The sequence below is a fragment of the Capra hircus genome, chromosome 1 (assembly GCF_001704415.2).
Source record: "Capra hircus breed San Clemente chromosome 1, ASM170441v1, whole genome shotgun sequence".
NCBI classification, from domain to species: Eukaryota; Metazoa; Chordata; class Mammalia; order Artiodactyla; family Bovidae; genus Capra; species Capra hircus.
The window spans coordinates 130,549,337-130,690,511 of NC_030808.1; the positions used below are offsets into that span (position 1 = coordinate 130,549,337).

Sequence of the window (141,175 nt, forward strand, 5' to 3'; positions counted from 1 at the left end):
TTGGTTATGTTTACTGATCTTGGAGAAGTGGTTTTATGTAGGAGACTTCCTAGGGGATCCAGCAGCACACTCCACTATATGCCCTAGGAGTGCCAGCTCTTGGGCTGAGTGAGCCCTTCTGCTGTGATTAGGCTGACTAATGTGGGTGCACTGGTAGGTGGGGCTGGGTCCTGTTATGTCTGATTGTGTGGCCCAAGATATCCCAGGCTGGTCCTGGCCTTCTACGGGGTAGGCTGGGTCCTACATAATCTGGGGGGTGGGGTAGTACCAGGGCTGGCCCACTGGTGCGCAGGGTTGGGCCCTTCTGCTGTGATTGGGCTGACTAATGTGGGTACACTGGTAGGTGGGGCTGAGTCCTGTTATATCTGATTGTGTGGCCCAAGATATCCCAGGCTGGTACTGGCCTTCTATGGGGTAGGCTGGGTCCTACATAATCTGGGGGTGGGGTAGTACCAGGGCTGGCCCACTGGTGTGCAGGGTTGGGCCCTGTGTGGCTGGCCACAGAGCCTGGGGTTCTGGGATTGGAGCTTACCTGCTGGAAGATGGGCCAGAACCTGGGGCATCTGGCTGGGGGCCTGAGTGGACTGGCACTGATGCTGGCCCACTGATCAGAAGGGCTTGGTCTTGGATGGCTGGGGAGGTCCAGGACTGCTTCTGGGCTGCTGGTGAACAGGTAGGCCCCCAGCACTCACAGGCTAGAGGGAGGACTCCAGTATGGAACTTGCTAGAACCTGTGTTCTAGCTGTGTCCCACCAGCATCTATGTCCCCAAGGGGAGTCCTGGTTGCCTCCTGTCTCTCCAGGAGGGTATCCAAGAACAGCAAGTCAGTCTGGCTGAGTGCTGTTTCAAGCTACTGCCTCTGTGCTGATTCTTAGAGTGTGAGATCTGTGTGCAGTTTAAGAATGGAGTCTCTGTTTCCCACAGACCTCTGGCTCTCCCAAACAGAAGTCCCCCTGGCCTTCCAAGCTAGATGTTCTGGGAATCATCTTCCTGGTGCAGGACCTCCTAGCCAGGAAGCCTGATTGAGGCTTGGACCCCTCCCTCGGGAAGAACCCTTCATATTTTGGTTATCCTCTTGTGGATTGCCTTCCCAGGGGCGTGGGTCTTGACTATACTCCATTTCATCTCTGTTACCTGACTCACTGTGTTTCTTCTTTATATCTTTAGTTGTGGAAATTTTCTTAAAAATAGATTTCTAAAATAATTTTTTCAAAGATTTACTTATTTATTTTTTGGCTGTGATGAGTCTTCCTTGCTGCATGCAAGCTTTTTCTAGTTGCGGGGGATGGGGTTTACTCACTAGTTGCAGTGCATGGGGGCTTCTCATTACAGCGGTTTCTCTTCTAGCAGAGCACAGGCTCTAGGGTATGCAGGTGCGTAGTTGCAGCGCATAGTCTCAGTAGTTGCAACTTGTGGGGCTCTAGAGCGCAGGCTCGGTAATTCTGGTGCCGCGGTATGTGGGATCTTCCAAGACCCAAGGATTGAACAGGGTGTCCCTTCCATTGCAAGGCGGATTCTTATCCACTGGACCACCAGGGAAGCCCCGACCATCTCTTCTGTTAGTTTCCATGTCATTCTCAACGATAGTTCCTCTGTACATAGTTGCGATGTTTGCGTGCCTGCGGGTTGAGCTCAGGGTCCTCTCTCTGCCATCTTGGCCATCTCCTCTGCTCCATCCTCTCAGGTCTTGCCTTTAGAATTTGTTAGGCAGAAAAAAAATCTGTTTGGCAACATCAGAGCTGTGTTTAGTGTAAGGCTAATTTTTTCCTCCAGTACTGAGACAAGAGCATTCTGAGTTTTCTACCCCATACTCTATGAATTATCAGGTTTCTCAGCCTGACTGGTGGGCCTGGGTGCTATTTCTGGCCCTGTGTGATTGCCACGTACTCTTCTTCTGATCCCTTTTGGCGGTTCTTTCCTCAGCCTCAGATGGTTATCTCACACACCTGCTCTGATTATTGCTTTGCTGAATTCTCAAGCATAACCCTGTCTGTAGGTCTCTGGAATTTTTGCTCTGTGACTCTCTCGTCTCTAGTACTCTGCTTACCTCAGGCTTTTGGACTCTCAGCTCTCTTTTTTTCTCCCGAGTACAAAATGTGGGTTCTACCTGGGCTCCCACTCTCTGCGCTGAGGCTAGAAATTCTCAGGAAGCTGGGTTAACCAGAAGGCTTACGTTGTTTGTTTCCCATCAATCAGGGATTATTGTCCTTTATTGCCTGATGCTCAGCGTCTTGAAAATCCCTGTTTCATATGTTCTACATTTTGTTTCAGGTGGGAGGATACCTGGTTCCTTTATTTTGCCTCTGGAAGTGGAATTCCTTATCCTGTATGTGTTCGATTGTTCCATTCATATCAGTATCTCCTCTGTGTGAGGCTCTATGTTGAAGAGAAAGCTCACAGAGCTATGTCACCCACTTCAGATCTTACTGGAAGCCCTCATCCTTGCCCTCATCCACTGTTTTTATTTATTTATTTGGCTGTGGCAGGTCTTAGCTGAGGCATGTGGGGTCTAGTTCCCTGAGTAGGGATTGAAACTGGGCCCCGTATATCAGGAATGTGAAGTCTTAGCCACTGGACCACCAGGGAAGTCCCGCCTCACCTACTATTGTACTGGATAAAACACCTCCCTGTTTCAGTGTGGCCACACTTTCCAGTAAATATCAATTGGATACTTTGATTTTCCCCTCCTCTCAGGTTTGGCTGCTTCTCTCTGCTTCCTCTAGTACAGAAGCTGAAACCATGGAGCTCTTCGGGCTATTGGTGATTTGTCACCATCCACTTGTATTTTGGGATTTAAGGAGATACCTCGTCACCTAGTTTTGCTGTAAATGTTGTCTGTGGGATTTTTGACTTTATAATTTCGTTGTTCTGCCTGTTTTTACATAGAGATTTGGATTTAGATTTTATACTGCTGCTATTATCATTTTCCCAGAACCCTGCCGAAATCCCTCAAGAGAAATTTATGTTTTTATCATGTCATGTACTTCTTTGAGACCACTGTTTTTCACTAATAGTTCACCAATGTTTTCTTCTCCTACATAATTTAAATTCTTCTGCAAATTCTACCCCCGCCCCAAGAAGGTATGGTTGCCTGCTCTTTTTTCTCCTTTTCTGCCCCCTCCTCTTTTCTGTTTCATTTCCTCCAAGAATATGTCCCATCCAGTCACAACTTTTTTGCCTGTTTCTTAACTTTTCATTTCCATCAATTTATTCTACGGACAAGTTTCACCATCATTCTTCCAGCTATTTTGTGCTGCCAGTGCAGCTTTTCCAAAGGCTTGTGGGGAAATCAGAAAAGGGAGTACTTCTTCAATGCCTACCACAGATTAAAAAAAAAAAAGCCAATAGAATTTAACAAGTACAGTTATAGGAACAGAAGAATCAAACCAGTGGAACAAAAGGGAAAACTCAGACAGGTGTGCATATATGTATATGGGGACATAATATGGTGACTTGCTACATGACAGCGCTGATATAACCACCCAATAGAGAAAGCACATCTCTACTGCAGATGATGTTGGAGAAACTAGTTCACTACATGGAGAAAAAAGAACAATCAACCTTTACATGCTACCACATACAAATGTATGTTCCAGGTGGATGAATAAACTTAATGTGAACTATGACATAATGAAAACATTTTTAAATGTGGGAAAATATCTTTGTCACTTAGGAGTGTGGAAGGTTTTCTTTAATAGGATTCCCCAAAAGCAAATCATTCAACAAAATATAACTGCTGTATTTATTGCATCAAGATGAGAATATCTGTTAAATAGAGGACATCAAAGACAAATTAATCCAGATGACATTTTGGGAAAAGAGAATTACAGTGTTTAACACAACACAAAACTAATATCTAGATTCTACAAGGGATTTGTAGATTTATAAGAAGAAGGCAGAGTGAAAACAAATGACAGAAAAACCAGCAAAGCATATGGAAAAGCAATTTATAGAAGAGGAAAACAAATATGTGTGGAGGTACTCAAATTCATTAGTTATCAGAGAAGTGCAATTTACAGCAATGGTGAGGTACCTCATAGAATGCTGGTATACTGATGACAATCTAATGATTGGTTACCAGCCTAGAACTGGCATGATGGGCACATGAAAGGGCACACTAATAGAATGGATATGGTAGCAAAGATAGAGACCATATATTGTCCAATAATATAGACTCCCACTTCCCAAGATTAATCCAACTTGTCAGCAACAGAGATCACCACCGAGTCCTTGGTTTGGCATTATTTGTTGAGACCAGCTGGCTACTTGGTGCCCAGTTGGTTGACAACATCAGGCCCTTTCCATTGGAAACGCTAATGCTTCATTGTCATAGGAATGAATAGTCCAGGTATGAGTTTGCCTTTCCTGTCTGTCGGCTTCAGCTACAACATTTGGGGTTATGTACTGCGTGTTCCACAGGCATGGGATCTCATATAGCATAGCATTTGAAAAAGGGACTCACTCTGCAGTTATGGAGGTGCAGGAGTGGCTCCAGTATAATGGAATCTACTGGTTGTATAATATTTTGCACCATCCAGGGATGGTTTTCTGAAAAGACATTCTTAAAGGTGCAGTTGAAGTGCTGGCTTGGAGAAAACACTCTGAGAGAATTGAATATTACCCTTCAGTACACAGCATATTCATGTCAATTCAGAGACTTGTGTATGATGCTCTGTTCCTAATAGAAAGAGTAGATGGATCTGGGAATCAAGGGCTGTAAATAGGAGTGGCCCCACTGACCACCACTCTGAATGGCCTCATTAGAGGATTTTGTGCTTCTGGCCCTGTAAATCTGGACTCTTCAGTGTTATAGGTTCTGGTCCCCAATAAAGCAGATTCTTGCCCGGTGATACAGCAAGTGTCTCATTGAATTACAAACTGCTGCAAGGGCACGTTGGACTTCTCATGTCCAGGGGCCAGCAAGTAAAGGGAGCAGTTACCCTGGTGAAGGTAATTGACTAATCAGAAGGAGGAGGTCAGGCTACTTTTACATAATGGTACCAGGGAAGAATATGTACTGAACTCGCTAGATTCAGTTTGGGGCTTCCGGGTATTCCCTGACCCCACGATAAATTAACAGGCATGTGCAGCATCCCTGACCTGAGGAAGAGTATGACTATGAAAGGCTCAGGCACTTCAGGGAAGTAAGTTCCACAACCAGCTAAATTATGAAGAAGTGATCTCTGAGGGTGAAGCAATGGACATTAGAAGAGGGAGAGGATGAGTCGCAGCCCTGAGATCAACTTCAGCTACAGTGACAGGGCCTGTAGGGCACTCCTCTAACCTGCTGCTTGTTAGTTCCCCTCAGTAAGAGAGGTCCATGGGAACCATGGAAACACTGCTCCCCAAAACTATCTAGAAAAGTAAATGCGTGCATCTCAAGGGCTGTACTGCGGCAGTCGTGAGACTGTGCCTCATGGCTCTCCAACTGGAAGGGGCATAAGTGACCAACAGCCCCAGCTACTGCACTATGAAATATATCACTGAGTTGTGCTGAGGCCACTCTTTCCACAGGCTTTTCCCAGAAGTCACTGCGTGTGGCAAGAATACTGAGGTAGATTCATTCCTGGGAGACACAAGACTCCTCTAGTGGCTGACTTTGGTTTGAGGACTCTAATTACTTTGCTGAGCTTTCCTTAAACAAGGACAGCCTTGGGCACGGCAACCTAGGACAATTCCACTCCAGCTTCTCTCAGACTTGCCCTGTGATTTGACAGCTCTCCCAGCTGTACACATTTCCTTTCCTATTCTCATGCTGGCATTTCTCCTAATGCAGTCTTTGCACAGTTAACCTCATCTCATCTCAGTCTCATCTCCTCTTGTGGTCTGCTTCTGAATCAACTTGGGATTTGCCCCTGCTCCCAATAGGATGGTGATGGCCCCTGAGCAGAGGGGAAGCACTGCCTCACACCTGGTTCTGGCCCTACTCCCTCCATCTCCTGCCCTACCTCCTACCAAGGTGATAGCTGGCAGCACACCCTGAGGAGAGATGTGACTCCTGCTCACATCAAATCTAGCTGATGTGACTCTTGTTCACATCAAATCTCCTGTTCACATCAAGGACAGGGAAGCCTCGTGTGCATGGGGTCACAAAGAGTTGGGCACAACATAGCGACTGAACAACACCACACAGATTGCATAGGAATGCCCCCAAAGAATACCCCTTCAAGGATACCCCTGCAATTGGCGACTGTTTCACCTAAATTCATAGAGACAGAAAAAGTTAAGCAAAATGAAAAGACAGGGGAACTGATCTCAATTGAATGAGCAAGAGAAACCGCTGAAAAAATAATGAAACGGAAATAAACAATTTATAAGATAAAGAAATCAAAGCACTAGTAATAAGAAAGCTAACTGAATTATGGCAAAGAACAGATGGAAACAGTGAGAATTTTAATAAGGAACTAGAAAATATAAAAAGGAATGAATTAGGACTGAAGAATACAATAGCTGAAGTGAAAAGCACACTAGAAAGAAGGAATAGCTGACTACGTGATAGCGAAGAACACACAAGTGATTTGGAAATCTTCCAAACCTGGTTGGAAATCATCCAACCAGAATAGCAAACAACAACAACAACAAACAAACAAATAAAAATAGCTATTTTAGAGGTCTCTAGGATAACATCACGTATACCAACACTTGCATTGTAGAGGTCCTAGAAGGAAAAGAGAGAGAAGGGGGTCAAAAATGTGTTGGAGGAAATTATCGCTGTAAACTTCTCCAATTCAAAGAAGGAAACAGCTATCCAGGTATCATAGGAAGCACAGAGGGTCCCAAACAAGATGAATCCAAACAGAACCATACCAATAAAGTCATAATTAGAAGGGCAAAAGTTGGAGAGAAATCTAAAGGCAGCAAGAGAAAAACAGAGTCATGTAAGAGGGAATCCCCAGAAGGCTATCACAGCTGATTTCTATGCAGAAACTTCACAAGTAGAAGGAAGTGGCATGATATAGTCAAAGTGCTGAAAGGGAAAAATCTGCAACCTAGGATACCCTACCCAGGAAGATTATCATGAGAATGGAAGGAGAGACAATTTCTCAGACAAGCCCAAAGGAAAACAGTTCATCAGTCTTAAATCTACCCTAAAATAAATGTTAAAGAGTCTTCACTAAGTGGAAAAGAAGTAAGAAGTAGTAGGAAAGGGGAAAATCTCAGTAGAAAAGGGTAATACTTAGTTAGGGTTGAGGCTCAACCACTTAAAAGAGCCAGTGTGAAAATCAAAAGACAAAAAATTGTTAAGGTAACTATAACTACAATAAGCAGTTAAGGGATAAACACAAAGATGTAAAATATGACATCAAAAACACAAAATGGGGAGGGGAGTAAAAAGGTAGAGCCTACAGAATGTGTTTGAACTTAATAACTATAGTTAAAGCAAACAGATATAGGCCAGCATATATGAACCCTATGGTAATTACAAATTAAAAATGTGTAATAGACACAGAGAAACTTAAAGGAGAGAAACACAAGTATACTACTAAAGAAAATCATCAAGCCACAAGGGAAGAAACAAACAAATGAAAAAGACATAAAGCATAGAACTACAAAAACAATCAGAAACTGCTGAGGTCCTTTAATGGACCAGAACCTGGTGGTCCGAAGTCGACGATAAGAAAGTAGAGGAGAGAGAAAGAGGCTGATATTCCTTGGTTTACGCAGAAAACCAATAGAGTCCTGACACGGGGCTTGCTCTGTTCACGAAGGCCTCAGGCACCCTCTCGATGGGGTGAAGGTGCTGAGCACCTTCTCGAGAGGGTCTTAGAAGCCTGGGCAGGAAAGTGAACCCAGAGGGCCTCTGCGCTCCAAAGAAATAGCCTGAGAGAGAGAGAAAGAGAAAGCAAGACACGGGGACCAAAGCTCTGATGGAGCAAAGGTATTTTAATCAACATGGTGTGGGCATATATACTGTCTTACAAGGTAGTTATTCTTCAGCTAAGATAAAGATTAAAATTCCAGACTTACAAAACATAGGTGATCCATATCAAAGAGAGAATTGTAAAGAATCATTTTTACCGTATGGCTCATAAGAAGGAAGAGGGTACTTATCACCATATTGAAAAACTAACGAAGGAAATGCCTGGATTCCTCAGCCCCGGGAGAGGCTTGCCTCTCCTCTTAATTCCTGAATGTTCAGGAATTAATAAGGAACAGAGGATTCCTGACAGATCCAAAACAGCACACAGGAAGCCTCCTGTTAAATGCTTCCTGACAATTCCCCCTATTTTATTATATTTGTAAAATGAAATTTGATTTGTTTCCAGTTGTAGGCACTATGATTAAATGAATCAAGAGTAACACAAAATTGAAGTAATCTGGGAGCAAGTCCAGCCATGGGACCTTCTTCCCAGGGTCATTGGAGATTTACTGGTAACCACAAAGGTTTTGACTGTGTTGATCACAATAAGCTGTGGAAAATTCTAAAAGAGATGGGAATACCAGATCACCTAACCTGCCTCTTGAGAAATCTGTATGCAGGCCAGGAAGCAACAGTTAGAACTGGACATGGAACAACAGATTGGTTCCAAATAGGAAAAGGAGTACGTCAAGGCTGTATATTGTCACCCTGCTTAACTTCTATGCAGAGTACATCATGAGAAACGCTGGACTGGAAGAGACACAAGCTGAAATCAAGATTGCCGGGAGAAATATCAATAACCTCAGATATGCAGATGACACCACGCTTATGGCAGAAAGTGAAGAAGAACTAAAAAGCCTCTTGATGAAAGTAAAAGAGGAGAGTGAAAAAGTTAGCTTAAAGCTCAACATTCAGAAAACGAAGATCATGGCATCCAGTCCCATCACTTCATGGGAAATAGATGGGGAAACAGGGGAAACAGTGTCAGACTTTATTTTTTGGGGCTGCAAAATCACTGCAGATGGTGATTGCCACCATGAAATTAAAAGACGCTTACTCCTTGGAAGAAAAGTTATGACCAACCTAGATAGCATATTCAAAAGCAGAGACATTACTTTGCCGAATAAGGTCCGTCTAGTCAAGGCTATGGTTTTTCCAGTGGTCATGTATGGATGTGAGAATTGGACTGTGAAGAAGGCTGAGCACCGAAGAATTGATGCTTTTGAACTGTGGTATTGGAGAAGATTCTTGAGAGTCCCTTGGACTGCAAGAAAATCCAACCAGTCCATTCTGAAGGAGATCAGCCCTGGGATTTCTTTGGAAGGAATGATGCTCAAGCTGAAGCTCCAGTACTTTGGCCACCTCATGCGAAGAGTTGACTCATTGGAGAAGACTCTGATGCTGGGAGGGATTGGGGGCAGGAGGAGAAGGGGACGACTGAGGATGATATGGCTGGATGGCATCACTGACTCGATGGATGCAACTCTGAGTGAACTCCGGGAGCTGGTGATGGACAGAGAGGCATGGCATGCTGCGATTCATGGGGTCGCAAAGAGTCGGACACAACTGACTGACTGAACAGAACTGAACTGAACTGAACTGAACAAATTACATCAAGATCGAAGAATCAAAAGGGAATCGTTTCTTAAAGAGAGAGAGGAATTAAGACATGTATATAGTTTACAATTAATACAAGTTACAGAACGTAAAGTCTTATTAAATGGTAAATTTCCTATGGCTATAACAAAAGGAAGTGGGACATAGGCCTGTATAAAATATGACTGATTGTAGAAATAGTTACTATGACCATGACTGGTCCCTGTAAAATGTCCGGTCCAAGTTCCAAGTTTTTCGGTGCTCACAGCAAGTTTCCAAATGTCCCATTGTTCAGGCCCACTCTGTTTATTGAGGATGCTCCTAGGATGAGGTGGGGCTAATACACCGTCAAGCCACCCAAGAAGTCCTTTGTCGTAGTAATGTTCCATCATAGTGTCAGTGACTTTCCATATCACACACAATGTTGTTAATATCATCTGAGCAGTCAGATAACCACATACCATGGGGTCCCCAATCAACAATTGTATGATTAGCCACAAACATTAATTTTCTTGATTTGGTTTGACATTTGTCCCAATGAACAGGAGTATATGTAAAGTTTTTATAAGTAAACCTTTTGCATAATGTTCTTTGTTCTTTCCCTAACTCTTTCCCTAAAGTCTCAGTAGTATAAACATGGTTCACAGACAAAGAAAGGGCAGTAAATGGTCTAAGCAACGTCCGAAAGTCCTTTTTGGGAGGCAGGGTGAAAGCCCAAGTTTGTCGGCTGACATTTATGCTCAATTCTGCTGGCCCATGCACAAGGGAAGGACTTCATAGCCTAAAGAAATGTTAGTTTTCCGTGGAGTCATTGGTTGATAAGATCAGTCTTTTCTTTGTCCATTCTATGACCTACAATAGAGGGGGTTGGGTATTAGTCAGAGCTCGAGCGGGGTGCGAGGGTGGGTACAGGTCAAAAGACTGAGCATTGCCAGGAGAATGTATTCGGGACTCTGAGGAATTCCTTGTTGAGAGGCCAAATTTTCAGCTCGATTAGTGAGGGTTTTTATTTGCCCCCAAGTGGGGAGATCATAGGGGTGATGCTGCCGAGGGCGGTGCTTCCTGGAGATCTTTAGAGCTGCCATGGCCCATATTGAAATTTCTTCCTCCTGGGGTCCTTGTTGTTCCATCTGCATTTTGAAGGCCGGGGGCCCCCTTGGGTCGAATCTTCCGAAGAGGAAGCCATGTGAGTTTGTTGGATCCATCTGGGGAAATACAAGCATACTCCCTTCCCTGTAAGATTAGTTTCCCAGATTTCCATTGTTTCGTTAACCTGTCTTGGTACCAAATGGGCAGAGGAAGAGAAGTGTCCTTCAGTTCCTTGAAATGCCTTTCTGCTCTCGGTAAGATATCTCCCTGTGGTAAATTCAAAAAATTTAAAACAAATAAAGCTATATTAACAATAGTTATAGGTTTAGAAAATATCTTATGTTGGAATCTAGTAGAGTCTGCTTTAGATAAGGGAGATAGTAGTGTTCCTGTGTATTCCCCCTTTTAAAATTTTTTTATTTGCAACTTTAGTGTGTGATGTGCTCGTTCGACTAAGCCTTGTGCCTGTGGATTATAAGGAATACCTGTAATATGTTTAATAGAAAAAGATTGTAAAAATTGCTTAAAGTGTCTAGAAATATAGGCAGGGCCATTGTCTGTTTTTATAGAACTAGGAGTTCCCATTACAGCAAAACAAGCTAATAAGTGAGTTATAACATATTGTGTAGCCTCACCATGAAGAGGTGTGGCCCAAATAAAAGAATTAGTGTCAATACAGACATGCAAGAAAGAAGATGGAGAGGGTTCAGGGCAATGAGTTACATCCATTTGCCATAGTTCATTAGGTTGCAAACCACGAGGATTAATACCTTGTGCGATGGGTCGAAGATGTAGGGATCTACAAGTAGAGCAATTACTAATAATTTCTTTAGCCTGGCAGTATGGGATTTTCCATAGCTGGTGTAGGGAGCCAGCATTGTTATGGAACAGAGCATGCTGTTCCTCTGGAGTAGCAAAGGAAATCAGTTTATCAGCTTGCTCATTACCATAAGTCATTGGGCCAGGAAGACAAGAATGTGCTGGAATATATGTAACATAAAAGGGAGAATTGTGGTTTCTAACAACAGATTGTAGTTCTGAAAAGAGTTGTTGAATAATAGGTTGATTGGAGTTTATGGTGGAGGTTTCTATATTTTTTAATACAAAAACAGAATATATAGAGTCAGAGACTCTATTAATGGGGTGAAAGTGAAAGTGAAGTCGCTCAGTCGTGTCCGACTCTTTGTGACCCCACGGACTGTAGCCTGTCAGGCTCCTCCGTCCATGGGATTTTCCAGGCAAGAGTGCTGGAGTGGATTGCCATTTCCTTCTCCAGGGGACCTTCCCGACCCAGGAATCGAACCCGAGTCTCCCGCATTGCAGGCGGACGCTTTACCATGGGAGCCATTAATGGGGTGAGGATGTAGGCAAATAACTTGAATAAGAGCGTATAATTCATTTTGTTGAGCAGAATGAAATTTAGTATAAAAGACTTTATATTCCTTAAGAGACCAGAATGAAGCTATGGTGTTTTTAGTCCCATCTATATAAAAAACCTCAGCCTGTGGTATAGGCTGTGAGCTGATAATTCGAGAAATAATAAATTCAGTATTTTTGAAGAAATTCCACAGCTTACCAGAGGATAATGAAATGAAATTTCTCCAAAATATTCCAGAAAAGCTATTTGGAAATCGGTAGAAGTTTGTAAAGCATTCTCAAATTGAGATTTATTGATAAGTATTACAATTTTATGAGGATATGAGCCAATTAGAGTTTTAGTCCTATTTCTTCCATTGATAATGATTAGAGCAATTAAATCAAGGTAGGTGTAAGTGACTTTATTCCCCTAAAATGGGTATAGATCCATTCTTTTGGGTGTTCTTACTGGGCAATAAGTCCTGTGGGAGAATGAGGAGAGGGGAGTATAAACAATTCCAGAGGTAAATCTAGTTTGATGCAGGTAAGAAATTGTTTTTGTAATTTATTTTGCACCAAATAGAGTTCCTCTTATGTCTCTTGAGAAAGTGAACAAGGGCTATTTAAATCAAGACCTCCTTTTAAAGTATTAAATAAGTTATTCAGTTGATAATTAGCAATGCCTAAAGAAGGGCTTCCCTCCTGGCTCAGAGGTTAAATCGTCTGCCTCCAATGCAGGAGATAGATCCCTGGGTTGGGAAGATCCCCTGGAAAAGGAAATGGTAACCCACTCCAGTATTCTTGCCTGGAGAATCCCATGGATGGAGAAGCCTGGTAGGCTACAGTCCATGGGGTCGCAAAGAGTCAGATATGACTGAGCGACTTCACTTTCAAAGAAGGTCTAATCCAGTTAATATCACCTAAGAGCTTTGAAAATCATTTAAGGTTGATAATTTATCAGTACGGATCTGAGTGAGTTGGGGAGTAATACATTGTCTGTTAACAACAAACCCCAAGTAATGGTAAGGTGTAGAGGCTTGAATTTTTTCAGGGGCAATGATTAATCCAGAGTTTTTTAAGCATAGTTGAGCTATATCAAACATGTGTTGAGTTTCTAAGATAGATGGAGCCGAAAACAATGTATCAACCATATAGTGAATAACAAGAAAGTTAAGAAATTGCTTTCTCACAGGCTCAAGGGCTTTGGCTACATGATACTGACACACGGTGGGAGAATTCATCATCCCTTGTGGCAGTACAGTACATTGGTACTGTTTATGAGGTCCAATATGATTAGGATAAAGGAGAGAGAAAGTGAATCTCTTGGTTAAAGGGTGTAAAGGTATATCAAAAAAGCAATCTTGTAAATCAATAATAATAATAATAATATGCCAATTTTGAGGAATAGTGGTAGGCGATGGGATTCCTGGTTGTAATGTACCCATAGGTTTCATAGATGCATTAACTTTTCTAAGGTCTGTTCAGTTCAGTTCAGTTGCTCAGTCGTGTCTGACTCTTTGCAACCCCAGGGACTGCAGCCTGCCAGGCCTCCCTGTCCATCACCAGCTCCTGGAGTTCACTCAAACTCATGTCCATTGAGTCAGTGATACCATCCAACCATCTTATCCTCTGTCATCCCCTTCTCCTCCAGCCCTCAATCTTTCCCAGCATCAGGGTCTTTTCAAATGAGTCAGCTCTGCGTACCAGGTGTCCAATGTATTGGAGTTTCAGCTTCAGCATCAGTCCTTCTAATGAATATTCAGGACTGATTTCCTTTAGGATGGACTGGTTGGATCTCCTTGCAGTCCAAGGGACTCTCAAGAGTCTTCTCCAACACCACACTTCAAAAGCATCAATTCACTGGCACTCAGCTTTCTTTATAGTCCAGCTCTCACATCCATACGTGACTACTGGAAAAACCATAGCTTTGACTAGACGGACCTTTGTAGGCAAAGTAATGTCTCTGCTTTTTAAGATGCTGTCTAGGTTGGTGATAGCTTTTCTTCCAAGGAGCAAACTTCTTTTAATTTCATGGCTGCTGTCACCATCTGCAGTGATTTTGGAGCCCCCCAAAATAAAGTCTGCCCCTGTTTCCACTGTTCCTCCATCTATTTGCCATGAATTGATGGGACCAGATGCCATGATCTTTAATAAAATATCTAGGAATAAACTTAACCAAGGAGGTGAAAGATCTATACTCTGAAAACTATAAAACACTGAAGAAGGAAATCAAAGATAATAAGAAGAAATAGAAAGGTATCCTGTGCTCCTGGAATGGAAGAATTAATATTGTGAAAATGTCCATACTACACAAAACAATCTACAGATTTAATATGATCTCTATCAAAAGAAGAAAGTTTTCATAGAACTAGAACAAATAATCCTAAAATTTATATGAAACCACAAAAAACCCTGAATTGTCAAAGCAATTTTGAGAAAAAAGGACAAAGCTGGTGGTATCATACTACCTTATTTCAGACTATACTACGAAGCTACATTAATCAAAACAGCATGGTACTGGCACAAAAACAGATTAAATGGAATAGAATAGAGAGCTCAGAAATCAGCCTACACATCCATGCTCAATTGATCTACAATAACAGAGGCAAGAATATAAGAAGGAGAAAAGATAGTCTCCTCAATAAGTCATGCTTGGAAAACTGGACAGCTACACATGAAAGAATGTAATTAGAACATTTCTTCACACTACATACAAAAATAAACTCAAAGTGCATTAAAAATCCAAATGTAAAACCTGAAACCACAAAACTCCTGGAAGAAAACATAGGCAGAATGCTCTTTGACATAAATTGTAGCAATATTATTCTGGATCTGTCTCCTAAGGTAAAAGAAATAAAAGCAAAAATAAATAAATGGGACCAATCAGACTCAAAAGCTTTTGCATAGCAAAGGAAACTACCAAGAAAAAAAAAAGACAACATACTAAACGGGGGGAAATATTTGCAAATATTATGATCTATAAGGGGTTAATATCCAAAATATATGAACAGTTTCTACAACTCAATACCAAAAACCAAATACCATATAAATGGTGTTTATAAAATGGCCAGAATACCTGAATAGGCAGTTTTCCGAAGAGGATATACAGATTTTTAACAGGCAAAGATGCTAAATATCATTAATTATTAAGGCAATGCATATCAAAACCACATCTATCACTTCATGCCCATCAGAATGGCTAACATCGGAAAGTCTACAAATAACAAATGTTGGCAAGGATGTGGGAAAAAAGGGAATCCAAGCAAACTGCTAGTGGGAATAAGAATTGGTACAGCCATTGTGGAAAATAGTATGGCAGTTCCTCATAAATACAAATAGAACTATCATACAATCCAGCAAGTTCACTCCTGGGTATATATATCTAAAAAACCCTAAAACACTAACTCAAAGAGATACATGCATCTCGATACTCATAGCAGCATTATTTACAATAGCTAAGATATAGAAGTAACACATATCCATCAATAGAAGAATTGATAAAGAAGATGTGATGTATCTATATGTGCGTATATATATTATATATGATGTATAATATATATAGTATTATTGCATTGTGTACATATACATATACACAATGTAATATTACTCATCTATTAAAAAGAAGGAAATTCTGCCACATTTGCAGTAATGTGAATGGGACCATCAGGGGCGGCAGCAGAGAGGAGCAACCCCCCATCCAAGGAACGGCGGGTGCATGGCGCAGGAGGGCCGAGAGGAGCTACTCCACGTTCAAGGTCAGTAGGGGTGACTAGTCCAAGGTAAGGAGCAGCGGCTACACTTTACTGGAGCAGCCATGAAGAGATACCTCACATCCAAGGTAAGAGAAACTCAAGATGGTAGCTGTTGCAAGAGGGCATCAGATGGCAGACACACTGAAACCATAATCACAGAAAACTAGCCAATCTGATCATATGGACCACAGCCTTGTTTAACTCAATGAAACTAAGCCATGCTGTGTGGGGAGACCCAAGAGGGATGGGTCATGGTGGAGAGGTCTGACAGAATGTGATCCACTGGAGAAAGGAATGGCAAACCACTTCAGTATTCTTGCCTTGAGAACCCCGTGAACAGTATGAAAAGGCAAAATGATAGGATACTGAAAGGATACTCCCCAGGTCAGTAGGTGCCCAATATGCTACTGAAGATCAGCTCCAGAAAGAATGAAGGGGTGGAGCCAAAGCAAAAACAATACCCAGTTGTGGATGTGACTGGTGATAGAAGCAAGATCCGATGCTGTAAAGAGCAATATTGCATAGGAACCTGGAATGTCATGTTCATGAATCAAGGCAAATGGGAAGTGGTCAAACAAGAGATGGCAAGAGTGAACGTCAACATTCTAGGAATCAGTGAACTAAAATGGACTGGAATGGGTGAATTTAACTCGGATGACCATTATATCTACTACTGTGGGCAGGAATCCCTCAGAAGAAATGGAGTAGCCATCATGGTCAACAAAAGAGTCCGAAATGCAGTACTTAGATGCAGTCTCAAAATCAACAGAATGGTCTCTGTTTGTTTCCAAGGGAAACCATTCAATATCACAGTAATCTAAGTCTATGCCCCAACCAGTAATGCTGAAGAAGCTGAAGTTGAATGGTTCTATGAAGACCTACAAGACCTTTTAGAACTAACACCCAAAAAAGATGTCCTTTTCATTATAGGGGACTGGAATGCAAAAGTAGGAAGTCAAGAAACACCTGGAGTAACAGGTAAATTTGGCCTTGGAATGCGGAATGAAGCAGGGCAAAGACTAATAGAGTTTTGCCAAGAAAATGCACTGGTCATAGCAAACACCCTCTTCCAACAACACAAAAGAAGACTCTACGCATGGACATCACCAGATGGTCAACACCGAAATCAGATTGATTATATTCTTTGCAGCCAAAGATGGAGAAGCTCTATACAGTCAGCAAAAACAAGACCGGGAGCTGACTATGGCTCAGATCATGAACTCCTTATTGCCAAATTCAGACTCAAATTGAAGAAAGTAGGGAAAACCACTAGACCATTCAGGTATGACCTAAATCAAATCCCTTATGATTATACAGTGGAAGTGAGAAATAGATTTAAGGGTCTAGATCTGATAGATAGAGTGCCTGATGAACTATGGAATGAGGTTCTTGACATTGTACAGGAGACTGGGATCAAGACCATCCCCATGGAAAAGAAATGCAAAAAGGGAAAATGGCTGTCTGAGGAGGCCTTACAAATAGCTGTGAAAAGAAGAGAAGTGAAAAGCAAATGAGAAAAGGAAATACATAAGCATCTAAATGCAGAGTTCCAAAGAATAGCAAGGAGAGATAAGAAAGCCTTCCTCAGCGATCAATGCAAAGAAATAGAGGAAAAGAACAGAATGGGAAAGACTAGAGATCCCTTCAAGAAAATTAGAGATACCAAGGGAACATTTCATGCAAAGATGGGCTCAATAAAGGACAAAAATGGTATAGACTTAACAGAAGCAGAAGATATTAAGAAGAGGTGGCAAGAATACACAGAAGAACTGTACAAAAAAGATCTTCATGACCCAGATAATCACGATGGTGTAATCACTCATCTAGAGCCAGACATCCTGGAATGTGAAGTCAAGTGGGCCTTAGAAAGCATCACTATGAACAAAGCTAGTGGAGGTGATGGAATTCCAGTTGAGCTATTTCAAATCCTGAAAGATGATGCTGTGAAAGTGCTGCACTCAATATGCCAGCACATTTGGAAAACTCAGCAGTGGCCACAGGACTGGAAAAGGTCAGTTTTCATTCCAATCCCAAAGAAAGGCAATGCCAAAGAATGCTCAAACTACTGCACACTTGCACTCATCTCACATGCTAGTAAAGTAATGCTCAAAATTCTCCAAGCCAGGCTTCAGCAATATGTGAACCGTGAATTTCCAGATGTTCAAGCTGGTTTTAGAAAAGGCAGAGGAACCAGAGATCAAACTGCCAACAACCGCTGGATCATCAAAAAAGCAAGAGAGTTCCAAAAAAAAAACACATCTATTTCTGCTTTGTTGACTATGCCAAAGCCTTTGACTGTGTGGTTCACAATAAACTCTGGAAAATTCTGAAAGGGATGGGAATATCAGCCCACCTGACCTGCCTCTTGAGAAACCTGTATGCAAGTCAGGAAGCAACAGTTAGAACTGGACATGGAACAACAGACTGGTTCCAAATAGAGAAAGGAGTACGTCAAGGCTGTATACTGTCACCCTGTTTATTTAACTTCTATGCAGAGTACATCATGAGAAAAGCTGGACTGGAAGAAACACAAGCTGAAATCAAGATTGCCGGGAGAAATATCAATAACCTCAGATAAGCAGATGACACCACCCTTATGGCAGAAAGTGAAGAGGAACTAAAGAGCCTCTTGATGAAAGTGAAAGAGGAGAGTGAAAAAGTTGGCTTAAAGCTCAACATTCAGAAAACTAAGATCATGGCATCTGGTCCCATCACTTCATGGCAAATAGATGGGGAAACAATGGAAACAGTGTCAGACTTTATTTCTGGGGGCTGCAAAATCACTGCAGATGGTGACTACAGCCATGAAATTAAAAGACACTTACTCCTTGGAAGGAAAGTTATGACCATCTTAGACAGCATATTCAAAAGCAGAGACATTACTTTGCCAACAAAGGTCTGTCTAGTCAAGGCTATGGTTTTTCCAGTGGTCATGTATGGATGTGAGAATTAGACTACAAAGAAAGCTGAGTGCTGAAGAATTGATGCTTTTGAACTGTGGTGTTGGAGAAGACTCTTGTGAGTCTCTTGGACTTCAAGGAGATCCAACCAGTCCATCCTAAAGCAAATCAGTGCTTTGTGTTCATTGGAAGGAATGGTGCTGAGGCTGAAACTCCAACACTTTGGGCCACCTCATGCGAAGAGTTGACTCATTTGAAAAGACCCTGATGCTGGGAGGGATTGAGGGCAGGATGAGAAGGGGATGGCAGAGGATGAGATGGCTGGATGGCATCAGGACTCGATGGACATGAGTTTGGATCAACTCTGGGAGTTGGTGATGGACAGGGAGGCCTGGCATGCTGCAATTCATGGGGTCGCAAAGAGTCAGACACGACTGAGTGACTGAACTGAATGGACCTAGAGAATCTTATGCTTAGTGTAATGTCAGAGAAAGACAAATACTGTATGATATTGTTTATATGTGGAATCTGAAAAAATAAAACAAATGAATGTATATAACAAAACAGACTCACAGATATAGAGAACAAAGTAGTGGTTACCAGCGAGGTGGTGGAAGGGAGGAGGGGCAAGATAGGGGTAGGGTACTAAGAGGTACAGGATTTTCAGGTGGCGCTAGTGATAAAGAATCTGCCTGCTAAGGCAGGAGACATGTGGTTCAATCTTTGAGTTAGGAAGATTCCCTGGAGGAGGGGACGGCAGCCCACTCCAGTATTCTTATCTGGAGAAGACCATGGAATAGGGTCACAAAGAGTTGGACATGACTGAAGCAATTTAGCATGCATGTACATTAAAAGGTAGAAATTACTATGTATAAAATTGATAAGCAACAAGGATATATTGTACCACAGAGGGAAATATATCTATTATTTGTAATAACTTTAAATGGAGTATAATCTATATAAATGTTGTACACCTGAAACTAAAGTAATATTGTAAATCAATTATACTTCACTTTAAAAAAGAATATTAAAAAAAATAGAATGAGTCCCTGATTTCTGACTTGGATGGTGGGTGCCTGGTGACTGTCAGGCACGAGATGAGGGAGACCAGGGATTTCCATTTAAAAAGAGAAGTTGTAAAAAGGGCAGATTGTGGGGTGTGTGGAAAGACAAAAGGAAGGGAAGGCCGAGAAAGAGAAGTCGTAAAAAGAGGGCAGATTATGGGGTATGTGGAAGGACAAAAGGAACGGAAGGCAGAGAAGTCTCAGGTAAGGAGGATACTTCCACCTGGTACAGGTTTCTGTTGCAGATGAATTTGCCCTTCCACACTGGAGGCTTAGTGTTGGTTCTCCAAACCTTAAGAGTAGCTCCAACTGCAAAAACATATTCTCAGGAAAACATATGGATGGAGATCAGAGAGCAGCAGCTTACTGCGAGGTTTCCATCTTAGTCAGCTTGGGCTGCTACACGAAATACTGCCCACTGGTGGTTTCTTCAACAGAAACTTGCTGCTCACAGTTCTGGAGGCTGGGAAGCCCAAGATCAAGGTACAGACTGGATTCCTGGCGAGGCCCCTCGTGGAGGTTTCTAAACTGCTGCCTTCTTGCTGCGTCCTCACATGGCCTTTCCTTGTGTGTGCTTGTGGAGACAGGGAACTCTCTGTCTTCCTCTCCTTATAAGGATCCCATCCTCGTGATCTTATCTAAAGCTGATGACTTCTGAAAGGTCCTGCCTCCAAATACCATCACATTGGGCTTAGGGCTTCAACAGATGAGTTTTGGTGATGGGGGAGTTTGTGGCACAGATATCCAGTCCATAGCAGTTTCTTTCAGTCAGAATGGGAAGTGTTCACTCTCAAGGCCACAGTCTTTATAAAGGTCCTGTGTCACATGGACTCTTGGCATGCATGGCTCCAAGATGTCCCCAATTCCTTACAGGAAGAAGAAATTAAGCATTGACTTACAGAGCTTAATGGGGTTTCCCTGGTGGGTCAGTGATAATGAATCCGCCTGTCAATGCAGGAGACACAGTTTCAATCCTTGGGTGGGGAAGATGCCCTGGAGAAGGAAATGGCAACCCTTTCCAGTATTCTGGAAATCCCGTGGACAGAGGAGCCTAGTGGGCTACAGTCCAAGGGGTTGCAAAAGAATCAGACACAACTTAGGGACTAAATAACAACAAATAGAACTTAACAGCAAAGCCCCTTTGAGCAACCTGCCAGGATCAGGCTGGTTCCACTGACTTTTGTGGGCTTATTGCAGATCCTGTTCTCTAGCCTGGAAGAGTGGCGTCTGTGGCACAGCTGATTTATGGAGAACGATTATTTCCCCTTGTATCCCTGCCCTTATTCCCCACCCCTTCTTTTATCTGCAAGTAAATTTAAAAAGGGGGGAAATTACATGTGTGAATAGAGTAATTTCCAGAATAAACCCAGGAGCACATTCTTGGTAGCTATATAAGGTTTTGTCAACAGGAGCATGTTTGACTAGTATGGCTGTGTGGAGAACAAAAACCATTATCTCCAGAAACACGAGGCTAGAAGCAATTTTCTTGGAAATGCAGAATAGTTTAAATTATTGCCATGGGAAACAGAGATTTTACTCTGGCATGAACTCACTGATTTTTAGTAACAAAAATGTTTTTCAAGATTTGATGTTGACAATGTCACTCCTCAGTGTGTGCCAAGGGTTAGGCTGTGGATTCTTTCTCAGTCTGCAGCAGTGAACTGCCTCTGTCCAGCGATCTGCTCTCCAGTCATGGAAAACCAACACACCAGCCTGTTTCAGCTTCAGAAAAGTGGTGAAAGGAATTGTCAAGGTTGATAAGCTATCACTCTGTGTATTGGTTTTGCCCTGCTAATAGCTAAATGCTTTAACAAGTTTATCAGTCCCACTGGTCTGACACATATGTTAAAAACAGGAACTGGGGTTCCAACGGCTCCAAAGAAAACAGGACACGTATTGTTGGCTTGAATATTTCCTTCTTGCAGTAAATCGGAGTTCAAAGAAACTACAGAATTAAGAGGTAGGCTTTTCATGTGTAATTACACTCAACAAACATTTATTGTTTAAAAATTCCTTTAATGTTTCCTTCTTGACACAGTGAATCTTTTACAACAGAGGTAGCTCAGATCCAAACACCAAACTATTTCCAATTGAGGTTATCAGAGGTTATCTGTAGGGCCAACAAGTGGGGGAAAACTAGGCTCTTCTTTGATTTTCTTCCCTTTACTCCCTTTTCTTTGCACTAGCTTCAAGCATCCAAAGAACAGCCTTGTAAAATAAAAAGAACATGGATTCAGAGTTTCTACCCATCCTGTTAGCTTATTGCAGGCAGATTCTTTACCGTCTGAGCTATCTTGGAAACTCCAAGAATACTGGAGTGGGTAGCCATTCCCTTCTCCAGGGTGTCCTCCCAACCCAGGGTTTGAACCCAGGTTTCCTGCATCATTGGCAGATTCTGTACCATCTGAGCCACGAGGGAAGCCCCATTTGAGGCTACACCAATCCACATTTCCTAAGGTCTCATCACTGAGCAACAATTACCCAGGCTTCATAATCCACTGGATTGACCAAGTCTGGCTTACATTATAGTGTAGGAAGTAAGAACTCTCTTACAGGAGGCCAAAACTCCTCGAAAGGAGACAAAATAGACCTGGATGCATATGTGACTGTCATTCAGTCATTCAGTGCATTCAGACCCAACCACTGCATAAGGATAAAGAACTCTGGGACCATCTCTACTCAGATATCTGTATTGAGGTTCTCAAGGATTGTTTGGCTGGTTGGAGAAGACCTGAGATTGGATGGTGAAGACATCTTCAGGAATTTTAAACAGAATTAATGTCAGAGAGGGTCAAAGAGTAGGGACGTTCCTTAGGTGATAGGTAGGAGAAGCTGTGGATAAGTGGCATCCAGGGAAAAGGTACTGATGGAAGCTGTGGCTTCAGCATCTAGGGTCTCCTGAAGCCCATCCTTGAGCCCCTAAGGGTCTGTGGCGTTCAGGATAGGAGCTGTCGCTGTGGCAGCTACCTGCACAGACAGAAAGTTAGTGTGGTACAGGCCAGAGAAGGCAGACATGGGAGCAGACAGAAGGGAAGGCAGTCCTGCTCTGAACATGAGAGGGAAGGCTGGAAGAATCTGGGGATGTTCCTGGTAGAGCAGCTCAGATGACAGGAGGCCTCCTTGGAAAGACTCTACAAGGACATCAGGCTGTGATCCTAAAAAGACCCCAGGTACCAGAGGCTGACTGCTGGCCTCTGCACCCATTTCAACAATTCTCACACAGGGCTGAGAATTTCCTTCTTAACTGTTCACTGGCAAGTATGAAGATTTCATTCATCTGAAAACAGTAACGACTTAACGTTTATCATCAGGGAATCCATGCCATCTACAGTACAAGTGTTCTATTGTTCTCTTCTTAGCCTTGGTGGAAAGAGGGAATCACTTCTTTGGCTTTCAGAGACTTCTGTCTTCACAATGGGCCTGAGATCAGCACTGCAGAGAGGAGCAGAGGCTCTGGGCAGCCTGGGGACTTGCCCTGTCCCCCTCAACCTATAGTGGGTAGAGGCATGATTCCAAGCTCAGTGCTTTTTCTGTTATACCCTCTACTTGGTCCCTGGTCAGACAGGCCCTATGTTTTGTGCTGAAGGTTTCCTTGCATCAGGGCAGGAATACAGATGCAGATGTAGAGAATGGAGTTGTGGATACAGGCTGGAGAAGGAGAGGGTGGGATGACTTGAGAGAGCAGCATTGGCATATATACATGACCATGAGTAAAACAGATAGCTAGTGGGATGCTGTCATACAGCACAAGGGAGCTCAGCTCAGTGCTCTGTGATGACCTAGAGGGGAGGAAGGGAGGCTCAAGAGGAAGGGGATATTGCTGTACATGAGAAACCAACACAACATTGGAAAACTATTATCCTCCAATTAAAAATTTAAAAAATATATCAAATGTGAGCCTAATAGATGGGTTTACTGCAAGGAGATCCAACCAGTCCATTCTGAAGGAGATTAGTCCTGGGTGTTCTTTGGAAGGAATGATGCTAAAGCTGAAACTCCAGTACTTTGGTCACCTCATGTGAAGAGTTGACTCATTGGAAAAGACGCTGATGCTGGGAGGGATTGGGGGCAGGAGGAGAAGGGGACGACAGAGGATGAGATGGCTGAATGGCATCACCGACTCGATGGACATGAGTCTGAGTGAACTCCGGGAGTTGGTGATGGACAGGGAGGCCTGGCGTGCTGCAATTCATGGGGTCGCAAAAAGTCGGACACGACTGAGCAGTTGAACTGAACTAAACTGAATAGATGGGTAGAATACTAGACTTGTAAAGGTGTAATGAATTGATGTTTACACTTTTACAATATTAAATAAAATTCCTTAAGTGAGAAAAAAAAAAAAGATTTAACTGCATCACTCATGCTCACCTTCATCCCTGTGACTGTGACAAAGATCACCAACTACTTCCCTGATCTCTACCTCGACCACTTGTGTGATGGTGTTGGCTATCTTGCAAACAGCTAGAAGGCACCAGGATCCATGATCCTCCCGAAATGTGGGCACTAGGAACGCATCACTCCCACCAATGGAGGCCTTTCTTTACCCCAGAGTGAGGACCAGGAGCTCTGCTTCCTCCACCCCTCCATGAGGAAGGAACAACCCAACTATCCAGGTCTAGGGAACTTTGGAAAGATTCCAAGGACCCTGACCCTGGACCTGACAAGGTCCAAAGAAGAAATTCAGTTCCAAAAGGAAGAGGTGTGTGTAGAGACCCAAGAAAAGCTCCTGGGGAGACTCGGGCACATAGTGGGTTGAATAAAAGTTCATTCAGGTTTTTCTGTACGATATTATGGAAAAACCCAAATGAACTCTTTGGCCAACCAAACAGAAAACAAGAAGCCATCGACGAGTGGGACAGCTTTACTTCCTTTGAGCTGCTGTATCAGGATCCAAAGTCTGCTCAGGAGACAGCCTCTCCATCCATACCAGAGCATCCAGTGGATACCTATTCATGGCTGAGAGAAGGTTCTGGATGAACTCAGAGCAAAAGATAGCTCAAAAGAGGATTACTACACATGCCTGTTTGGCTTCCCAGGTGGTGCTAGTGGTAAAGAACCCACCTCCCAGTGTAGGTAGACATAAGAGATCTGGGTTCAATCCTTGGGTTGGGAAGATCCCCTGGAGGAGGGCATTGCAACCCACTCCAGAATTCTTACCTGGAGAATCCCCATGGACAGAGGAGCCTGGGGGGCTACAGTCCACAGGGTCACAAAGAGTCGGACGTGACTGAAACAACTTAGCATGCATAAAATTACACCTGTCAGGGATGATGGGGAGCAGACCACAGGAGAGTCACACTGTCTGGGGAAATGTGGGGATTACCACATCAGTGGAGCGTGGTGACACTGACCTCATGAGACTGAGAGGAAGCCCAGGCAAAGGCACCCTTCTCTTTGTAACCCCATGGGCTGCAGCCTGCCAGGCTCCTCTGTCCATGGGAATTCTCCAAGCAAGAATACTGGAGTGGGTTGCCATGCCCTACTCCAGGGATTCTTCCCAACCCAGGGATCAAACCCATGTCTCCTGCATTGCGGGCAGATTCTTTACCATCTGAGCTACCAGAGAAGCCCTTCCTGAAGCCACCATAACTGAAACCAGGGAATCAATCCTAGTTCCAGATCACCAGGCCTTGGACTACTGGGGTTTGCATGTGTGAGCTCAGTTGCTCAGTCATGACTCTTGCAACCCCATGGACTGTAGCCCACCAGGGTCCTCTGTCCTTGGGATTCTTCAGGCAAGAATACTGGAGTGGGCTGTCATACCCTCCTTTAAGGGATCTTCCTGACTCAGGGATCACACACTCATTTCTTGCATCTCCTGCATTGGCAGGCAGATTCTTAACCACTGAGCCACGTGGGGAGCCCTTGGGGTTTGCACACTACTTACCTATTTGTGGAGGTGGATTTTCTTTTCCCTCAACAAAACCTTTTGTTTGCAGAGCTTGGACAAACAGGGTTGTGTACTGAAGAAATTTCCCAAGTCTCTGCCCATGATTTTGACTGAGGCCAAACTACTTGGGTGCACACTTTGTTGGCTCCAAGATTATACTATGGATTCAGTTTTCCCCAGGTGAAATTATTGCCTTATAGCAGGCCCACCAAAAGGTAGGATTAGTGTGTGGGTCACCTGAAAAATCATGTGAACCCCTTGATCTGCAAGTCTCTGTGTTTGGGGCAACTTAGTAAATAAAGGGTGGAGCTTCCTGGGAATTCTGGTGTTTAGCATTGATCTTCTGCCAATGATTTACTTCCCTTGGCACTGTTGAATTGAAGATTAGGTGGTCACTTATCAGAAAGTGCAGTAGGAAAAAACTTGTCATTGCTGCTAAGACCACAGGTATTGGCCAACTACAAGTTTCTGGCTAGAAGGTAAGCTCTGATTTATTGGATTTGTATTTTCTGAAAGAGTAAAGCAAAAAAACTAACCACTAATGAATGAGATGTTTGCTCTCCTGGTGTTGGCTGGAGTTAGAGCTTATGTTGAAGGAGGGGGAGGTGCTGCAGGTATCTGCTCAGAGCCTAGGTTTTGGGGACAGGTAGACTCAAGTTAAAGTCATGGCTCTGCTAACTGTGTAATCTTGGCAAGTGATTTAACCTTCAGTTTGCTTCTTCTTAATTCCATTAGTTTTTCGGTAAGTTGTCTTGGATTTTCTCTGTAGGCAATCATATTTTCTACAACTAGTGATATTTTTGTCTCTTCCTTTCTAATATTCATAGTAGAAATTCTTTTCTCTTGTTTCATTGCATTGGTTAGACTTAGCAGAATGATGGGGAAAGTAACATTGATAATGGACATCCATACTATATTCCTGGTCTTAATGGGGAGGTTTCAAATGCTTCGTATTAAGCATGATAATTGCTATATGTTCTGGTAGACATTGTCAGTTTAAGAAAGTTTCCTTGTGCTTTTAAAAAATCATGAATGGATATCAAATTTTATCTTGTTGTCAGCATCTATTGAGCTAAAATGATCATACAGTTTTTCTTTTTTAATCTGTTAAAATAATGCATTTCATTAATAGTTTTCCTACTAATTAATTATTTTCCTATTGCAAATCATCCTTAAATTCCTCAGGTAAAACCTAATCAATGTACCTTTCTTTTGAACATTGTTGGATTTGATTGGATCACATTTTATTTAGAATTTTAAAAATCAAAGCATATAATTATTAAAGAAATGCGGATAAAAACCACAAAGACATAATACCTCACACCTGTCAGAATGGCTAGCATCAAAAAGTCTATAAATAACACATGTTGGTGAGGATGTACAGAATAGAGAACTCTCATACAGGGTCCGTTGAAATGTAAATTGGTACAGCCTCTATGGAAAACAGTATGCAGATTCCTCAAAACACTAAAAATAGAATTACCATATGATCTAGCAATTCCATTCCTTGGTATATATCCAAAGAAAACAAAACCATGAATTTGAAAAGACACATGTACCCCAATGTACACAGCAGTACTATTTACAACAGGCAAGATATGGAAGAAACCCAAGTGTCTATCAATAAATGAATGGATAAAGATATTATATATATATATACACACAATGGAATTATTACTCAGCCATAAAAATAATGAAATTCTGCCATTTGCAGCAATGTCAAGGGACCTAGAGAATATTATGCTTAGTGAAACAAATCAGACAAGGACAAATACTGTATGATATCACTATCATGGGGAATGTAAAAAGTAATATAAATGAATGCACACGCAACACTAAACCAGACCCAGAGAGAGAGAAAGCAAACTAGTGGTGACCAAAGATTAGAGGGAAGGGGTCGGGGGCAAACAGGGGGAGGGAATTAACAAATATGAACTACACTGGATACAGAATTGATAAGCAACAAGGATATATTGTCTCACAAGGGAATTATAGTCATTACTTTGTAATAACTTTTATTGGCATATAATCTATAAAAATACTGAATCACTATGCTGTATACCTGAAAGTAATCTGATATTATAAATCAACTATACTTCAATTAAAAAACTAAGCTTGAAAGTGATATTCATATATTATCTTCATGTGTACTATATCTTATCAAGTTTTATGAATATAATTTTTAATGAATACTGTTGATTTTAGGGAGCAGGCCAGGAGAGAGGGGTGGACATGCTGACGAAGCTCCAGTTCTCCCTGTCGGTCACCCTGCTGTTTGCCTGTGGCTTCCTCTACCAGTTCACCCTGAAACCCAGCTGCCTCATCTGCTACCTACCTTCCTACAAGTCCCAGCAGGGGCTGGAAGCCCTCCTGGGCCGTGGGCGCAGCATCGTGTTCCTAGAGACCTCGGAGAGAATGGAGCCTACCCCGCTGGTCTGCTGTGCTGTGGAGTCAGCTGCAAAGGTTTACCCTGAGCAGCCTGTGCTGTTACTTATGAAAGGGCTCAATAATTCCATGCAGCTGCCCCCAAACTCCACTTCCCCAGCCCTTTCCCTCCTCTCAGCAATTGACAATGTTTTCCTCTTCCCTTTGGATATGAAAAGCCTGTTTGAAGACACACCGTTGTTTTCGTGGTACACTCGAGTAAGTGTTTAGAGAACCTCAGAATCCCAGTGTTGGGAGAGACCATAGAAACTGGATCCAACCTACTCACTTTATAGATGGGTACACTGAGGATAGATGGGTGGGGAAGATCCCCTGGAGAAGGGAATGACAACCCACTCCAGTACTCTTGCTTTGAAAATTCCATGGATGGAGGAGACTCATAGGCTACAGTCCATGGGGTTGCAAAGACTGAGCGACTTCACGTTCGCTTTTCACTTTCACACTGAGGATAAGGGCTCAGAGATAGGCTGAGACGGGGTATCAAAGATAGGCAAGAACCCAGATCTTTTGACTCTTGCCTGGTCTTCTTTCTACGGTGTTGTGTCCCAATTTAAGGAAACAGGAGAGTCCTGATTTAAGCTTATCTCTACCCTGCTGCCTTTTGCTTCCATTTTATTTCTTAGGATGTCTTGAAACTACTCTTAATTGAATGAGTTTCTGTATCTTTTCTAGGTATATAGACCATTCTTTTTTCACTGACAGTTTTAAACCCATCTATGCTAAACTTTTTTTGCACCTGAGGAGGGGAAGTTAGGCAATATTGAACTTGAAAATGATTTAAATAGATAATTCATGAAAGATCAGGTGGGTGCAGCTATATAGGATTGTGTAATATTGAGAGGTGATCAAGAAACTCCTGGGGCTCTTAGGAATTTTGTAATTTTGTGCGAAATCTCCCTTTCCCTTTCCCTTTAAAGGTCACTTGTGGTGGCATTTAGGGCCCATGATGATCCAGGCTAATCTCCTCGGATCAAGGTCCTTAAGTTAATCACATCACCAAAGACCCTTTTTCTAAAGGAGGTAATTGTAGGTTTCAGGAATTAGGACCACTGAGTGGCTGTTATCCAATCTACTACAGTATTTGTATTAAAAAAAGAGAGAAAACTTCTGTCCCACACCCTCTCTCAGTCACTTAGGGACTGGGTAGGGTGTCCTGGATGGGGGACATGCTTGCACCTTGGGGGAGCTGGGTGGTGGCATTTTCTGCCCCAGTTAGCCACCATAGGATAGCTGGAGGCCAGCTGTGAGGATGACTGAGTGTGCCATCACCTGCTGATGATCACTGGATTCACTGCACTAATTTGAGCAACTGTAGCCCTTGAAGAGGAGAAGGCAATGGCACCCCACTCCAGTACTCTTGCCTAGAAAATCCCACGGACAGTGGAGCCTGGTAGGCTGCAGTTCATGGAGTCGCTAAGAGTCGGACATGACTGAGGATTTCACTTTCATTTTTCACTTTCATGCACTGGAGAAGGAAATGGCAACCCACTCCAGTGTTCTTGCCTGGAGAATCTCAAGCTCGGCGGAGCCTGGTGGGCTGCTGTCTATGGGGTCTCACAGAGTCAGACATGACTGAAGCGACTTAGCAGCAGCAGCAGCAGCCCTTGAAGATGCCCAGGGATGAGTGCTGTGAACTTGGGGTGGGAATGAGCAACCAGAATCCGATTCCCCTTTCTGGTGCTCACCTCTAGGGAAGGTTTTATTTTACCTTGATGTCAGTCCAATGTCCACATCAAGGCAGGCTTCCTCCTCCTGGTTCTGTGTGGCTTCTGATATCTGGGTCTGTTCATTAATAATCACCAATTTACTAACAATCAACTTCAGTTATTTTTACTGGAAATAAGTGGGCCTCCAGAGTTAGACTGCCTGGGTTAAAATCCAACCTCTGCCTCTCTTACCTTGGACAAAGGATTGAACTTCTTTTTCCTTCCTTTTAATTTTTCACTTGAAAACAGGAATAATCATAGTATATATACACTATAAGATTTATTATTATTTTTTTATATTTGCTGAGATGGGTCTTGGTTGCTGTGCTTGGGCTTTCTCTAGTTGCAGCAAGCAGGGGGCAACTCTCTAGTTGTGGTGTGCCAGCTTATCATGGCAGTGGCTTCTCTTGCTGTAGAGCACGGGCTCCAGGGTGCGTGGGCTCAGTAGTTGCAGTGCCTGGGCACAGGCTTAGTCGCCCCTCAACATGTGGGATCTTCCCAGACCAGGGATCAAACCCATGTCCCCTGCATTGGCAGGCAGATTCCTAACCACTGGACCACCAGGGAAGCCAGGTACTATGATTTTTGAGGATTTGTATAGATTAGAAATTATAGCAGTTATTGATAAATTTTAGCTATTATTATTCATGAGGTTTTTGGTAATTGTATACAATATAATGCTATTAATAGTTCAGGTGAGGATTTCGGCAGTCTTAGCTGACTTTCTTTTGTTTGGTGTTAGAGCAGAATAAAAAAAAAAAATGTTTATTTTGTCAAAAGCCAAGGGTCACGGTTTAATCTTTTAATCAACATGTTTAAATTCAGAAAAATCTATTTTGTTTTTTGTATTCAAAATCTTAGCATTCTACTTGGGAACATGGATATTTAATTTATAATGGTTTATTTTTATTCATTTCAAAGTCATTTTCTGTACTGCTCACATTTTAGCATTTTTCAGTTGTCCTTGACTCCTCGGTCTCCAGCTCCATATGCAATCCATCAGCAAATCCTGACCAGCTTTATCTTTCCCATGTGCTCAGAATCTGACTACTTCTGCCATCTCCTTTCTTGTCACCCTGGTCTAAACCATCATCATCTCCTGCCTGGATTATTTCAACAGCTTCCAAATTTGCCTCTTTGCACCTGCCCTCATCTATTTTCCATACCATAGCCAGGGTGACCCTTTTTAGACTAATTCAGATCATATCTCCTTTCTTCCAAACCTTCCAAATCATTTTGGTCTCTACCCCAGCATGGCATCTGCCCTCACTCTTGCCCTGCCTCTTCTCTGATCTTGTTTCCTATCCCTCTCCCTTCACTACTCTGCAGTGTGGTTTTCCTGATCCTATACACCATGAGTGTGTTCCTGCCCCAGGGCCCTTGCACTTGCTGTTTCCTCTACCTAGAACCCTCCTCTCAGAGATACCAACATAGTTCATCCATCTGCTTTATCCAAGGTTCTGTCTGAACTCAAGATAGTGCTCCATCCTGTCCCCTTCATAATCCCCTTGTCTGACATTTTCTTTCTGAGGCCTTATGAAAACCCAACATATGATATATTTATTTGTTTATTGTCTATCTTCTGCCAGTAAATATTTTTGTCTGTTTGTTCACTTTTGTATCCTTAGCAGCTTAGAGCTGTGTGAGTGGTAAGTAGGACTTCAATGAATGTTATTAAATGAATTAATCAGTGGATGAAGGCATGGATGCATTTTAAGATTCTTTTTTTTTTTTAAAGATTCTTTTACCAACTTTTGAAAGAACATAGATATTAATATATCCTATGGTTTCAGAGTTCATTTTTTCCTTTATCAGTTCTCAGCATTTTTAGGTTGTACAAAAAATTCTTTCTTCACAGTTTCATAGTTGTGGTTAATTTCTATTCTGCTGAAAGTGACTCATGAAATCCCTTCTGGGTTTCATCTTTCTACTGCTTTTATAAAAAAACCATTTCATGAAATCTTTAGAAGCTGCTAAAAATCTTCCTATTGATACTACTGCTGTAAACTTTTCACTTATAGGCAACTTTTTTGGGTTGGAGGTAATTTTGATAATTTGCAACATTGGGCTTTTGGCAAATAGATTTTTGGGAGGTCTACTTGCTTCCTCCTTAGCTACCTGTGCCGGGCCTCCCCTTTCCCTTTTCTGGGGGCTGATTTGTACCTGCTCCTGCAGATCAACAGCAGTACCGAGAGATTCTGGCTCCATATCAGCTCAGATGCATCCCGCTTGGCCTTCATCTGGAAGTACGGCGGTGTCTACATGGACACAGATGTCATCTCCATCAGACCCATCCCTGAGGACAACTTTCTGGCTGCACAGAAATCTCAGTTCTCAAGTAATGGGGTGTTTGGATTCCTCCCTCACCACCCTTTCCTGTGGGAGTGCATGGAAAACTTTGTGGAAAATTACAATCCACATATTTGGGGCCACCAGGGTCCCGAATTGATGACGAGGCTTTTGAGAGTATGGTGCAAACTCAGAGACTTCCAGGAGGTGAGTGACCTCAAGTGTTTAAACTTCTCCTTCCTACACCCTCAAAGATTTTACCCTATCTCTTTTCGAGCCTGGCGACGCTACTATGAAGTCTGGGATACAGAACCGAGCTTCAATGATTCCTATGCCCTGCATCTGTGGAACCACATGAACCAGGAAGGGAAGGCTGTGGTCAGAGGAAGCAATACACTGGTGGAAAATCTCTACCGTAAGCACTGTCCCAAGACTTATAAGGACCTGCTTCAAGGTCCAGAGGGGTCAGTGACTAGGGAGCAGAGTCCAGGTAACAAATAAGCCAATGCTGGGTTGTTGGTGCAACACTGTGGATTTAGCCACTTCCTGGAGTGCCAGGCTTTCACCTGATCTCAACTTCCCTGGAGTGCAGAGGCTCACCCACATATCACTTACAGTCACAATTTTCCATGTTGTTTCACCAAAAAACCATCAAAACTAAAAAATGAGTTCAATAAGGTGACAAAATCAATACACAAAAATCAGCTACATTTCTAACCACTAATAACAAACCATCAGAAAGAAAAAGAAAACAATTCTATTTACATTTGCATCAAAAAGAACAAAATACCTAGGAATAAATTTAACCAAGGATGTGAAAGGCCTGCACATTGAAAACTTTAGGACACTGATGAAGAAACTGAAGAAGATATAATGAAACAGAAAGATATCATATGCTCATGAAGGATGAATATTGTTAAAATGTCCATTCTACCCAAAGCAATGTGCACACTGAAAGCAATTTATACCAAAATTCCAATGGCATTTTTTTTTCAGAAATAGAGCAAAGAATCCTGATATTTATGTGGAACAACAAAGGACCAGGAATAGCCAAAGCAATCCTCAAAAAGGAGAAGAGGTTGGAGGTATCTTGCTCCCTGACTTCAAAAGTATTTTGAAGCGGCGGTAACCAGAACGATTGTGAGGTCAAAGACAGACCCACAGGCCAGAGGACCGGAAGAGAGAGCCCAGAAATAACCCTACATGGATGTGGTCAGCTTATTTATAGCCAAAGGGTCAAGAACATACAGCCGGGCAAGTGCAATCCCCTCAGTAAACAATGCAAGGAAAACTGGACTCCACACTAAAGAATGACACTGGACACAGTATACATTGCACATACCACGGGCTAGAAACCTACACTTTTCCATATCAAGGCCTTCCTTTCCTGGGTCCTCTGAAGACGGACTCCCCCCAACCGCCACCAACCCTCAACTCCCGGCAATCATTTGCACACAAGAAGTTTCTCCCCGCCTTTCCTCACTTCCCTTTTCCCTCACCGTTTTCTCTCCATGGGACCTCCCGGGGCGTGTCCTGAGAAATCTGTTCCCATCTGCATGGACACAGTGTCATGCTGTCCTCAAGCTGAAACCTCAGCAGGTCCTCAGAAGACGGAGCACTGACAGCGCTGACCTGCGGCGTGAGGAAGCGGAACCCGCACGGGTGCTGAAGGAGGCTGAGCTCCTGCCGCAGAACGAGAGGAAACCTCTCACACGCTCCCTGCAGGCGGTGGCGGAACCGCAGGCCCCACTTGTCAGCTGGGATGGGTGGACTGTATCTACAATAGAAATCCCAAAGACCATTGGTATATAAAATATAGAAGTTTCTCTCTCATGTAAAAGTAGTCTGAAGGTAGGCAGATCAGGGTGGGTATGATCACTGCAGTCATCAGGGACCCTGGCTTCTTGCATCTTTCTGCTTACTGTCTCTAGCGTCCACAGCCCATGGTTCATACTACAGCTTGGTCTCCAGCCCATTTCTGCATGTCAGGCACCAGGATGAAGGAAAGAGGAAAGGTGCACTTACCTTACTTTATAAACTCTTCCTGCAACTTACCATATAACATTTAACTTTACATCTCAGTGACCAGTATGTAGCTGCAAGAGAGGCTGGGACATTTAAGGAGGAAGGAAAGATGGGTGTTATGATAGGCGGCTGACAGTTTTACTACATGTTAAATTTACTTCTGTAAGGTTAATTACAGAGTCTGATAGAGCATTAAATTTACTTCTGTAAAATTAATTACAGAATCTGACAGAGCAGGGGTCCCCCGCCTCTGGGCTGTGGATGGTTATCTCCTGTCAAATCATTGGTGGAATTAGATTGAAGTACACTTGAATCTTCTGAAACCATCCCCCTCCCCCCAGCCCCTGGTTTGTGGAAGAATTGTCTTCCATGAAATCTGTCCCTGGTGACATATAGGTTGAGGACAGCTGTGTTAGAGAATTGGCTGGGGGAAAAAAAATCTTGATTTCTACCCTTTAATTTGATACTCATTAAAGCATTCAGTCAGTAATATTAATTCTGTCTCTCTGTGTGCCGAGCACTGATTTAGATGCTGAAGATTCAGCTGGATCAAGCAGACAAGGTCCTAAGTCAGCTTGGACTGCAATAACAAAGTGCTATAGACTGAGTGGTTAAACAACAAAAATGTATTTGTCACAGTTCTGGAGGCTGGGAAGCCCAAGATCAGGGTGCCAGCATGGCTGAGCTCTAGTGAAGATCCTCTTCCAAGTGGCAGATAGCACATTTCTAGTTGAATCCTCACATGGTGGAAAGAGGCAAGAGAGATCTCTGGGGTCCCTTTTATAAGGGAACTAATCCCATCCATGAGTGTCCTGCCCTCATGACCCAATTACCTCCCAAAGGTCCCACTTCCTAATATGATCACTTTGAGGTAGTATGATTTCAACATATGAATTTTGGGGGGATCAACATTTAGTCCATTGGAGGTCCCCAGTACTTATCTAATGACTGGCCATATCCCCCCTGGGATAGTCTCCTCTGCTCCTTAGGGTGCCTGCTATTCCCTTTTCTACCCTAATTGTCTTAAAAAAGCAAATTACTCACTCAAATTTTAAGAACAGCTGCCCCTTCTACAGTCACATAAAAATTTACTTCCTCTTCCTAGGAGGTATGAGAATTAATATTTCTTCCACAAATACTCATCAATCAAGGTTTTCTAGAAAATTTTTTTGATAGTTTGTTTTAAAGGAAAGCATAAATTTATGTTTTTCTCCAGATATAAAGTAATAATGCTTTTCAAACTACATCCACCCATCCCCTTTCATTCTGATATTTCCTGCTTTGAGAATCACTGCTCTGACTGTCTTACTAAAAAATAATCGCAAGTCATGTCTCCTGCCCTAGCTTTGTTTATTCCCAGCTAATTGCTCCGGATTCTTAGGTCTAGTCTGACGCTAGAGTGAGATTTTGAGACCTGCTGCTACTCACTCTGGTGGCCCTCTGATCAGTGTCCCCAGAGTCCCTGCTGGGTTTCAGCTCATCTGCCTGTCTCCACAGGCATGTCTTCTAGCACTAGCTCTTTGAGGGTGGAGCAAGGTCACACACTGGGCCTAATTTCCACATCTGGAGAATGCATGGCAAATGTATGACTAACGTTCCCAATCACTAGGGTTTTGAAAAGTTTGATTAGAAATGTTTTCAATATTTCAAAAATATATGAACTGTTTTATATGATGGGATCAAATAGGTCAAGCTGAATGTCACATTTCTCTATGCTGGGCTGTGATGGTATGTATGAATTCACTGTAGCAATATTGATAATTTGACGGTTATAGAGAGTTTTACCTGGCAGCAAGATGTTTTTGATTGACAAGACGTCAGGCAGAAATTAATAATGTATTACTTAATAAATGCAGTTTGTTTAGTAGAAAAGAATATTTCAAAACTTGGTGGTGATGGGAAAAATGCATAGACTAAAAGGTATGTGATTAAAAAATGAGTACTAGAGATGTAACGTACAACATGATGATTACAGCTGACACTGCTGTGTGAAACACAGGAAAGTTGTTAAGAGAGTAAATACTGGAGTTTGCATCACAAGGAGAAATATTGTTTCCTTTTTTCTTTTTATTGTATCTATATGAGAAGACGGATGTTAGTTGAAACCATTGTGGTTGTCATTTCACAATATATGTAAATCATGCTCTATGCCTGAAACTTATAGAGTGATAAATTACAATTATTTCTCAATAAAGCTGGAAAGAAAACATGGTGGTGAGGAGGCTACTGGGCAAAATAAAAAGAGTAATGAGCATCAGAAATGTGGATTCCAGATGACCCTGGATTCCTTCTGGCCTTTGGTGAATATATGCCACACGTTTACATCATGATACATTTTGAAATTAGGTCATGCTAGTGTTTCCCCCATTTTAATTTTTCTATTTTCAAATCTGACACTCATTCTTAGAATTTCAAATGATAAGATTGAATGGAGTAAAAGATGAAAGTCCGTCTTGTACCACTGTCAAGTTTGGTATGTCTCTCACTTTTCTCTGAATATATGTCTGTGCTATTTGGAAATAGTTTTGGCCATAGTCTTCCAAGTATCCCCCACTATCAGCTTATCTGCCCTAACTCTTCTCTCCAGGACTTCCATGATGCAGCAGCTAATGTGTGAAGACTTGCCCCAGAGGGCTAATGACTGTGTGAGCATAATGGTTAAATATTTTGAATAGCACCCCTGAGTTCTTATATGTATAATTAAAAAACATAAATGGATTCACATAATACATAGTATTATGTTAGTTGTTTTTTAATATAACAATGCATATGTCTTGGACACCTTTTTTCATTAACAAAATATATTCTTCATAAGGGCTGCAGAGCGTTTTATTGTAGGATATATCATAACCTATTTACTTAAAACCCAATTGGTGGACATTTAAGGTGATTCTAATTTTAATCATACAAGTGGTACTGTAGTTCTGATTACCACATTTTGAAGACTTTAAAATTTGATATGTGCTGTCAAATTGTTTTCAAAAAGGCTGTTTGAAATTTCTCATTTTCCAATCCTTCACCAGTGCCAACATTCTACTTAATTTTAGCCAATATGATTGTTTAAAAATATATCTAGTTATTTTACTTTCGGTGAAGTTGAGTGTTTCATATGTTTAACTGGTACGTTTCCTTATTCTATGACTTGCCTAATCTTTTGTTCACTTTTCTATGGGATTGCTTTTCTATTTCTATCTGATCTTTAACTGGTCTTTGTATATCATGGACACAAACATTTTATTACTTTGTTGCATTTTTTTTTCAATCTGTCTCAGCCTGCCCCACCTAGTGTTTGTTTCTAGACTTAGAGAGTGGGTCCTGGTTAAACTAATCCTGCATCTCATTCTGCAATAGAGGAGAGAGCTTTCCTGAGAAAAGAGGTCTTTCTCTAAGCACACAGACTTCCTCAAAGTGAACTTTTTCAGGGAATGGGTTAGAGAGTAGGTAAGAGGTTCCCCCAGTTCTTGGTATGTGAGTGCAGAGCAGGCTTTTTGATGCCAGATCCTCAGATTTTTCAAGAAGAAACTAGCAAACCAGGTTTTTATGTAAAATGTCCTTCTAACTATATGCCTGTCTATATATATTAATATGGTGAGAACCCAACAGTACACCTTTGACCTCAAATCACCTCTGGGACCATCAGTGGTCAGCAGCCCAGCCCTGGGAGACCTGTCCCCCACACACTAGAAGCCCTTTGAAAAACTGGGGTCTGGAACCTGGCTGGCTTCCAAAGTGTGATGCCAGCAGTTGACAGTAGAGGGCACTCCAACTGTGGACTCCTTAGAGTCTAAAGTGGGCTTCCCTGGTGATCCCTGGGTGGGGAAGATCCCCTGGAGAAGGAAATGGCAACCTACTCCAGTATTCTTGCCTGGGAAATCCCATGGACGGAGGAGCCTGGTGGGTTACAGTCCCTGGGGTTGCAAAAGGGTCAGACACAACAACTAAACAATAACAACAGAGTCTAACGTAGACCCTCAATCAGCAGACATGTCCCACTGGCACATCCCCAAGTGCAGGACGGAGACCAGTTGTGGCAGTGTCTATGCCTCTCAGACAGCGGGTATCTGGCACTGGCCTGAGGAAGTGGTGAGGGACTACAGGGCAAAATGGAAACCACGGATATTGAGAACCCACCTTCTGTCCTCCCATTCTATGGTTATGGCCTCACCACTCAGGGTGACAGGATGTCCCCTGGATTAGGCGTCCAGGGCAGTCTCCTCTGGCCTGTTCCTGTGTTTTGCATTGCATACCTGCTGTCACTCGTGCCACCATGTCTTGTGTGTGCTGTGGCACAGGGGACACAGCAGAGGTGACGGCTTCCTAGCGCTACATGATCTAGTGGGTCTTAGAACACAGCCTGCCTCCTAGCAGGCACTTGGAAACTCTTGGCGCTATTGAATGTCAAACTGTGGCCCAGTAAAGGCAGAGTGTGTGGGTTCCATGCATGGAAGGTCTTGGTCAGCTGGAGTCTTTAGCTTTTGGCATCACTGAGAAGGTGGATCTGGGTGCATGTCAAGTTCATTTTCCCACAACAGCCCTGCAACAGATAGCACCCATTTCTACAGGGGGAATTGAGGTTGGTGCAAATCACACATGTGCACATACACACACACACGTCCGCATGCACAGAGCTACTTTTCGTATACTTCAGGGAATTAAGTTGAGAAGCCTCCCAGCCCTCACATTTGACGGAGCTTCTGAAGACATGCTAGCGACTGCTAGGCCCTTGGCTGAGACGTTTTAACTAAGTTGGTTCTCATAATGACCTGCTAGGTAAAGTTTGGGCTTCCTAGGTGGTGCTAACAGTAAAGAACAGCCTGCCAATTCAGGAGACATAAGAGATGCAAGTTTGATCCCTAGGTGGGAAAGATTCTCTGGAGGAGGAAATGGCTACCCACTCCAGCATTCTTGCCTGGAGAATCCCAAGGACAGAAGAACCTGGCGGGCTACAGTCCATAGGATAGGAAAGAGCTGGACATGACTGAAGCAACTTAGCAAGTAGGTAGAGTTTATTTTCCCCACTTCACAGAGAGGGTAAGTGACTTCCTAGGGTTACACAGCCTGGGAAGGTGGAATGTAAATGCGTCTTTGACTCCACAGTCTGGATTATTCTCTGCCTTCCTGCAGGAAGTCCTGGAGGGAAAAGGGTGCCCTGGCCAGGAAAACATGGGAACAAGGCTTCCCATGAGAGCTGGTGGCTCACAGATACTCCTATTTGGGCCTGGTCCCTGCCCACCAGTTTTTTTTTTTTTTCTTTTTTAACATTTAAAAAATTGTGGTAAAATGCACATACCCTAAATGTGCATTTACAATTTTAGCCATTTTCATGTATACTATTCAGTGGCATTAAATACATTCATGCTGTTGTGCAACCAGCTCCACCATCCACCTCTCTAATTTTTCCAACATCCCAGACTGAAACTCTGTACCCATTAGACAATAATTTCCATTCTCTCCTTCCCCTAGCCCTGGCAATCACCATACTACTTTCTGTTTCTATGAATTTGACTATTCTAGGCACATTATATAAATGGAATCATATCATCTATGTCCTTTTGTGCCTGACATTTCACTTAGCATGTTTTCATGATTCAGTCATGTGGAGGTATGTATCAGGATTTCATTCCTTTTTAAGGACTTAGATATATATATGTGTGTGTGCATATATGTATGTATATATAACATTTTATTTTCCATTCGTTAATGGACACTCCGGTTATTTCCATCTTTTGGCTATTGTGACTAATGTTTTTATGAACATGGGTATACAGACATCTTTTTGAGTTTCTGCTTTTAATTCTTTAGCGTATATACACAGAAGTAGAATCGCTGAATCATATGGTAATTCCGTGTTTAATTTTTTGAGAAGTCACCATTTTCTTTTCCACAATGGCTATGCCATTTTACACTTTTACAGCAGTGTACAGGGGTTCCAATTTCTCCACGTTATTGCCAACACTTTTCCCCATGCAGTTTTGTTTTGAATATCCCCTCACACAGCTTGGTAGCTGGGGTGGTAAGAAGGCTTAAAGGGGGTGAAAAAAAACAAAACAAAAAAACAACTCACAGAAATCCGAGTCTCAGTAAAACAACAAATGGCTATAGGAAGGGGTCAAAGACTGTTACCCAAAAAGAGCTTTTTATGGTCCTGCATTTCCCAACTGCATCCCCGGGGCTGACCAGATGGTTGGGGGTTGGGGGGAAAGTCGTGGCCATCTGAACAGACCTGGGGTTTACTCAAAGGGCTAGCATGGGTTCGGATCAGAAACCAAGTGCATGCGTGCGTGCTAAGTCGCTTCAGCCGTGTCCGACTCTTCGCGACCCCATGGACTGCAGCCCCCTTCCCGGGCTCCTCTGTCCATGGGCTTCTCCAGGCAAGAATACTGGAGTGGGTTGCCATTTCCTTCTCCATCAGAAAACAAGAAGGTCCCTTTAGTTTGGTACTGGTAGACCCAGCATTCAGCAGGTCAGGCGACTGTACCGGGTGGGGTGTAGGGGGCTGTGCGTGTGTGTGTGTAGACGGGAGGGCGCCCTGCTTCTCAGCAAGGCCTGGGAGCCACTCACTAGGATCCTGGATTTTCCTGAAGGATTAAACGTGGCATTCCCTCCTTCCCGCTTCCGCAACGGACCTAAAAATAGCTTGTCCCGGAGGGACTGGGGAGAGGCTCCGCCCCTCCTTGGGGTCGGGTGGGGTGGCTCTCGCGGGAGCAGGAGGCAGCGGAGACCCCAGCCTCCAGCTGCGTGCGCCGGGAGGTTTTCTGTGCCCCCGGTCCCGCAGGTTGGCAGCAGGTGGCCGCTCTGCCCGGCGCCGTCCAGAGCCTGAACTGCCGCGCGGGGTGGGGGGCCGAAAGCGGAGGAAGCATCCTAGGCCGGCGCGGCGGCGAGGATTCCGGGAACAGCCTCGGTCCGGGGCGGTGGAGCGAGTCGGGAGGCGGGGCCGGGGCGGAGGGGCGGAGCCGCTCTCTCGCGACCTCTGCCCACTGCCTGGGTTCCGGGGACCCCCAGGTGAGCCGGGCCACGTGGGAAAACTATGCCAGGAATTTGGCCCGAGCGGGAGCGGCGTGCAGTCCAAGCGACGCGAGCCTTGGTCGCAGTAGGCTCAACAGCAGCGCCTCCGACGCCCAGCGGGGTCCGGCGGGGAGCTCCGCCTCGGGACGCGCCGCCCCTTGCGCCCGGCGGCTTCCCCATCCCCGGTGCCTGGCCCACTCCGGACCGAGGTACTCGGGGGCGGGGGAGAAGGAATGACTGAACCGGCAGGATTGGGCTTCCCTGGGAGGACGGCCTCGGATTTTCACTTTTTGGAAAAAGTAAAATGATTGGGGGTGGGGGTGGAGTTGCTGCTTTGCATTCTGTGGGTAAAGGGGGATCTTCTAGTAATGAGGTGATGTAAAAACAAACGGATTAAGCATCTCTGGTTCCTCCGCCTTGCTTCCCGAGGCTGGAGTGTAGGAGGAGTGTAGGAGGAGGCAGCAATCATGTTTTTCTTTGGGGTGGCTGCAGATAAAAAAGCCCAGGGGAACTTGCTTAGTACCGGACAAGTGTCCAGGAGGCCCGTCAGAGGAGAGGTTCGGGACCTGGGAAGGGGTTATCCAGGCCTGTTCCTTAAAGCCCTGCCCCTGCAGGTCTCTCAGAACGTTTCTAACCAGACTTTGAAGAGAGGCTGGATGAGTGGGAGGTGCTCTGACCGGCCTCCCACAGAGGCAGACTGGGTGGGTGGTCTTTTTCTCAGTTTCTCACACCTCCTCCTGGAGCTGAGGACTGGCCAGTGAGGACAACCCCACCTAGAGAAGGCCGGTTCTGCAGTCAAGTGGCTGATAAGATGTATTCCGTCGTCTCCGTCAGCACCAATGCTCTGGAGACGTTTCCGTCACGTGGAAATCTTTTTGGATACCATCCAACTTAATAAGATGGTCACATGAAGCTATATGCTTTAGGTGGAAACAGAAACCCGGATTCACTTGTGCAGCATAACTAGGTTCTGCCAGGGAACTGAAGTTTGGGCCAACTTCTTGGACCAAACTTTCAGTTGGCTCAACTGAAACTGACAGAAAGAGGGAAGGAAATAACTTGATGGGCCCTCCTTGTGGGTCCCTTGCAGGGAGAGCCAGTCCTGATCAGCAGGCTAACCACTTGCAATGCCATCTGTCACTGGACCTCCTACCACTAGGGAGGATTTGAAGGGGGTCTGGTGTCCCAGGATCTGAAGTTGGAAAAACTCTACTGAGAAGCAATGGCTTCTCCATGGAGAAGAAAAACACCAGTATGTCCTAAGAAAGAAGAAAAAAGTTGATCAGTCGTGTCCGACTGTTTTCGACTGCATGGACTGTAGCCCACCAGGCTCCTCTGTTCATGGAATTCTCCAGGCCAGAATACTGGAGTGGGTTGCCATGCTCTTCTCTAGGGGATCTTCCTGACTGAGGGAACGAACCTGGGTCTCCTGCATTGCAGGCAGATTCTTTACCAACTGAGCTATCAGGGAAGCCCAGTATGTTCTAAACTGCTGTTCTTTTAGATGTGAAAAGTTGTGTCGGTTTTTGACAGTTTTGCACCTGGGAAGATAAATCTTATCAGTATGTAGTCATGTCTAAAATACTTTGAAGAGATGTCAATCAAATCCTTATCTCCCATTTTTATTTTATATTCTACTTTATTTATTTATTTCCATGTTTTGACCGAGCTGCGCAGCATGCGGGATCTTAGTTCCCTGACGAGGGATCGAACACATGCTTACTGCAGTGAAGTGGTGTGTCTTAACCACTGGATCTCCGTGGAAGTCACATCCCATTTTTATTTTAAAGAAGATTCTTTTGTGGCAAACTTAAAATAGGCTTTAACCAAAACAAGGAATCGTCTCTTAAAAATTGGAGACGTTCTATGAAGGGAGAGCTATGTGCCTGGTGGAGTGGATCTCTTTCTTGCTACATAATGGGCAAGAAAGAGTGAAAAGGGGAGGGAAGTCTCCTTTTTTAGAAAAGAAGCAGAAACAGAGAGCAAGGCAGAGCAAGGTCTGTAATGGTAGTGCTGCAAAAGTGCTCCTGGGTCACTCTTGTCTCCATTGGGGTCTCTAGTGCTCCCTTGCCTACCGTGTGTACACAGCCTGTTTGCAAACTCTGCCAGGGTTTCCTTGGCAGCCAGAACAATTAGTGCTAATGACACACCTGAGTTCCCCCGGGGCCTGCACTGCCAAGTTAGCTGGTAGTCAGGGCAGGCTTGTAAATGATTGCCTGGCAGTTGCCTTGGAAGCTTGGCTCCTCCAAATGCTCCTCTTGGCTTGACAGCATTCTTTAAAAAAAAAAAAAGTGTTGAGAGGTCGTTTCTTATTTATTTTTATTTTTGTCTGTACTGGATCCTCATTGCTGCTCGTGGCCTTTTTCTAGTTGCAGAGCCCCAGCTCTAGGGCACATTGCAGTGTGTGGGCTTAGTTGCCGTGAGGCAACTAAGTTGCTGGTCCAGGGATCAAACCCGTCTTCTGCATTGGCAGGCAGATTCTTAATCACTGGACTTCCCTGGTAGCTCAGCTGGTAAAGAATCTGTCGGCAATGCAGGAGACCCTAGTTTGATCCCTGGGTTGGGAAGATGCCCTGGAGAAGGAATAGGCTACCCACTCCAGTTTTCTTGGGCTTCCCCGGGGGCTCAGACAGTAAAGAATCCACCTGAAATGCCGGAGATCTGGGTTAGATCCCTACCCACTCCAGTATTCCTGCTTGGAGAATTTCATGGACAGAGGAGACTGGAGGGCCACAGTCCATGGGGTCACAGAGTTGGACGTGACTGAGTGACTTTCACTTTCGCCTCTTAATCAGTGGACCACCAGGGAAGTGCTGGCAGCATCCCTGAAGAAGCAGAACAGACAGCAAAGTGCCAGTGGCAGTGGTGTACACTAGTTGTTAATTTGTGTTAAAAAAAATCAGAATTTTATTTTGAAAAAATCAACTGGTCGTTTTTGTGGAAACCATCTTTGACAGTTGATAGGTGGCAGGTTTCAGAAGAATTTTAAAGTTTCCAGGAGCTGTTTCACTGAGAGGTGGCTCCCTTGTGAGGTAGTGAGCATCCCATCATTGGGAGTGTGCAAAGCTAGGTGGTAGATGGGCTTGCCATCTCAGCTGTGAGGTTACTCTAGGTAGAAACTGTCTCTTCAGTAATGAATGATTTGGAATGCTAGCATAAATATTGTTCTTTTGGATCCCACTAGTTCATGACAGTGGTCTAGTATTGGGAAGTTCCTGGGACCCCATTGAAACATCTAGAGATGGTTAATAGTTCCTGATTTTCTAATGATGGGGAGTCATTTTTGCTTTGCATTTCTGTTCCCAGGTGTGGGAAAGCAGTCTGCTGATAATTCAGTTTGAAGAAAACACGGCGTTCCTGCCTCTGGGGTGTGTGGTCTCCAGGTAACCAGAAGCACTCTCATTTGGCTTTGCCTTCCACCCATCTGCACCAAGATGCAAGCTGAGGAGCTGAGTTGTGTTTGGCTAAATTCTACCAGGAGACAGGGAAACGTTAGGGTCTCCAGCACTGATCTGTTATGATGTGCTTTAAACTCTTTCAGTCCTTGCAGTTTGATCAAAAAATCTCAGGTATTATAATTTACAAAATGGGAAAGAATATTTTGTATTATCATCATCACCATTGGGAGATAGTTTGGCAAAATTCAGAAGCTTTGGACTCAGAACTTGATTTTGATCTTGGCTTCCTAACTTCGTAATTGAAGGACTGGCGGCAGGTCCCTTAGCCTCTCTGAGCCTCAGTTTCTACATCTATCAGATGAGGCAAATCATAGCCACATACAAGGCTGTATGATGGTTAGAAATAGAACTATAAAATGCTGGCACAGTGCCTGGCACATGGATAGTTAATAAGTGATAGCTGCTGTCATCTTAACTTCAGATTTCCACAGTTCTGCTCACCTTTTAAAATATATACATAAATTTTGGCTGTGCTGGGTCTTCATTGCTGTGCGTGGGCCCTCTCTAATTGCAGCAAGCAGGGGGTCTTTAGTGCGGCACTCGGGCTTCTCACTGCAGTGGCTTCTCTTGTTGCGGAGAGTACACGGGCTTTAGTAGTTGCGCCTCTTGAGGTCCAGAGCTCGGGCTCAGTAGATGTGGCGCATGGGCTTATTTGCCCTGCGGCATGTAGAATCTTCCTGGACCAGGCATCGAACCCGTGTCCCCTGCATTGGCAGGCAGATTCTTAACCACTTGACCACCAGGGAATTCTGCTCATCTTTTTATGTCAGAGCCCTGGGACTTCTGAAAACTGGACTCTTAGGATTTCAGGGATGATACTTTTGTGGTTCAGTAAAAACTCACGAGGGCTTCCTAGGTGGTGCAGTGGTAACGAATCCGCCTGCCAATGCAGAATAGGTGGGTTCAATCCCTGGGTTGGGAAGATCCCTTGGAGTAAGAAGTGGCAACCCATTCCAGTGTTCTTGCCTGGAAAATTCCATGGACAGAGGAGCCTGCTGGTCCATGTGGTTGCAAAGAGTCAGATATGACTGAGCATGCCACACAACACAAAAACTCATGAACACAGACCCCCTAATTCAGTATTTTCTATAACTGGGATTGGGGCTGCCACCTTGGGTATTTACAGAGTGTGCTCAGAGTGTAAACATGAGGGTTTAAGGGCTGCTTAGGAGGCCAACTAGAACACAGCTGTTACCACTTGTCAGTCAATGTGCACCCTGGGACGTCTCCCTGATGAGCTTGCGCCCACCCATAAGGGTTCCTGCACGCTAAGCTTTCATTAGCAGCCTGGGGGATTAAGCTGAGGACACAGATGGTCAGCAAATCGAGCATTTTACTGTCCGAATGGCATTTCTCTCCAAGGAGTCCAAATTAACTTACCCTAACTCAATTCTCGGGCTTCCCTGGTGGCTCAGTCAGTAAAGATTCCGTTTGCAATGCTGGAGGCCGGGGTTCAATCCCTGGGTTGGGAAGATCCCCTGGAGGAGGGCATGGCAGTCCACTCCAGTATTCTTGCCTGGAGAAAACCCATGGACAGAGGAGCTTGGTGGGCTACAGTCCATGTGGTTGCAAAGTACAATTCCATTCTTACTCTTTGTCCTGATTCTTTTTTTCCTTTTTTGACAGGAAACTAGGATTTATTGGTGGGCGTGAGTAAGGAGGGGACAGGGCCAAGGCTCTCATGAGAGTGGGCTCTGCTGTTTGTCCAGAGGCTATGATTAGGAATATAGTTGACCTCTGGGATGAGCCAGGTTTTCATATTCATCTGCATTAAACTTGAACCTAGCCTTGCAGAGGGCCTCAATCACGTGCTCCTTGTTCAATCACATATTTATAATATATATATGTGTACAAAAGTTTTTTGCTACACTTGATGAAGGCTTGAGAAAGAACATCAGAAAAAAAAAGAAGAGATGGAGAAATTGGAGAGCATAAACTTAATGATACGGGAGCACTGAATATGAATAGAAAAAAGTGAAATAAACTAGATAAAAGTAAAAGATCATCATATAGTGCAGTTGTTTTTAAACATGACTGCTCATTAGACACATATCTGGAGCTCTGCAGAAAATAAGCAATACCTGAGCATTCAGTTCAGTTCAGTTCAGTCGCTCAGTTGCGTCCGACTCTTTGCGACCCCATGAATCACAGCACGCCAGGCCTCCCTGTCCATTACCAGCTCCTGGAGTTCACTCAGACTCATGTCCATCGAGTCAATGATGCCATCCAGCCATCTCATCCTCGGTCGTCCCCTTCTCCTGCCTCCAATCCCTCCCAGCATCAGAGTCTTGTCCAATGAGTCAGCTGTTCGCATGAGGTGGCCAAAGTACTGGAGTTTCAGCTTTAGCATCATTCCTTCCAAAGAAATCCCAGGGTTGATTTCCTTCAGAATGGACTGGTTGGATCTCCGTGCAGTCCAAGGGACTCTCAAGAGTCTTCTCCAACACCACAGTGCAAAAGCATCAATTCTTTGGTGCTCAGCCTTCTTCACAGTCCAACTCTTACATCCATACAGGACTACTGAGCATTAGCATTTAAAAAAATTTTTTTAAGATAATTCTGATATGCATCTGGATTTTAATAAATGATTACAGGCTTTTCTATTAGATCCTAGTTTTGGTGATATAGAGTTCTATAATTTTTCTGTTGATCAATAATGATATAATGGTATTAAGTGAGTAATAATTACATAATCACAAGAATAAGAAATGTTTGTCAGTTTTCACTATCAATAGCCAGACAAAAAAGACAATTACAATTACAAGCCATAATGGGAACATGATTAACTTAACAATATAAAATAATTACATACAATTATTTGGGGGTCAAGCAGAGTGATGTGGTAATTGGAAGTGCATACTTGCGCATGTTTTTATCTACCCAGTAATTCTGTGTCTTTTGGCTGGTGCATTTAATCCATTTATATTGTGTGTGTGTGTGTGTGTGTGTGTGTATGTGTATGTGTGTGTGTGTAGCAGAGTTTTATTAAAGTAAGAAAAGGGACAGAGAAAGTTTCTGACATAGACATTAGAAAGGGATCGGAGAATGCCCCCCTCACTAGTGTTATCAAGGGAGTTATATACTTTGTAATTAATTATTACAGTAAATCAAAAGAATGTCTCAAAGTTGTAAAGATCTTACTAGATCCACTCCCATAATTTACATTTTAAGATAACAAGATTAGCCAGAAGGGTTTCAGGAAGGAGAAACTGTCCTCAAGCAGGATATTGTTGTTATATAATCCTTAGTATGGAGTTTCTTATCTCTTCTTGCTATTCTCTGGAACTCTGCATTCAGATGCTTATATCTTTCCTTTTCTCCTTTGCTTTTCGCCTCTCTTCTTTTCACAGCTATTTGTAAGGCCTCCCCAGACAGCCATTTGGCTTTTTTGCATTTCTTTTCCATGGTGATGGTCTTGATCCCTGTCTCCTATACAATGTCACGAACCTCATTCCATAGTTCATCAGGCACTCTATCTATCAGATCTAGACCCTTAAATCTATTTCTCACTTCCACTATATAATCATAAGGGATTTGATTTAGGTCATACCTGAATGGTCTAGTGGTTTTCTCTACTTTCTTCAATTTAAGTCTGAATTTGGCAATAAGGAGTTCATGATCTGAGCCACAGTCAGCTCTCGGTCTTGTTTTTGTTGACTGTATAGAGTTTCTCCATCTTTGGCTGCAAAGAATATAATCAATCTGATTTCGGTGTTGACCATCTGGTGATGTCCATGTGTAGTCTTCTCTTATGTTGTTGGAAGAGGGTGTTTGCTATGACCAGTGCATTTTCTTGGCAAAACTCTATTAGTCTTTGCCCTGCTTCATTCCGCATTCCAAGGCCAAATTTACCTGTTACTCCAGGAGTTTCTTGACTTCCTACTTTTGCATTCCAGTCCCCTGTAATGAAAAGGACATCTTTTTTGGGTGTTAGTTCTAAAAGATCTTGTAGGTCTTCATAAAACCTTTCAACTTCAGCTTCTTCAGCGTTACTGGTTGGGGCATAGACTTGGATAACTGTGATATTGAATGGTTTGCCTTGGAGATGAACAGAGATCATTCTGTCGATTTTGAGACTGCATCCAAGTACTGCATTTTGGACTCTCTTGTTGACCATGATGGCTACTCCATTTCTTCTGAGAGATTCCTGCCTGCAGTAGTAGATGTAATGGTCATCTGAGTTAAATTCATCCATTCCAGTCCATTTTAGTTTGTTGATTCCTAGAATGTCAACATTCACCCTTGCCATCTCTTGTTTGACCACTTCCAGTTTGCCTTGATTCATGGACCTGACATTCCAGGTTCCTATGCAATATTGCTCTTTACAGCATCGGATCTTGCTTCTGTCACCAGTCACATCCACAACTGGGTATTGTTTTTGCTTTGGCTCCATCCCTGCATTCTTTCTGGAGTTATTTCTCCATTGATCTCCAGTAGCATATTGGGCACCTAATGACCTGGAGAGTTCCTCTTTAGGTATCCTATCATTTTACCTTTTTCTACTGTTCATGGGGTTCTCAAGGCAAGAATACTGAAGTGGTTTGCCATTCTCTTCTCCAGTGGACCACATTCTGTCAGGCCTCTCCACCATGACCCGCCCGTCTTCGGTTGCCCTGCAGGCATGGCTTGGTTTCATTGAGTTAGACAAGGCTGTGGTCCTAGTGTGATTAGATTGACTAGTTTTCTGTGAGTATGGTTTCAGTGTGTCTGTCCTCTGATGCCCTCTTGTAACACTTACCATCTTACTTGGGTTTCTCTTACCTTGGGGTGGGTATCTCTGCACGGCTGCTCCAGCAAAGCACAGCCGCTGTTCCTTACTTTGGATGAAGGGTATCTCCTTACCGCCACCGTTCCTGACCATCAATGTGGGACAGCTCTTCTAGGCCCTCCTGTGTCTGCGCAGCCGCCGCTCCTCTGCTTGCTCGTCCAGGCCACCGGCCCTGGCCTTGGGCGTGGTTGGCTCCTCCCAGCTGCCGCCCCTGGCCTCGGAGGCGGGGTAGCTCCTCCCGGCCGCTGCCCCTGACCTCGGACACGGGGTGTCTCCTCCTGGCCACCGCCCCTGACCTCGGACGCGGGGTAGCTCCTCCCGGCCGCTGCCCCTGACCTCGGACGCGGTGTGTCTCCTCCTGGCCGCAACTGACCTTGGACGCTGGGTAGCTCCTCTCGGCTGTTCCTGTGCCGTCACAGCCTGGCACTCTAGGCCACTGCCCTTGACCTCGGACTTGGGGTAGCTCCTCTCGGCCGTGCTTAGTGCGCCGGCTCGCAGCCACCTGCGCTATATCTTCACTATCATTATTTTTTTTTTCTGGAAGGTTGCCTGTCTCCACTTCTTTAATTGTTTTTCTGGGATTTTTTCTTATCCCTTCCTCTGAGACATAACCTTCTGCTTTTTCATCATGATTAACTTTCTGTAACTTGGTTTTTGTTTTAGCTGCTTCTTCTTGCTGCTTCTGTCTGCCCTCTGATGGATGAGGCTAAAGAGGCTTGTGTAAGATTCTTGATGGGAGGGACTCATGGTGGGAAAAACTGGGTCTTGCTCTGATAGGCAGGGCCTTGCTCAGTAAAGCTTTAATCTAATTATCTGCTGATGGGTGGGATTGTTTCCCTTCCTGGTAGTTGTTTGGCCTGAGATGACTCAGCCCTAGGGTCTAAGGGCTCTATGGTAAGGTTAATGGTGACCTCCAAGAGGATTTTAGGGAAAACCACTAGACCATTCAAGTATGATCTAAATTGAATCCCTTATGATTATACAGTAGAAGTGGCAAATGGATTTAAGGGATTAGATCTGATAGAGTGTGTGAAGAACTAAGGACAGAGGTTTGTGACATTTTACAGGAGGCAGCGATCAAGGCCATCCCCAAGAAAAAGAAATGCACAAAGGCAAAATGGTTGTCTGAGGAGGCCTCACAAATAGCTGAGAAAGAGAAGCGAAAGGTAAAGGAGAAAAGGAAAGATATACCCATTTGAATGCAGAGTTCCAAAGAATAGCAAGGAGAGATAAGAAAGCCTTCCTCAGTGATCAGTGCAAAGAAATAGAGGAAAACAATAGAATGGGAAAGATTAGAGATCTCGTCAAGAAATTTAGAGATACCAAGGGAATATTTCATGCAAAGATGGGCACAATAAAGGACAGAAATGGTATGGACCTAATAGAAACAGAAGATATTAAGAAGAGGTGGCAAGAATACACTGTGGCAAGAAGAACTATACAAAAAAGGTCTTCATGACTCAGATAACCACAATGGTGTGATCACTCACCTTGAGCCAAGCATCCTGGAATGCAAAGTCAAGTGGGCCTTAGGAGGCATCACTAGTGGAAGTGATGGAATTCCACTTGAGCTATTTCAAATCCTAAAAGATGGTGCTGTGAAAGTGCTCCACTCAATATGCCAGAAAATTTGGAAAACTCAGCAGTGGCCACAGGACTGGAAAAGGTCAATTTTCATTCCAATCCCAAAGAAAGGCAATGCCAAAGAATGTTCAGACTACTGCATAATTGCACTCATCTCACAAGATAGGAAAGTAATGCTCAGAATTCTTCAACAATATGTGAACTGTGAACTTCCAGAAGTTCAAGCTGGATTTAGAAAAGCCAGAGGAACCAGAAATCAAATTGCCAACATCTGTTGGATCATCGAAAAAGCAAGAGAGTTCTGGAAAAACATAAACTTCTTTATTGACTATGCCAAAGCCTTTGACTGTGTGGATAACAACAAACTGTGGAAAATTCTTAGAGAGATGGGAATACCAGACCACCTGACCTGCCTCCTGAGAAATCTGTATTCAGGTTAAGAAGCAGCAGTTAGAACTGGACATGGAACACTGGTTCCAAATAGGGAAAGGAATACATCAAGGCTGTACACTGTCACCCTGCTTATTTAACTTATATGCAGAGTACATCATGTGAAATGGTGGGCTGGGTGTAGCACAGACTGGAATCTAGAATGCTGGGAGAAATATCAATAACCTCAGATATGCAGATGACACCACTCTTGTGGCACAAAGCGAAGAAGAGTCTCTTGATGAAAGTGAAAGAGGAGGGTGAAAAAGCTGGCTCAAAACTCAACATTCAGAAAACTAAGATCATGGCATCCGGTCCCATCACTTCATGGCAAATAGATAGGGAAACAATGGAAACAGTTTGAGAGACTTTATTTTTGGGGCTCCAAAATCACTGCAGATGGTCACTGCAGCCATGAAATTAAAAGACGCTTGCTCCTTGAAAGAAAAGCTATGACCAACCTAGACAGCATATTAAAAAACAGAGACATTACTTTGCCAACAAAGGTCCGTCTAGTCAAAGCTATGGTTTTTCCAGTAGTCATATATGGATGTGAGTGTTGGACTATGTAGAAAGCTGAGTGCTGAAGAATTGATGCTTTTCAACTGTGGTGTTGGAGAAGACTCTTGAGAGTCCCATGGACTCCAAGGAGATCCAACCAGTCAATCGTAAAGGAAATGAGTCCTGAATATTCATTGGAAGGACTGATGTTGAAGCTGAAACTCCAATACTTCGGCCACCTGATGCAAAGAACTGACTCATTTGAAAAGACCCTGATGGTGGGAAAGATTGAAGGTGGGAGGAGAAGGGGACGTCAGAGGATGAGATGGTTGGATGGCATCACCAACTTTATGGACATGAGTTTGAGTAAGCTCCTGGAGCTGGTGATGGACAGGGAAGCCTGGTGAGGTCACAGAGGCAGACATGACTGAGTGACTGACCAAGAGGACTTAGGCCAAGGGGGACCTTCCAGTGCCCCATCCTTGTGGTGAGCCCCTGCCGACCCATGCCTCTGCAGCAGGTAGTTTTGGTTCCATCTCCTGTGGGATCACTGCTCCTCTCCTCTGGGTTTTGGTGCATGCAAAATTTTGTTTATGCCTTCCAAGACTAGAATCTGTTTCCCTCAGTCCTCTGGAAGGTCTACAATCAAATCTCTCTGGCCCTCAAGGCCAGATTCCCTGGGGATTCCCAGTCCTTTGTCAGATCCCCAGGCTGGGAAACCTGATGTGGGGTTCAGAACCTTCATAATAGTGTGAGAACTTCTTTGGTATTACTGTTGTCTAGGCTAGGTCACCTATCCAGCAGGTGTGAGAGTTGATGTTATCGTGATTTTGCCCCTCCTACCATCTCGCTGAAATGGGAATCCGAGCTCTTGTTTGTGGAGCATGAACTTCACAAACATGCAAACACAGTAGCAAGTGAATAGGATTTATTAAAGAGAAGCAAAGTACAAAGCTCTCAGCAAAGGCACTGAGCAGGGGTAATGAGTCTCCCAAAGGGTGGGTATTACAGCAGTTTTGTATCCTTACCAGTATTAATTTGTACACTTTTTGTTGGCTCCTGTCCTTAAAATACATCATTTTTAACCAATTGGTTTAAAGGTCACAATGTTTAATTTAACATTTTTATGACTCTTGTTGATCCTTGGATTAAAGTACCACCCTTTTTCATGCCCCCTGGACATTTGAAAATAGACTAGATGTATTGCCAACATCATCAAAAAGGCAAGAGAGTTCCAGAAAAACATCTATTTCTGCTTTATTGCCTTTGACTGTGTGGATCACAACAAACTGTGGAAAATTCTTAAAGAGATGGGAATACCAGACTCCCTGACCTGCCTCTTGAGAAATCTGTATGCAGATCAGGAAGCAACAGTTAGAATGGGACATGGAACAACAGACTGGTTCCAAATAGAGAAAGAAGTACGTCAAGGCTGTATATTGTCACCCTGCTTATTTAACTTATATGCAGAGTACATCATGAGAAATGGTGGGCTGGGTGAAGCACAAGCTGGAATCAAGATTGCTGGGAGAAATATCAAGAACCTCAGATATGCAGATAACACCACCCTTACGGCAGAAAGTGAAGAACTAAAGAGCTTCTTGAAAGTGAAAGAGGAGAGTGAAAAAGTTGGCTTAAAACTCAACATTCAAAACATGAAGACAATGGTATCCGGTCCCATGACTTCATGGCAAATAGATGGGGAAACAATGGAAACAACGACAATGGAAACAACGACAGACTTTGTTTTCGTGGGCTCCAGAATCACTGCAGATGGTGACTGCAGCCATGAAATTAAAAGACTCTTGCTCCTTGGAAGAAAAGTTATCACCAACCTAGACAGCACATTAAAAAGCAGAGACATTACTTTGCCAGCAAAGGTCCGTCTAGACAAGGCTATGGGTTTTCCAGTAATCTTGTAAGGATGTGAGAGATGGACTGTGAAGAAGGCTGAGCGCCGAAGAATTGATGCTTTTGAACTGTGGTGTTGGAGAAGACTCTTGAGAGTCCCTTGGATTCCAAGGAGATCCAACCAGTCAATTGTAAAGGAAATGAGTCTTGAATATTCATTGGAAGGACTGATGCTGAAGCTGAAACTCCGATACTCTGGCCACCTGATGCAAAGAACTGACTCATTTGAAAAGACCCTGATGGTGGGAAGGATTGAAGGTGGGAGGAGAAAGGGATGACAGAGGATGAAATGGTTGGATGGCATCACCGACTCAAAGGACGTGAGTTTGAGTAAACTCCGGGAGCTGATGATGGACAGGGAGGCCTGTCATGCTGCAGTTCATAGGGTCACAGAGTTGGAAACGACTGAGAGAGTGAACTGAACTGAATGGCCTCAAGATTAATGGTTGTTTTTTCCTCAGGCAAATGGGTTGGAAGTTAATTACTGCCCTTCCCTGGATCCCACTGCTGATAATTTATCAGACCAAGGACACATTCCAGGAATTTGTGACAACAGGTATAGCTTCAGGCTAATGGAGTGAGATGTTTATTGAAAACAAAACTGAGGTCTCAGAGTCCTTCACTGACTGCCTAGCAATTTCTGTCTCACTCCCGTGGCTTCTTCTTTGCCTTTGAATGTGGAGTATCTTTTTTTGGTGGGTTCCAGTGTCCTCCTGTTACTGAAGGGTATGCGTTGGGGACCTGGCTGCTTGCCATTCAAAAGTCAGTAAATAGGCCAGGTTGGTGGAAAGGAAAGTTTGGTTTATTTCAGATGCTGGCAAGTAAGGTGGGTGGCCCCCTCCTCCAAGCAGAGGGTGAGAGCTTTTATGGACAAAGTGTGTGTCTGGGAAACATGCAGAACCAGTACAGTCATTTCTAACAGTCATCTTCCAAATGGTCATCAGTTGTCTGACTAGCATCATCTTGATTGTTTTAGGTATAGTTAATCTTCAGTTCCTGGGTTCACTTGTTCCCATTTCTTTGCATCAGTTCCCTAAATTGTGGCAGCTCATGTCCTGGGTAGTCTGGTCATCATGTAGTTAACTTCTGCACCTGGTGTTTTGGTATATCTATAAGACAGCTCACAGGATATGGCTCAGAATATTACCTTTAGCCCTTGAGAAAGAACTAAAGGTCCTTGACTCTGCTTAATGACTACCTTATTATTACTTAGTTTCCTTAGACTGTTTTCCTTTGTTTCTCACTCCTCTGATTAAACTTATTTTTTGACTAAAGTTTTCCGTAGGCAAAAGACAGGCAGAAGAGATGGTGCAGGGTGGGGAAGGACCATATGGTCTTGCTCTGCTCCACTTCTGTCGATAATTGTTCAACAACTAGTTGCAATTTGGGTGCTCTTGGAGGAGGAGATGAGCGCACGTCCTTCTGCTCCACCATCTTGAACTGGAAGTCTCGAGTTATTCTTTATAAAGCGCTTAAAAACCGTGCCTTTGGGTAAATAACCCAGAGATATGAAAGTTTGGACAGCAAGTAGATGGTAGGTGGGAAATGCAGTTAGAAGGGTAGTTGGGAAACAGTTTGTAGAAGTGTTTGAATATCTTAATTTTTATTGACGTATATTTGACTTACAGTATTATATTGGTTTTAGGGATACAACATAGTGATTCAATATTTTTGCACTTTACAGAATGATTACCACTATAAGTCTAGTTACCATCTGTCACCATACAAAGTTATTATAATTTTATTGACTGTGTTCTCAGTGCTCTGCATGACATCTTAGTGCTTATTTATTTTGTAACTGAAAGTTTGTACCTCTTAATCTCCCTCACCTGTTGTACTCATTCCTCCACCCTACTCCCCTCCGGCAATCACCAGTTTTTCCTCTGTATCTATAAGTCTGTTTCTATTTTGTTATGTTTGTTCACTTGTTTTGTTTTTTAGATTCCATACTAAGTGAGATCATATGGTATTTGTCTTTCTGTGTCTGACTTATTTCACTTAGCATAATACCCTCTATGCCCATCAATATTGTTGTAAATGGCAAGATTTCATTCTTTTTTAAGGCTGAGTAATACATACATACATATATATATACACACACACGTAGAATATATATATTTATCTCCTTTATCCATTCATCTGTTGATGGACACTTAAGTGGCTTCCATATCTTGACTGTTGTAAATAATGCTCTAGTGAACACAGGAGTGCAGGTATCTTTTTGAATTAGTGCTTTTGTTTTCCTTAGAAAAATACTCAGAAATGGAATTTTGGGATTGTATGGAATCAAGATTTCTGGGAGAAATATCAATAACCTCAGATATGCAGATGACACCACCCTTATGGCAGAAAGTGAAGAGGAACTAAAAAGCTTTTCACTTTCTTGATGAAAGTGAAAGTGGAGAGTGAAAACATTGGCTTAAAGCTCAACATTCAGAAAACGAAGATCATAGCATCTGGTCCCATCACTTCATGGGAAATAGATGGAGAAACAGTGGAAACAGTGTCAGACTTTATTTTTTGGGGCTCCAAAATCACGGCAGATGGTGACTGCAGCCATGAAATTGAAAGACGCTTACTCCTTGGAAGGAAAGTTATGACCAACCTAGACAGCATATTGAAAAGCAGAGACATTACTTTGCCAACAAAGGTCCGTCTAGTCAAAGCTATGGTTTTTCCAGTGGTCATGCTTGGATGTGAGAGTTGGACTGTGAAGAAAGCTGAGCACCAAAGAATTGATGCTTTTGAACTGTGGTGTTGGAGAAGACTCTTGAGAGTCCCTTGGACTGCAAGGAGATCCAACCAGTCCATTCTGAAGGAGATCAGCCCTGGGATTTCTTTGGAGGGACTGATGCTAAAGCTGAAACTCCAGAACTTTGGCCACCTCATGCAAAGAGTTGACTCATTGGAAAAGACTCTGATGCTGGGAGGGATTAGGGGCAGGAGGAGAAGGGGACGACAGAGGATGAGATGGCTGGATGGCATCATGGACTCGATGGACGTGAGTCTGAGTGCACTCCGGGAGTTGGTGATGGACAGGGAGGTCTGGTGTGCTGCCATTCATGGGGTCACAAAGAGTCGGACATGATTGAGCGACTGAATTGAACTGAACTGAATGGTAGTTCTATTTTTAATTTTTTGAGGACCCTCCTCCATACTGTTTTCCATGGGGTTGTACTAGTTTACAATCCCAGCACTTGTTATTTCTTGTCTTTTTGATGATAGTGATTCTCACAGGTGTGAGGTCATATCTCACCGTAGTTTTAGTTTGCATTTCCCTGATGATGAGTGATTCTGAGCATCTTTTCATGTCATGCCACTCCCTTCTGGCCTGAAAAATTTTACTGAAAAGTCAGCTTATAGTTTTATGTGAGTTCCCTGTACCTAACTAGTGCTCTTGCCACTTTCAAGATTCTCTTGTTATCTTAAACATTTTTCATTTTTAAGTTTAATGTGTCTTGGTATGGAACTCTTTGGATTCATCTTGTTTAGGACTCTCTGTGCTTCCAGGACTTGGATGTCTGCTTTCTTTCCCAGGCTAGGGAAGTTTTCAACTTTTATTTCTTCAAATAAATTCTCCTCCCTTTTCTCTCTCTTCTTCTAGGATCTTTATAATGTGAATGTTAGTATATTTGATTTTGTCCCAGAGATCTCTTAAACTTCCCTCACTTAAAAATTTAAAAAAAATTTATTATTTTGGGGCTGTGCTGGGTCTTTGTTGCTGCACGGCCTTTTCTCTCATTTCGGTGAGAAGGCACTGCTCTCTAGTTGTGTTGTACGGACTTCTCATTGCAGTGGCTTCACTTGTGGCTGAGCGCTGGCTCTTAGGGTGGGCAGACCTCAGTAGCTGTGTTTCCTGGTCTCTAGAGCACAGGCTTGATACTTGTGGCACACGGGCTTAGTTGTTCCTTGGCATGTGGGATCTTCTCGGACCAGGGATTGAACCTACATCTCTTGTATTGGCAGGCAGATTCTTTACCACTGAGCCACCAGGGAAGCCCTGCACTCACTGTTAGAAATTCATTCTTCTTTTCACCTTGGGTGATTTCCACTATTCTGTCTTCCAGTTCACTAATCCATTCATCTGTATTATCTAACCTACTGTTGATTCCTTCTAGTGTAGCAGTCCCCACCCTTTACAGCACCAGGAACTGGTTTCATGGAAGACAGTTTTCCATTGTCTGGGTCAGGGGAATGGTTCAGGCAGTAATGTGAGTGATGGGGAACAGTGGATGAAGTTTCGTTAGATCGCCTGCCGCTCGCCTGCCATGCAGTCTGGTTCCTAATGCACTGTGAATCAGTAGTGGTCCACAATCTGGGGAGTTGGGGACCCCTGTTCTAGTATACATTTTATTTCAGTTGTATTCTTCAGATCTGTTTGGTTCTCCTTTATATTTTATAACTCTTTGTTAAACTTCTCAATGTGTTCATGCATTCTTTCCCTGAGTTTGTGGAGCATCCTTATGATCATGACCTTGAATTCTTCATTGGGTAGATTGAATATCTCCACTTGATTCTTTTGGGGATCTAGTTCCTTCATTTAAAACTCATTTCAAATGAGTTTTTAAATGAGTCTTCCTCATTTTGTCTAACTCTCTGTTTATTTCTTGTATTAGGTAGGTCAGGTTTTGTTTCCAGATCTTGGAGAAGTGGCATTACGTAGGACACATCCATGGAGCCTAGCACCAAACTCCCCCCTGGTCACCAGAGCTATATATGCTCTAGGGGTGCCAGCTATGTGGGCTGAGTGGGTCTTTCTGTGTGGCTGGGCTAGCTGCTGTGAGTGTGCTGGTAGGCATGGGTGGCCCTGCCTCACATGGTGGCTGCCAGCCCTCTGGTGATCAGGGCTGAGTCCTGGAACAGCTGGCTGTGGGGCTCAGGGCTAGTGGCAGCTCTCCCATATGCAAGTATGCAAGCCCCGCTGGCCTTCAGAGTCAGATGTTCTGGGAACTCATCTTCATGGCGCATGACCCCTGGGCTGGGAGCCATGAGGTGGGGCTCAGACCCCTTCTTCCTTGGGGAGAACCTCTGCAATTGTCATTATCCTCTTGTTTGTGGTTCACTAACCCAGTGCCCCCAGTCCCTTTACCTGGCTTATGGTTTCTTCTTTATATCTTTAGTTGTGGAAAATCTTTTCTGCTAGGGTTCAGGTCATTCCTGTAGATAGTTATTCCTGTAAATAGTTGTAATTTTGGTGTGTCTGTGGGAGGAGGTGAGCCGGGGTCTTCCTACTTCCCCATAGTGCCCATACCTACTTGAATATCTTCTTAATCAATTTGGAATTAGCCCACAAGGAACACAGAACATCCCTTCCCGTATGGCTGAAGCTCAGTGGTGGCTGCCCCTTGTAAACAGGTCGTGCACTCCCCATTTTGCCAGGCCCTAACGCTCCCTATGCCAACACTGCCTGCAGTGGTTCTCAGTCAGTTAGTCTGAAGATCTGCATTTCTAATGAGTTTCCGGTTGATGCTGATGCTGCCAGCCAGCAACTACACTTGAGAACCACAGCCCAGTTGTATCTTTTAAAATATATATTTGGCCACACTGAATTTTAGTGGTAGCACATAGGATCTTCAGTCTTTGTTGCGGCATGCGGAATCTACTTCCCTGGCCAGGGTTCGAACCTGGGCCTCCTGCATTGGGAGCATGGAGTCTTAGCCCCTGGACTACCAGGGAAGTCCCTGCCCAGTTACATCTTGGACACTAAGTTAGGGAATTAGTTGCCACTTATCATCAAACTTATGGTTTTTCTTATGCCTGGCATGTTTCCTACGTTTAACATTACCTTCCTGGTCCTGATGGAATTTAGATTTGCTATTTCTGCTGCTGCTACTGCTGCTGCTAAGTCACTTCAGTCGTGTCCAACTCTGTGCGACCCCATAGATGGCAGCCCTCCAGGCTCTGCCATCCCTGGGATTCTCCAGGCAAGAACACTGGAGTGGGTTGCCATTTCCTTCTCCAATGCATGAAAGTGAAAAGTGAAAGTGAAGACACTCTGTTGTGTCCGACACCTAGCAACCCGATGGACTGCAGCCTATCAGGCTCCTCCATCCATGGCATTTTCCAGGCAAGGGTACTGAAGTGGGTTGCCATTGCCTTCTCTGTTTCTATTTCTAGTATAATCAATTTTTTAAAAAGTCACTCAGTTGTGTCTGACTCTGCAATCCCATGGACTTTAAAGTCCATGGAATTCTCCAGGCCAGAATACTGGAGTGGGTAGCCTTTCCCTTCTCCAGGGATCTTCCCAACCCAGGGATTGAACCCAGGTCTCCTGCATTGCAGGCGGATTCTTTACCAGTTGAGCCACAAGGGAAGCCCAAGAATACTAGAGTGGGTAGCCTATCCCTTTTCCAGTGGATCTTCCCAACCCAGAAATCGAACCGGGGTCTCCTGCATTGCAGGCGGATTCTTTACCAACAGAGCTATTAGGGAAGCCAGAATAATCAATATTGGAAGGTCAATCTAAAGATATCAAGAGACAGGCCTGTGAAAAAACAGATTTGGGAGTGGCTGAGGCTTATGGTAGCTGAAGCTCAGGGTATGTGTGAACTCATCCCCAGGGAGCATGTGCCCGGAGTGACAGGTGGAGGGTGAACAGCAGACTGTCACAGGGGGACTGCATACCCTGCCTTAAAGGAAGGGCAAAAAGATAGTAACTGTTAAAGGGAGAGGCATTCAAAGAGGTTGGAGGCAAGCTGAGAAAGTGGCTGACGGAACATTCTTGGCCTTATTATTAGAGAGGGGCTGTGGGCAGACATCTGAGGCCAAAGTTTAAATAGTTAAACAGCAAGTTCTCAAGTGAGCTTGTGGTCTGTGGGAGGACAGGAAGCAGGAGTCCTGTTACCCTTGCCCATAGCACGCCTGGTAACCTGCTGTTGCTCCAAGGTACAGCTTGTTGTGGCAATTGTCTCTGAGGCTCTGGTGACAAGGTTGCAGCCAGCAGCTGAGCATGGTGAGTGTCATGTCACCTGCCTTCTTTTTTTAAAAAAATACTGTGCCTTATTAAGAGAAATGTGCTAGTCTCCTCATGCCATGGTTGGTATGCTTGTGGCTGGATGTTTTTTTTTTTTCCCCTGGAGTTTGTGTTGAGGAGGAGTGTGAGAAAGGGAAGCATGGGAGCTGAAATGGAAAAGGTGGGTCAGTGGCATGCAGTGGCAGCTTCAAGACCAGGCTAAGGGTTTGCACTGGGTACTGTGGCAGCAAGGAGCTGTGCTAAGCTGCTGGGGTGGGGAATGGGGGGGAGCTGTGTGGTTAATGCATCTCCGTGGCCCCAGTGCCTGGCACCAGGCCTGGCCAAGGTAGGCATGCTCTAAACGGGGGATGAATGAGTGGATGAATTTGATGGATAAGCAGTGATGATCTGATCAAAGCAAAACTGTAGGACAGATAGCCTCAAGAATTGATGTAGGGCAGTTCAAAGTCCACAAGCTTTGGAGCCTGTGTGTATGTGTGTGTATGTGTGTGTGTGTTCAGTTGTGTCTGACTCTTTGCAACTGCATGAACTGTAGCCCACCAAGCTCCTCTGTCCATGGAATTTTCCAGGCAAGAGTACTGGGGGGGGGTTGCCATTCTTTCTCCAGTAGATCCTCTTTACCCAGGGATCGAACCCATGTCTCCTGCACTGCAGGTGGATTCTTTACCACTAAACTATCTGAAAAAAAAAAAAAAAAAACTATCTGGAAAGCTCCAATATATGTATATATGTGTGTGTGTGTGTCCCCATACATATGTGAGATATACAGATCTCCTTTATTTTTACAAATTATTATTAAATGTCATGTTACTATATTATTTAAACAGAAATACATATATAGTGTGTATATATAGTCATTATCAGTACATAAAAAGCTGCCTTCTTATCAATAGCTGCATAATATTTCATTGTATAGAGATACCTTACTTTGTACTTTCTTGTAATTTTCTTATACTTTACTATTACAAATAATACTACAGTGACAATTTTTGCACAAGCACCTTTGCACAAATTCCAGTTGCTATTATAAAGTTACAAAGAGAACAATTTCTTTGTCTAACAAGAGAGTGGCAAGTAGAATCTGAGTCTTTTAACAACAAACTGGAGCTGTTTTCTAAACTATAAGGATTGGAAAAGAGACCATCGTGGACTGAACAAGATCTCTGTGCAGAGGCCCAGCTGCTGTCTTGAGCGCCACCCCGTGGCAGAGCTGGACATCATTTCACTCACATCCCACTAAAGAAAACATGGGGTCCACCTTACAGCTGGGGAAACTGGAAACTGTAGCCCATCCTGTCCATTAAATTTTGCAGTTACCGAAGGAGAACCATTTAATGTCTACTGTTAAGTGGCTCTGCCTCCCAAGGCAAAGTTACTGGACTTTATCCTGAGATCAGTATAGGGTTGCAGAAAGACTTCCATATACATTTGACAGCTCCTTCCTGACCCAGCCCTCTGGCAGGCTCTCTTGCAGTGCACTTGGGCATGGTGGGGGGGTGCGTGGGTGGGTGGTACACTGGGGACCTGCTATGTGTCAGGCACTGGGCTGGGTGTTTTTCCTGCCTCATTCCTAACCACAGGCCTGCAGAGGAGGCACCATGATTCCCAATACACATGGAGGCTTAATAATACAAAGGATCTTGCTCAAGGCTGAGGATCTGAACCCACATTTGTATGTTATAAAGCCCACACCCTTGCTTTGGCCATGTCAGCGCACACTGCACACTAAGGCTCCTGCTGTCCAGTATGGTACATGCAGCCACGTGCAGCAGGCCTAACTTCAATTCTCTTCTCATTTTCTAGGCCCTCTCTCAGCTCCTGTGCCTGTGGCCGTGGCCTTGGTGGCACCCTTCCCCGGTGGCCAGCCCAGGGCTTCCCCCACCCATGCAGTCTCCTACCCCCACTGTCCAGGGCCTCAGTAGCCCCCTCTTTGGGGCCTACACTCTCCCCACCTTCAAGTTCCAGCCTCGCCGTGAGAGTGTGGACTGGAGGCGCATCAGTGCCCTGGATGTGGACCGCGTGGCACGGGAGCTGGATGTGGCGACCCTGCAGGAGAACATCGCTGGTGTCACTTTCTGCAACCTGGACCGGGAGGTGTGCGGCCGCTGCGGGCAGCCCGTGGACCCAGTGCTGCTCAAGGTGCTGCGGCTGGCGCAGCTCAGCATCGAGTACCTGCTGCACTGCCAGGACTGCCTGAGCACCAGCGTGGCCCAGCTGGAGGCGCGGCTGCAGGCCAGCCTGGGCCAGCAGGAGCGTGGCCAGCAGGAGCTGGGCCGCCAGGCCGACGAGCTCAAGGGCGTGCGGGAGGAGAGCCGGCGGCGGCGCAAGATGATCAGTGCCCTGCAGCAGCTGCTCCTGCAGACGGGCGCCCACAGCTACCACACCGTGAGCACTGCTGCGGGGCGGGGACCCTGGGAGGGCTGTGCGCCCAGCCAGTGGCCACCTCTGTGGCACTGCCGCCTGGGCCCTGAGGCAGCTGTGGCCATTGTCACTGGGGCTGGGACCAGGTTTTAGAGATGCTGTTCGTCACCAGAGAGCCCTCTGCAGTCTGGTTAGGTCTACAATGCGTGTGGAGTTGTGTGGCAGGTGTGTATGAGTTCAGAGTATAGATGTCTTGTGCGTTATGTCTCATTGTGCATGTGTGAACACATGCAGGGTGTGTGTGAGTTAACAGATGGCGGGTAAACATGCCTAAGGTGTGTGTATGATTGCTTGGAGGGTTATGTCTGTGAATGGTGTGTGCATGTGTGTGTGTAGAGTGTGTGGCATATAACACGCTTGTGTAAAATGCGCATGTAAAGACATACTTTTGTTGCATGTGTGGATGTATGAAGGGTGTGTGTGTGTGTAGAGCCTAAGTGTGTATGTGTGAAGGCTTTGTGTGTGTGTAGAGGTGTGATGTGATAAACATGTATAAGAGATGTGTGAGGGTATGTGTAAAATCAGTGTGCGACAAGGAGCTGGTGAAGACAAGCCCGTTCTGGAAAAGTGACTCCATTAAGTGACAGCTCATCACCCAAAGTAGCATTTGAGCATTTGCGTCTCTTCCCATGAAAAGTGTAGATTGGGATCGGTTGCCCTTTAATGAACTGTTGGTGGCTAGATCCTCTGGCAGGCTCTGAGGATGAAGGTACCAATCATGCTGGTTCAGATTTCTCAGAAATTCACAGTGTAAGGGCGACTGGACAGAAGGAATCACTAAGATATGATGTTAGAAATGGATGCAATTAATGCAATGTTAATTATGATAAAAGGGTCAGACCTTTTCCAGTAGTAAATTACAAAACAGCAGTTTAACCTGGCTTAGGCCAATAAGGAATTTATTGGTTAATTGAACTGAAAAATCCAGGATTATGGTGGACTCAGATAATGGCACCAGAATCTAGTTTCTCTCTCTGCAGCTTTTGGCAATTCTTTGTCAGTGTGGATTCCATTCTTAGAAAGAGTCTGTCTGTGTGGTAGCAAGTTGGGCCACTGCAATGCCAGTATTTCGTTTTCCCAGATTCAGAGCTGGCATGGCAGAGGGCCGTGTTTGGTGCCTGGTTTGTGAATGTGCTGCTTGGGGTGGGAAAGGGGAAGCAGGGAAGCGGGGGAGGAGGGGAAAATTATGGAAAATATCAAATGTATACAAAAGTAGAGAGAATAATATAACGAACCTTCATTTGCATGCTACCTAGCCCAATAGTTTTCAACTCATGGCCAATGTTGTTGTTCCCATACACACTTCCCCCCTACCCCTGGATTATTTTGAAGTGTATCAGTCATATGACTTTATCTGTAAATATTTCACTTTGTATCGCTGAAAAGCAAGGACTCCTACTTTTAAACATAAGCATAATACCATCATCATGCCCTGAAAAACCCACAAAAATTCCTTAGTATCATCAAATGCCTAGTTTTTGTTCATAGCTCCCTACAGCTGGTAGTGTTTTAAAGCCCAGAAAATAAATATTTTGAAGGGGCTGTATAAAAAATATATATGTGTATATAATGGCTCAATGGTAAAGTATCCGCCAGCAATGCAGGAGATGCAGGTTCGACCCCTGGGTTGGGAAGATTCCCTGGAGAAGGAAGTGGAAGCCCACTACTATACTTTGGTCTGGAAAATCCCATGGACAGAGGAACCTGGGGGGCAACAGCTCATAGGGTTGCAAAAGAGTTGGGCATGAGTTAGCAACTAAACAACAGCAACATATATATGTATGTTTTATATATGTGTGTATATGTGATTCACATCGCTTCCTTACTTTGTAAATCAAGCTCTTCATTTGTGAAGCAGCCCAGGGTTCCCAAGGAATGGGAATGCTGATGGAGGGAGAATCATCCCAGGATGACTCAGGTGAGCTGATCCTGCACTCCCCACGGCTCTCTTCTGTGTAGTGCCACCTGTGTGACAAGACCTTCATGAACGCCACCTTTCTCCGGGGCCACATCCAGCGCAGGCACGCAGGCGTGGTGGAAGGCGGTGAGTGGAAGGGCCTGGGCGTCTCTAGAAGGCTGGGAGGTAAGGGCCCTTCAGAGTCACTCAGTCTGTCCCACGCACAGTCAAGAACACTGAGACTCAGAGAGGAAACACTGACCGTGGTCACATGATATAAGGGACAGAAAAAGACTGGACGCTGCCTGTCTGACTCCCAGCCAGCTCAGCAGGTGGAGGACGTGTACAAAGCTCAGAACCTCATCATCCAGTCGAGGAGCCAGTGATCCCACCATCCACGTGGAGGGATCCCACAGGTGCTTAGGAACACTTCTGACCCCATGTTTAGAGGAAAAGGGCTGGGAGTCAGACAGGTAGGTTCCAGTCGTCACTTCGTCCCCTTCTGTTATGTGACCGTGGTTACGGTGGTTTCCCTCTGAGTCTCAGTGTCCTTGACTGTGAATGCGGCAGTTAGACACAGTGACTTGGACGGGCCCTTACCGCCCAGCCTTCTGTGAATCTGGTGCTGACTATGAATAAGCCTAACTGGGCCCAAGGAGCAGTCAGACCCGTTCTTTGACTTTTTAATGCACATTAATTCATTATGATTTAATCACTGTAATTTTACTGTTTCAAGTTCTAAAACAAGTAGCAAGGCTATATGTTTTCCCCTTTAAGAGATTTTTTTGAGGTTCAATAAGAAATAGCTGTTAATGCAAATATATCATGATAAAATGTAATATAAATTAAATATAAAATCTCATTGAATAAAACATTTTTCCCTTTATTTTAATTTCCTTTTGAAAGAACAGAATTTTAAAATAGCACTAGTCACCTAGTTGCTATGCGTTTATTATATATCTGATACTTCTTGGTTCTACATTGGAGGCAAGTAAAGAAAAACAGATTTTCCATTTATTAAATACTTTTTTCTGGAAACGATATATGTTTTTGAAGAGATAGTTGTATACTCATTTTCATAGGAGCATTATTCACAGTAACTAAAGGTGGAGAAGCAACTCAAATGTCCACTGACAGATGAATGAATAAGCAAAATGTGGTATATGTATGTGTGTGTGTATATATATGTATATATATATATATATAGAGAGAGAGAGAGAGAGAGAGAGAGATACAAAGAAATGTTTTTCAGCCTTAAAAAGAAAGGTCATTCTGCAATTTGCTACAATAGGTTATTTTGCTAAGTGAATTGTCAGTTAAAAAAGGGCAAATACCATATGATTTCACTTATGAGGTACATAGAATAGCCAAATGCATAGAAACAGAAGGTAGAATGGAGGTTGCTAAGGGCTGGAGGAAGAGGGGATGGGAAGTTAGTGTTTAGTAAGGACAGAGATTCTGTTTTACAAGACGAAGAATATCCTGAAGATGGGTGGTGGTGATCATTGAACAACATTATGAATGTATTTAATCCTACCGAACTGTAGATTTAAAAATGGCTAAGATGGTAAATTTTATGTTAGATATATTTACCACAGTAAGAAATTAGAAAATACATGCCTTTGATGTAGAAAATTGAAGTGCAGAAAGGTAGAAAAGGGAAAATAAAAACCATGGACGATATCATCTGCAGCTAATACGTTGGTGTGTCTGTGGTCATTATTTTTTGTGTATGAATATTATCATATAAGATGCAGTTTTGATACTGCTTATTTTCAATTAATCATTAAATCATTAAATCATCTTTGAAAACATGGTTTCTAATGGCTGAATAGTATTTCATCATGTGCTGATCATAATTTACTTCACAACTGAATTATTTCTTAATTTATGTGGATAACTAAAACATTCCCCAATTATAAATCACATGGTGGCAACACTCTTGTGCATAAATCCTTGTGCATGTTCCGTATTACTTCCTTAATGAACAGTGCTGGGAAAATATGGAGAGGAAAAATACGTTCTTAAGGAAATCCCATGGACAGAGGAGCCTGGCAGGCTACAGTCCGTCGGGTCCCAAAAGAGTTGGACGTGACTTAGCAACTAAAACAACAACAATTAAGCCAACTTTGGCTACATTAGTGTTCAGTAATTTTTATCAGGCAGCTGACTTCTCAGATACTGCAGTTCTCCCATTCCAGACTCACCTCAAATCACTTTATTTTTATTTTGTTATTTTATATTTTTGGCGGTGCCACATGACATGCCTAATCTTAGTTCCCTGACCAGGGTTCGAACCTGTGCCCCTGGCAGTGAAAGCCCTGAATCTTAACCACTGGATTTCCAGGGAAGTCCCTCAAATCACTTTATTAATCCAAATTAATTTTCACTGCATCTAAAAGTTGCTTGTTTCTAAAAAGCCTCATTTGAGAAAAGCCATATATCTTAAAAAAAAAAGCTTGAAGTTTTAATAAAAGTACCATCTAATAATCCCTAAATGTGCTTTGAAAAGTAACAAATGTTCAAGTACAATTGGTGTCTTTTTCATTAACCTTTAACTTGTAGTTTATCAGTATGTGGTTTAGTTAGAATATTCTTCTATAATTCAAGTTTTCTTCATAGTGCACAGAGCCTTTTTTTAATCTGAAATTTAAAACTACACATTTGAACTGTACTACATTACTGAAAAGAATGAACTTAAAACTACAATTCTTACCATTACTTTAAATCCCCCTCTTTGTATTAATAATCAGTGTGTACATATCCTGATTCTGTTACTCTACCGGTTTTACATTCATGTTTCCCATTCGTAAGTACTGTCAAAGCAGTTATTTTAGGGACTTCCCTGGTGGTCCAGCGATTAAGACTCCGAGCTCCCAATAGAAGGGGCCCAGATTCGATTCCTGGTCAGGGAACTAGATCCCACATACTGCAACCAAAGATCTGGTACAGCCAAATAAATAAACAAAAATAAATACATATTTAAAAAATAGTTATTTTAAATGATAATGTATTGAGCTGTCCTGCCAGGTGCTATGCTAGGCACTTTGCATTATCACATTTCATCCTCACAATGACCCTCTGGGTTCAGTTCAGTTTAGTTCAGTTGCTCAGTCATGTCCGACTCTTTGCAACCCCATGGACTGAAGCACGCCAGGCTTCCCTGTCCATCACCAACTCCCAGAGCTTGCTCAAACTCATATCCATTGAGTTGCTGATGCCATCCAACCATCTTATCCTCTGTCCTTCTCCTCCTGACCCTCTGGGTTAGGTGCTGTTATTGCTTCCATTTTCCGCTTTGGAGAAACAGAGGGTCAGGGATAATTTGCCCAGAGTCAGTGTACAGTGTACAGTGTAAAGCTGGTCTCAGACTGAGGTGTTACTGCACACAAGGAACTGCACACACCACCGACTCTGAGTTATGCTGGTCACTCTCGCTTTGCGTGGTTCCCACAGGAAAGCAGAGGAAGCAGGAGCAGCCAGTGGAGGAGGTGTTAGAAGAGCTACGGGCCAAACTGAAGTGGACCCAAGGGGAGCTGGAAGCCCAGAGGGAGGCAGAGAGGCAGCGGCAGCTCCAGGTGGGCGTGGAGGAGAAATGGCAGGGGATTTGGTGATGGACTGGCCAGGAGACCCGTAATGTGCTCAGATCCCACAGAGTTGACATTCTGGCTGTTTCCCAGAGCTGAGAGTCAGGGCTAGGATGGTGTCTTCCCGGATGTGCCAAGTGATTTTAGGTAGTCTGGGAAGGAAAATTCAGTTATTTGGCTAGAACTGTGTGGCCGAAAGAGCTGCAGCCTCCTGTGTTTGCACCCTCTGTGGGCATTTGAACCTGTATGTTAACTTCCTACAACATACTGTTAGCTTTTGGAGGAGAAAGACTGGGTAAACTCCAGAAGGCAGCTCAGAGGAGGCATTCAGTAAATATTTGTAGAATGAAAATACATACACTTGCGTCATGCCTTCCGTCATTTATTCATTCATCACTCCTTGCCAGGCATCATGAAGAATATAAAGAGAAAAGAGACGTGATCTCCATCCTTTACAGTTCAGATAAGACTAATTCCATTCCTGGTCCAAACACTGGGGACTGGGGGATAAATGTTCTTTGGGTCTCCATAGTGACTTACATGGAAAAGGGGCCCTGGCAGTTTCTTGGTAAATATTTGTCATAGTGTGGAATTAATGATTCTCTTGTTCTTGCTTTTCTTTGTAGGAAGCAGAGATCATTCGCCAAAGGGAAGCAGAAGCTAAGAAAGAATTTGATGAATGGAAAGAAAAAGAGCGGGTGAAGCTATATGGGGAAATAGACAAGCTCAAAAAATTATTTTGGGATGAATTTAAAAGTGTTGCCAACCAGAACTCTACCTTAGAGGAGGTACCCAACCTAAAAGACTTCTCAGAGTTCTTTAGCTGAAAATCTGCTTGTTTGTTCACAAAATTTATTTCTTTGTACTAGTTCTATGAGTCCAGACACATGAGGGCAGTGGCTGGTATTGAACCCATGCTCCATCACATACTGGCTGTGTGATCTTGGGCGTGTTACTTTTAATCTTCCTTTGCTTCAGTTTCCTTTCTGTAAGATAGGTTTCTGAAAGGGTTAAATTAGCACATCAACAATACCTAACATTATCTGGCATATATTATAGTAAGAACTCCAGAGATGTTATGCTTATTTTTGCAAAGGGCTTCACTGGACAAGAAATGAGGCAAAATGTAAATGGATACATTTTTCTTCTAACAAGTATTTGCTGAGTGGTGGTTACAAGTAGGCACTCTGTTGGGGCCTGTGGAGTCACATAGTAACTAATATTTATTGAAACATTTCTAACCCCTGTACAAAGTTCTTTATATACACTAGCTTTTAATTCTCATAACAACCAAACAACTCTAATATTCTAAAGGTAGGCATGTTGTTAGTTTGTTAATTTCTTTTTTAAAAAAAGATTTATTTATTTGGCTGTATCAGATCTTAGTTGCAGCACCGAGAGATCTTTTATTGTGGTACAGATTCTCTAGTTGCAGCATGCAGGCCTCGTTGCTCTGTAGCCTAGGAGATCTTAGTTCCCCAACCAGGGATTGAATCTGTGTCCCCTGCATTGCAAGGTGGATTCTTAACCACTGAACTACCAAGGAAGTCCCTAAGTTTGCTTTTAAAATTTTTATTTATTTTTGGCTGTGCTGAGTCTTCATTGCTGCGTGTGGGCTTTCTCTAGTTGCGGCGAGCAGGGGCTACTCTTCGTTGCCATGTGCAGGCTTGTCATCGTGGAGGTCTCTCTTGTTGCGGAGCACATGCTCTAGGGCATGCGAGCTTCAGGAGCTTGGGCACACAGGTTCAGTAGTTGTAATGCAGGGGCTTAGTTGCTCCTCAACATGTGGAATCTTCCTGGACCAGGGACTGAACTCGTGTCCCCTGCATTGGCAGTGGATTCTTATCCACTGTACCACCAGGGAAATCCTCCCTGATTTATTTTTTAAAGGAATTCCCTGGTGGTCCAGTGGTTAAGGTTTCCACTGTACAGGGTGCGTGTTTGATCCCTGATTGGGTATCTCACATGCTGCTCAGTGAGTACAAAAGGTAAAAAATAAAATGCCTTAAAAAAAAAAAAAAAAGCTATTATCATTCCCCCTTTTCAAGCAAAGACATTGAGGCCACATTTGCCCAAAGTCAAACAGCTGTTTTAAGAGGTAGAGCTGGGATTTGAACCCAGCTCCTTAAACTTCAAAGCTCTGCTCCTCTACTGGATATATTATCAAATTTATTCACAAAAAACTTATCAAAATTATCCTTGGACTGTATCTTCCCATATAAACCTGTGTAAGGGAAACATTTTGAAAAATATTTTCAGAATGTTGTGTTTTAGTCACTCAGTCATGTCTGACTCTGGGATCCCATGGACTGTAGCCTGCCAGGCTTCTCTGTCATGGAATTTCTCAGGCAAGAATACTGGAGTGGGTTGCCATTTCCTTCTCAAAGGGATCTTCCTGACCCAGAGATTAAGTACTTCTCCTGAGTCTCCTGCATAGCAGGCAGATTCTTTACCACTGAGTCACTGGGGGAGCTGTATCAGGGAAAAGGTTTGAGAAGTATTTTCAGAATGTATTCAGCTAAATCATCTCACTAAAGAGAGAACTTTAGATTAGATGTAGGTTAAGTCCAGTTAGAGTAATTGGTGGCTCAGACGGTTAAGCGTCTGTCTACAATGTGGGAGACCTGGGTTTGATCCCTGGGTTGAGAAGATCCCCTAGAGAAGGAAATGGTAAACCACTCTAGTACTATTGCCTGGAAAATCCCATGGACAGAGGAGCCTGGTGGGCTACAGTCCATGGGGTTGCAAAGAGTCAGGCACGACTGAGTGACTTTACTTACTTTAAGTCCAGTTGCCAAAGGAGGCCCCAGTTGAAAGGAAAGCACCAGCGTGGTTTTCTTGGTAACACCGAGAAAGCCGCTGTCTGGTGTGTCATAAGCAGCAGCGTGAAGACGGAAGTGACACATTGGAGGCTGAAGTTGTGCATACATCTGATAGAGCGTTTGAGACTACAAAAATATTCAAGGGGTTTAGAAATGGTTTTCTCAGGTGGTGCCAGTGGTAAAGAATCCACCTGGTGATGCAGGAGACACAGGAGACATAGGTTTGATCCCTGGTTGAAGAAGATCCCCTGGATCTGGAAATGGCAAACCACTCCAGTATTCTTGCCTGGGAAATCCCATGAACAGAGGAGCCTGGTGGGCTACAGTTCACGGGGTCTCAAAAGAGTCAGACATAACTGAGAACGGACTATTATATTTTGTATGAGAAATGGTTAACATTTGGACCCAATATTGCTTTAGCAGAAGAGTTAAAGATAATAAGAATGTGAAGTTAAACTCAGGGGCTTAACAGTTCTCTAAAGCTGTAATAGGGTCTATGAGGTTTATATAGTAATAGAGAAGGAGGTAATTGCTTTTGTCACTACAGTAGTCATATATTTAAAAATATAACTATGGGGAGGAGGTGGAAAGGTATCTTCTCTTTGATCCACTTTTCCTTACCTTTTTCTTCACATTAGCTCAGGAACTGTTAGCTCAGGAAGCACTCACTAGGCATTGGTGACATGACTCCAAGCTGTGAAAAGCCAGGCCTTCTTGGTGACAGCCAAGATTTTTTTCTTTGTTGGAGCAGGAGTCCTCAGGGAGTGGTCTGGAATGCCAGAGACCCTCCTCATGGCTCTGAGAGTCCGATTCTCTTTAGCCTATTTGAGACTGAGGAGGAAATGGGAAAGCTGTCGGAAGTTTTGAGCTTGAAGTATAGCAGAATTTCAGTGCAATGGAAATGACACTCTTGAATTGTGTTCTTCCATGGGATTTTCTTCTGTGCAAGAGCTGAGCTTTCAGGAGAACCTAGTGAAGGGGAGTGTGGACTTTCGGGAGTATTTGCAGGCATGCAGATACCCAGTAAGTTCAAGTTGGGGCCTTGTGGTTGGGGTAAGTATGCCCTTCTGACACCGCTCAGGGTATAAAAGACAATGTCACAATTAGATCTTCATCGGAATGAAACTACACTTTGGCCTTTTCAGAAGCTGCAGGCACTGCAGTCCCACAATATGATGAAGTCCAACCTGGGGTCCCTGCGGGATGAGGAGCCCGAGGAGAGACTCAGGCAGGCTCAGGAGCTCTGGGCTCTGAAGGAGAAGATGGAAATTCAGGTGAGCCAAGGTCCCATGCCTTTCTTCCTGAACCAGGCAAGAAATGTGCTGTCTTGCAACAGTGTTTCTTGTTTTCACTCTGGTTTTAGGGTGGTTGCTGTTGTTTAGTTCCTTAGTTCTGTCTGACTCTTTGCGACCCCATGGACTGCAGCATGCCAGGCTTCCCTGTCCTTCATCTCCCAGAGTTTGCTCAAACTCATGTCTATTGAGTTGGTGATACCATCCAACCATCTCATCCTTTGTTGCCCCCTTCTCCTGCCCTCAGTCTTTGCCAGCATCAGGGTCTTTTCCAATGAGTCAGCTCTTCCCATCAGGTGGCCAAAGTATTGGAGTTTCAGCTTCAACATCAGTCCTTCCAGTGAACACCCAGGACTGATTTCCTTTAAGATGGACTGGTTGGATCTCCTTGCAGTCCAAGGGACTCTCAAGAGTCTTCTCCAACACCACAGTTCAAAAGCATCAATTCTTCAGTGCTCAGCCTTCTTTATGGTACAACTCTCACTTCCATACATTGACTATTGGAAAAACCACAGCTTTGACTATTTGGACCTTTGTTGGCAAAGTGATTTAGGGAGATTAAAGACATCACAGTTCTATCATTTCAGACCTTGTGCCAATTAATGAAAGCATAGAGTAGGGTTCTTAGAGTTCTCAGGTGTGGCTGGTGATGTTCAAGTGTGCAGTGTCAGATTTGCTGGGGAGTTTTTTGAAAATACATTCAGCCATGTATCTTACTGGAACCTTATCCTCACTTTGAGTCCAACCCAGTTGAAAACTATTCTTTGAAAGTGTGACAGTCTCTTGGCTTTGAAGATATTTGGCATGTATCTAATGTTCAGTTCGGTCACTCAGTCATGTCCGACTCTTTGCAACCCCATGAACCGCAGCATGCCAGGCCTCCCTGTCCATCACCAACTCCCAGAGTCCATCCAAACCCATGTCCATTGAGTTGGTGATGCCATCCAACCATCTCATCCTCTGTCGTCCCCTTCTCTTCCTGCCTTCAATCTTTCCCAGCATCAGGGTCTTTTCAAATGAGTCAGCTCTTCACATCAGGTGGCCAAAGTATTGGAGTTTCTTTCAGCTTCAACATCAGTCCTTCCAATGAACACCCAGGACTGATTTCCTATAGGATGGACTGGTTGGATCTCCTTGCAGTCCAAGGAACTCTCAAGAGTCTTCTCCAACACCACAGTTCAAAAGCATCAATTCTTTTGCGCTCAGCTTTCTTTGTAGTCCAACTCTCACATCCATACATGACCACAGGAAAAACCATAGCCTAGATGGACCTTTGTTGGCAAAGTAATGTCTCTTCTTTTTAATATGCTGTATATGATGGTCATAACTTTCCTTCCAAGGAGTAAGTGTCTTTTAATTTCATGGCTGCAATCAGCATCTGCAGTGATTTTGGAGCCCAGAAAAATAAAGTCAGCCACTGTTTCCATTGTTTCCCCATCTATTTCCCATGAAGTGGTGGGACTGGATGCCATGATCTTAGTTTTCTGAATGTTGAGCTTTAAGCCAACTTTTTCACTCTCTTCTTTCACCTTCATCAAGAGGCTCTTCAGTTCTTCACTTTCTGCCATAAGGGTGGTGTTATCTGCATATCTGAGGTTATTGATATTTCTCCTGGCAATCTTGATTCCAGCCTGTGCTTCCTCCAGCCCAGCATTTCTCATGATGTACTCTGCATATAAGTTAAATAAGCAAGGTGACAGTATACAGACTTGATGTACTCCTTTTCCTATTTGGGACAAGTCTGATGTCCTGTGTCCAGTTCTAACTGTTGCTTCCTGACCTGCATACAGGTTTCTCGAAAGGCAGGTCAGGTGGGCTGGTATTCCCATCTCTTTCAGAATTTTCCACAGTTTATTGTGATCCACACAGTCAAAGGCTTTGGCATAGTCAGTAAAGCAGAAATAGATGTTTTTCTGGAACCCTGCTTTTTCCATGGCCCATCGGATGTTGGCAATTTGATCTCTGGTTCCTCTGCCTTTTCTAAAACCAGCATGAACATCTGGAAGTTCACGGTTCACGTATTGCTGAAGCCTGGCTTGGAGAATTTTAAGCATCACTTTACTAGCATGTGAGATGAGTGCAATTGTGTGGTAGTTTGAGCATTCTTTGCCATTGCCTTTCTTTGGGATTGGAATGAAAACTGACCTTTTCCAGTCCTGTGGCCACTGCTGAGTTTTCCAAATTTGCTGGCATATTGAATGCAGCACTTTCACAGCATCATCTTTTAGCATTTGAAATAGCTCAACTGGAATTCCATCACCTCCACTAGCTTTGTTCGTAGTGATGCTTCCTAAGGCCCACTTGACTTCACATTCCAGGCTGTCTGGAATGCTATGATGGTAAATATTTAACAACCGGTTGACTGGAGCTAAGAAAGCTTTGATTTGCAGCATTTGTCATTTTCTGGGGTAAAATATTCCCACTATGGTTGATTTGCCTCTGCCAACCTGAGGCCACTGGAGATGGAGAGGGGAAGACTTCTGCACCATTTGCTCTCGCTGGCTGGGAGGAGGTGGCCTGGCTTCCACTGGCTGAAACTTGCATCAGTCCAGTTATATATGGTCTGTCTCACTGATAGTTCCACAGCAAGGAAGGGCAGTTTACACTGTTGTTAAATCACACTGTCCTGCTGCTTCTCTCCAAGACCATTAAGAAAGAGCTTAATGTTTCCAACTGCTTGATGTTTCACAAATTTCAAACTTAAAAAGCATTCTTCTTCTATGAACTCCATTCACATCCCATTTTTCCTGTTGCTTCCCTTACCAATTTGTGTGTTTGTGTAACGGATGGAAATTAACCCAACTCTTCGTTGCTCCTGTGGCCATTTCCCCCCGTTTCCTGTTGTCCTTAAACTTTGTTGATCATGGTTTTTGACCATGCAAAATTAATAATGTTTATGTGGTCAAAATGATCAAATTATCAATCTTTTTTGTTTATAGCCACTCTGAGATTTAAAAAGAAAATATTCCTGGTCCAGTGGTTAAGACTCCATACTTCTACTGCCAGGGGCCCAGGTTTGATCCCTGGTTGGGGAACTAAGATCCTATAAGCTGTGCAGTGGGGCCAGAAAAAAATGCTCTCTTTTCTTTTTTTGTAGTTTGCTCATCCATTCATTCATTCATCTATGTTACCTCACTGAGGTGCGATTGACATGTAAAAAGCTGTGCATATGTAATGTCTGTAACTCATTGAGTTTGGGGGTAAATGTAGCCGTATTTTGCTACTGTGAGTAATGCTGCAATGAACATGGGAGTGTGGGCCTCTCTTTGAGATCCTGACTCCAGTTCCTTTGAATCAATATTGAGAAGTGGGATCACTGGATTATTTGGTAGTTCTAAGAAAACCAAACAAGTTTATTAACAGGTATACCTCATGGATACATGGGGAGACTCACTGGGGAAAATGAATAACTCTCTTGGTTTTTAACTTTTTTGAGGAGCTCTCCATCCCGTTTTTCTACAATGACTGTGCCAACTTACATTTTCACCAACACTGTAAAACATTTCCCTTTCTCCATATGTTTGCCATTTGTTATCTTTTGTTACTTTAAAAAATATATATCTGTTGACACTGTGGAGGTCTTTTTTGGAGAAATGTGTAGTCAGTCTCTTTGTCCACTTTTCAGTCGGGTTATTATTATTCTTTATTTTTGCTATTAAGTCGTATGAGTTCCTTATGTTTTAGAGATGAACTCCTTAGGAGATGCACGGTTCGCAAATATTTTCTCGCGTTTTTTAAGTCGTCTTTTCATCTGTTGATGGTTTCCTTTACTATGTAGAAACTTTAGTCCTGTTTGTTTATTTTTGTTTTTGTTGCCTGTGCCTTTGGTATCACATCCAAAAAATATCATTGATAAGATCAATGTCCCTCTTTTATTCTAGGAGTTTTAGAGTTGCAGATCTTACATTTAAGTCTTTAATTCATTTTGAGTTGATTTTTGTGTATGGTGTAAGGTATTGGTCCAGTTTCATTCTTTTGCATGTCGATATCCATTTTTCCCAATACCATTTACTGAGGAGACTCCTCTCTCTATTTTGTATCCTGGGTGCCATTGTCAAAGATTTGTTGACCGTACGTACGTGGGTTTAATTTTGGGTTTCGTCTTCTGTTCCATTGGTCTATGTGTCTGTTTTTATTACCACCACCATACTGTTAAATACTATAGCTTTGTAATATAATTTGACATCAGGAAGTGATGCTTCTAGTTTTGTCTTCTTGTTCAAGATTGCTTTGGCTATGTGATTTCATGTGAATTTTAGGACTGAATAGGTATGTTAGGATTGTATGGGTATTTTAACAATATTCTTCCATCCATGAGCATGAAATATCTCCGTTTATTTGTCTTCTAGTTTCATAACTTTGTGGTTGGAAAAGATTAACCTGATACTATTTCAAGTTTAAATTAGCAAAACTTTGTTTTATGATCTATCTTGGGAATAGCTTTGGGCATTTGAGGAGAATGTGTATTCTGCTACTTGGATAGAATATTCTATTTACGGACTGAACAAGCCTGTTCAGCCCACTTGTTCTATAGTGTTGTTCAAGTCCACTGTTAATTTATGGATTTTGTCTGGATGATATATCCATTGCTGAAAGTGGAGTATTGAAATCCTCTCCTGTTACTGTGTTACTGTCTGTGTCTCCCTTCATTTCTGTTAATATTTGCTTTATATGTTTAGATGCTCCTATGTTGTGTAAATACATAGCCATCCCTCAGTATCCATCCATAGGAGACTGGTTCCAGGAACCTCTATGGATGCCAAAATTCTCAGATACTCAAGTCCCTTATATTTTGCATATAACTCACAAACATCATTTTTAAATTCTTTACATAATTTATAAATTACTTATAAAACCTAATTACAATGTAAATTTTATGTAACTTATTGTGACTATAATGTAAATGCTCTGTACATATTTGTTAGCATGAAGCAAATTCAAGTTTGCTTTTGGAACTTTCTGGAATTTTTTTCCAAATATTTTCAATCCACAGTTAATTGAATCCTGGATGTGGAATACACAGATGTGGAATCCATTGATATGGAGGACTGACTGTATATTTACAATTTTATATCCTCCTGATTAACTGACCCCTTTATCATTATATAATGACCTTCTTTGTCTCTTATAACAATTTTTGACTTAAAGTATATTTTGTCTGATATAAATATAGCTACTGTTCTCTTTTGTTTACCATTTGCTGAAATGTCTTCTGTCATCTCTTCAGTTTTAGCTTATATGTGCCCTTAAAGCTAGGTCTTTTGTAGGCAGCATATAATTGGATCTTGGTTTTAAAATCCATTCAGCCACTTTATATCTTTTGGTTGGAGAATCTAGTCCATTTAAATGTAAAGTAATTACTGATAAAAAAGGATTTGCTATTGGCCATTTTGTTGTTTTCAGACTGTCCTGCAGTTACTTTGTCCCTTTCTTTCTCTCTTGCTGTCTTTCTTTCTCTCTTGCTGTCTTTCTTTGTGAGTTGATGATTTTGTGTGTGTGTGTGTGTGTGTGTGTGTGTGCATACTTTGATTCCTTTATCTTTCTCTTTTGTTTATCTGTTACAGTTTTTTCTTTATAATTAGTATTTGTTGTTGTTGTTCAATCACTAAGTCGTGTCCAACTCTTTGCGACCCCATGAACTGCAGCATATCAGGTTTCCCTGTCCTTCACTATTTCCCTGAGTTTGCTCAAACTCATGTCCATTGAGTCAGTGATGCCATCCAATCATCTCATCCTCTATAGCCCCCTTCTCCTCTTGCCCTCAGTCTTTCTTGGCATCAGGGTCTTTTTCAATGAGTCAGCTCTTCACATTAGGTGGCCAAAGTATTGGAGCTTTAGCTTCAGCATCGGTCCTTCCAATGAATATTCAGAGTTGATTTCCTTTAGGATTGACTGGTTTGATCTTATTGGTGTCCAAGGGACTCTCAAGAGTCTTCTCCAGTACCAGAGTTTGAAAGCATCAGTTCTTTGGTGCTCAGCCTTCTTTATGGTCCAGCTCTCACATCCATACGTGACTACTGAAAAAACCGTAGCTTGGACTATATGGACCTTTGTCGGCAAAGTGATGTCTCTGCTTTTTAATACATTGTCTGGGTTTGTCATAGCTATTCTTCCAAGGAGCAAGTGTCTTTTAATTTTGTGGCTACAGTCACCATTCACAGTGATTTTGGAGCCCAGTAAAATGAAATCTGTCACTATTTCCACTTTTCCCCATCTATTTGCCATGAAGTGATGGAACCAGATACCATTTTTGAATGTTGAGTTTTAAGCCAGCTTTTTCGCTCTTCTCTTTCACCTTCATCAAGAGGCTCTTTAGTTCCTCTTTCGTTTTCTGCCATTAAAGTGGTATCATTCGCATATCTGAAGTTATTGATATTTGTCCCAGCAACCTTGATTCCAGCTTGTGATTCATCCAGCCTGGCATTTCACATGATGTGCTCTGCATGTAAGTTAAATAAGCAGGGTGACAATATACAGTCTTGACATACTCCCTTCCCAGTTTTGAACCAGTCTGTTGTTCCATGTCTGGTTCTAACTGTTGCTTCTTGACCTGCATACAGGTTTCTCAGGAAGCAGGTTCAGTGGTGTTGTATTCCCATCTCATTAAGAATATTCCACAGTTTCTTGTGATCCATACACTCAAAGGCTTTTAGCAGTCAATCAAGCAGAAGTAGATTTTTTTTTGGAATTCCCTTGCTTTTTCTATGATCCAGTGTATATTGGCAATTGATCTCTGGTTCCTCTGCCTTTTATAAATCCAGCTTATACATCTGGAATTTCTCAGTTTATGTACTGCTGAAGCCTAGCTTGAAGGATTTCGAGCATAATCTTGCTGGCGTATGAAATGAGTGCAATTGTATGGTAATTTGAACATTCTTTGGCCTTGCCTTTCTTTGGGATTGAAATGAAAACTGACCTTTTCCAGTCATAAAACATTTTATAATTACAGCACTCTATTTTAAGCTGGAAACAACTTAGCTTTGATTGCCTACAAATAGTCTACACTTTTCCTTCTCTTCCTCCACACCTTCTGGTGTCCACAAGCTAGCCAGTAGGATCTGAAGCTGGCGTTGAGATCTGTGTGCCAGCGCTGAAAACCGGTTCAGCTATGTTGATTCCCTCAGTTCTGGTGGAGTGAGACAAAACTGGGGCTCCTGGGCAGCATCCTTCAAGCCCTGGGCAGTCGGGTGCTCGCTTGCACTCACTTTCCTTGTGGGAGAGATTGTGGGCTGAGGGGTTCTTTCTTAGCACTGAGCTGTGCTGTCTTGGGTGAGGGGTAACACGGGTAAGGTGAAACTATTTTTCCCTTCTTCAGTGTATCCACTCTAGGACCTCTAGCTGGATTCCCGAGCTCTCATAAAGGTATTCTCATCTGTGGGTACTTTGAGAACTGGACCCTACTAGTCCATCATCTTGCTGACATCTCTTACATTTTTTAAGATGAAATCTTTGACCACCTACAATTTGTTTTCATTTAAGATGTGAAATAAGGATACAAGTTCCTATTTTTTTGCAATCCAAGTTCAAGTAGTTAACTACTTGTTTGAACACCATTTGTCAATAATGCATCTTCCCCCCAGAGTAGATTCCATTTCCCCCACCGCACCCCCCGCCCCTGCCCCACCTCCCCCGCACCCCCCCCCCAATATCTTTGGGCTTTCTAGTCTTTTCACTGCTCTGTCTGCCGACTCTGTGAGCCAGTACCTTTTAATTCTTTTAGCTTTGTACTATATTTTAATATCTAGAGGGGCCCATTTGATAAGCATTTAATCTTTTTCAGAAAACAGAATGGAGGAGGAAAATGAAGGCACTGCAAGAGGAGCACGCAGCTCAGAAGAGAGAGGTAGGTCTCACCGGACTGTCTTGGGGAGCCTAGTTTCCCACGACTTCCTCTCATCCTTCACCTCCCCATCCTTTGCCCCCTGCCTTAAACTGGTTGGCAGATATTTTGTTGTTGATACGGTTCCCCGTTGCTGACCCCGTCAATACACAAAGGGCCCAGAGGGCTGCTTCCCTGGCTGGGAGCAGGGGCCTCTCGGCCTTCTCTTCTGAATCCAGTGCATCCTTTCTCCATGGATTCCTCTTCAGTGACCCCTTAAGGCTCTCTAAGTAGGGCTGTGCTATAAAACTCAGAGAATTGCCTGGTCATTCAGTGTTTGGGCCTTCCTTTGAAACCCCACCCAGGAGAGATCCAGGTGGTTGTGGACCTCAGCGATAGTTCAGCAGCAGCTCAGATAGAAGGGTTCAGACCACTGAGGAGAGAGCAGTAGTCCTCAAGACAGAGAAACCAGCTTCTATAAAAATGTCCCTGAGGAGAAGGCAAGTGGAGGATGAAGCCAGTTAAGAAGAGCCCTAGGTTCTGCTTCAGAAAGCTCAGAAGGTAAAGGTGCTTAGATCTGAGTCTGGTGTATGATGGATGGCCCCCCAATCAAGTGGTTCCCCTCTGACAGTTTATCTTTTTAAAAAAATCTTTATGTATTTATTTTTCGGTTGTTCCATGCAGCTTGTGGGATTTTAGTTCCCTGACCAGGGATCAAATGCTTGGCCCCTGCATTGGGATTGGAGTGTCTCAACCATTGGACCACTGAGGAAGTCCCTGATAGGTTTATCTTATTCGAAAAATTCAAAAATGGGAAACGCACTCAAGTTTATTCCAAAGAGCAGAAGAACTATATTAAGGTTCATGGAGTAAGGTCTCACTTCTGCTCCGTTTCCATCTACCTGTCCCCGACACCCACCCCGCCGGTGACCACTTTCATCGTTTTCTTGTATTCTTCTAGAGGTTCTTTATGCAGAAATAAGTGGTGTCATTTTCTCTCTGCTCTTACATCAGAGGTAGCTTGTAACCACATTTCCTTCATCTTTTGTCTTCACCTAAAAGCACCCATTTGATGATTTTTGAATGACCTCAACTTACCTGACTGTCCTCCTGTGGGTTACACACCTGACAGAGGGCCTTTGCCCTGAGCTGAGGGGCCTGCACTCAATTCCCCTCAAGTACCACTTAACACGTCCTCAAATAGGAAGGAAGTCAGTCTTGTTAGAAAGCTGCTCACCCAGGTCTGGAAACCCTCCACCTACTTCAGGTGAAGCTCGGGCCAGCATTTACCTGCTGGTACAGGTCCTGCAGGCACTGAGCTCTCAGAGGTCCCTGCGGACATGTGACTGACCAGCCACCCTGTGCCACCAGCTGCGGGAGCAGAACGAGAGGCTCCAGGCTACCCTGTCTCAGGATCAGAAGAAAGCAGCCACCCAGACCCAGCGCCAGATCCATGCCCTCCGCGCCCAGCTCCAGGAACAAGCCAGGCTCATTGCCTCCCAGGAGGAGATGGTAGGCGTGTCCCTCCTCCCAGCCGAGACCTGGAGCCGTAGACCCCTTCCCTGTGAGGATCTCCTTAGAGTCTCTTGGACTTGTTGGCTCCAGTCTCATTAGCTAGGGTCTCTGAGGAGAGGGAAGAGTCTTCAGACTTGAGGGGCAGAAAGCGATGAGGGTGTGGAAGACGCGACTGCTGTCCTTAGGGGCTGTGTCGGTGGGTTCACAGTACCAGCAGAGACCATGTGAATGCCAGCGCCTGGTTGATACTTTGCTTATTCCTCCATGTAAAGCTCACTGCTGCCTTTCAAGGTGGACATTGCCTTCTCCCCAGCTTCCTTTGACAGAGGATGAGACAGGCTGGAGAACTTAAGCACCTCACTTGAGTCTACACAGTGCGTGTTAGAAATGGCAGGGGTGAGAGTCAACCCTAGCCAGATAGGTGGCATGCGAAGCCTGTGCTCCTTTCACTGTGTTCTCAGACACCATTTCTTAACTAATTCCTTTTTCATCAGTTAACAGCCTCTGAGGAGGTTGTTAGATAAGCTAGTATGACGAGAAGGCATCACTTACTAAGCACCCTTCTTCTAAAACTCGCCCCTCTGACTCTTCGTCTAATAGTGGACCATTCTCTGCCCAGCCCAGGTGCAGCTCCCCTTTCTGAGCCCCAGGCCGGTGGAGATGTGTATCTGTCCCCAGCTGGGCCCTGCTGTGGCCTCAGGTCCTTGCCGTGAACCACCCTCCACATAGCTTTCCTGGGCGGAGCACCCGCTGTCACTGTCTAATCCTCTGTTCCTATACCTGTTGCTATTTGTGCCCTTCTGCTCTTCCAGCTGTCAGCATATCTAACCCACCTCCTTGCTGCTTTTCTTTTTACTACTTCCCCTAACACATTTAGCTCTTCAAAGCTGTAGCTGCCCGGAGGTTTCCTTCTTTTGTTACCAGAATTCTTATTTATAGTCGTTTCAGTTAGGAACCCACTGGCTAAAAATAACAGAATAGGTTAACTGGTGTTTATTTTTATTGTAACACCAAAAGAGGTCATACTTGATTTAGCAGCACCATTATGTCATTGGTATTCTAGACTGTTATTATTATTTTTTTAATTGCCATCTTTAGCATATTCCCTGATGGCTCAGATGGTAAAGAATCTGCCTGCTATGCGAGAGACCCCAGTTTGATCTGTGGGTCAGGAAGATTCCTCTGGAGAAGAGAATGGCAACCCACTCCAGTATTCTTGCCTGGAGAATCCCACGGACAGAGGAGCCCCATGGGCTATAGTCCATGGGGTTACAAAGTGTCAGTGACTGAGCGACTAACACTTTCATTTTCACTTGAGCATACTGACTTATGCTTGACTCGGATGATTGCAAAGTGGCTGCCATAGCCCCAACCATCACAACCATATTTAATGGAAAAAGTTGATGAAAGGCTCTTCTCAAGGCTTCTACTTATATTTTACTAGCCAAAACTGTGGAACCTATAGCTGTGAGGGAGGTTAGAAAAGAAATAATTAGCTTTATACTTTCTAGGATAGAGATAAGCAAAGGAGGAATAGAAATGGACATTGGATGAATCATTCATCAGTAAGGAGTGAAAAACAACTCACGCCTAAGCAGAAAAGGAGATTTGTCATAAGGTTCGACAAAGTGTCTCAGAAAGCTCAAGGCAGCGGAACAGCTAGTCTAGGAATGAACTGAATCCAAAGACGTGAAATGTCGTCAAGTCATTGCTCTGTAATATGTCTCTGTTCCTTTTTCTGTAACTGTTTTGATTTTCCCTGTGAAGGCCAGCTTCTACTCCATGTCTGCCCCATGTGGAAAAGAAACAAACAAAATAAAAACTCAAACCAGTTAGCTGCCCAGAGCTCTTGAGTTGACATGTTACCAATCCAGAATTCTCTGCCCAAACCTGGACAGTCAGCTATGGCTGTGGTGTGGGGGTCACATAGTCACAAGGGGCTGTCCTGGCTGTGACTATGTAAACTGAGGAAGCAGAGGCACTTCCTGGAAAAGAGGGGCTGAGCAGAGAGTCAGTGGCTGTTCACATCATGCCCCCTTCCCCCCAGGGAGCACTCAGCTCAGAGGCCCACATCTCAGGAGGGCGCCTCCTTTGTCCTGGCTGAGGTTACTTGTATGCTTATGTCTCTCTGCTTGCATGGGGGGTTCCTTGCATAGAGGGGCCTTCTTGCCTCTCCACCATGGGCAAATGGAGCTTGGTGCCAACCTGATTGCCACTGTTCAGTCTTGGCGCCATGCCCTCACATCTGCACAGCAGGAGGTGTCTTGCGGGGCCAGGGCAGAGTATTCTGAGCTCCGTCTCCCAGTGGATGGTGTGGAAACACTGGCCGTCCCTTCTTCACAGAGCTAGGCAGCCTGACTGCTCACAGCAGAGCCCCCTGCTGCCTGTAACCTGCTTTGTTCCATGTCTTTGCAGATGCAGGCCATGTCTCTCCGGAAGGTGGAGGGTAAGTCTGTTGTCTCCTGTCTCTCCTGCCTCTGGTCCCCTCTCCTGTCTCTGTCATGCTATATCAGTCAATGTATAGGATGAGGATGGTGGCAGCTGCTCGGGGACCTGTGGCGTCAGGCTCTCTGGTTGGACAGGTAGGGTGAGAAGATGCTTGTTTCCGGGACAGACAGGGCTCCAGCCTGGGTTCTTGCTGAAGGAAGCAGGGTTTCTTGCCTGGCCTGCTCTTCTCTGTAGGACAGGGTCTCATGAGGTGGGGCGGGGGGTGAGAATCCTGGGCGGGAGATGATGGATGGAGTGGCAGGGCTCATTAAAAGGCTCTTTCTAATTCACAACTGTGGTTCAGGTCCATCCAACTATACCTGGTTTCCATCTTGCAGCAAGTTGACCCCAAATCTCTGAATATGCCTGTCTAGAGAGTCTGCCCGCCTCGTCTTGTGTGCGTGCATCTTCGTGTGCGTGTCTGACAGATGCAGGTGCTGATGTCTAGAGGGCGACAGTAACCTATGGGGGACCAGCCTGCTTGGAGGACCTGGCTAGCCCCTTGTGAGCCCTTCTGACTCCACCCCACCTCTGCTGCCCTATGCCTGTAGCTTCCCCTCTGCCTTTTCTGGCAAACCCACACCTCCTCCCCAGCTTCTGCCTTGAGGTTAGATGTTTCTTTTGCAGTCTTGCAACCAGTTCAGAGAGGCACCGTTCTATGGCTGTGATCTGAGGGCTGGGGCTGGGGCGTGTGCGTGTGCTCAGTTGTGCAGTCACGTCCGACTCTGTGATCCCACCAGGCTCCTCTGTTCATGGAATTCTTCAGGCAAGAATACTGGAGTGAGTAGGCCATTTCCTACTCTAGGAGACCTTCCCAACCCAGGGATCGAACACGCATCTCTTGCGTCTCCTGTATTGGCAAGCCAATTTTTTTTTTTTTTTCTTTTTTACCACTGAGCCACCTGGGAAGCCCAGGGCTGGGGTGGGCCATTAATGAGAGCTGTGTGTCATAGACTTCAGATCCATTGTCTCAGCAGTTTGTCCCCACACTTTAGTGTGGGGCGGGTATGACTGTCCTCACTTTCTAGAAGAGGCGCGTGAGGCTTAGTGAAGTTCAAGGACTTCTGTCATGGGCAGCTCGTGAGGGGCAGAGCTGGAATGTGGACTCTGATCTTTCTGCCTCCCAGGTCATGGTTGTGCCCACTGCTTCATCCTGCCTCTGCCTGCTAGAGGACTGACTCAGGTCCTTGCTGTTTCTGGCCTGCACTCACATGCTGTCCTAGCTCTTCTCTGAGGTGGGGGTGGGGCCCAAGGCCCTGGAGACACTAACTACTGCTGCTCTCCTCAGGGATCTGTGAAGGCCCGAAGGCTGTGGACACAGATGAGGACTCTTCCGAGGAAGGTGAGGCTCCGATTTCTTCCCTGGGGGCTGCCCTCTTCGTTGTTGAGTTTGTCTCTACTTAACTGGATCTGACTGCCTGAATCTGGGTGCAGGAAACTAGGGATATGCAGTAAATATTTCTTAAGCACCCTGTGCTTGTCAGGCATGTGACACGAAGGCACACATGTGCAACTTCCTGGTTCTCCCTTGCTTGGAGAGGATCAGTGGCTTGCCCAGAGCCACAGAGCAGCAGGTGGTGGAGTCAGGATTTGGCGTGACGGCGCCTGCTGCGTAGCCCGTCCCTGGTGCCCGCCCCACCGTCTCCTGCCTGGTATGAGCCAGAGCAGTGGATGCGGCCTCACTGTGTGGGCTTAGGTGACCTTTGCAGTTTTCTTCTGCGTGGCAAGCATGCAGCAGGCAGATCACACTGGCCAACCTGATGTGCAGGAATCCTCCTCGGTCCCCTCTGCGGAGCCCTGGGAGCCTGCCACTTTTATTCACTCTGTTCAGTGACTGACTCCGATTTGCAGAGCTCTCAACCGAGTGTTTCTAGGGGATGCAAAGGAGAAGTGAAAAAAATAGACTCTCCTGGGTGAGTCAGGGAGAAGGAACTCCCAGAAAAGATCAGAGAGAGCTCACAGCCAACCTGCTGACCAGGCCTGCATGCCCAGCCTGGCTGTGATGTGACCGTTCCAGAGTGACCCAACAGGTGCACTGAGGAAAGGGTTTTATTTGTGTCACCAGAGAGTTCATCATGGGGTATTTGTTGTTTTTTAATGTAATGTTTTTCTTTACTTTTGAGGCAGTCTTCTATGCTTTTGGCAGAAAAAGCAGAAGGGTGCACAGTAGGTCTCCCTCCTGCCAGGCCATCCAGTCTCCGCCCAGAGATTCCATTGTTAATGGTTTGTCACGTTTCTTTCCAGAGACACGTGGTGCAAACACAAGCATGTGCATGTATGCATTCTTTTCCTTTTTCCAAACAGGAGCACAGTATACATATTCTTCTATGATTGTTTCTTAACTGTATTGGGGGTCATTTCTTATCCCTTTGTATAGAGCTGCTTCATTATTTTTTCAGGACTTCAAAGTACTCCATTGGATAGATGAACCAAAATTTAATCAGTCCTCTGCTACCATCCCACCCCAGTGCACTTAACCTTGGAATATAGTAGTAAAAATAAGTTACAGATAACCCTGAGTAACACAAGGTCCACAGTGAGGATGAGGCAAATCCTCCAGCGGGGGCACAGAGTTCTAGGAGGCGGTCACTGAGTGAAGGAGACCCCTCCCCACCTATTCCACACCCCATCCCGTTGCAGGGAGGACCCAGACCTTGGTCAGACTCTGCTGTTCCTCTTCACCTGCTTTTCTACTTCTTCCCGTGTCAGACCAGCAGAAGCAGCATCCCCTGGCACTTGGCTAGAAATGCAGATTTTCAGATTCTCAGTCCCAGGCCGCACAGACTGAATCAGAGCTTCTGGGGCAGGGCCTAGCCATTTCTGTCTGCACCTGCCCTCCCGGGCACTCTGGTGCTTGCTCAAGTTTGAGGACCTCTGTGGCTCCCACAGCTCTCTGCACTGGTCGCACACTAAGAATCTCCTGGGCAGCTTGCAACTCTCTGGAGGAGCGACCAGCCGCCTGCTGCCTAGATCACCACGAGGGGCAGGGCTTTGGGCAGCAGTAGTACCCAGAGCTCCAACAGTGATTTCAGTATACAGCCCAGCTGGGGCTCATGCCCGGTGCAGACTCAGCAGAGAATCGACCCTGGGGGCGAGGGAGGACTTAAAGCACAGATTGCTGGGCTCCACCTCCTGAAGTTTCGATTCAGTCAGGTTGAAGTGGTGGAGTAGGAAATGGCAACTTCCCTGGAGAATTCCATGGACAGAAGAGCCTGGTGGGCTACAGTCCATGGGTCGCAAAGAGTCAGACACGACTGAGTGACTAACACACACACAGGTTGGAGTGGGGATCTGAGAATCTGGGTTTTTAATAAGTGACAGGTGGCTCCCATGCCATGGTTCACACTTTGAGAAGCACTGCTCTAGACCAGTTGGTCTTCAGGCGTGGCTGTTGTTAGAAGATCTGGGAAGTTTCACAATTAGATCTTAAGGCCTGGGGCTGACCCTCCAAGATTCTGACGTACTTATCTTGGGATGGAGCCCAGGTGTTTCAAATAAGCAACCAAGGGATAAGATTACTACTTGACTTTGAGCTCCTTGAGGGTTTTCTTCCGTGTCCCCAGTGCTGGCCTGTGCACACTCATATTACTTGTCAGTAGGCTGGTCCACCTCTAACCACAATGGTCCCTGGCATGAGACCTGAAGAGCACTTCTGGGAGGTCTTCCCTGACTCACCCTGAACGGCCCCTTTATAGCAGTCAGTTCAGTTCAGTAATCACGTTTTATTTTAATTGCCTGTTTCATTACCCTCTGCGTCAGCAGGTCTTCCCTGGTGGCTAAGTGGTAAAGAATCAGCCTGCAATGCTGGGAGTTGCAGGAGATGCAGGTTCGATCCCTGGGTTGGGAAGATCCCCTGGAGGAGGGCATGGCAACCCACTCCAGTATTCTTGTCTGGAGAATCCCATGGACAGAGGAGCCTGGTGGACTACAGTCCATGGGGTCGCAAAGAGTTGGTCATGCCTAAAGCGAATCTGAGTGAACTCTGGGAGTTGGTGATGGACAGGGAGGCCTGGCGTGCTGCAATTCATGGGGTTGCAAAGAGTTGGACACGACTGAGCGACTGAACTGAACTGAACTGAAAGCGACTTAGCATGCATGCACACTGGGTCAGTATTTCTTAAGGAGTGGTCTGTGGCTCACCTCCATCAGAATCATCTGAGCAAGTTAAAATGCAGATTCCAGGGCCCTTCTCCAGATCCGTGGAATCAGACTCTGGAAGGTGGGGCCAGAGAATCTGTACTTTAAACCCAAGCAATTCTATTGTGTATAGTTAGAGGGAGAACACCTAATTTAGACAGTAGACTTGAGGGGAGCAGGCAGCTGTCTGTCCACGATATATATGTGTATACATATATCATGAATGTGAATCAAATCATTATGCTGTGCATCTTAAATGTATACAGTGCTGTATGTAAATTATACTCAATAAATTTGGGTGGGGAGAGAGGGGAGGAAGAATGGAGCCTGGGGAACAAGCTGCTGTCTGGAGTCAGAACCCCAAAAGCTGGGACAGGACTGAGCCAGATCTTGAAGGTCCAGGGGATGAGGATCCCAAAGGTGGGTGGAGGGTCTGCTGCCGTGATTCCCAGAGGAACAACCTGGGGATGGACACTCAGGTGGGGTCGGTGGCCCTGGGTCATGGGCTGGAGACCATGATTCCTAGCTGGGTGCACTGGGGCTTTGGGAGCGGAGGTGCTGGGCACCCCGGCTGACCTTGGTGGTTGTCTTATGCTGCAGAGCTGGAGGACTCCCACAGTGGACAGCAGAAGGTGCTGGAAGCTCTGAGGCGAAACCCCACCTTGCTGAAGCAGTTCAGGCCAGTCCTGGAGGACACCCTGGAGGAGAAGCTGGAAAGCATGGGGATAAAGAGAGTGAGTTCCGGTACCACCGTGGCAGGGCCACACCTACCATTTGGATGCAGGGCATTTTTAAACCAACAAAGGGTCAATTGTTCTTTATAGTGTAGGCTTATTCATCTTATTCGTTCCAGTCCCGGGCACCCTTGGTGTCCGGGAACGTAAACCCACACAGCTGGCACTGTGATCTCTTCTGTTTCCTCCAGTGGCTTCCTGAGATGTCACCCCATGTCCTGACCTCTCAGTGCTCTCCACTTACTGGCTGCTTTCTTTGTGTCTCTATCTCTTTTTCTTTGTTGTCATTCACATATTCAACAAATATTTATTGAGCACCTTTATACTAACTGTTGTACTAGGTTCTGAGAAAACTGGAGAAGGAAATGGCAACCCACTCCCATATTCTTGCCTGGAGAATTGCGTGGACAGAGGAGCCTGGCGGGCTACAGTTTATGGGGTCACAAAGGGACATAGCTGGTGTGACTTAGCACACACGTGTGCTGAGAATACAGTGATGAATTAGAACTGAAAATTTTTTCATGGAGTTTGTAGATGGTAGGAAACTCAGATACTAAACGATGGTTGTCCAGAAATGTAATGATTTAGCATTGTGAAATGCTCTGCAAGTGAAGTATTGGATACTATAAGAATGAATAATAAGGGGATGTGCCTTAGTTTGAAGGTCCAGGTCTGATGATGGACATTAAGTGGACAGGGGATTCCCTGGTGGCTCAGATGGTAAAGAATCCACCTGCAATGCAGGAGACCTGGGTTTGATCAGTGGGTTGGGAAGATCCCCTGAAGAAGGGAATGGCAACCCACTCCAGTATTCTTGCCTGGAGAATTCCATGGACAGAGGAGCCGCCTGGTGGGCTACAGTCCATTGGGTTGCCAAAAAACTCAACTGAGTGACTAATACTTTCACTTTTCATATTGATATGATTTTGACAAATTACAATTAGATAGTCTTGGTGGAACTATTAAACAAGATGTCCCATCTTCTACTAGATGAAGGGACCATATGTGCTCCAAAGTACTATGTCTCTATTTTCTGACAAGGGGACTTTAATTGGCTCAATCTGGCCTTTGGAGGGGTGAACTGTCTATCATCAGTAGCACCCTTGGCCATGCCCACTCAGCAGGTGGCTGTGGGTGGAGCAGGCTCTGAAGCCCTATCTGGTACAAATTAATATTTGAACACCATTGTTTTCTCATGCTCCTGTTCAACCAGAGAATGCATATTATCATTAAAGGCATCAATGAAATCCATTATTAAAAACACCCACCTTATTACTAAGGCAGCTGGAATATCACATCATTGAGGATACTGTGTGTATAGAGTAAAATAAGAAAAAACCCCAAACATCTAGGCTTAATTTAGCAAAGATGCTCTCTAATCATTGACTTTTTTCAACTACTGCACAATCTAACTTTGGCCTTATGTTCAGACTTGATTAAAACATTTCTTCTAATCTTAAATTATTCCTCAAGGGTGGATGTCAGAAGCCCAAGAAACTTCCATTAAGTGTTGGAAGGGTGCCTGGCTTCGATTTTTTGCAGTTGATGTTTTCAACCATTGTCAGCCACGGAGGACAATGTTTCAGGCCAAATGATGATGCAAGTACAGAAAGGAGCAAGCCCCGGTCTCCCGCAAGGATAGTGGAGAGGCGTGTCCCATCTCAGCCTGTATGCTCGATGTTGATAGCACGTGCCTAGCCCCTCTGCATCATCCTTCTACTCGTGCTTTGCTGGGGCTCCCAAGCCCTAGCCCACCTCGCTTTCAGCAGCCTGCTCGCCCTGCCCTGATGCTCAGCTCATCCTCTCCCAGAGCCACCAGCACAGATCCCAGCGACTCCCAGGCCAGCAGCAAGTGTGAGAGGCCAAGGGAAGGAGGAGGGGAACCCATCTTCGAAGGGGACTTCTGTGTCTTCCAGGATGCCAAGGGAATTCCCGCTCAGACCCTCAGACACCTGGAATCCATCCTGCGAGCCCAGCGGGAACAGAAGGCCAGGAGGTTTTCTGAGTTTCTGAGCCTGAGAGAGAAGCTCATTAAGGAAGCCACCAGCAGAGTGAAGGACAGACAGAAGGACAGGGCCCTGGTGTCCCAGCCAGAGGGCGAGGTGCCAGGTGAGCTGGCCTGCTTGGGACTGGGAGCTGGGAGGGTCCAGGCTTGTTTGCATTTGCAGAGGAGGGATATAATCTCTGTCCTCATCGAGGCGTTGCTCGTTGCTCAGAAGGGCCAGACAATAGGGCTCTTGCAGATGGCTGAGTCCAAAAGACCTCTGTTGGAAAAACAGGGTCTAGGGGTGGGGTGGTCACCTGGGTCCCTCAGGGAAGCAGAGGAGAACCAGGGCCATTGTCCCTGCTCAGACATAAGGCCTCCTCAGCAGCTCAGTTCGGCACTGTTTTGCTTGTTTGGACCACAGGCTGAACTTGGCTCCAACTGAGTGTTGCCAGCACTGGGGCTGCATATGGAAGCAAGGATCAAACAAATGGAATATTCTGCCCTAGAGCAGTGGGAGTGTGTGGGAGGCTGGGCCAGTTCAGTAGGCAGACACATCCTCAGAGCTCAGACTCCTTCCCTGGGTGAGCCAGCTGCTTTGTCCCTGGGGGCTGTGACAAGGAAAGGCCCTGTTGTTCCTGTGGAAGACTGAAGTATGTGGGTGAGGACCCTCTGGTCTCTGTCCTCAAGGAACTTAGGGAGCAAGGGAATTGTCTTTGCACCAGGAGCCCCCATCTCTAGAGGGCTCCCAGATCCTCATGCAGGGCGATGCCCTAGCTCCTTGCAGTCATGGGTGTATGTGGTCAGAGGAGGGTCACTTTTATTATCTCCGCATGTCCAGGCAGACCCAACCTGAGCTCTTTGTGCAAAGGAAGTTTCCAAAGTGTGGTCCACACATCTCTGGGAGGTATGCAAGATGATTTTAGTTATCTATATTTTAGTTATTTGGTACATGAATCAATAATTTTAAGATTTAGTCTTTATTTTTCTTCATGTACATTGGAAAAATATTACTAACATAGCAACCCTGAAAGCTCATGGAAATGACTACTTGGGTAAGTATAAAGTGGGAATTTTATGTTTAAAAGTGGTATCATTTTCTATAAAAAGATTACATAGGAGACAGGACAGTTGGTATGAGAATATGGTAAAAATTATGTCAATGGTCCGGGTAACTCTGTTCTATTTGGTTTAAACACCTGACCTTAAAATCTCTAAGGAAAGGATAGTTTTCAGTCTCACACAGAAAGAAATCTCAGACTGAAGGAAATTTGTCCCAAAGCCCTCTGCCCTTCATTCCTAATTTGTTTAATTTAGGGCAGTATTTACTGAGGTGCAGTATTTACCCCTGTTTGATTCCTGAGTCAGGAAGGTCCCCTGGAGAAAGGTTAGGCTACCCACTCCAGGATTCTTGCCTGGAGAATTCCATGGACAGAGGAGCCTGGTGGGCTACAGTCCAAGGGGCCACAAAGAGTCAGACAGGACTGAGAGACTTTCACTTTTCCCTTTACTGAAGTTGATCTGGGCCAGGGCCTGACCCTCAGCTGGAAACCAGCCAGAACTAGGTGATGTGATGGGGCCAGCACAGGCAGGGGCAGCTCAATGAGAGGGGACAGGCTCCGGGGCTGGGGGCTGGCGGGGTGGATGGAAGCCCCTCTGAGTCCTGGTTTCCAAGAGAAGAGAAAGGCTTCTTGCTCTTGTGGTGCCACCCCCTGCCCCGGCGCTTGTGCCTGTGGTCCCGGAACCTGGGGTGGGAGCATTCCTGCCCCGCACGTCTCTCTCCCCTTCCCTGGGGGCCCGTCCCTTCTCAGAGCCCGTTACTGACCTATGGGATGAGCTCTGTTCTCTCAGCATTTCTTAGGCTCTGCACCCCCACGTGCTCTCTTTCTAGTCCCCAGGAGTGTTGTACAAATGCGCACCTCCCATCTCTGCTCAGACCGTGCTGCTTTTGTCTGGGGGCAAAGCTGGGGGATGTAGTCCAGGCAGTGGCAAAGGCCCGAGATTTGGGGTGACTGACCACCTGGCTTTGCATCTGCCACGGACTCCCATGGAATCCTGGGTCTTGAGCAAGTTCCTGAAGCTCTGGAAGCCTGTCTGGGGCTAAATGGATGTTGGATGTAAAGTGCTTAGCTTGCTCTGTGCACTGTAACTGTAGCTATTATTATTTTCCCTCAGCAAGTTTACTTTAGCAAGTTACCTTTAATTTACTCTTTCCTAGAAGGCCCACTTCTGTGTAAATGCATCGTCCGAGAGTAGTGCATTTCGAACACCTTTAACTTTGAACTACAGTAAGAAATGCATTTTATGCTGTGGGTCAGTCCATGCTTTCGAGTTTCATGAAACAGTACTTACTTTGCCTCCCTAAAAATCGTGGGTCCTGCAGCACAGCCCCGCTCCCCGCCCTCACCACAGCCCGGCCCAACGCTTGGCCCTCCAGGTAATTGGGAAGAGGGAGGGGCTGTGTCTGATTTTCTGCCTTAGACACTCCAGCAACAGGCCCCTTTCTGGGAGGAGGTGTGTGGATCTTGACGGCCCAGGTGGTCTTACAGTGCCCCCTGGTGGCTTCAGGGCCTTCCTGCAAGGCTGCCTGAACTCCAGCAGCAGCTGTTGGAGTTGGGTAGACAGGGTAGGTGGCCTTGGCAGGGTCAGCTTCCAGGATTGTGTCCGGGGTGAGCTGCAGATACGCTGGCCCTCCTTAGGCTTGCTGCCTCCCCTAGTTCTCCTGGAATGATGACATGACCCCGGAATACCAGCCGCTCTCCTGGTCTTTGATGAAACCGTGGGTCCCAGCTCCAGGCTTGGCTGGCTGTGGGATACTTGGGGTGGGGGAAATAATTAAATCTGCTGTGGTTATAGCAGTACACTGCACAGAGTGACTTGTTCTTTTCCTGTGTGTTGGAGCCTCTTTCTGCCTCCTCTCGGGCTTGAGGGTCCAGATGGATATGCCCTGAAACACATTCTTATTTGTGTTTCTAGTCAAAAGCCAGCAGAGCCCACTGGTCACTAAAGAGGTCCAGCCAAAGGCCAGGACCCTGCATGTGGCACAGCCATCCAAGCCTGCAGAGCCCGCTGTGACAAGTCTTCAGAGCCGCAGCAGCCATAGCCTGGGCCTGGCCCCGGGGCCCACCCCTACTCCTCGCTCCAGAGCACCTGGACCCTCTGGCACCCCTTCTTCCCCAGGGCCTGGGCTGAGGTGAGCTGGGCTCTGCATTCTCACAGGGTCCGTGGTGTGGCTCCCACCCTGTCCTGGGCCTCCCACCAGCTTTCGCAGACAGGTGAGGGGCAGAGAAAGAAGTGAACAGGAGGGGCCTCAGGTGGGGTCCAACCCATGAAGAGACTGGAGTCCCTTGCTCCTGGCCAGGGCAAACCTCCCCTCCTCTTACTGACTCATCCCCAAGTCCCAGTTGCCACCCTGGAGGGGCTGGGTCTTCATCTTCTAACAGAGGGTGGCTGCCCCTCTCCAGATGACTCCTGGCTGGTGTCTGGGCCCAGGGGTGCCAGGGGCAGGACTGGCTCTGGGCCAACCAGCTAGCTTGCAAGTGGTGAAGTGTGGCTTTGACCATCTTCCTTCCAGCTCATGCACTCCGCATTTCCTCTCCTTCTTGACAGTACGCCCCCGTTCAGTTCCGAAGAGGACTCGGAGAGAGATGCTGGGCCGCGTGCTTCCCTGCAGCCCCTGAGAGCTCTTTCGAGGGTGGGGCCCCAGCCGCAGGATGACTCAGACTGGTCTGACACCGAGACCTCGGAGGGGAGTGCCCAGGCCCCTGGCAAGGGCTCGGGCGGGCTGGCCTCCTCAGGTGAGGAAGGTTTTCTGGTAAGACTATTAACGAGGCTTCTAGCTTCTGGCTTCAGTTGCATTTTCTAGCCAAAGTTTAAAGACTATAGAGCTTAGGTTTTGTCTTACCAAAGGCAGTAAGTGGACAAGCTGGGGGGTAAGCTCAGTTCTGTGCCATCTGTCAAGCCTACAGTGTCATGAATTCTGCGGAACTTCATCTTGTCCAAGGCGTGGTCCCAGCCTGCCAGCCCATCGAACCCACCAGAACCAGATCTCTGGAGAAGAACTGACGACGTGCCAGGTGGATGATAGGGTGTAGACATCTAGGAACTGGGAGTGTGGAGTCCTTGCACACGCTCTGGGCTGTCACTTGCTCCCTGTGTGCTGGCGTGGGGAGCTTTGGTTCCTTTGTAGTAAAGGGAGGTATCTGGATAAAATGAGTGGTGAGGGGCAAGGAACACAGTATGAACATAGTAGACCCTTAACTAACTGGCTTTTAATCAATCAGTGAGCCGAGGGTCATCATCGCTCTGGACCTCTGCTCAGGCCCCCGGACATTTGCGTCCTGGAAGGCCATGGCTGGCTCCCTGCTTCCTGGCCAGTCCTGAGGTCTGAACATCCACCTTGCTTTCTCACACTGATAATGTAGTCACTGCTTAGCCCCCTTCCTGCTAGGAGTTCATAGAAAGTGGGTCTGGCCCCACAGCCCTGTGCAAATTTATATCGATGATATTTCTTCATTTCTCTGTGAAGATGTTGGAGGAAAACCTACACATTGATCTTGCTGTTCATGTACTGGAGCAGCGGTTCCGCCTGCTGAGAGGAAAGGGCAGCTTGCTCAGCTTCTGTGCCCAGCCGTGCCCTGCAGGACATGGCACATTTCTGGGTGTTCCGAGCCTCTTTTCCCCGCCCATGCTGGCCTGAGCCTCTCTCTTTGCCTTTCTTCTACTGCTTTTGTCTTTCCTTTTTCCCTTCGGACTCTTCTCCATGCTCCCTTTATCCACACTGGAGCTGGGCCTTGACCCATGGGCATGATGCATTCATACTCTGGTCTTCTCCCCTGGTTGCCTTCCAGGAACGCTGGTGCAATCAATGGTCAGAAACCTTGAGAAGCAGTTGGAGGCTCCAGCCAAGAAGCCTGCTGGAGGGGTCAGTCTGTTCTCAGTACCCAGTGCTGGGCCACAGAGAGCTGCTGTGCCAGGAGGAAAGCCCCAGGTAGGCTGTAGGACCTAAGAGGTGCCCCTGCAGTCTCTTACAGAGCCGGCTCGAGTTTGGGGCCCTGGGCGGGGCCTGAGGGAGGGCCCGTGTGCGACACTACGGTTGACCTCACGCCCCTCGTCTCCTCTGCCCCTGCAGGAGTGGCAGGATGCCCACTCTCCAGTGCTTGTTGTTTGTGTCCCTTGTTAACATCGAAAAGCCTTGTGGTTCCTGGTGGCTCAGAGGTGAAAGCGTCTGCCCCCAATGCGGGAGACCCGGTTCGATCCCTGGGTCGGGAAGATCCCCTGGAGAAGGAAATGGCAATCCACTCCAGTATTCTTGCCTGGAGAATCCCATGGATGGAGAAGCCTAGTAGGTTACAGTCCACAGGGTCACAAAGAGTTGGACACGACTGAGCGACTTCACCTTCACCTTTATTACATGAACAACCGCTCGGTGGGTTGTTTCTCCCAGCCATGCATGCCCTCACTTCTGGCTCTGATGGGGCCTGGACCTGGCTCTGTGCCTGGCTTCCAGCAGTAGCTGCTCTATTCGGGCTCCATCCAGCTCATCCCACAGCCAAGCTCTCCCCTTTCTTCACTCCCCGAGGACCCCAGCGCAGGACTGTGTGCAGAGCAGACTGCTCCACAATACACAGTGGGGATATTAGGCACCTTTGTTCCAAATATCCAAGGCCATTCCTCATCACTAAGAATGTCTTAATGGCCTTGCCTCTCTCCAGCTCCAGCTGCCATCAGATTTATCACTCAGATGCTCAGCCTCCCAGACAATGTCCTTGCCACCTCCCCTCTCCCCATAAGGGAACCACTTCTGTATTCCTGTTGTGTTTTCTTAGGCAGAAACATTTCAAGCTCTTGTAACTTTACCCTCCTTTTTCAATCAGAAAGATGCATCCTAGGATGACCTATGTTATTGCTCTAAAATTCAGAAATAATGGGCAATCATTTTTCGGTTTTTCCTAGCATACACCTCCCCTGGCAACCCCGACACCCGCCCTGTGCTATGTAATATGTTTGGTTTATTATGTAGCTCATGTGTGTTTGTGAGTAATGAGTCTAAATGATTCAAAATGTATTCAAAAAGAATTCATCCTCAGTTGTGAGAGAGCACCGACCGTGCTAGGCAGGTTGAGGCACTGTCCAGAGCCTGCTTGCCACCTGGGGCCCTGGAGATTTCTGATTGGTTCCTTACGTTCCGTGGCAAATGCTCTGGGCACTGAGAGCTCTGGTGGGGGTGGGGTGACCGTGATTCTGGTTCGGGGACAGCCTGGGAGTTTGGCCCACTCTGGGCTCCCCTGTTGGCCCAGCTCAGACCTTTTCCAGGCTAAAGGATTCCTGCACTTGGAATTCCCCTCATGCACCTTTGGTCAGAGTGTCTCCCAGCCCTGGACCAGCGTCTGTGGCAGGTGCGGTGGGTGCATTAGGCTCTGGTGAGTCAGCTCAGGAGTTTGGAGAAGTTAAGTCCCTGGACTTTGTCACTGTGGGCAGTTCAAAAATCTGGACAAAGTTTAAATTTCGACAAGCGCAACCTGATCTTCTACAGGCCTTGGGGCTGGCCTCAGTATGGCCAGTGGAATTTCAGGGGTGTTTTGCAATGGCTGTGACCCCAGATCTCTGAAGCAGGTTCTCAAAGACGTGGACACCAGAAGATGAGAGGAGTGGCCCCTCCTGCTTCCTTCCAGACCTGCATTTTCTCCGCATATCCGTCCTCCCTGGTCAGATGCATTTTCTTCTCCCCTGTTCTCTCTGCAGCTTTCTGAGGATGAGAGTGACTTGGAGATCTCTTCCTTGGAAGATCTCCCACAGGACCTAAACCAGAGAGAGAAACCGAAGCCCTTGTCTCGCTCAAAGCTCCCGGAGAAGTTTGGCGCCAGCTCTTGGAGCCCCAGTCGACCCAGGGTCCCTGGCTGGTGAGCCTGCTTCTGATCCTGGGAGCCAAAGGACCAGCCTTGTTGGCCAGCTGTGTGGGGCTGGCCCAGAACCCCCCAACGATGGGGCTGCTGGGCCTCTTGTCTTCCTCAGGAGCCGAGAGGTCTTCTCCTTGGACAGAAGCAGAGTAGAAGACAGATATGATTTCTCCCATTCCCCGTGAGAGCCCTGGCAGTGTCCCGTGGGTCCCAGGGCTGAGAAGGGGTTGTAACAGGACCTTGAAGGAGCATCCTTCATCTACCTCCATGCTCGCTCCAGACTGAAAGGAGACACTTGGTTTCTATTCTGCAGCATTTTGTAAACCTTGTAGAGCTGGGTCTTTTATGGGGTCCTTTGGGGGACGTATGCCTGAGTCAGCCATTCAATAATTGACCCAAAGTCATTTACTGAGGTCGTCTGGCCTCTTACTGCTGAGCCGGGGTGTAGGCAGAGATGGGGAGGAGACGAAAAGTACGGGGTCGTAATAGAGATTGGGACGTTCTGGGAGTACAGACAGAGCCTCTCAGTGCGGCTGGGTGTGAATGGGGAGCACTGCCCAGAGCTGATGTCCTCAGGACCTGCTCATGGGTGAGAGGGAAGGCGGGTCACCTGGCTGGGGCCTCATATCCCCAAGGGACCACAAATTAAGTTTTGATAATATTTCTAAAATTAGGTTATATACATATCTATAGTATTTTTTTTAATGTGAAGAGCATTAATTTATTATATGTAAACCCTTAAATACAGCATGTTTATCACTCTCTGATATTTCTTCTTTGTTTTTGGAGCATCAGCAGAGACTGGGTGGGGGCCAGAGCCATCTGTACCCCAGCTGTCAGTTTAGGACTTTGGGGTGAAGTTGCCAAGATGGTGGTGGTGGTGCAGTGGGTTTGGTGGGGAGTCACTTCTGTGAAAGGTGAAGGCAGAAGAAGCTGGATCTGGGTAAGTGCTCAAGTGCAGTGTGGGTCTGACCCGCATGAGAGGAGAAGAGCAGGAGTGGGCAAGGGGAGGCCAGACCACCGTGCAGCTGACAGCCCCACCCAGTCGGTGAGGTCCAGAGCAGGCCCAGCCCACCAGGGAGTCCCCACTGGGCAGGATGGCCAGAGCCAGGCACCCCAGCCTGCTTGGCCATGGGCTGCGGTGCCCAGGAGAGTGAGAACTGGTAGACCAGCCATAGTTTTCCCTAAAGGGAAGCCCAGCTGTTCACTCCAGGCCTCATGAGTAGAGGGAGCAGAGTGATGAGCCCATGTCCCTGACGCCCAGCTTCAACTCTTATCAGCTCAGCTCATGGTCAATCTGGCTTCATCTGTCTTTCCCCACTACCTCGGGTCTCTCCCTAGCTCTTCGTCCGGGCTTCTTTTGACCTCTGGGTGGTAAGGCCTGAGGGTCTAGCGGGAAGAACTAGGGGAAGTGAGGAGGAAAGGCATTGCAGAGGTAAAGGGATCTGGTGGTGGGGAGGCTTGGGGGTATCACGGTACCAAGCTGTTCAGTGAGGCCAGGGCACAGTTTATGAAGGGCCTTATGTGGGACCTGGGGTCAGCCCACCTTAGCTGCTGGGGAGTAAATTCACTGTGTGGATCTTATACCTTTGACCAACTGAGAATATGTATGGATTATCCCAGTGAGTCGGTGAAGAGGGGAAGGGGCATTGAGTTGGGAGTGGTAATGAGGTTCATCCCTCTCTCAGGATTCTGCCAACAAAGTCATGCTTTTCTATTCACAGGTTTTGGGCAAGGGAGGTAAAAAAAAAAAAAAGATGCTTGTGGGGTCCCTTGCCACCTCCTGGTTTCCTGTAGCTCTGAGTGCTACTACGGATGCCAGCTCCCCACATCACAGTGCACGCTGGGGTCTCTCCTGCTTGTCCCCAGGGTTGTTTCTGTTGTGGGAGGCTGCACGGGCTATGTGCATGTGTAGCCTGGAAGTGGCAGAGAGCTGACTCTACCAGGGCAGCCTGCACTCGAGGTGGAGTGGGAGTCTGTGAATAATTGCTCCAGCTTCCTTCGCTTTGGTTTGACAATTCAGAGGTTTATTCCACAGATTTTCAAAGTCCCCAGGGTAGGTGAATCCCAGTTGCCTTGAACATTACAACTTGTTAATGCATCCTTTATTGGCCTTTCTCCTTCTGGTTTCCCTTTTCTCACTCACATTTGCTTCTTGGGAGTACCTCTGAAATAAATTCACTTGTACCCAAATCTTTGCCTCAGACTCTGCTTTCAGGATGACCCAAGTGAAATAGACGTGAAAGCCCATGTGTTTTCACACACACTGGTGATAATCATCCGTGAAGAATGACTCTAGTCCTGAATGTTCATCATTAAATTCCATGTTTCTGAATCTGTTTTTCTACTTTGGAAACTAATGTATTAGTTTTTCATTTGCCAAGCTCTGAAGAATTGATGCTTTTGAACCGTGGTGCTAGAGAAGACTCCTGAGAGTCTCTTGGACTGCAAGGAGATCAAACCAGCCAATCCTAAAGGAAATCAACCCTGAATATTCATTGGAAGGACTGATGTTGAAACTGAAGCTCTAATACTTTGGTCACCTGATGCAAAGAGCCGACTCATCGGAAAAGACCCTGATGCTGGGAAAATTGAGGGTAGGAGGAGAAGGGGGCTATAGAGGATGAGATGGTTGGATGGCATTACCCACTCAATGGATATGAGTTTGAGCAACCTCAGGGAGATAGTGAAGGATAGGGAAGCCTGGTGTACTTCTGTCCATAGGGTCACAAAGAGTTGGACATGACTTAGCAACTGAGCAAATGCTGTTTACCCCTTCCCACTTTCAAATACATTGAAAAATTGGGCGGCAAGATTTATAAGAACTTTGGAACATGTGTATTAATCAGGGTTCTCGGGCTTCCCTTGTGGCTCAGCTGGTAAAGAATCTGCCTGCAATGCAGCAGACCTAGGTTCGATCCCTGGGTTGGGAAGATCCCCTGAAGAAGGGAAAGGCTACGCACTTCAGTATTCTGGCCTGGAGAATTCCATGGATGACTGAGCAACTTTCACTTTTCCAGAGAAACAGAAGCTATAGGATATAGATATAGATACAGATGTAGATTTAACTACATATAAGATTTTATTATAGGAATTGGCTCATACAGTATGGAGGCCAGAAAGTCCCCTGACCTGCTGTATGCAGGGTGGGGAACCAGGAGAGCCCCTGGTGTTGGTCTTGGAGTGTGAAGTGCCGAGAACCAGGAGCTGGAATGCCCAAGGGCAGAAGATGGACATCCCACTCAAGAAAAGAGAGCTGAGTCATGCTTCCTTCTTTTTCCTCCCTTTCCGTTCAATCTGGGCCCTTGGTGGACTGAATGGATGCCCAGCCAGGCTGGTGAGAGTGGTTTTCTTTATTCTGTCTACTGATTCAAATGCTAATCTCTTTCAGAAGCACCCTAAAAGATACCCAGAAATAAAGTTTTCCCGGCTACCTGACCATTCCTTTGCCCAGTCAAGTCGACACATAAAATTAACCATCACAATATGTAATCTATTAAATTATTTAAAATTATCCAAACAGTAAGATTGATGTAGAAAAATTAGAAAACACAGATGATCCAAAAGAAAAATGAATTTGAATAACCCCCGATTCCAGCGTCAACTGCTAGATATGCAAGCACTGATTAAAAAAGTACGTCTGTCTCCTTCCTACAGTTCAACTATATTTATTCTTCTCTAACTTGATTTTCCTTGAAAATAGATTATAAATGTCCTTACATCAGTACATATGTATCAACTTAATTATATTTAATGACCACATAGTATCACATGGAAAAGATTACAAAAATTTATTTAACCAGGCATTTCTACTTTGGGCCTTTGATTAATCATGGAACGATAAACAAATATGTATATACATCTTTGTGTGCTTAATTAAGATTTCCTTAGGAGAAGTACTTAGAAGTGAGGTTGCTGAACCAACATGGTAATGAAAGCCAGCACTGTATGCCAGGCACTGGTCCACGCTTCTTAGGAATATTCACTGAACTTCACAGCAACTCTTTGAGGTGGTGATGCTCTTACAGTCATTTTGGGACCAGGGGCTGAGACACAGAGCAGTTAAGAAACTTGCCTTGAATCCTGTCTCCAGTAAGAGGTATGACTGGGATCCAATGGGGCTGGCAAGCCCTGGAGCCCTGGCTCCTCACCGTGTATTTTTGGAAATTTTTGTTACATAAATGCTCTCCAGAAAACCTGAGCCACTTGAGTCTAATGTTTGAGATGCTCCTTTTAGCATTCCTTTGCCACCAGGGGGTATCATTCATCTTTAAATGCTTGGACAACGTGATATGTAAAAAATGAAACCTCGTCTTTGAAAAAATTTACATTTTTTATTTTTCTCCTAAGGCAGGATTTTTTTTTTTTCATTTTCCTATTGCTTATTTCTACTTCTTCTTTCATTAATTGCCTGATTGTATTCTTAGTGCTTTTTTGGTCAGTTGATGCAATTTTCCTAGTTGCTTTTTTCTTTATCTGTTTATTATGGAAAATTTCCAGCATATATAAAAATACAGAGAATGTATAATGACCTTGATGTTCTCATCACTTAGCTTTAATAATTATCAATATGTGATGACTCTTATTTCCTGTAAACCTCTTAGCAACCTCCCCGAAATAGTCATGTTATTATATTTACAAATACTTCATGTGTATCTTCCATATGTACTTTCTTTCCAAAATAACCACTATACTACCACCACTAAAAAAAAAATCAGTGATACCTTCTAAACATCGTCTAATATCTCCTGTGCTCATGTGTCGTCTCTTTTCCTATATATTTAAGACTCTTTTAATCCATAGATTTCTTCTGTGCTTTCCCCTTCCTTCCCTCCATCCCACATTTTCTTCCTCACAATCTTTATTATTACTTTATTTTTGTTGCTAAAGAAACTCAGTTATTTGCCTAGAAGAATTCCCCTGGTCTGGATTTTGCTGACTACGTTGCTATGATGGTGTCTAATGCATTCCTCTTTCCCCTGAACTATCTGTTAATTTGTAGTTAGATCTAAATACATGATCAGGCCTCCCTGGTAGCTCAGTCAGTAAAGAATCTGCAGGCACTTCAGGAGACCTGGGTTGATCCCTGGGCCGGGAAGATCCCCTGGAGAAGGAAATGGCAAACCATTCCAGTATCCTTACCTGGAGAATTCCATGGACAGAGGAGCCTGGTAGGCTGCAGTCCATGGGGTCGCAAAGAGTCGGGCATGACTGAGTGACTAACAAGGACTGAATACATGATCAGTTTCAACGTTTATGATTTTTTTATTCTTTTTTGACAAGAACTTCTTATGTAGCACTATGCACCTCTGGTAGAAGGCACATAATGCCTGGTTCTCTCTTTTTGTGGTGTTGGTGATGACATTGATGATATATTGAAGATCATTGCCTAAATCTATTGATTAGGGATTTCCAAAATCCCTTTGGCATTTACTAGCTGGAAAACTTCTATAACGGAGAATTCCCCAAATAGAACTGCCTGGTTGCCTTAAGATATAGTTTATATAGGTAAGGCCCCTAAGAGATTGATTCTTTCCTCTTTCAAAATAATAAGATGGTTTCCTAGCATTCTCCAAGGGTACCATACGAACTCCTACATTGAAACATATTTGATTTGTTGAAACTGATTGTAGTTGTTATCCTTATTGTTGCTGAACTTGTCCCATCTTTGGCCAATGGGTGCCTCTTCAAGTTGGTTCCTGAGTCCTTTTGAATGACCTTAGTAATCTGATAGCTTCCTTGCTATCTGTTATGAGATGATCCAGGCTCATAACATACATTTCCTGCCTCAGATGTGAAATTAGTAATTTCTCTGGGTGAATCCTGATTTCTTTTAGAGGAAAATGGTATTTACAGACACAGTCTGGGTGCAAGGGGTACTGATTACTATTGGTCTTCTCATTACTTCTAAGCCCTTTCAGTGGACAGAGACAGGAAATAAGTAAGAAAAGATAAGTTCATACTGATATTTCCCGTTCAAATTTATGACTACAGGATTTTTACTTTATTTCATTGATCTAATATCTATTTGTATCTTTTTTCTTCTACTCTAAAGTGTCTTGGCTTCCAACAGCGCAATCTCAGTCTCAGAATAGCAACACCAACTTTATTGTCCACAGTGTGATAATTGCAAACAGTTTAACATTTATTGCTGTTACATTTTGGAGTTTTGGGGTCCTTAGGGTATATCTCACTGGGGATGTGCAGTTAAATTACTATGTTTTAAAATCACATCCAATAGTTTCTCTCTGTGGTTATGCTACTGAATGGCTATATAATTTGGTTTGTTTCTTCATTATACTTTTGATTTTTAGAGATTGTATCTTAATTAATTTGCTTCATATAGCTTATATATATATTGCTAATATATAAAATATTAAAATTACATATACTATTATATTAAAAGTCTATACATATTGAAACTATTAATCCATTGTCATATTGCTGCTTTTTGTCTTTTTATTTATAGGTTCCTTCTCACAGAGAGATTTTTAAAATTCTTATATATCTAACTGATGTTTTCCTTTATATCCAACTGATGTATGTCTTTGGTGTCAGAATTAGAAAGGCTTTTTTTCATTCCAGTATTCATACAGTTTCAAATATATTTTTCTTTTACTTCTATTACAAAATTTAAAATTTGACTATTAATATATCTGGACTTTGTGTGTGGAGGATTGATAGCTATAAGCTGTGAGTTAGGGATGTTACCTTTTTATTTTTATTTTTTTCAAAAAATAGCCAGGGGTCTCACCAACATTATTTGACAATTTATTCTTTCTTCGCTTTAAAAAATATCCCCTTTATCAAATGTAAATTATTATATGTACTTAAGTTGTTTTTGGACTTTTTATTATTCCATTAATCGACAGTTTTGGCACTAGAATTGTACTGTTCTTAATATTAAAATTCATCATCTTGCAGGACACAAAATTATTTTTACGTCTCAGAATTTTACTACTGGCTAATTTTCAAAGTTGAAATTATATCAGATTCTTATACGTGAACAAACATGGATGGCTCAACATGCAGCTTCATGAATCCTAATTACAACTCATTTGAAATCTTAGCAAAGCTCTATCTTGAACCTTAATTGGGTATCTTTTGAATACTTCTAGGTAGAGTGTTCTGTTTCTCACAATTCTTCCTGGATCTCACAATTCTTTCTAGATTTCCATCAGGCTGATTCTTTGTAGAGGGGAGCATAGTCCATGTTAGTGTGGGGCAGCAGTGTGCTGTAGGCTCAATCAACAAAATGTGATTCAAGGTTAACAGCTTTTATTTTGCTGGTAACAGAAAGTATGCAACCATTAACACACTAGCACCATTATTTTATAGAAGATTTTTAATACCAGAAGAATGAGATGGGGTGAATCTTGGAATAGAAGACTGAACTTCCCAAGAATAGGCCCCTTACAACGACATGCATCCCTCATTTCACTCATTCACTTTGAGATGTGGTGAACATACAAAGACTTGGTTATGGACCAGCTCTGGTCCCCAGCCTGGCACTTGGGAAGCACAGTTTGTATCTGTGGACCATCCATTCCATGGTTGCATGATTCAACATGAAAACAAAAATGTAATAAGTTGTATCTTCTGATGTAACTTCAATAATAAGCTTAAAGGCAACAGCACCCCACTCCAGTACTCTTGCCTAGAAAATCCCATGGATGGAGGAGCCTGGTGGGCTGCAGTCCATGGGGTCTCTATGAGTCAGACATGATTGAGTGACTTCCCTTTCAATTTTCACTTTCATGCATTGGAGAAGGAAATGGCAACCCACTCCAGTGTTCTTGCCTGGAGAATCCCAGGGATGGGGGAGCCTGGTGGGCTGCCGTCTATGGGGTCGCACAGAGTCGGACACGACTGAAGTGACTTAGCAGCAGTAGCAGCATGCATATGGGGGCTTCCCTGTTTACTCAGACAGTGAAGAATCTGTCTGCAATTTGGGAGACCTGGGTTTGATCCCTGGGTCAGGAAGATATCCTGGAGAAGGGAATGGCACCCCACTCCAGTACTCTTGCCTGGGAAATCCCATGGACAGAGGAGCCTGGTGGGCTACCGTCCATGGGGTCACAAACAGTTGGACACGATTGAGTGATTAACATGCATGTAGGGATAACAATGACTGGAAGTTTGTATAGGTTGATGGCTACATCCTGAAGAAGATTTTTTTTTATTATCTAAAATAATTCCTATAATTTAGGAAATAGAAGATGCTTTGATATCATAGCTGGAATCTAATAGTGATAGGAACCTGAGATACACATTAAGACCAGTTTCAGTTTTAGAAAATCTAAAGTGAAATGACATGTTATAAGTTAATTTACACACAGTTATCAATTCTCAGTTTATAGGGAATTGAAGGAAAGCAGACTCTGAAGTCAACAAAACTTGAGGTGTGACCCTGCACTTTTCTCTCTACCTGATGGTGTGTGTCTCCTGCCAGCTTGTGAGGGGAGCCACTGAGATCCTTCAGATCCTCTGTGGGAGGAAAGGATGTGGAAAGAATCATTCTGACCCGTACGGCCTACTCTGTGTCTATTCTCGTGCCTGTGGCTGTTACAAACATTTACACACCCGACTCCCTGCTGGACATAATGGTGCAGGTTCAGCATTAGAATAATAGAAGATAGAGCTGCCAGACACTAACATTTGCTAAGTTCTTTAGGGAGGGGGATGTGTTGCTGATCCTTGTACCACCTGTTTCTGCAGAGATTAGACACTTGCCATCTGATAAGCTGACGGGGCCGATTCCAAGTCAATTACTGTGCCAGGAGTGTCTTCATATGTATGTCACGAGGACATACCTAATGACAAGACACAAGAACCAACCTAGGCAAGGAAAGAAACATTCCCAAAGGATAGGACTCAGAATAAAGGTCGGCGGGGGGGGGGTGTCAATGGGAGGACCTGGGCCGGGATGAGGTAATAAACTGAACTGTTGCTGCCACTGCAATAACTGGTCAGTGTCAGGCCTTTGTAGGAATGAAGATATGCTCATACTTAACAGAGCCCATCGGTGGCATGGATCAAATGGATGGTCTAAAGGAGTAGAGATCTGCCCTCTGCTCATTAAGTCTATGATTCTTTTTTTTTTTTTTTTTTACCATTAGCAACAATCTAAACTAACCTGAGGGAGAGCTCTATTTATTTATCTTTTATTTATTTTTTTTTTGGTAATTTGGCCCTGCTGTGTGACATGTGGGGTTTTAGTTCCCCAACCAGGGATTGAACCCATGCAGTGGATGTGCAGAGTCTTAACCAGTGGAAAACCAGTGAAGTCCTAATTCCACGATTTTGATCGTAATCAGAGATCTTATAGAGGAGATCCATGAGAACTTGAGACCGAGCCCCAAGATTCAAGTGTCTTTTCTTTGCCATAGTTCAGCACAATAGTCATATAGAGAAAGTGCTTTGAGTTCCTGACCAGAAGTGGTATGTAGGCTTAGCAGCTGCTACTACTTGTTTTATTTTCAGCACGATCAGCCCACGGGTGCCTACCATGCAGTGGCACTGTGGGCCGCAGATTGGATGGCTCGTGAGGACTTCTCAAGGGCATGTGGACCCCTCTGCAAGAGATAACCAGGGCTCCTCCATCCTGCACCACCACTCAGATCAGGTGGGCAGGACTTGGCAGATTGTCTTATTCAGCCGGGCAACTGCCTTATCAATAAAAGAGCAAAAATCAAAAACCTTTGAAGATAAGTGTAGAGCAGGGACTTGTTCTGCTTTCCTGTTCACCCTTGTGTTGCCAAAGCCCAGCAGAGAGCCTCGTGTGGGAAGGGCAATCAATAGATACTGATGGGTTTTCACAACCTGTGTTCTCAAGGAGACTCACTCTCAGGAGGTTTCCCCAGCCTGGAAGTATCCAACACCAGGGGACAACCCTGCGCAGAAAAGTCCTTATGACCTCACTGCTTCCTCAGTTGCTTTCCAATTTCTCTCAGCTTGTTTATAGATACATCTAATTGATTTGTCCATACCTGCCACATCCAGGCCTCATTCCATCAGTCTGCTAGATAAACCCAGTCATAACTGAATCTCAGTCTTGGCTGACATGCCTTTGAGCTGCCAATGAATTGTCCCCTACTTTTCAGTTTTTCCAGCACGTACGCATACCACCATCACCACACGCCCTCCACCATCACCACCATCCTCACCACCATCTTTTCTACCACCACCAGCATCTCCGTCATCATCACCACCTCCTCTGCCTCCTGACCACCACCACCATCACCTCCACGACCATCACCACTGTACAGTAATTCTGGGGACGGTCACTCATTTGTAAACATAGCTTCTACCGTAGACTAAGTGGAAAGAGCCTGAAGCAGGGAACTAGGCAGCCCTGATTCACATCCTGAAAGCCACAGACCTGTTTTGTGACCTTGGGAAAGTCATGTAACATTTGTTTTCTCACCTGTGAAGTGAGAAGCTTGGCAGTGACGATCTTCTAGACTTACAGTATTTTATAATCCCATGAATGCCTGAGGCTTTGGAAATTCACTGTTACCTTTAAAAAGGCTAGTCAATTTACTAATTATAACCTGAAAGTCCTTTTGATATTTAAAAGATCCTCTTGCTTTCTCTTTGTTCTTTGAAAATTTACAGCTGCCTCATTTCATAATGCCTAAGGCTTATATTTATAATCAACATCTATTTCATGGTTCTGAGCCGTTTTTCACATAATTGTCTTTTTTCTTTTTTTTTTTTTGCTTTGGAATTAGTTCTTTTGTGGTTAATGTATAACAGAAACAAAATGACTTTTAAAAAAGCCCTGTGGGAACTCTGGGGTTCATAACTGTGTCACTAGGGGCCCACACATCACGGAGAGAGAACTAGGTCTCAGAAAGGAGAGCATCCTATTCTGGGAAGAGAGAAGGGAGTAGTTGAGACCAGATGCAGGTGGTGTCTCTAAGATCTGTAGTAGACAGTGGTTTAAGGGTGGCCTGGAAGAAGCTAATAAATGGCAGTCTGAACTTCAGGGGAAGGGATGAATATGTCCAGTGAGACCAGCAGGGGGCAGCAGAGTTGAACAAACTCTCCCATTCAGTTCAGTTTAGTTGCTCAGTCCTGTCTGACTGCAACCCCCTGCATTGCAGCACACCAGGCTTCCCTGTCCATCACCAACTCCTGGAGCTTACTTCAACTCACGTCCATCGAGTCGGTGATGCCATCCAACCATCTCATCCTCTGTCGTTCCCTTCTCTTCCCGCCTTCAGTCTTTCCCAGCATCAGGGTCTTTTCCAATGGGTCAGTTCTTCACATCACATGGCCAAAGTATTGGTGCTTCAGCTTCAGCCTCAGTCCTTCCAGTGAATTTTCAGGACTGATCTCCTTTAGGATGGACTGGTTGTATCCCCTTGGAGTCCAAAGGACTCTCAAGAGTCTTCTCCAACACCACAGTACAAAAGCATCAATTCCTCAGTGCTCAGCCTTCTTTATGGTCCAACTCTGACATCCATACACGACTACTGGAAAAACCATAGCTTTGACTAGATGGACCTTTGTCAGCAAAGTAATGTCTCTGTTTTTTAATATGCTGTCTAGGTTGGTCATAGTTTTTCTTCTAAGGAGCAAGCGTTCCTGATTCAGGTCCAGGAACCATTCTTCATGTTCTTCATGGCTGCAGTCAGCATCTGCAGTGATTTTTGGAGCCCCCCAAAATAAAGTCTGTCACTGCTTCCATTATTTCCCCATCTATTTACCATGCAGTGATGGGACAGGATGCCATGATCTTAGTTTTCTGAATGTTGAGTTTTAAGCCAGCTTTTTCACTCTCCTCTTTCACTTTCATCAAGAGGCTCTTAAGTTCTTCTTCACTTTTGCCATAAGGGTGGTGTCATCTGCATATCTGAGGTTATTGATATTTCTCCTGACAATCTTGATTCCAGCTTGTGCTTCACCCAGCCTGGCATTTCGCATGATGTACTCTGCATATTAGTTAAACTAGCAGGGTGATAATATACAGCCTTGACGTACTCCTTTCCCGATTTGGAACCAGTCTGTTGTTCCATGTCCAGTTCTAACTGTTGCTTCTTGACCTGCATATAGAGTTCTCAGAAGGCAGGTCAGGAGTCTGCTCAAACTCAAGTCCATTGAGTCAATGATGCCATCCAACCGTCTCATCCTGTGTTGTCCCCTTCTCCTCCTTCCTTCAGTCTTTGCCAGGATCAGGGTCTTTTCTAACGAGCTGGCTCTTTGAATCAGATGGTCAAATTATTGGAGCTTCAGTTCTGGGAAGGTGAGAGCCAGCGGTGGGTCAGGCAGACTTTCTGTGTTGATGTGGGGCACTCCAGGCCCTCCAGGAAGGAATGAGACCTTACCTGGTACCCACAAATGGGTAGATTTAGGTACATTTGGATTTCACATGTAAATTCTGAGAGAGATGAAACATTTAGGGAGGACACTGCAGCAAAGCATGGAAATTCCTATTAGCTAAGGACACAGGGTTTGGAGCATCCATGTCTGTTGTGTGGCTGTGTATGAATGATCACATGATTCCTACTCATCAGCTGCTGCAGGTGAGGTGGCAGATACACTTGGGTTTAATGCTCCCTGATTGTGTCTATATTTCTCATTCTAGATGTGGATTCAGGCGTTCCCAATATATTCTTTAGTCATATAGGTGGTTGCCAGTTTCCCTGTAGAAGGGGTTTAGGGGTGATGATCTGATTAGGTTGCCAAGGCATTAGAGTCAGTGAAAATAGAAAATAAAAAGATTTCCCTCTCATTCTTAAATTATAGAATACTTAGGTGTAGAATTTGTTGTTGTTTAGTCCCTCAGTCGTGTCTGACTCTTTACCACCCCATGGACTGTGGCACGCTAGGCTTTCCTGTCCTCCACTATCTCCCAGAGTTTGCTCAAACTCATGTCCATTGAGTCGATGATACCATCCTCTGCTGTCTGCTTCTCCTCCTGCCCTCAATGTTCCCCAGAATCAGAGTCTTTTCTAATGTGTCGGTTCTTCGCATCAGATGGTCAAAGTATTGGAGCTTCAGCTTCAACAATATCCTTTGAATATTCAGAGTTGATTTCCTTTAGGATTGACTGGTTTGATCTCCTTGCAGTCACTCTCCATAATCTTCTTTAGCACCATGATGATTGTTTTCCATCATTACTTTAAAGATGTGATTCTACTGTGTTCTAGAAAATCTATTATCTCTCTAAATGCTATTGCTTTGTAGTCAATCTGTCTTTTTTCTTGATTGAAGTTTATGATCTCTTTACTGCTGCAATTCTACAATTTAATTATGGTGTTTATAAATTTGGATTCATTTGGAAAGTCTTTATTTAATTTATTACAATATTGTTTCTATTTGTATTTTGGTTTTTTGGCCATGAGTCATGTGAGATCTTAGCTCCTTGACCAGGGATCGAACATGCACCCCCTGCATTTGAAGGTGAAGTCTTAACCACTGGACTGCCAGGGAGGTCCCTGGATTCATTTGTTTTTGTCTGTCTTTATTAAGACATAGTATGATTTTAAATGGGAGGATTTATATCTTTAAGAACTTTAAAACTTGAAGTATTCTAAATATAAAGATATAAATTGGACTTTATAGAAGCTGATCTAGGATTTTTTTTTTCTTCTGCATATGGTTAGCTAGTTCCTTCCACAAACAAATAATAGCAGCTGACAGTGGTGGATAATTTATTGTACCATAAGTGCCTTGATGAGAAGTACTATTATTTCCCCATTTTACAGAATGGAGCACTGAGGCCCAGGTAGGTTCAAGGTCACATGGCTATACATAGTAGAGGAAGGGTTTAAACATGGGGCATATGCTTTAGCAACTACTATTCTTGCTGTACTTCCTCTTGATGTTAGCCTCAAGTTTTTAAACTTAGTATGTTTATTTTTCTTTTATAAAATTTATTTTTATTATATTTGGGGAAGCTGTTAGTGGGCTAATAAAGATTACTTAAAGGGGACAAAAGTCTCCACTCATAACTAGGTTTTCCTGTTCTCACATTTGAATGCACTTTCCCAAGCATGTTTCTGCCCAGCTCTTTCCTCCTCTATCTTAGAAAGATGCATTCCTGCCAGGAAATCTCTAGCATGTGCAGGACTCTGAGCAAATATTTTTTGTAAAGCTGTCTATGAAACTATTTAAGACAAAGAATTGCAATAATTTAAAATTTAAATTAATTAATTTTAAAGAAATTAAAATCCATGGTCAGGGGCTTGTGTGTCACAGTGATTTGTTGTTGGAACAGAGAAAAATGGGTGAAGAGGTACTTATCGATTTGTTCATTGTCCAGTTGGTGCATGTGAAGGCTCTGTGGTGGCCTGGCATCCTCCCATCCTGTTCAGGTCCAGGAACCATTCTTCAGGTTCTTTATTGTCAAATGCACCATTCTTGGCTAATTTCATATTCCTCATTATGAGAAAAAGTTAGCAATGCTGTTACTCTTCCCATTACTGTGGTTTTTGTATTGAAGCAACATACATCTTCTAGTCCCTGAAATTCCCTGATACCTGCAATTAAATGCTTGTAACATGACACCACTGATTACAATGCTACATATGCATCAGTTCAGTGGCTCAGTTGTGTTCGACTTTTTGTGACCCCATGCACTGCAGCATGCCACGTTTCCCTGTCCATCACCAACTTCTAGAGCTTGCTCAAACTTGTGTCCGTTGAGTCGGTGATGCCATCCAACCATCTCATTCTCTGTCGTCCCCTTCTCCTCCTGCCTTCAATCTTTCCCAGCATCAGGGTCTATCAGGTGGCCAAAGTACTTGAGTTTTAGCTTCAGCATTAGTCCTTCCAATGAATATTCAGGACTGATTTCCTTTAGGATGGACTGGTTTGGTTTCCTTGCAGTCCAAGGGACTTTCAAGAGTCTTTTCCAACACCACAGTTTAAAAGCATCAATTTTTCAGTGCTCAGCTTTCTTCATGGTTCAACTCTCACATCCATACATGACTACTGGAAAAACCATAGCTTTGATTAGACAGACCTTTGTCAGCAAAGTAATGTCTCTGCTTTTTAATATGTTGTCTAGGTTGGTCATAGCTTTTCTTCCAAGGAGCAAGTGTCTTTTAATTTCATGGCTGCAGTCACCATCTGCAGTGATTTTCAGTTCAGTTCAGTTCATTTCAGATCAGTTCAGTTGCTCAGTTGTGTCTGACTCTTTGCGACACCATAGACTGTATCACTACGAACAAAGCTAGTGGAGGTGATGGAATTCCAGTTGAGCTATTTCAAATCCTGAAAGATGATGCTGTGAAAGTGCTGCACTAAATATGCCAACAAATTTGGAAAACTCAGCAGTGGCCACAGGACTGGAAAAGGTCAGTTTTCATTCCAATTCCAAAGAAAGGCAATGCAAAAGAATGCTCAAACTACCGTACAATTGCACTCATCTCACACACTAGTAAAGTAATGCTCAAAATTCTCCAAGCCAGGCTTCAACAGTATGTGAACCATGAACTTCCAGATGTTCAAGCTGGTTTTAGAAAAGGCAGAGGAACCAGAGATCAAATTGCCAACATCTTATGGATCATGAAAAAAGCAAGAGAGTTCCAGAAAAACACCTATTTCTGCTTTATTGACTGTGCCAAAGCCTTTGACTGTGTGGATCACAATAAACTGTGGAAAATTCTGAAAGAGATGGGAATACCAGACCACCTGACCTGCCTCTTGAGAAACCTATATGCAGGTCAGGAAGCAACAGTTAGAATTGGACATGGGACAACAGACTGGTTCCAAATAGGAAAAGGAGTGCGTCAAGGCTGTATATTGTCACCCTGCTTATTTAACTTATATGCAGAGTACATTATGAGAAACGCTGGACTGGAAGAAACACAAGCTGGAATCAAGAATGCCAGGAGAAATATCAATAACCTCAGATAAGCAGATGACACCACCCTTATGGCAGAAAGTGAAGAGGAACTAAAGAGCCTCTTGATGAAAGTGAAAGAGGAGAGTGAAAAAGTTGGCTTAAAGCTCAACATTCAGAAAATTAAGATCATGGCATCTGGTTCCATCACTTCATGGGAAATAGATGGGGAAACAGTGTCAGACTTTATTTTGGGGGGCTCCAAAGTCACTGCAGATGGTGACTGCAGCCATGAAAGACGCTTACTCCTTGGAAGAAAAGTTATGACCAACCTAGATAGCATATTCAAAAGCAGAGACATTACTTTGCCAACAAAGTTCCATCTAGTCAAGGCTATGGTTTTTCCAGTGGTCATGTATGGATGTGAGAGTTGGACTGTGAAGAAAGCTGAGTGCCGAAGAATTGATGCTTTTGAACTGTGGTGTTGGAGAAGACTCTTGAGAGTCTCTTGGACTGCGAGAAGATCCAACCAGTCCATTCTGAAGGAGATCAGCCCTGGGATTTCTTTGGAAGGAATGATGCTGAAGATGAAACTCCAGTACTTTGGCCACCTCATGCAAAGAGTTGACTCATTGGAAAGGACTCTGACGCTGGGAGGGATAGAGGTCAGGAGGAGAAGGGGACGACTGAGGATGAGATGGGTGGATGGCATCACTGACTTGATGGACGTGAGTCTGAGTGAACTTCGGGAGATGGTGATGGACAGGGAGGCCTGGCGTCTGCGCTTCATGGGGTTGCAGAGAGTCGGACATGACTGAGTGACTGAACTGAACTGACTGGAGAAGGGAATGGCAGTAATGGCAAACCACTTCAGTATTCTTGCCTTGAGAATCCCATAAACAGTCTGAAAAGGCAAAAAGATAGGACACTGAAAGATGAGCTCCCTAGGTCGGTAGGTGCCCAATATGCTGCTGGAGAAGAGTGGAGAAATAACTCCAGAAAGAATGAAGAGATGGAGCCAAAGAGAAAACATTGCCCAGTTGTGGATGTGACTGGTGATGGAAGTAAAGTCCAATGCTGTAAAGAACAATATTGCATAGGAACCTAGAATGTTAGGTCCATGATTCAAGGTAAATGGGAAGTGGTCAAACAGGAGATGGCAAGAGTGAAAATCAACATTTTAGGAATCAGTGAACTAAAATGGACTGGAATGGGCAAATTTAATTCAGATGACCTTTATATCTACTATGGCGGGCAAGAATCCTTTAGATGAAATGGAGTAGCCCTCATAGTCAACATCTGCCTCAGGCTATCGTGAATCCTGGCTTTCAATGACTCTCTCAAATATTGCCATGTTTCATGGTGGAGGAGCACAAAAATCTTACCCAGAGCATATAGGAAAACGAGAGTGATAGCTTTCTGGTCTTGTTGCTTTTACTGTTTGGAATTTTTTAACCTAAAGGTTGACCACATCCTCTCTTGAAATTGTTAGGCTTGAGTCACTTCCTTCCTAGGATGTGATCTCTTTCAATGTTGATAGGCAATGTTGTCTGCAGGGAGGATGGGTGAGGGACCTAAGGGGCGAGTGAGAAGTGAAAGGTACGAGCATTTTGAGAGGCATGTCCATCTGTCTTCTACAGCTGAAGACTGAGCAAGAGATGTCAAGTAATGCACCTGCTGATGTTGCAGGGTGGTGATCTGAAGATGTTTTAGAGGCTGTGGGTGAGACCACCCCCAGAGGACTGCTGGATGTGAGGTGCAGAGCCTGGGAGGGCTTGGGAGACCTCCCTGGGCTCCAGCAGCAGGGACACACAGGATAAGTCACGTCTGCTGCCGCCTGATCTTGTAGATCTGAGATGGAAATGGGCAGAGAACATGGGGGAGGGGGAGAGGGTGGCCCTGAACTTGTTCTGTGGAAAGTGTGTCACCCCCAGATCAGTATGTTAGCACCATTTTAAGGGCCCGATCTTGCATGTCATCACAGAGAAATACTGCATTAAGTAGGAAGGGTGAGCTGCTGGGCCAACTGCTGGTGTGGGGACACACAGACACACACTCCAGAGGCCTCTGGGCATCCTCACATCCAGGGTGGAGAGTCAGCACCGAGAAGGGGAGAGATGGATGGATTTCTCTGAGTCCCGGGCCTGGGCCTGAGGTGCCTGGTCAGATGGCGCTGCTGGCCCCAGCAAATTCCAGGCCCTGAAGGGGACTTAGAAACTGTCAACGAAGGCCCCTGAAGACACAGGGCCCCTTGCCCGCCCAGGGCTAAGCCCTGTACTGCTCCTGCTGGTCTCCTCACGACAGTGACCACCTCCACACTTGTGATTGTGGAGTCAGCCCTCGGCCTCTGCGTACTGGCGCAGGAAGGAAGCCAGGTTGAGTTCCAGTTTCGTGGGTGAGGATGGACCCAGATCCTCTAAGTCTTCTCTTTGGAATCACCACTTCTTTTTATCATTTGATCTATTAGGGTGAATACTGTTGTGAAAACAAGCAGTTCTTTTGTTCTTGATGTACAGGTTGAACCTGCAATGAGGAAAGGACGGTCCTTTCATCGGCAGAAGTCAGCCCTAAACTTCGCCTCACAGGGCTCCATTCCTGGACGGAGGAACTTTTCTTTCTTGCTTCACCTGGAATTCTCCAGCTTCTGAATGTCACCTGTTGCTTATTTTGCTCTTATTACAATAAAATTAGCCTTACAGGTCGGAGAAAGCAATGGCACCCCACTCCAGTACTCTTGCCTGGAAAATCCCATGGATGGAGGAGCCTGGTAGGCTGCAGTCCATGGGGTTGCTAGGAGTTGGACATGACTGAGCAACTTCACTTTCACTTTCCACTTTCATGCATTGGAGAAGGAAATGGCAACCCACTCCAGTGTTCTTGCCCGGAGAATCCCAAGGACGGAGGAGCCTGGTGGGCTGCTGTCTCTGAGGTCGCACAGAGTCGGACACGACTGAGGCAACTTAGCAGCAGCAGCAGCAGCCTTACAGGTAAGAAGTACCCATCATGCACCGATGGAATGACACTTCTGATCTAAGCTAAATAAAGACAGAAATCCCTCCTCCCCTTTGAAAAATGGAGCTGGGATGAAAATCAAGGAATAAGACATCCAAACTCCTCCTTCCCCAGTGAAGATTCCGTCCCTTCATTTGCATGCCCTGCATGACCAGCTTGCCAAAGAAACCCAGGGGGCCAGCTCCTCATCTATCTGTCTGCTCTCCCCCTGTGAGTGTATCCTTGCTTAAATAAACTCTCGCTTTACTTTCTTAATCTCTCTGCCTTGTCTCTGAATCCTTTTGTGACAGAGCAAGAAACTTGCATTCACTGGGAACAGAATCACACATTAGAACTGTCAACCGAAAAAATGCAAACCTAAAAGTTGCAGGTTATGTTTTATTCAGGGACCTTATGGAGGACTAAAGCCTGGGAAGGCAGCCTCTCAGATAGCTCTGATGAATTGTTTCAAAGAGGTAAGAGAGGAGCCTGGATATATAGAAATTTTTGCCAAAAAAAAATCAAACATAGTTGAGTATTGAAAGATTACTGCTAACCACAAAAGACCTCTCCAGTTAATAATAGTGCTTTTCTCAATATATGAAAAGACAAGAATTTGGATTCATCGAAATTATTCCTTAGATTTGCATCCTAACTATCCAGGACCAGGATCCCATTTTTATTCATCCAGAATTCCTTTTATAGAGCACCATTGGAGGTGGCTGCAGTGGCTGATGGCTTGATGGTGGACAGCATTTGTTGTTTACTGGAACAGCAGACAACGTTTTTTTTGGTAAGCACTGGTATAGCATCCTGAGATCCTGGGATGCTAACACCTAGGATCACCTCCTGGTAAGCCTGGCTGTCTTCTCATGCTTCTTCAGCCCACAGGCAAGTGGTGCTGCCACAAGGTTCTCCAAACAGCCAGGAAACCAAGGCACATCTTCCTGGGCTATCAATTTTATTCAAATATCTGTGGGGATAAAGGTTGATCATTTAAACTAGCTTTAACCCTTAAAACATTACAAGTATAGATATATTGTGGAACAGAATGCAATGTACAATGAGTTCCGACCTAGAACTGTAATTGAGTCTGGGCTCTCCTGGCCTCCCAAGGACATGTTTCCCAATGCTGAGTTTCTCTATTTTTAAAAATATGTTTAAAAAATTGTTTTTTTGAGTTATAATTATTGAAAAAAAATTGCACAATGTGAGAGCTGTAAGTCAGGCTTTATTTGGGGCAAAATGAGGACTGCAGCCTGGGAGACAGTGTTTCAGATAGTGCTGAGAAACTACTCTGAGGAGGTGAGGGGAAAAGCTAGGATATTTAGGAGTTTTTGCAACAAAAGGAAGGTAGTTGGGAACATCAAAAAATTACGTGTTAATTAAAGAAAACCAGATATCCCAAGTTAAGGAATTTAGCACTTTTCTATGTATGAAACATTCAACAGTCTGGGCTTACTAAATTGTTCCTTTGATCTGTGCCTCAGCTATCTGGGGCCAGTATCCTGTGCTGTCTCATCCTGAGTTTCCTCAGGGCTCACCTTAGGGAGCGGCTGTAGTCTGATGGGTGCTAGATGGCAGGTATTCTTTCTTTCCTGAGTTCCCTCAGGGCTCACCAGCTCACCAAGTGTGGTGGCTGCAATCTGAAGACCGTGCCATTCTTGTTTACCGATATGGCAGGAAGTATCCCATTTCTGAAATTTGTATAACATAATTGTCACCACTTTAAAGTCTACAACTCAGTAGTTTTTCGTATATTCACAATGTTGTGTAACCACCTCACTACTACTCTCTTTTTGAGGAGTTCTTTTGTGAAAACGTTTGGGGTGCTGCCTGCCAGCCACTCTGCCTCCAGAGGAGAATTCGCAGTGTCAGGGACAGGAGGTAGGTAAAAATCCTTATTTGTTGGGATGGGTTTTGGTGTCATGGTGATGCATTTTCATTCCTATCAAGTCCTTCCACTTAGGCAATCGTCTCTATTTGAGAGGCAGCCCATTCCTTAAGTATTCATGCTGTGCTGTGGATAGATTATCCCTAGAAGAAACAGGGATGAAACCTTCCTGCCATAGAAATGACTAAATCACAAAGGACTAAACAGCTTAGAAACTGTGAAGACTCCTGAGAATAGTAGGGGCTGGACTTGCTTTTAATCAGGTTTCAATGCAGAGACAGGTGTCCTGTCAATTCTCTCATTCAGGGACACATTTGTTGTGACATTAACAAACAAAATCAGTATTCCCTGGAGACCCATGAAAGCCTGATTCAATGTGAGTCTGTTTTTCTGTAAAGATTTGCGGTAGGATTCCAGGCAGTTTGGGGCTTCCCAGGTGGCTCAGTGGAAAAGAATCTGCCTGCCAATGCTGGAGACACAAGAGATGTGGGTTCAATCTTGATCCAGTATTCTCGCCTGGAGAATCCCATGGACAGAGAAGCCTGGTGGGCTACAGTTCACAGGGTCGCAAAGATTCTGACATGATTGAGCACACACACACTCCAGGAAGTTTAAATAATAGCCTTCCTCTCATGGCCCATGGCTATTCCAGGGGGCCAGACTATTCACAAGTAGGCTCCAACAATGGTGGGTCCTCTTGGCATTCTTGCTCAATATCTACCCTGAATAAGGATGTGAGAGTGGGAAATGAGTCTCTGAACTTACCTCTTCTTACAGACTTTCTGGGGATTCTTGAGACAAACACAGGCTTTCTCAAAGCCATATAGCAAAATTCTGTTATCTTAGATTCTGGAATTTATACCCATAAACTTGAGAACTTGGTATGCAGGAAAATGGCTCCTGTCTCTTTGAGAAATGGTAATTTACATAGCTATGAAAGTGTTTTCTATATCTATATTTATAAGAAATGGCAATTTGCATAGCTCTGAAAGACACGGTGTCCCCCACCTCTGAGTCTGAGGCCAGGGGCTGGGGGATGTGGGGGGACATGCTGCCCGAGAGAGGGAAGAGGGAAAGAGAGCTTGTGCTGAGGCCCTGACCTGTGGGCCCCCGTGCCCAGTCCCCCTTTGGGAGCTCCCTCGTGCCAGCAAGTGGTCTTTTGGATTTGCCCCTGGGGCTTCCCTGGTGGCTCACAAGGTAAAGAATTCACCTGCAATGTGGGAAACCTGGGTTCGATCACTGGGTTGGGAAGATCCCCTGGAAGACGCCATGGCAACCACTCCAGTATTCTTGCCTGGAGAATCTCCATGAACAGAGGAGCCTGGAGGGTTACAGTCCATGGGGTCATAAAGAATTGGACATGACTGAGAGACAAAGCGCATGCAAGTGTTAGTGCACACTTGTGTCTGACTCTTTGCACAGCTATGAATAACAGTAATTATTCTTTGCAGGCTAGATCCATGTGCTAGTTGTTTTTACACATAATATTTTTAATCCTCAAAACAACTTTGCAAGGTAGATGTTAGTCCATGTCGACTGGGCTGCTGAGGCTGAGAAAGGTTAGTAACTGGCTTGATTTTGTACAACTCACTAGCAAATAGTTTGGCTCCAAATTTCCCAGGACTCCTCCTCGACCTTTCCTTTGAGCCTCACTTCTCATTTGGTCCATTGTCTTGGTGCATTGAAACACTATGGGCTTTGAGTCTGTTGACTGCAAAAAGGTCCACACCCTGAAAACCAAGAATTATGTTTTATTCAATACATTTACTGAGGACTTAAGCCCTGGAGACAGCTCTGAGGGACTGATCTGAAGGGGTAAGCCAGGAGCCATAACATACAAAAGTTCAAACAAAAATACCCAGATAGATGGAACATCAAAAGGTTACTGCTAATTAAAGAAAACCAGACTTCTCAGGTTAATGAATTTAGTGCCTTTCTATGCACAGGAAGATGTAAGAGTCTGGGACCCTTTAAATCATTCCTTTGACATACACCTCAGTTACCTAGAGCCAGTGTCCTGTTTGTCTCCATCCTGAATCCCCTTAGGGTGCACAGTCAGGGACCGAGTTGGTTGATGGCTTGATGGCTCCAACGTCCTTTTTTTAATGATATGACAGGCAACATTTTTGTCCACAAGTCAGACAGACATGATTCTAATGCCAACTCCACTAATCACTAGAAGAATGACTGGACAAGTCATGTAACCTCTCTGAGTCTCAATTTCCTCAGCTCTCATTGTGAGAATGAAGCTTTGGGATGTTGCTATGGGGATGAAATGAGCTGATGCACTTCCAATTCCCTGGCATGGTATTGGGACATTACATATCACAGCAGAATCTCAACAAGTGATATTTTCTTTTCCTTCTTTATTCATCTCTGTATCTGCCATGGCACCTGGTACAAAGTAGGTACTCAAGAAATATTTGAGGAAGGTAAATCCATGGCCTTATCTCATAGGGACGCTGTGAAGTTGGACCCTCTCCAAAAGCTCCCTGAAAGAACAAAAGCAGTTTTGAAGTACGTCAAAGCTACTCATGGTTAAAATCTTTAGGATGAAAGCAGGAAGACATGAAAAATCCTAAAATAACAATAATGCTAAAATTCTGAAGTAAAATTCACTAGGTGGAGTGCTGTTGATTTTCAAGAAAGAGCAAGTTGAGGAGTGTCAAGTTGAGGATTGGCGAGGCACAATAAATGTGATGAGAGTGGCTCTTGTGCTTGAAGGATTGTTCAGCAATGCCTGAATTGGTTGGAGACAGTGCACTTTTGTAAGTGTATCCTTGTTTAAGAGCTTGAAGAATAAAACATAAAATTTTTGAATACATGATGTGTTGAAGGGAATGCATCCTCCCTGTGCTGCAGGTGGTGGTTGGCTGAGGTCTTAAAAGGGATTTGGGAGGGCAGGCAGGTGGCATGGGTGCTGCCTGTCCCCAGCCAGTTCCTGACAGACGCTGCTTGCTGACCATGGGACTCTCTCATGCCTGAGTCCTTCTCAGCAGGGGCGTGCTGTACTAAGTCGCTTCAGTTGTGTCTGATTCTTAGAGACCCTATGGACCATAGCCTGCCAGCCTCCTGTCAATGGGATTCTCCAGCCAGGAATACTGGAGTGGGTTGCCATGCTCTCCTTCAGGGGGTCTTCCTGACCCATGGATCCAACTCACGTGTTTTACATCTCCTGCCTTCTCAGGCAGGTTCTTTACCACTAGCGCCACCTGGGAAGCCCTGGTTCTCAACACAGTCAGTTGGAATCTGTCTGACCTTTAATACCCAATCATTGTTGTCCCTGGCTCCAAACAGGGAGACATTTGTGCCCATTTAATACTCACAATTCAAAGACCTCTCTTCCCTCCAAGGAGGCTTCACTCTAGTCTCCTGACATGGCTAGGTCATAGCACCAAACTACTAGAACCTCTCAGGATGCCAGTAAGATTAGTTCCCTGTTATCCATGGGGATATATTCCAAAACCACCAGTGGATACCTGAACCCTCGGATAGTTCTTAACCCTATGTATACTGTATTTTTTCTATACATACATGCCTAAGATAAAGTTTAATTTGTGAATTAGATGCAGTGAGATACTTGTTAAATGATATCTAGTAACAACATAGAGTAATTATAACAAGATACTAAAAAAGTACATTTATCATGCTCTGTGGCTATAAATTCTACATTTTGAGGTATGATAGCACAACCAGCACAAACTTCTTTTTCCTCCTCCACAATTTCACATATAGAAAAAATCATTCTAATCATAAGTCTTAGTGTATTTTTTCTTTTCCATGTCAAGAACTTTCACCTTTTCACTAAAAGGAAACACTTTATGCCTTCTTTTTGGCACATCTGAATTTCATCAGTACTCTTGTGCATTAGAGTCATTATTAAGTAAAATAAAGGTTACATGAATACAAGCACTTTTATATCAGGACAGTTGATCTGATAACCAGGATGGCTCAGTTCAGTTCAGTTCATTTCAGTCACTCAGTCGTGTCCAACTCTTTGCGACCCCATGAATAGCAGCACACCAGGCCTCCCTGTCCATCAGCAAATCCCGGAGTTCACTCAGACTCATGTCCATCGAGTCAGTGATGCCATCCAGCCATCTAATCCTCTGTCGTCCCCTTCTCCTCCTGTCCCCAATCCCTCCCAGCATCAGAGTCTTTTCCAAGAGTCAACTCTTCGCATGAGGTGGCCAAAGTACTCGAGTTTCAGCTTTAGCGTCATTCCTTCCAAAGAAATCCTAGCGTTGATCTCCTTCAGAATGGACTGGTTGGATCTCCTTGCAGTCCAAGGGACTCTCAAGAGTCTTCTCCAACACCACAGTTCAAAAGCACCAATTCTTCGGCGCTCAGTTTTCTTCACAGTCCAATTCTCACATCCATACATGACCACTGGGAAAACCATAGCCTTGACTAGACGGACCTTAGTCGGCAAAGTAACGTCTCTGCTTTTGAATATGCTATCTAGGTTGGTCATAACTTTTCTTCCAATGAGTAAGTGTCTTTTAATTTCATGGCTGCAATCACCTTCTGCAGTGATTTTGGAGCCCCCCAAAATAAAGTCTGACACTGTTTCCACTGTTTCTCCATGTATTTCCCATGAAGTGATGGGACCGGATGCCATGATCTTCATTTTCTGAATGTTGAGCTTTAAGCCAACTTTTTCACTCTCCTCTTTCACTTTCATCAAGACGCTTTTGAGTTCCTCTTCACTTTCTGCCATAAGGGTGGTGTCATCTGCATATCTGAGGTTATTGATATTTCTCCTGGCAATCTTGATTCCAGCTTGTTTCTTCCAGTCCAGCATTTCTCATGATGTGCTCTGCATATAAGTTAAATAAGCGGGGTGACAATATACAGCCTCGATGTACTCCTTTTCCTATTTGGAACCAGTCTGTTGTTCCATGTCCAGTTCTAACTGTTGCTTTCTGACCTGCATACAGATTTCTCAAGAGGCAGGTCAGGTGTTCTGGTATTCCCATCTCTCTCAGAATTTTCCACAGTTTATTGTGATCCACACACTCAAAGGCTTTGGCATAGTCAATAAAGCAGAAATAGATGTTTTTCTGGAACTCTCTTGCTTTTTCCATGATCCAGGAGATGTTGGCAATTTGATCTCTGGTTCCTCTGCCTTTTCTAAAACCAGCTTGAACATCTGGAAGTTCACGGTTCACGTATTGCTGAAGCCTGGCTTGGAGAATTTTGAGCATTACTTTACTAGCATGTGAGATGAGTGCAATTGTGCAGTAGTTTGAGCATTCTTTGGCATTGCCTTTCTTTGGGATTGGAATGAAAACTGACCTTTTCCCATCCTGTGGCCACTGCTGAGTTTTCCAAATTTGCTGGCACATTGAGTACAGCACTTTTACAGCATCATCTTTCAGGATTTGAAATAGCTCAACTGGAATTCCATCACCTCCACTAACTTTGTTTGTAGTGATGCTTTCTAAGGCCCACTTGACTTCACTTTCCAGGATGTCTGGCTCTAGATGAGTGATCACACCATCGTGATTATCTAGTTCATGAAGATCTTTTTTGTACAGTTCTTCTGTGTATTCTTGCCACCTCTTCTTAATATCTTATGCTTCTGTTAGGTCCATACCATTTCTGTCCTTTATTGAGCCTATCTTTGCATGAAATGTTCCCTTGGTGTCTCTAATTTTCTTGAAGAGATCTCTAGTCTTTCCCATTCTGTTCTTTTCCTCTATAAGTGACTAATGGGAGGAAAATGATGGATAAAGGGATGATTCAATTCCTGGAGAGGACAGAGTGGGACAGGGTGGGATGGCATGAGATTTCATCAAGCTGCTCAGAATGGTGTATAATTTAAAGTTTGTGTATTGTTTACTTCTGGAATTTTCTTTTTCATATTTTTGGACTGTGGTTGATGGAGGATAACTGAAACCACAGAAACTGAAAGCACAGATAAGGGGAGGACTATTATTGTCATTAGTATATTTAGTTTGTTTTTGTAATGCACTTGCACTAGATCAAGCACAAATCTATGTGTGAACACTAGACTAGATGACAATCAAAATGACCACCTTCACGCTGCATCCAGAATCATCCCTACTCATGCTTCAAGCAAATCTGTTCTTTGTCACTTTTCTTCTCTTGGGATGTCCTAGGACATTCTTTATTCCTCGTGTTCCTCAAGTCTACCAAACCCACCTGGCACAGTGGATATTTCTGTGGGAACTGTACCCGCTCAAGGCCTCTGAGAAAGCCTGGCCTGGGTGTCCATGCTTCTTTGGATTAAAATGCATTGGCTTTGAAGTGAAGTGAAGTGAAAGTTGCTCAGTCGTGTCCGACTCTTTGTGACCCCATGGACTATACAGTCCATGGAATTCTTCAGGTCAGGATACTGGAGTGGGTAGCCATCCCCTTCTCCAGGGGATCTTCCCAACCCAGGGATCAAACCCAGGTCTTCTGCATTGCAGGCAGATTCGTTACCAGCTGAGCCACCAAGGAAGCCCAAGAATACTGGAGTGGGTAGCCTATCCATTCTCCAGTGGATCTTCCTGACCCAGGAATCAAACTAGGCTCTCCTGCATTGCAGGCAGATTCTTTACCAGCAGAGCTACCAGGGAGTAGTAGTAAATCTATACTGAAATTTGGTTATGTAATAAAGAAAGCTAACTATAATATATCACAAAGAGTTTAGAAATGGAATGTCTGCAAATGAGCAAAAATTTAGTGTTCTGGATCCACTTTTCCTAGGCTTCTCTTCTGCTTTCCTTCATCTTCAGGCTGGTGGCAACCTAGCTTCAGCGTTTTCAATCAGCATTTTTAATCTTGATTATGCTTAGAGGAGGGGCTTCCCTGATAGCTCAGTTGGTAAAGGATCCACCTGCAATGCAGGAGACCCCGGTTCATTCCTGGGTTGGGAAGATTCCCTGGAGAAGGGAAAGGCTACCCACTCCAGTATTCTGGCCTGGAGAATTTCATAGACTATACAGTCAATGGGATCACAAAGAGTTGGACATGACTGAGTGACTTTCACAGTTTCTATGCTTAGAGGAGGAAAGGTGTGTGTGTGTGTGTGTGTGTGTGTGTGTGTGTGTGTGTGTGTGTGTGTCTTGGGGCATGGTTCTGTAGATTTTGCTGTCTTCTCATTATGAGAGAAGAAATCTGTTTTAGAATCTTCCCACAGACTTTCTTTTAGGAATCACTAGTGGAAACTGAGGAGAAGGCACTGGCAACCCACTCCAGTACTCTTGCCTGGAAAATGGCATGGATGGAGGATCCTGGTAGGCTGCAGTCCATGGGGTCACTAGGAGTCAGACACGACTGAGTGACTTCAGTTTCACTTTTCACTTTCATGCATTGGAGAAGGAAATGGCAACCCACTCTAGTGTTCTTGCCTGGAGAATCCCAGGGACGGGGAAGCCTGGTGGGCTGCCATCTATGGGGTTGCACAGAGTCGGACACGACTGAAGCAACTTAGCAGCAGCAGCAGCAGTCGAAACTGGATCATATGCTCTTTTCTCTAAACCAATCACTGGGAAAGGGAATGAGCCACTATGATTGACTTACGTCAATCAAAATATATCCCTTGAGCGGTGGATACACTTATTTAGCAAGAAAAAATGATGGCAATAGATTGGATGTTGAATAGCCAAGTCTGCTGCAGGGACAGAACTAATTGGATCACAGGTGAACCCTTTACAAAGGGTGACAAAACTTTCTGTTGATTAGTGATTAGAAAATCAATCAGATTCTCATGAGAATAATTTAAGAGAAACATATGTTCTGCTTAGAGTGTAATAGATACTTGAACTAAAAGTTCATGCAGAGTTGGATCTGGGTGACACAACCATTTTTAGTTGAGTAAGCAGCTGACAGAGAGGCCCCAAATTTTATAGTGGGTTTTCTGCTCTTGTATACAAAAAGACTTGATCAGGATATTCATGAATGTTTGCATCCGAGGTTGAGAACAATGTAGATTTAGCTGGTCCCTCTGCCTACCTAGAATGTGTTGTTATCTTTGTGCTTCTCAAACTAAAAATGAATCAATTTTGATGTATAAAAAGCACTAAAGCAAAGATGATGCTTGATCATTAAGGGCCCACTTGTTCTTGAGTGTCTGAGTATAATCCTCAGTAGTACTTTCTTGGGAATATTAGGAATATTTTTAGGGACTGTTAGGTTGGAAAATACCCACCTAGTAAGGTCAACAAGATCTCTAGTTCCTCAGATATGACCCTTTTCCACTGGGGGAATTCTGGGTGGCTCATATAGTCACATTGTGCTTTCTGAGCACAACGACAGCTGGAATGGCTAGTATCGTCTATGCTGGTCCCTGGAAAGCCTTCATCTTGTCCTTACTTTGAAATGATAGCCTAGCTGGGTGTAAAATTCTAGCTTGAAAATTATTTTTCCTCTGAACTTTGAAGATATGATTACAAAGTCTTCTGGTATTTGTTGGTATTGATGTCAGTCTCATTGCCATGGATTTATAATTACTTTTTTACTTATTTTAAGACAGTTTTCTTATTCCTGATATTCTGAATTTTCACGACTGTGTCCCTAAGTATAGTTTAATTCATTTCCTTTACTCACTCTTCTGAGATACTATGCTATGTCTGTCTAGTCCACTATTTAATTTGACCATGATTCTTAGATCAACAACTAAGTCTTAAATTTCCAGCATTTTTATTTGGTTCATTTTAAAATACCACCTGCTTCCCCACCCCCCACCCCAGTTCTTTTTTTGGGAGGATACATTTAAAGTGTCCTTATTTTACAGCCTCTTATATTTTTCTATTAGTCATAGACCCTGATTTCTGATTCCTCTTGGTTGTCAAATCTAGAGACTTCCTCATCATAATTTATTTCCTTACATGCCTTATAACTTTTGATAGTAAGCCTAACTTTAGTGAAAGATGTTTTTGTGAGGGAAGCTTGTATATGGTGGGATGTGGATGCCTCCACCTGCTCTGGGACCCTATAGTTTCAGTTATTTCAGGCCGTTTTCTTTCTTTCTCTCTTTTCACCTACCTTCCTTCCTTTCTCTCTCTTTTTTCATTTCCATCACTTGTGGGTGCCCTACTCCAGTTTGGCTAAAGAGAAGAAAAAATTTTTGGTCAATTTTATATAGCATTTCTGTGTAATTGAACTGGTGGTGGTTGGGGGTGAGAATCCTGTGTCAGCTCAGCTTGCCACCTTAACTGAGAGGCGAGTGTTGCCACTCCAGCTGACACAGGCATCAGTTTGCTTAGCTACTTCTGTCTGAGCTGGGAGGAGGCTCTCATCCAAGAGGAATGCCACCCACCCAGTTCCAAACTCCTCTGCCTAGACCTTGGCATAAGCTCCCAAGGGCTGAGACAAGGGGCTAGGGAGCAATGCCAGCCTGTGTCTAACTTAAAAATGTCCTATGCCAGATATGCTGAATCACTGATCCAGGACCCACTGGGGCACTTAGCCTCTCTCCTGCCTCAGAGTGACTTTTTCCTCTTCATGTATAGCCCTTTCCTTTGTAAACTGGGAGACAGAATTTGTCTTCTCTTGTTGCTAAAGCCTTAACCTCCTGTGCCAGGATCTAAGCGTTAGTCACATAGACGTCTGTCATCTTTCTCCCAGATCCTCCAGCAAAAAGGTTTCCTGCATGGTGGATGTTCTGTTGTGTAAGAATTTCTGAATGGGTATATAGGCTCTACCCAACTCCACTTCTCTTGTCCTCTCCTCTCCCATCCTGATCCCTTCGTTTCCTCTAAGGTCCTATTTTCTTCTAGATACACACAAAAAGAGGGGATTAATGTTTTTCCCTTCAAAGTTGTCTGAAATTTTACTTCCCTAAAGGACTTGCTGTGGGATTGGCATACTTACTGCAGCAAAAATGTTAAAAGAAGGGATTTAATATGTTCCTTTCTCATTCCACCCTGGGATGCGCAGTAGTAGGGAGAGGGCTGAGGCCGAGGGGGCTTCAGGTCCCAACCCTAGCCTGGGGAGAAGGGGGAGGGAGAAAGAGCCTGCTGCAAATGTGCATTGGATACTATTAGCTAGGTACATCTGAGAGGAGATAAAGCTAAAGGTTATGTGGGAGGGGTCTGACCTGGGAAAGTCTCAAAGAGTCCTTCTTGGTCACAATACCAAAATTGCTGGCCCATGGACCATACTTTGAGTATCAAGGCTTTTCCATTCAGAGGTATAGCCAGGTGCTGACCTCAAGGGAAGGGAGGCTAGGGGCTGAACAAGGATGAGATGAGGGAGTTTTGCCATAGTTCCTGACCTTTGCCACAAGGGGGTAGTACCAGTGGAGGCATAGAGAAATGAGGTATCATGTCTTGGCAATGAAATTGTACTTTAACATACTTCATAAATCTGTCTTTGCCTGGGTTTGATTTCAAAGGGAGAAAAGTCCACACAGAGAAACAGAAATAGCTATATGACTACTATGTGTTGTGTGAAATTTTATTTTTTGCTCGTGTTTTCAGATTCTTGGACCAGCCTTAAGAAACAGTAAAATTACATCAGTTAGAAATACATTCAACAGAAAATGCAATGACAGTGGGGTTTATTGGTTTTATATAATGGAAAGTCTGAACCACTGGGTAGTGGGATGTTAGCTCAGACATCCTTGTTCTATATGCCTCCAGACCTTGGTTCTTAACTCTTGCTGAATGAACTAGGGAATTAAAGAAAACCACAATGTCTAGAGCACAGCCCCAGCTGATTAAATCATAATTTCCTGGGTCAGGACCCAGGCATCAGTATTTATAAGATCTCCCCATATACATCATCTAATGGTTGAGAACTTCTGCTCTTGGCCTTGCTGGTGCACAACTTTCTCCAACATTTTGCATCATGTTCTTAACAACTCTCAGCACCTGACAGCGTTACAGCCAGCATCTGTGTGGGTCTCTTGGCCTTTTCAGCTTGGTTACCAGGTGCTTGCTGCAGCCTCAGTCACTCCATTCTAGACAAGAAGGAGGAGGAAAGGGGAAAGGCAGGTCTCAGACTTCCACTCACATCTCACTTGTTAGAACTGCAACGTGCCTTCTGCTAGGTCAGAGGTGGCTGGAAAAGTGACCATTTGAGTTTTCCAGCCTCTTTAGTACAAGCAGATAAGAGTAATGAGGGTTGGGAGTAGCTATGAGGTAAGAGACAATACTGTCTTTTAGAGTCGATTATTATTGAGAAAATAAAAATTACCTGCCTGTTATAGAAATTCTAGAAGAACAGAGCAGAAGAAAATAAACTTACCATAGTCTCAGCACTTCAGGACAAGAACTGTCAATAGCTGATGCATTTCCTTCCAGATTCTTGTTGGTTTCCCTATGATTCAAATCATATTGTATTTACAATGATGAATTTTACCTTTTCTTATAATATGAAAGGATGAGCATTTCTCTATCTGTTATGGTGATTTCTTAAACATCATTTTATTGTCTGCATCATACCTCACTATGCTACCACATCATAGTTTAACCTCTTTCTTGCTGTTAAGAATAAGGTTCCCTCACCCCACTTTTCTAGTCTCACAGAATTAAAAACAACCCTGTCCTGAACGTCTTTGTGCCCAAATCCTTTCCCTGCCTTTGTTCCTGTCTATCTACCTATCTTGTATCTATCATCAATCATCTAGTTTGGTGGGAGAGGAAGAGGTTAAAAAGAAAAGTTTGGTTTCTGCTTCAAACAACTTTCCCAAAGAGTGGTGATTCATTTACATCACGAACGCTCATTTCGTCTTTCACGACAGTTTGAATTCCACTTAATGTGTGATGCTTTCTGAAGTCCAGTGTATTCATTTGGACCTATGTGGAGTGTTCCTTGTGTTCTTGGTCTCATGTGAAAGATATTGACATTTTGGCTTCAAGAACAAATTAAAAAATCATAAGTACAACTTCTGTTTGATTTGGGTCTGAGCAGATTACAAGGCAACTATTTAGCAACAATGGTCTCAAATATTTAAATACTCTGTGAAACTGTAATTAATTAAAGAACTGTTGATTCAAAGAACTGTGCAACCAAGGCAATGAGGAGAGAGTTTTAAGTCTGGATGCCAAGTTCAGATCAAAATATTAATAATATCCTGCTCACATCTGCAGCATCTGTAATAGAATAGAGGGAGAGGATAATAAGAATTACATGAATAATGTTAAATAAAAGTGCTTCTGAACCAGGAAATTTTTTCCATTAAATTTGCCACTTATTCTAGTTCAACAAAATGCTTGTAAGGAAAATAACTATTTAAAGCATTGTTACATTGTTGCTATTCAGAACTTCTTGAGAGGGAAAGAATGAACACCTATCAACTCTCCTGCTTTAAACTTAAGTATTTGTCTTAAAACATATTATTTTGTAACTTGAACATCTACTTAATGCCTTGAAAAGTCCAAGAAGAAAGTAAAATCATATTGAAAGCCAGCAATGGCATCAATCATCTAGACAGATGTTTGCTGGTGGATTTTGGTATCTAAAGCCCTTTTCCCTCACATTGCACAGATGTTCCTTTTATAGACACAGCCCTGGCAGTAATGAGAACCTGGGTTGGTGCATAGAACTTTTGTAAATTCTGCAAGTGGAGGACTTATTCTCTCAATATCGACTGAATTTTGTTTGTTTAGAAGGTAAAGTTTTATTTTTGTTAGCTTTCTCCCACCACTTTCAGTGGTATTTCTTGCACATGGAAATACATATATTGTCTGATACTAGTACCAGAAGTACTACCAAGTACCTTCAGTTGATGGTTTCCTTAGCTGCAGACCAAGTTTTTTTTAAGTCAGAATGATCCCCTTTTGGGTCTTCCCAGGTAGCATTAGTGGTAAAGAATCTGCCTGCAATGTAGGAGAAGCAAGAGACCTAGGTTCAATCCTGGGTGGGGAAGATCCCCTGGAGAAGGAAATGATAACCCACTTCAGTGTTTTTGCCTGAAAAATTCCATGGACAGAGGAACCTGACAGACTGCAGTCCACGGGGTCACAAAGAATCGGATGTGACTGAGAAACAGCCTCCATGTGCATGATTCTCTTTGGGCAGTTTCCCAGGAAGTGAGCACTGGGTCACAGAGAATGAACCAGGTAGGGACTTGGAGTATGTTGCCAAAGTGGCCGTGAGGGTCATTCTGACACCAAGTCTCCAGTGCACTCTTCCCTGGCTTCTCTCTGCCCCACTGGCTGTGCCTCTTTGCAGATGAATGGAGCTGGCCTTACTGCACAAGGGTTACTGGTGGGAGGGTTCTGGGAGCTCTCAGGAGAAGACACAGTCACATGCACCCTCCATTGACTTTCAAAATAACTCTACCCACATTCTGATCCCTCAGCCCCACCCCTCAAAATGTTTGCTGGACACTTTCCTTTCTCTCACTCTCTCTTAGTTATGACTTAACTCCTGAGACTTGGGCAAACACTCCCAGGATCATAAGGGATTGGCTGGCTGGGTGGCTTCTGCCCCATTACGGTATTTTATTCACCCTTCAGCCAGACTCCATCCTCCTTACCAGAACCATTGCCATGGCAACTGTCCTCCTTTGGGCAATGAGTATGGGTGCCAAAGTCCTACATGATTAATATGTTTGATATTTTACCTTTCAAAAAATTCTCTGGGGAAATTCAAGTTGGCTTGTTGAACAAAATAAATATGCTTTTTATTGTCAACAAAGGTTAAGGGCGGCAGCTTTGATAACAGGGAAAGGCTGGACTGGTTACAAAACTGAGACCAGAGTGAGCAGGTCATATCCAATTCCACTCAAGACAAGAAAGGAATGGAAAAACTCTTGATTGGTGGAGACTGACTGAGATCTCAGATTGCTAGAGAGCTCTAACCTGAGATTAGCACTGAGATGAAATGAGCCTCAGCCCAAACCCGACCCCAGTGAACTTTGGGTGGCTTTTGGCTATCATCACTTGAGGGATCAGGGATTTTCCTTGCAGACAGGGGGCCATGAGCCTTCCTTGACCCTCTGGGTGGCAACACACCTCAGACTTCCTTAGCTGGGAAACCCTTAGAAGTGTACCTGCATCACACAGCACATTGAGAGTTTTGTAGAGGCTGAATGTGCTAGCTCAGAGGAATCAGCTAGCCTGATGTCCTCCTCCATCCCTACCATCTGTTTGTCCACCATTGACAATAGATTTGACCTTTTTTTGATACTTTTTAAAATTTGAGAATTAAAAGTTAAAGTTTTACAGTATATTGTTTTAAGTATTATGTTTCTTGGCTTCATAGGCAAATACTTTTTCCTTTAAAGTATATTTATTCCTCCTCTCTTTCTCTTTCTTCCTCCCTCTTCCTCTCTGTCCCCTCTCCCTTCCTTCCTTCTTCTGTGTGTGCGTATATGTATGTATTTTCCCTTAGTGGGATTCACTCTAGCACAGTGGAAAGAGAGTGAGGTGTGAAGCCAGACAAACCTTCATTGAAGTTCATGTTTTCCTATTAGCTATGTAGCTTTGGCATAGGGTGACCAGATGTCCTAATTTGCTGAAGGCTAAGGGTTTTCCTAGAAGGCAGGACATGCAGTGTTAAACCCAGGATGGTACTGAATAAATCAGGACAGTTGATCACCTCACTTAGACAAGACACTTAATCTCTCAGAGCCTAGGTTTATTCATTTGTGAAATGTTGTTGTTCAGTTGCTCAGTCATGTCCGACTCTTTGCAACCCCATGGACTGCAGCACACCAGGTTTCCCTCTCCTTCACCATCTCCCAGAGCTTGCTCAAGCTCATGTCCATTGAATCAGTGATGCCATCCAACCATCTCATCCTCTGTTGTCCCCTTCTCCTCCTGCCTTCAATCTTTCCCAGCACCAGGGTCTTTTCTAATGAGTTGACTCTTCATATCAGGTGGCCAAAGTATTGAAGCTTCAGCTTCAGCACAGTCCTTCCAATGAATATTCAGGGTTGATTACTTTTAGGATGGACTGGTTGGATCTCCTTGCAAGAGTCTTCTCCAACACCACAGCTCAAAGCATCAATTCTTCAGTGCTCAGCCTTCTTTATGGTCCAACTCTCACTTCCATTCATGACTACTGGAAAAACCATAGCTTCGACTAGACAGATCTTGGTCAACAAAGTAACATCTCTGCTTTTTAATATGCTGTTTAGGTTGGTCGTAGCTTTTCTTCCAAGGAACAAGCATCTTTTAATTTCTTGGCTGCACTCACCATCTGTAGTGATTTTGGAGCCCCCCCAAAATAAAGTCTGTCACTGTTTCCATTGTTTCCCCATTTATTTGCCATGAAGTGATGGGACTGGATGCCATGATCTTCACTTTTTGAATATTGAGCTTTAAATAAGCTTTTTCACTCTCCTCTTTTACCTTCATCAAGAGGCTCTTTAGTTCCTTTTCACTTTCTGCCATAAACGTGGTGTTATCTGCGTATCTGAGGTTATTGATATTTCTCCCGGCAATCTTGATTCCAGCTTGTGTTTCACCCAGCCTGGCATTTCCTATGATGTACTCTGCATGTAAGTTAAATAAGCAGAGTGACAACATACAGCCTTGACATACTCCTTTCCCGATTTGGAACCAGTCTGATGTTCCATGTCCAGTTCTAACTGTTGCTTCTTGACCTGCATGCAGGTTTCTCAGGAGGCAGATAAGGTGGTCTGGTATTCCCATCTCCTGAAGAATTTCCCACAGTTTGTTGTGATCAGTACAAAGGCTTTAGCATAGTCAATGAAGCCGAAGTAGATGTTTTTCTGGAATTCTCTTGCTTTTTCTATGATCCAACAGATGTTGGCAATTTGATCTCTGGTTCCTCTGCCTTTTCTAAATCCAACTTTAGCATCTTGGAGTTATTAGTTCATATACTGTTGAAGTCTAGCTGGGAGAATTTTGAGCATTACTTTAATAGCATGTGAAATGAATGCAATTGTGTGGTAGTTTGAACATTCCTTGGCATTGCTTTTCTTTGGTATTGGAATGAAAACTGACCTGTTCCAGTACTGTGGCCACTGCTGAGTTTTCCAAATTTGCTGGCATATTGAGTGGAGCACTTTAACAGCATCATCTTTTAGGATTTGAAATAGCTCAGCTGGCGTTTCATTACCTCCACTAGCTTTTCTCATATTAATGCTTCCTATGGCCCACTTGACTTTGCACTCCAAGATATCTGGCTTTAGGTGAGTGATCACACCATCATGGTTATCTGGGTCACAGATTATTTTTTGTATAGTTCTTCTGTGTGTTCTTGATGGAGAAGGCAATGGCACCCCACTCCAGTACTCTTGCCTGGAAAATCCCATGGATGGAGGAGTCTCCCATGGAGACTGGAGTAGGCTGCAGTCCATGGGGTTGCTAGGAGTCGGACACGACTGAGCGACTTCCCTTTCACTTTTCACTTTCATGCATTGGAGAAGGAAATGACAACCCACTCCAGTGTTCTTGCCTGGAGAATCCCAGGGATAGGGGAACCTGGTGGGCTTCTGTCTATGGGGTCGCACAGAGCTGGACACAACTGAAGCGACTTAGCAGCAGCAGCAGTGTGTTCTTGACACCTCTTCTGTATAGCTTCTGCTTCTGTTAGGTCCATACCATTTCTGTCCTTTATTGTGCCCATCTTTGCATGAAATATTCTCTTGGTACCTCTAATTTTCTTGAAGAGATCTCTAGCCTTTCTGATTCTATTATTTTCCTCTATTTCTTTGCAGTGTTCACTTAGGAAGACTTTCTCATCTCTCTTTGCTGTTCTTTGGAACTCTGCATTCAGATGGGTATATCTTTCCTTTTCTTTTTTGTCTTTCATTTCTCTTCTTTCCTCAGCTACTTGTAAGGCCTTCTCAGACAACCATTTTGCCTTTCTTTTTCTTGGGGATGGTTTTGATCACTGCCTCCTGTACAATGTTATGGACCTCCATCCATATTTCTTCAGGCAGTCTTTCTATCAGATCTAGTCTCATGAATCTATTTCTCACTTCCACTGTATAATTGTGGACTTGATATAGGTCATATAGGGATTTGATATAGGTCTTACCTGAATGGTCTAGTGGTTTTCCCTACTTTCTTCAATTTAAGTCTGAATTTTGCAGTAAGGAGTTCATGATCTGAGCAGCAGTCAGCTCCCAGTCTTGTTTTTCCTGACTGTATAGAGCTTCTCCATCTTCAGCTACAAAGAAGATAATCAATCTGATTTTGGTAACCACCATCTGGGGATGTCCATATGTTGTCAGGTGTCTTGTGTTGTTGGAAGGGGGTGTTTGCTGTGACCAGTGCCTTCTCTTGGCACAACCCTGTTAGCCTTTGCCCTGCTTCATTTTATACTCTAAGACCAAACTTGCCTGTTACTCCAGGTCTCTTTTGACTTCCCACTTTTGCCTTCCAGTCCCCTATGATGAAAAGGACATCTTTTTTGGTATCAGTTCTAGAAGATCTTATACATCTTCATAGAACTGTTCAGCCTCAACTTCTTTGGCTTTAGTGTTTGGGGCACAGACTTGAATTACTATGATATTGAATGGTTTGCCTTGGAAATGAAGAGAAATCATTTTTGAGACTGAACCCAAATACTGCATTTTGGACTCTTCTTGACGATGAGGGCTACTCCATTTCTTCTAAGGCATTCTTGCCCATAATAGTAGATATAGTGGTTATCTGAATTAAATTCACCCATTCCAGTCCATTTGAGTTCACTGATTCCAAAAATGTTGATGTTCACTCTTGCCATCTCCTGTTTGACCACTTCCAATTTACCTTGGTTCATGGACCTAACATTCCAGGTTCCTATGCAATATTGTTCTTTATAGCATCAGACTTTGCTTTAACCACCAAACACCAAACCTCCAAACCTCCTTCAACATCCACAACTGGGCATTGTTTCCACTTTGGCTTAGCCTCTTCATTCCTTCTGGAGCTGTTTCTCCGCTCTTCTCCAGTAGCATATTGGGCACCTACTGACCTGGGGAGTTCGTCTTTCAGTGCTTATCTTTTTGCCTTTTCATACTGTTCATGGGGTTCTCAAGGAGTGAATGCTGAAGTGGTTTCCCATTGTCTTCCCTAGTGGACCATGTTTTGTCAGAACTCTCCACCATGACCCATCTGTCTCAGACGGCTCTACACAGCATGCTCATAGTTTCACTGAGTTAGACAAGGCTGTGATACAGGTGATTAGTTTGGTTAGAAAGTGAAAGTCGCTCAGTTATGTCTGATTTTTTGTGACCCCTTGGACTGTACAGTCCATGGAATTCTCCAGACCAGAATACTGGAGTGAGTAGCTGTTCCGTTCTCCAGGGGATCTTCCCAACCCAGAGATCAAACCCAGGTCTCCCACATTGCAGGTGGATTCTTCACCATCTGAGTCACCAGGGAAGCCCTATGTTAGTTGGTTAGTTTCCTGTGATTGTGGTTTTCATACTGTCTGCCCTTTGATGGATGAGGATAAGAGGCTTGTAGAAGCTTCCTTATCAGAGGGACTGGCTGTGGGCAAAACTGTGTTTTGCTCTGGTGAGCAAGGCCATGTTCAGTAAATCTTTAATCCAATTTTCTGCTGATGGGTGGGACTGTGTTCCCTCCCTGTAGTTAGGCCTGAAGCCAAACTATGGTGGGGTAATGGTGGTAATGGTGACCTCCTTCAAAAGGACTTATGCCAGCATGCCACAGGTCCCAGCACTGTTGCAGTCAATGCCCCTGACCCTGAGGCAGGCTACTGTTGATCCACGCCTCCGCCAGAGACTCCTGGACATTCACAGGCAAGTCTGGCTCAGTCTCTTATGGGGTCACCGCTCTGTTATTCTGGGTCCTGGTGTGTCCACGGTTTTGTCTGTGCCCTCCAACAGTCTGTTTCCCCAGTCCCATGAAGTTCTGCAGTTAAATCCCCCTGGCCTTCAAAGTCAAATTCCCTGGGTTTTCTCAGTCCCTTTACCAATCCCCAGGTTGGGAAATCTGCTGTCAGCCCTAGAACTTTTGCAACAGTGTGAGAACTTCTTTCATACAATTGTACCTTAGTTTGTGGGTCTTCTGCTCAGAGGCTCACTGGAGCCAATGGCAGCCTCCTCCAAAAGAACCTATGCCACATGCCACGTCTCCCAGGTCTGCTACAGCCAGAGCCCCCATCCCCATGGCAGGTCACTGCTGACTCGTGCCTCCGCAGAGGCCACTCAAACACTGAAAGGCAGGTCTGGCTCAGTCTCTTGTGGAGGTCACTGCTCCATTCCCTGGGTCCTGGTGTACATGAGGTTTTGTTTGCACCCTCCGAGCATCTATAGTGAGTCTGAGATTTGATGTTATGTATGACTGCACGCCTCCTACTGTCTTGTTGGGGCTTCTCCTTTGCCCTTGGATGCAGGGTATCGTTTTTTAGTGGGTCCAACATTCTCCTGTTGATGATTGTTTGGCAACTAGTTGCTGTTTTGCTGTTCTCTCAGGAGAAGATGAGCACATGCCCTACTCTGCCATGACTTAGTGGGATAGTAATATTTGTCCCATGAACTATTTTAAGGATTGGGGCTAGTGTACAAAAAAAAAAAAAGGCCTGAAGCTGTATCTGAAATCTACTAGATCTCAATAGATGATCAGTTCAGTTCAGTTCAGTTCCGTCACTCAATCGTGTCCGACTCTTTGTGACCCCAGGAATCACAGCACGCCAGGCCTCCCTGTCCATCACCAACTCCCGGAGTTCACTCAGACTCACGTCCATTGAGTCGGTGGTGCCATCCAGCCATCTAATCCTCTGTCGTCCCCTTCTCCTCCTGCCCCCAATCCCTCCCAGCATCAGAGTCTTTTCCAATGAGTCAACTCTTCTCATGAGGTGACCAAAGTACTGGAGTTTCAGCTTTAGCATCATTCCTTCCAAAGAAATCCCAGGGCTGATCTGGAATGGACTGGTTGGATCTCCTTGCAGTCCAAGGGACTCTCAAGAGTTCTCCAACACCACAGTTCAAAAACATCAATTCTTTGGTGCTCAGCTTTCGTGATAGCAATATTAATATTAGTAATTTTCTGTATTTTTTTAAGCCTCAAAGTGACCTTTCATCATTATTCATTTCTGCTATAAAAGCTTTTCTTTCAACTTCTAATGTCTGTTCAGGAAAGGGGAGTTTATTTTGGTTTCTTCATTTAAACATATATTAAAAAATTTATATTTATTTATTTGTCTGCCCTGGGTCTTGGTTGTGACATGTGGGATCTAGTTCCCTGATCAGGGATAGAACCTGGGGCCCCTCCGCTGGGAACCAGGAGTCTTAGCTACTTGACTACCAGGGAAGTCCTTGTTTTTTTCATTTTTATGTAAGTCCTAGGTTTCTAAAACTTTACTTTCCCCAATTAAAAAAGAAACTACTAAATTTTGCCTGATTCCTAACATCTCTGAGCGGAGTCTAATGGTGACACACCAACTGAGATTCAGATTATCTTTTAGAAACCCTGAGAAACTCACTGAGGCCCCTAAAGTCTTCCTCTTCACATACAAGATACATAGCTTATACTAATCTCCTTTTTTTTTTTTTTTTCAGATGCAGGTTTGATGTGTCCGAGTTGTTGAAGGCTTGGGAGCTGAGGGTCTGCTCGGGATATTTCCCTACATAGGGGAGTGGAGGTCTAGACCACCGGCTGATGTTAGATCATCCACCCCACAGCAAGTTTGTCTTTGCTCTTTTGGGTTGGTCCTTCTCTCAGAAAAAGGAGTTGGGAACTGGGGAGGCCAGTGGAGTGGGAATGTGTGATCTTAGGGAGAAAGTAAGAGATCAAACACAGGCGTGGTCTCTCGTTCCTGGTTCCCCTAACTCTCTTCTGATCCTCATCCTTTATGGGGTGTGGACCTCTGTCTCCCATCTTCAAGGATGAGTAAAGGTGATGAAATGGAGAAATGAAGCCACAGGATCTCCAGAGGGAAAGAAAAACAGAAACAATTCAATAGAGGTCCAATTTCTGGGCTCATGAGCATTTCATTTTATTAGTTCAGAATAAACACTGAGCTCTGTTCAGCCAGGACTTACTAGCTTCCACCCACCAAGTTGCCTGAGATGGTTAGGTCTCCAGGTAACAGGCTGCACCTGCCTTGTGGACTTCCTGCTTGGATGTTATTTTTAAATTGTAGTTAAATAGGCATGTATCATAAAATTTACCATATTAACTGTTTTGAAGTGTATATTTAAGTATATTTATATTGTTTGCCATGTCTGGATCTCATTTTCAAGTTTTTGTTTCTCCATAAATTTTTAGATTTGTTTTTTTCTTTGGATATGAAATGAAGATATTCTCATTGAAGAACATTTGGAAAATCTTGAGAAGTATAAAGAAAAAGAATCATTATATCACTATAAGAGCAACCACTTTAAAATATTTTAGAATATACTTCTTTCCAAAGCATTTTCAATGCACTACTTAAAAGAATTAATATTTAAAATATCTTACTAATTTAATGGTTGTGTATTAATTTATGATTAATGAATAAATTATTATTTATTTAAGTCTTCTAGTTGGATTTTAAGCTGATCCAGTTTCACTCTTCCAAACAATTGATGTATATCTTTGGGTATAAATATTTATGATTATTTCCTTAGGGAATATGAAAAAGGAACTCCTGGATTAAAGAACAAATATTTTTAGTCTTTTTTCATATTCGGTTCAGTTCAGTTCAGTTCAGTTGCTTAGTCGTGTCTGACTCTTTGCAACCCCATGAATTGCAGCACACCAGGCCTCCCTGAGGAGAAGGCAATGGCAACCCACTCCAGTACTATTGCCTGGAAAATCCCATGGACGGAGGAGCCTGGAAGGCTGCAGTCCATGAGGTCGCTAAGAGTTGGACACGACTGAGTGACTTCACTTTCACTTTTCACTTTCATGCATTGGAGAATGAAATGGCAACCCACTCCAGTGTTCTCACCTGGAGAATCCCAGGGACGGGGGAGCCTGGTGGGCTGCTGTCTATGGGGTTGCACAGAGTCGGACATGACTGAAGCGACTTAGCAGCAGCAGCAGCAGCAGGCCTCCCTGTCTATCACCAACTCCCGGAGTTCACTCAAACTCACGTCCATTGAGTCAGTGATGCCATCCAGCCATCTCATCCTCTGTCGTCCCCTTCTCCTCCTGCCCCTAATCCCTCCCAGCATCAGAGTCTTTTCCAGTGAGTCAACGCTTTGCATGAGGCGGCCAAAGTACTCGAGTTTCAGCTTTAGCATCATTCCTTCCAAAGAACACCCAGGACTGATCTCCTTTAGGATGGACTGGTTGGATCTCCTTGCAGTCCAAGGGACTCTCAAGAGTCTTCTCCAACATCACAGTTCAAAAGCATCAATTCTTCGGTGCTCAGCTTTCTTCATAGTCCAACTCTCACATCCTCCTCAGGATTCCTCTGGGATTTTTATGGGTAACAGTGATGAAGCATATTTTAAGCATGTACATTGTGACTTAACACTCTGTTTT

The 141,175-nt window shown here is 44.3% G+C and overlaps 2 protein-coding genes and 1 non-coding gene across 8 annotated transcripts; 2 read left to right on the forward strand and 1 right to left on the reverse strand.

Moving 5' to 3' along the window:
- On the forward strand, window positions 408-35,967 carry A4GNT (alpha-1,4-N-acetylglucosaminyltransferase). 2 transcript variants are annotated; one of them, XM_018049971.1, is made up of 3 exons: window positions 408-673; window positions 27,714-28,151; window positions 31,835-35,967. In XM_018049971.1, the coding sequence occupies exons 1-3, from the start codon at window positions 629-631 to the stop codon at window positions 32,447-32,449; spliced, it is 1,098 nt and encodes a 365-aa protein (XP_017905460.1). In that variant the 5' UTR covers window positions 408-628; the 3' UTR covers window positions 32,450-35,967. The 2 variants fall into 2 exon arrangements, with proteins under 2 accessions (XP_017905460.1, XP_005675579.1); XM_005675522.3 differs by lacking the exon at window positions 408-673 and adding an exon at window positions 25,479-25,987.
- Window positions 40,632-100,123, forward strand: DZIP1L (DAZ interacting zinc finger protein 1 like). 5 transcript variants are annotated; one of them, XM_018049978.1, is made up of 18 exons: window positions 40,632-41,187; window positions 44,285-44,361; window positions 62,406-62,987; window positions 64,983-65,067; window positions 68,377-68,498; window positions 69,134-69,295; window positions 72,475-72,603; window positions 80,402-80,464; window positions 81,812-81,952; window positions 84,371-84,401; window positions 85,731-85,784; window positions 89,180-89,313; window positions 91,230-91,422; window positions 92,139-92,204; window positions 94,274-94,490; window positions 94,907-95,094; window positions 96,148-96,287; window positions 98,042-100,123. In XM_018049978.1, exons 3-18 carry the CDS (start codon window positions 62,487-62,489, stop codon window positions 98,201-98,203), a joined length of 2,388 nt encoding a protein of 795 aa, XP_017905467.1. In that variant the 5' UTR covers window positions 40,632-41,187; window positions 44,285-44,361; window positions 62,406-62,486; the 3' UTR covers window positions 98,204-100,123. The 5 variants fall into 5 exon arrangements, with proteins under 5 accessions (XP_017905467.1, XP_017905472.1, XP_017905477.1 ...); XM_018049983.1 differs by having other exon boundaries at window positions 40,632-40,975; XM_013966110.2 differs by lacking the exons at window positions 40,632-41,187; window positions 44,285-44,361 and adding an exon at window positions 60,518-60,581.
- On the reverse strand, window positions 59,233-59,305 carry TRNAW-CCA. The gene has a single exon. It is a non-coding gene; the product is annotated as a tRNA-Trp (tRNA).

What these genes read in the sequence shown, in the direction of transcription:
- A4GNT (XM_018049971.1), top strand. Translation starts at nt 629, where the DNA reads ATGGCTGGGGAGGTCCAGGACTGCTTCTGGGCTGCTGGTGAACAG. An exon ending in TCTGGGCTGCTGGTGAACAG is followed by an intron (nt 674 to 27,713) that starts GTAGGCCCCCAG and finishes TGTTGATTTTAG; the next exon opens with GGAGCAGGCCAGGAGAGAGG. An exon ending in TGTTTTCGTGGTACACTCGA is followed by an intron (nt 28,152 to 31,834) that starts GTAAGTGTTTAG and finishes CTGCTCCTGCAG; the next exon opens with ATCAACAGCAGTACCGAGAG.
- DZIP1L (XM_013966110.2), top strand. An exon ending in AGAACTCTACCTTAGAGGAG is followed by an intron (nt 69,296 to 72,474) that starts GTACCCAACCTA and finishes TGGCCTTTTCAG; the next exon opens with AAGCTGCAGGCACTGCAGTC. An exon ending in GGGCGGGCTGGCCTCCTCAG is followed by an intron (nt 95,095 to 96,147) that starts GTGAGGAAGGTT and finishes GTTGCCTTCCAG; the next exon opens with GAACGCTGGTGCAATCAATG.